The following is a 144,179-nucleotide window of genomic DNA, read 5'->3' on the forward strand; positions in this document are numbered from 1 at the left end:
TTTTCTCCAAATAAGTTTTTTGCCTATTACAACCCCTAAATATTATTCGACCATCACCAAAATAAACTTCTTCCCCTCCGGGACCCCCATCAACACCCAAGATTTGGTGACGATCCGATCAAAATTGCGACCTGCAGGGTGATTATAATGTTTAGATGGACAGACGGACGGACATAAATAACCAAATAGACTCAGCACGTCGAGACATTCATTTTGGTATATATGTATAAGCATCGACCCTTAATTCGATGCGTTACAAACTTTTTGGGCAAAACCAACTTATAATACCCTCCCCACATAGTGGTGTAGGGTATAATAAATGAATACAACATACCCCCGCATAAAGAGAAACGAGAAAGGATCTACAAATCAATTATTTATATTCCAGAAATAACTCAAAGATTTCAAAATTCTGATCTATAAAACAAAGATACCATCCGGGTATGAACGCGCACGAACAATACGCTTATTTACTAACTAAAAGCAAAATTCCATGTCTTGAAAAACATATCGTATTGAATATATGTGGGCACAACTAAGAACAAATTGAAAACTAGACTATCAGCACATAAATCGTACATAAAATTAAGGAACCAAAATAATGTCCAAAAGAGTAGGGTAAGTGCACCAATAGTCGGCACTTTAAGGGTTTGCCTAATTTCAATAAAGTTTTGTTAATATTTGGAATTTTTTTCATTTAAAATTGTTCGTTTTAGATTTGTTTTTAACATAAACTAACCTTTTTTAGGCGATCATTTTTAGAATTAATTTTTTAATTAATTTCTCGTTGGAATTGAGCTTGATGATCAATAATGCAATTGGAAAAGGAAAGCCGACGACTCGAACCCACACACCCACCACTATGTGACATGACATGTTTCGCCTTTGGTAAAGGCTCCTCAGCCATATCGGATTTGGGACGGCTTCCCTAGCATCTAACTATTCCTCTTTCAAATGCAATTTGTTTTTTTACAACGATGAATATTTGTTCAATCATTGCATGGCTTTTATGACAATTTTACAGGAGAAGCAAAAAACGTTATAAAATGAAAAACTGTTTTATGGAATATTAATCTCATGAAGGCGAGTATATGAATGAAAGTAAGTAATGAAACCAAAACCGCAGTTTGAGAACAAAGCCACATCACGACAAACAAAAGTAACATTTTACAAAACACTGATATGTACTACCCGTGATAATGTATTGTTCCGAAGCATGAGTACTTGCGCAAGCAGATACGTTAGTGTGATTGAGAGAAGAATTTTTCGTAGGATCTGTGGGCCAATCTGAGTTGACGGTGAATATCGACGTCGTATGAACAATGAGCTGTATCAACTATACAAAGACATTTGTATAGTTAAACGTACATATGTATCTAGATACAGCGATTGCGTCTAAAAAGGAGTATATGTAAATACGGCCACAAGGCGGCGAAAGGCGAAGGCTTCGATGGAGTAAAAAAGTGGAAGGCGAGATTGAAAAAAACACCGTATTTCAAATCAGAGAAATAAAGCAACAAATAGAGAGGAATGGAAATCTTTTCTTAGTTCAGTCTTTAGGACAAATGTTCTATAGAGGCCAACTAACTAAGTACCCCTTTGATGAAAAGATCGGATCCTTCACGCCATCCTTAGCATGGGTTCAAATGCTAATGAAAAGATCGGATCTTTCACGACTTCCTTTGAACCAATACAAAATATGCCATGAAATCACGTCATCGCAAAGAACCCCTTCCTTCAAATTTTGCTGGGTAAATAATCAGCCAACATTACGATATATGATTTTCCTTTCACCAAATTTAGAGATGGGAAATGGGTAAATACCCATTGAAATGGGTAAATTGGGTACAAAATGGTAAATACACAGGTATTTACCCAATATGTAGAATATGTGGGTATAAACTACAGAAACTAAAATCATGCAATTAGATGCAAAAACGCAGTGTTTTAGAAATTTTAACTTACTATTTCGGCCAATCTACCATACCTATATTGTGACAGCATAATTTTGATATTTGAGAGCGTTTCGAGCGGTTTGTTGTAGTTCTCCATGCAGAAAAACATAAACGCTAGATCGAGATCCAAACTTTATAATATATCAGATGAATTAACTCACGATTTCAGTGGATAATCTTGAGATTTAAGTCCTCCTTGACAAGCCTATAATATTTGCATTCATCGTAAAATTTTTCGCACAAGCGATTTGACATATAAAAAGTTTAGTCCGCGTGGTTAAATCGTTTATCTGGTATTTTTTTTTTGATTTTTCTGTTTAAAAATAAAATTGTATTTACCCAAATAAATACCCACAAAAGAAATCTATCGGGTTTTTATCCATGTTTTGTGTTTTGGGTAAATACCGGGTAGAATCCCATCTATAACCAAACTAAAAAACGGCATTATATCTGCAAAAAAAAAAAAATACTCCTCAGTAAGACATTATCTTTACCTCTTATAACAAATATTAGGCATTTTTCCAACAAGATTTTCTAAAATCGTAAAATATTCCCGTCACACCACAATATCCTGCATCTAAACCTTGACATATGAAGTTCAGCACTCTTATATATGCATTTTATATATCATTTCTTCATCCTCCAAACAATTGTGTGTGAATTATCCTAAAAAAATCTTATCAATATACTATAGTGAAGCTATAGGCTTTTAATGTTCTGGTATGGTGGTTTCTGTAATTTTTGGTGTTGGTATAACTTTTAGGAGTTTCAGTATATCTGTATATATTGACCAAAAAAAAAAAAAAAAAAAACAAACGGAGATTAATTCAGGGAAGCATTTGGGTGGTCTAATGTTAATATTTTTGGAATGTTTGCGCCTCAAACAATATAACGGAATAAAGTTTTGGTGCATATTAAGGGATTGTAGAGGCATTTTCGAAGCCCTCATAAATGGGTACCATAAAAATATGAAGTGTTTTTACGGTTTTGTCTACATTTTTTATTTGATTAGGCTAAAATCTTCTAATTATAAAGCAGCCTTCGACAGCCCGCTACTTTCAAAGCTATTCCAAGCAATGTCTGAATTTGGTATCCCCGCAAAACTCATTCGGCTTTGTAAAATGACTCTAACTGACACAAGATCTTCAGTTAAAATAGGAAAGAACATTTCCGAAGAGTTTTGTACCAAAAGAGGTTTCAGGCAAGGAGACAGCCTTTCGTGTGACCTTTTCAACATCCTGCTAGAAAAGGTTATACGAGAGGCAAACGTCAAAAGAAGTGGCACAATCTACACCAATAGCCACATGTTACTTGCTTATGCTGATGATATAGACATTATGGGACGATCAGTAAAAGAAGTAGCCGATACCTTTATCAAGGTCGAAGGAGAATCTGCTAAAGTGGGTCTGGCGGTAAACGGCGAGAAGACCAAGCTGATGGTGTCGACGAAACAAAGCCACAACTCGTCAAACAAAAATAACGCTTTACAAAACACTGATACTACCCGTGTTGATGTATGGTTCCGAAGCCTGGGTACTTGCGCAAGCAGATAAGGCAGTGCTTAGCGTGTTTGAGTGAAAAATTCTTCGAAAGATCTACGGACCGATCTGCGTTGACGGTTAATATCTACGTCGTATGAACCATGAGCTGTATCTGCTGTACAATGACATCAATATAGTTAAACATATCGAGATGCAGCGATTGCGTAGGCTAGGCCATATAATAAAAATGAGCGATGATGAACCCGCTAAAAAGGCGTATAAATTCGAGCCACATGGCGGTGTACGCAGAATTGGCAGGCCAAAGAATAGATGACGCAAAAAAGTGGATGATGAGATGACAAGGCGCGTTATTCCAAAAAGCGAAGCACGAAACAGAGATAATTGGAGATCTTTTCTTAGTTCGGTCTATGGAACAAATGTTCTGTAATGGACCAGCTAAGTAAGTAAGTAAAATCTTCTAATATTTTCAATTATTGGTTAAGCTAATATTTGGCAATGAATTATAAAGTTAGATCAATCTGTTAATTTAGCTGATGTAGGATTTATAGTTCTGAGTGTTAAAGAAATCAACGTGGGAAAAAAATTTAATATAGGTCAATGTTTTCGTAAAGCCCCCATATAAAGGTACAGTCAAATTTTGGGTTTTTTAACAATTTAGCTATATATTGGAACTAAAGTTGCTTAAATTGTAATTCATGCATTTTGAAGATATTAACATTACTTTTACGAAAAATCGTCTGGCTTTGGAATAACCTCCATACACAGGAGCAGTCAAATTTGACATATTTTGAAGATCTTACCCATTCCTTTGGTTTATTAAAATGGTGAGCTAATAAGAAAACAACAAAATATAGATATATCTTAGTGTATGAAAAGTATATTCAGTGGTTCTATGTATATAAAAAGCACTACTTTCTGAAAAGAAATTATCCCAAATTTCCAAGAACAATATCATCCTGACGATCCATAATAGTTTGTCGTAAGTAGAGTAAAAACAAAGAACACAACGCTAAACAACAACTACAATATACCAATAACAACCATAGCTCCAACAACGAGTACAAAGAATATTATGTTCAAAATTCCCAGATTTTTAATGAATGACTATTTTCACCATTTCTTCAATAAAAAAATAACGGTAAAAACGGCACTAGTTTTGAATTGATTTCGAAAGACAACACTCAGGACTAAAATACAAAATTGTAATTGTCGCGCTACTTTGAATTAATCTCCGTTTTTTGAGATTTCACCCTTTTTAATTTTCTAAAGTAAACCCAAAATTATGCCTCCGATGTTGCATGTCTATGTTCGATGAACGACAGTAGTAGAATGTTTCTAATTTGTATAACTGGTCATTCTCATTCCGAGTGTTCCACAGCAAATAACGAAAGGAATTTGTTTCATGTTCATTTCGTTACAATAGCCAACAAATTTCAAATTCAAAATGGTATCGGTAAGGATGTGTTGGATGTGTGCTGTAGGTGTGTTGTGCACTTGTTTAATATATAAAATTTAATTATAACGGTAAAATGGATCAAATAATTAAATTGCGTTTCATATTTTGAAGATGATAATAATTATAAATAAATTATTTTTACTTAATAAAACAATGTTCATAGAAAATTGTTGTTACCATTTTATATTGAAAAGATTTATGTATGTATCTAATCTCTTAAGAAGTAATAGATAGGTACCTATTTTCTTTATTTATCTACTAATTTCCCATCCCTTAAATGTAAAACAACAAAGAAATGTCATTTTATTTCCAAATGAAAAGAAAAGTGGGTGTATTCTTTGGGATTTTTTTCTACAAATCCTTCTTCAAGTGCCCAACGCCGCCGCCACAACCAATGTTCACATTGACAAATCATATTAATTTGTTTGTGGCTCAAATGTTATTTATTTGTTGGTTTATACATATAAAAGTCCTTCTCTCTGTATTTACATAGCATATGATTGTACTATGTATTCAAACAAACAAATAAATAATACTCACATTACTACGCCTTGGGGTTCTTTTTATTCCATTTATTTAATTTCATTTCACATTTTCCATTTGTAGCAACAACAACAGCGTCTTTGGCAGCAGCAGCAGTAATAATAACGTATTCGTATTCGTCCAATGGCAATTGCAACAACAACAAAATTCCACAAAACTCATGAAAACCATCCCCTTTTTTGATTGTGTAAGTGTGTGTGTGGGTTCATACAAATGTGCCACTGTGAACAGCAATAACAACAAACAATTCCAAATACTCACCGAGTACGAATTGGAATACAAAACACAATGGAAACGAACAACAATACGAACGGTAACGACCCCTCTTTAATAATAATAACAATACTCAGAGAAAGAGCAGCAGCAACTCGCACACACACACATCCATACACAATCAGAGAAATGAATGTACCAAAAACAAATATAACAATCGAAATGGAAAAGAAAAAAATGTAGAAGAAAAAAACGATTACTCACACACATGCACACAATTGTAGTCCTGGCTGCCCCATAGCACAGAGGAACAACAAAAACAATATTATTTAAATTTAAGCACCACCACCATTGGCATTGAGGAGTAGCTAGCACACACCAAAAAAGCAACAACAAAAGCATTGCAAAAACTACAGGAGGTGGAGAGTAACAAAGCAATCATACAAACAAACAAATGAACAATGGAATCAGCATTAATGCCGATTGTATCAACTCTGATGACGACTGAGAACGGAGACGGAGACTCTCATTTTGGTTGGATTTTGTGTCTCTGCTCTCTTGCTCCATTGTTGGTTGTAATTCATTTCATTTGTTGTATTATTTGTCCTGAGCACAAATGTGTGTGCTTTCCGAATGTTGTGTTTAGGTTGGGGGATGGTGAAGAGGCAGAACTGTGGGTGTGAGTATGCGACTCTGTGTGTGTGTGTGAGGATTTGTACAAATGCCCAACCAATTTTAACAGTTGAATTTCTATTTTTTTATTTCTTTTTTGATTTGGTTTGTTTCTGCTGCTGCTGTTGTTGCTGCCAACTCTCTCGCAAGGAATGCCATAAGTGTGTGTGTACAAATGTGCGTTATTCCAGTTGTATGGGTTGTTGTTGTTGGTCGTGTGTTTTTTTTTCATTCAAACAACATTGATATTCGTAGCAATGTTTCGTTTCTCATTACGAATTTGTCATTCGTAAGTGAAGGTACACACAATACAAATATTGCAGAAGGAGACTCGATTGCTCACTCACCGTTTCGTTTGCTCATAATCGTATTTACGGCTGTGTGTAAATGTGTTGGTGTGTGGTGCATTGGCGTCGTGTTGGAGTTTTAATGTTGAGCGACGGTGGTTTTTCCCATTTGAATTTAGTGTACGTCTAGGACTAAACGACGGTACGGTACAACGGATAACAAACCAACCACCTTCAACAATTCGAAAAGAAGAGTGGCAAAACATTTGTGAATTGCAAAAGAAATGAAATGGAAATAATAAAAAAAAAACATAAAAGAAAAATAAATTAAATGAATTTAAGAAAGGTGAAAAGTAAAAAAAAATACGATTCGATATTCGTTACATTTGCGCGCGCGTAATACAATCGCATAAAAAATTACAACAAGCATCAAATAAATACAAATTTAACAACAACAAGCCAACCAACAAAAAATAAAACGAAACAAAAATACTATGTAATTTATATATAATTTCCACTGTGTTTTTGTTATATTTGTAAAGTGTCTTTGCTCAAACTCACTCATTTGCTGCGCTCAGTCATATATTGGGCAAAAGGAACAAACGTTTTGTTTCTGCTGGCGACTACTGCATTGGTGTTTGTTCGTTATATTAGTGTCGCCATCAACGACGACGACGACAGAACGACACACGGATTTTTATTGGAGAGACATCATTTATTTGCCAGTGTAAAATTGTTGTGTGTATATGTGTGTGTGTGTGCGTACCCCTCCCTCCTGCTTCCTGCTGCAATAGAGACGACAAAATTTCTTAAGTGACATTTGTATATGTATTTGTGAGGATTTCGACAATTGTTTGGCCGTCGTAGTCGTTGTCGCCGCCGCCAACCATTCATCCATCCATCCACCACCATCCTCATCATCATCCACAACAACGTTTCTGTTTGGTTGATGTGTCGTTTCGTTTTGTACTGTTGTTGCTGTTGTATTCATATGTACAATTGTGTGTGTGTGTTTGTTATTTTTTTGTTTCTTCATTCATTTTCACATTTTGATGTTGTTTTTGCATCTCGTTTTGTTCGTTTCCATTTCCAATTACGTTTGGTTTTCGGTTACGATTGCTTAACGTTTTCCAGCAATAATCATACGTCGTGTGACACGCCGTCGGTTAACAACACCTAACGGTTGAATACGAGTAAACCAAACAAACAAAATCATCGATTTCAATTGTGTCTGTGTGTGTGCGTCAATTCTTGTATTTATTCTGTGCTTGCTTTTTTGGAATAATTACAAAACAATAAGACAAACCAAAAAAATAAATAAATTAAAACAAAAAGAAGAAGAGCACAAATTCTAACGGACACAGCATCGTTTTACCAAAAACAAATTTCCTCAACACTCATTCGTAACGCATTGTCGCAATTGTAATGGACTTGTCGCGTACGGGCTATTACGGACATTTTTTGCATTCAAGTTTTGAATTCAATCATTTGTTTGTGAAATTGAAAAATTAATTAAAAATGCAATTTAAAAAATATAATTTAAATAAAATAAAAATTGTGTATTTTTAGATTTTAATTAAACAAATTTAAAAAAAAAATAGTAATTCAAAAAGGTGAATATTTTTCAATAAATATTTAAAACAAATACTGTTATGACAAAAAAATAAATAAAATACAGTTGGTTTTTAAAACAATCCATACTAGTTAAGAATATGCATTACTCTAAAATTAAAAAAAAAATCTCAAAGAAATACTAAGCAATTATTTTACAAATTAAAACAAAAATAAACTAATAAGCTGGACTTTTATTTATTATTTAAAAAAATATGTGGAAATTTGTTTTTAACAATCAACATTTAATAAAATTTGTGTATAAACCATAGCTACCGCGGGGGTAGTAGCACGAACCAAACTGCCAGTCTGGATCTTGGAGGCCTAGGGCATTGTGATGTGAAATAAATTAATACTAATCTGTGCAGTAGTAAAACTTGACAAAGTTGGAACATTACAGTAACTTTTAAGTTTTTAAAATGTTCAATACACCACACTCACCGCCATGTCCCCCAATAGAGGCATGCACCAAACTGTCTGACAAGATCTTCGAGGTCTAGCCTCCGGTCGAGCTTCGTAGAATAAAAAACTGCTCCCAAAATTTTTGCTGGCTGTAACAATTTACGTCAAATTATTTAATACGTCTCGTATACCGTAACGTATTTGTAAACCGTAGAGCATCTGCACAATCTACAACTGGGAAAAAAAAATTAAATGTACACATATTTTAAAATAAAATACTGGCAACTCACACGGAGGAAGAGATCGGGCAATAAATAAATACCAATCAGTGCAGTATTAAAACTTGACGAAGTAGGAGCACTACATTAGCTCTTAAAGTTTATTATTTTTTAGTATTTAGTTGTAATCGATCTTTTTTTAAATGTTTATTTACCTGTTAGTATTAGGAATTACTGTGATATGATTAACAAGTCGTACTTTATTTTTTTAATTGTAGAACATTTCCCTGAAGATGAAATTTACTGAAATTCGAAATAGTGGAACTTACATAAATACAAAACAAAGGTCTTCATTTAAAAAACTCTCAACATATTTATTAAAGAATGACGAAGCAAATAAAAAACAAACAGTTTGATTTTTCAAGAGTTTTTGACTTTCCAACAAACAGGCGCTATATTCTATATTGACAACTTTTTCCAAAATCAAATACATTAGCGATCTTTTAATACCCTCATCCAATAGGCTAACGAGGCTATGTACACTGATACGATATAACGGTTTTAGGCCACTAGTATGTTTGGACGAAATTCGTTTCAGACAATTTGGATTCGATTTAGCCATGTCGGTGCGTACGATAACTCTCGAACGGATAAACCGATGCGAATCAAATTTTGCACTTTGTAACTTTTTGCCCAAACTTAGTTTGAGTTCGAAGATGGGTCATATCGGTCCACTCCTTTGGGTACCTCTCCCACAAAAGTTCAAAATTTTCTGTAAAATGGTGTAAACAATAACTCTCTAAGGGAATAATCGATTTGGCCCAAACTTTGCACATCATATTATTCCTTTCAGATATACATAGATCGGGTTCGAGTGTGGAGTATATCACTCCCTCACACAAAATTCGGAAAAAGTGATCGGGCGCAAGTCCATACTTCCTGAGATAATGGCCTAAAAGCTACAATAAACCCGGTCGGCATCAACTAAAAAGGAAAATCTGCAAAATAGCTCTGGAGTTTCTGATTGTTCCAATCTTTGCACGTCGTATTACATCATCTAGTCATGTATCAGATTGGAATCGGTCTGTCATTAGTGTACCTCTCACACAAAATTTGGGAAAAGTGCAGATTGAGGACTCGTCTTGGATCTATTTCAAATTTTCAGAGGTTCTTTCACTGTCCCTTTTACAACGGTAACATTTTTCCGGAGTAAGTCCATACTCTCTGAGATAATGACCTAAAAGCTCCAAAAAAACGCTGCCTGCACATACTTAAATGGATTTTGTGCAAAAGATAACTCTCAACATTTTCAAAAATCTCTTCCAAACTTAGTTTAAAGTAATTTAACATCGAGATCTCTCTGAATTAGAAGTTTGCCTACTAAATATTTTGGGATATGCTTGGTCTGGTCTGGTACTGGAGGGCTGGCGTGCACAATTAATTTGAAATATTTTAATAAACATCCACTCCACTCTTTCTTTCTTTAAGTTCAGTTTAGGTTTTCCGAACAAGAAATAGCACGAATATATACTTCGGGTACCGGTTTTACATTCCATATACTCTTGACATAATTGTCTTCTATAGAAGACCTATTGGTCTTATAATTTTGTCTTCTATGAGAAGTCATGATGAAACCTATTGTACTTATAATTTGGAATCAGCTGAATTTCTATTAAGAGAGATACTGGTCTTATATATCCTTCTCTATATGTGACGGTTGTCTTGCACGATTAATTTGAAATGTTTTAATACATACCTATCCACTCCACACTTTCTGGTACAATTTCACAAAAAAAAAAATCAAAATGAATGCGCTTAAGTTCAGTTTAGGGCTCTCGAACCAATTCGAAACCCCGCTTCTAAGAACACGCTCTTAGATCTGTTCTTTGTTATTACAAATATTAAAATATTACATATCTTTCTAAAATATTTTGTATAGCGACTTCAAAAGTTTTAAACGTTATGATATATGAATGTGTCTAGGGTCATAACTACTATAGCAGCGCTAAAACCATCATATATTCATACTTTGTCTTTCTCACTCCATCGAAATCCTTTTACTTTGCAAGTTCATTTGCCCAAACGTAGGTTAGGTTATGTTTGGGTATGTGCAGCAACTAATTTGTGACTGCGTCACTCGGAGACCTTCCGGTCCATTGTGATCATCCGGAGGAAACTATGAAAGAAGTAGAAAATTTTAGAAGGGAATATAGTTTTACTTGAAATACGGTTCACGTGTTCAGGCTGCGCTGCCCCAGCCACTTCAGATTTCTGATGATGCTGTAGATTACAGCAGGTTCCACAGTTGAATAGAAGGTTAGACACGGTGGAAAGTGAACACCTACTAGTGTATGCCGCCTACGAGACAGGGCTGGACATCGACACAGGATGTGCTCGATCGTCTCCATCTCCTCCTCATCCTCACAGAGTCTGCAAGAGTCAGTAACATCCTCATCCCATTTTACGGTAAAGGCCCTGATGTGGCAGTGTCCAGTGATGACTCCCGTCATTACTCTTACTTCAGCTTTACTCAGGTTCAACAGAGAATTGGTTCTTTTGACTGACAGAGACGGCCAAATGGATCTTGCCACAATGCACCTAGGTTCATTATGCCATAATTCACTGGCTCTTTCGTCAGAGGACGTTTTAATTGTTTGGAAAAAGTGACAAATGGGTGGTTTGATGGAGTCAGCGATTGCTAGATCTGTAGACTGCGATCCTCGTCTAGCTAATTCATCTGCTTTTTCATTACCCATATAGTCGCGGTGTCCTGGTACCAAACGTAAACTGAAAGTCCTCTATAAAGGGTGACTCCACGCGCAGATTTGCAAACCTCTATTTCATGACGTTAAAGTCGCTACAGGTGAATGTTTCGTTGAAAATTTTAGTCTCGTGAACACTATAACTCTCGCATAGATTAAATGATTCGGTCTAAAACATGTACATATGGGAGAACGTTCGAAAATGGATTATGCCGGTTCAGCCTTTTTCGCTTAAATGCATTTTAGGAGCTTTTTAGGAGCTTCTCTGGCATATTTTTGAAATGTTCATATAAAGTAAACCTTGTGGTCAGAAAAATTACTTTCAAAAAAGTTACCGATTTGGTTAAAACACATTTTAAGATTCTCCCAAACGCGGAGATCTCCACTGGACAATCTCCACTAGATCTGGTACATTCACCAAAAGGCTCACAAATTTTCTCTTAAATTTTGTTGAAAGGTTGCGATCAGGTAGTTTTGAAAAACCCCATAGAAGAAAATATTAAGTCCCTGCTGAAACCGGCCCATTTTTATTAAATTTAAATTCAAATAGACCTTGGGTAGAAGTAATCGATTTGGTTAAAAGCTTCAAAAGCCTTATCATATTGCTCCCAAACGCAAATAAATTTCAAAACTGGACTATATTCACTACATCTGGTACCCTCAACAAAAGTTCAACAAATTTCAATTAAATACTGTTGAAAGAATACCTAAACAAGGACCAAACTTGAGTTCAACCCCAAAAACCCAAGACAAGAAAATATTAAGGTCTTGTTGAAACCGGTGTATTTTTATTGAATTTAATTTCATAAATATAATTTAAAGAAAAAAGGTGAATAAATGTAAGTTCTCTGATGGCTCTTCTAAGTGGAAAAAATCGACTGGTGCTGTTGTTACTGGCCTCAGTATAGGTATCTTAGGCCTGGAAAACGTAATAAAATTTTCCGACTTCGTTTAATACACCTCTTAGTATTGATAACCCAATTTCTAATGAAGTAAATACAAACTCTGTAAACTGTAAATTGAAGTTTTAAAAAAACCCAGAGACACGTGGCGAATTAAGGACGTATACCGTAGCCCCACCAGTATCTCCTTGAGTTTTTCAAAGCCCATGAATTTTTCGGCACTTAAACATGGTGTAACCGTCCAAGCTTCTACCTTACTTATAGGCACCGATAAAAGACACAATGTGTAGTATTAATTAGCACCAAACTCTCTTATACCCCTAACCAGAGCAACCGGAGGAAATTTCTGTCTCTGTTTCCGGAAAAATATAATGCACCAACAATTAGTTTACTTTTAATATGTAGAGCCTCTTATGCATGATGCGTTCTGTGGTAAATGGGAACGCCGACGTCACCGATCATTGCAGACAATGTAATGGAGAAATTATTGAACGTTTCGATGAAAAACAAAAAAAAAACTGATGATAAAGCCGAACTAAATACAAAGATGATATTATCAGCATAGTGAAAAAACTGAGATCGGCAACATATTCAATATTTTAAACTCATCCAACCAAAGTATACAATTCACTCATGAGATGAAAAGAAAATGAAAAACGACCATATTTGGACACAATAACAATTAGACAAGTTGGATTGGTATCAGAAACCAAAAGCATCTGGACGATTAATCAACGTCTATTCTAAGCTATATAGCTAATAACTTCATTAACAGGCTATTAAGTATACGTTACCAACAATTTCACCAAGAGAACGAGAAGAAAATACGTACATTATGAAGTCAAAATGACTTCCCACAAAAAAATTGTAAACCTACTCAAGCAGGCCAGTTCGAACCGTAATAATGAACGAAATCAAGAGAAAATATATAAATCGATTGCCAACACTCTTTCCGGACACCAGTCGGATCAAAAAACTGGAAGTCGAATTGAACAAAAGACAGCGCTAGCAGCTAATTGCATATTAACAGGACACGACAAGACTTTAAAATGTTGACATAAACAAGAGAAAAGCTCACCTCTCAGCATCTACGATAAGCTCTTGTACTAACGTTTGGCTTACGACAACGTTAGGATAACGTTCTACCTTACACTCCTTTGTACAAAAGTAATATTGTTCCTCGAACGATAAATCAATAACAAATGCAGTCCACTGCGATTAAAAAATATACTTTTAAATTGTGTTTTATTGCCTTCTAATTTTTTTTCTTTCCATATTTGCTACGCAACAAATTTTACTCATAATAAATATAGCTAATGTCAAACGAATTAATTATAAGACTGGAACAGACCACTGTGTTCATATTTATGGAAACATATTACATAAAAACTGACTTAATAAAGTTCAGTTTGATAGTGGCAAAAAAGGAGGCAAACTTTTTCTGTTGTTGTCAGCGATTCAGATGTTATTGACATATTTCTTACACAAATTTTCTAATTACGGATCAATTGAAACCCCTGTTTCAATGAATGACATTTAACGTGAATATTTTAAGACCAACTGTATTTTATAATATAAATAAAACTGAACACTAAAGTAATATTTCGATCTCTCTCATTCTTTTGCAGATTAAAGAAAATAAAAATTTATAAAAAAAATACACTGAGAGTAAATTCTCAAAAAGTGAACTGTAAATTAAATTTTACAAAAAACTCCGCCTAAAACAATATGAAGTTCTAAGACTAGTATGATTGCGAACTCTGTTGATGTGGTGAACAAATGTGAAAAACAATTTTTAATTGAAAATCCAACAACAAGATCAAGCATTGGCGATCAAGCCTCGCCAAAGGCATTGATTAAAGTGAGAAGTGAATTTCATTTAAATGCCATACAACAAGAAATGAACAGTAATAATAACAACAACAACAATAATAACGACATTACATTAATAAATAACAACAACAATAATAATAACAACAACAACAAAAGTCCTTTACACACAAAATTAAGTCCTACATATTCCTCATCAACCTATCATCATCTCAATCCGCATCATCAAACTAACATCATGAATTCAGCCACAATGCTGATGCATCATCAGCAGCAGCAACAACAACAACAGCAGCAGCAACAACAACAAAATGGTGCACGTGACAGTAGTAGCAGTCGCGGCACCGAACGTGGTGATGATCGTACCAATGGACGTTCTTCACATACCGGTCGTGGTTCAAGTTGTTCCCCAGCCTCATCACCCACACGCCACGGTAATGCCGTTAGTCCCGTGACATCATTGAATCACAGTATGATGCAACAAATGCAACAACAACAGGCACATCAATTATCACCCCCACCACATATGGGTGGTGTACCAACACCAAATGGTTTACCGGCCGGTTTACCGCCACGCATGCCACACGGTCTGCCACCACATTCGCTGGGTCTGCTTAACTCCCTACAAATGATGCATCACGCCTCCCCATTAGAACTTATGGCTGCAGCCCACCATCATGTACCACCACGCACCTATAATAGTCCACCGCCTATCTCCACCTCAGATCCTAGTGCCAATGAATGTAAATTGGTTGAATATCGTGGACAAAAAGTTGCTGCCTTTATAATAAGCGGTGAAACAATGCTATGTTTGCCGCAAGCTTTTGAATTGTTTTTGAAACATTTAGTCGGTGGCCTACATACGGTCTATACAAAACTGAAACGCCTTGATATTGTACCGTTGGTGTGTAATGTGGAACAGGTGCGAATATTACGCGGTTTGGGTGCCATACAACCAGGGGTGAATCGTTGTAAGCTGTTGTGTTGCAAGGACTTTGATATTTTGTATCGTGACTGTACAACAGCAAGGTAAGTTTTATTTGAATAGTTTTCTTTTTTATTATGGGCGGGGAAAGGGGAATATGTACAAGATTATTACACTAAAGAATAGGGAGGGGTTGAAGAAATTAAATATTTTTGTATAGATCGTGCTGCTTAAGAAAATATGCCTAAAAATGAAATTTAATTGCTCTATTAATGTTTGAGAAGATTCTAAAAGAGTCACTCCTCCATTAGATGTATAAAATCAGACTAATTTTAATGCCAAGGTCAGGACAACGATTCCTCTGGTGAGCTCATACAAAAGTCCTTGGAAATCTCCATTATTATTACTAATCATAAAAATTCAAAATAATAGCTCTGATGATGCCCCAAAAATTTATTTAAATTCTGTTTTGAGTTTTGGTAGCCATAACACAAAAAAACTTCACTATAGTCACTATTGATAGTTTTGCCATAGGTATTATTAGACGAAATTGTGGAATGTTGTAAGGCTAACTCCAGCGAATGCATTTGCCAATGGTTTTTTCATTAATCAAGAACGAGTGTTATAAGTTCGAAAGCGATTAGTTACTGCTCTGGTTCTAACCATAAACAATACCAGCTAGCAATTGGGTGTTACTACTATCATGTCTCTCTCAGTCACTTCCCCAAAGCTTTTGTTCTCCGTAAGAAGTATGTATGGAGTTTTTAATTATATTTCGACTATATGATGACTTTTGTGTGTCCTATGCCATGAAAATTCTTGGACTGTCGTGAGACTAACTTAAGCGAATGCATTTGCCAAAGATGTTTTCATTAATCAAGAACGGGTGTTAGAAGTTCGAAAGCGATTAGACACCGCCCTTGTTCTAACCAGAAACAATGTCATCTACCGATTGGGTATAAGAACTATTGTGACACTTCCGGGTTACCAAAGCTTTTGGTTCCGAGGGAAGTATGTTTGCTAAGCTGGAATTTAAAGGAATTGAAGGAAGGACGCGACGATTGACATTTAGTTTATTGTAGACCATTATTGGTGGTATGTAGTCGCCTTTTCTCTCGTATTTTCCGTGCTTCTTAAGACGGATACATATAAGCGACTGATATTATTTTCAGGTAAATGAAATATAGAAGTACTGAGGGAAATTTCAACCTAGTTATCATTTGTCTTCTGTTCTTTTACCAAAAATAACTTAAGGAAGGTCGAATTCAAGGAAAGGCTTCAATTATCTTCCTACCTTATATATAGTTTTGTGGGTCCATGCTCCTATGTATTGCGAGCCGAGAGGTGACATTTATGGACTGTCGTAAGACTGACTTAAGCTAATGCATCTGCCAAAGATGTTTTCATTAATCAAGAGCGACAGCTAGAAGTTCAAAGGTGATTAAATATGACTCTCGGTCGCTTCCTGGGTAACCAAAGATTTTGGGCTACGAGGGAAGTATGGTTGCAACTGAAATTTAAAGGAATTGACGAAATTTGTGATATTCGTGGACCATTGTAAGACTAACTTAAGCGAAAGCATTTGCCAAATATGTTTTCATTAATAAAGAACGAAAGTTAGAGGTTCGAAAGCGATTAGATACCGCCCTAGATCTAACCATAAGCAATTGGGTGCAGCTACTATCTCGGCCACATGCCGGAAAAACAAAGCTGTTGGTCTCCGGAGGAAGTATGCCTATGTTTATTATGAAGATCGAGTATCGAATGCGATTAGATACCGCCCTGGATATAACCATAAACTATACCAGCCAGCAATTGGTTGTAGCTACTATATTGACACTTCCTCTACAGTCGCTTCCCGGCAAACCAAAGCTTTTTGTTCCGGGGAAATTATGTTTGCTAAGCTGGAACTCAAAGGAATTGACGGAAGGGCTCAACCATTGACACTTAGTTCCTTGTAGACCATTATTGGTCCTATGTAATCGCCTATTCTCTCGTATTTTCCATGATTTTTAAGGCAGAGACACAAATGAAATACAGAAGTACTGAGGTAAATTTGAATCACTTAAGCCAGATTGAATTTAGGAAATGCTTCAATTGTCTTCCGAAAATATGTGGTCCATGTCTCTATATATTACGAGGTGAGAGGTGACCGTTTATGGACAGTGTCAAAAATGTTTTCATTAATCAAGGACGAAAGTTAGAGTTTCGATGGCGATTATATACCTACCTAGTTCTAACCAAAGACAATGTCAGCTAGCAATTGGGTGCAGCTACTATCTCTGCGATTTCTGCCACATGCCGGAAAAACAATCCTGTTGGTCTCCGGAGGTTGCAAAACTGAAACCTAAAAATTTACGGATTTTGTTAAATTCGTGGACTATCGTAAGACTAAGTTAAGCGAATGTATTTGCCGTATTGGCTTCCAATAAACAATAACAAAAGTTAGAGGTGATTAAAATTAGAAGGCCCATGCCTCTATATATTACGAGACGAGAGCTGATATTCAAGTACCGTCATAAGACTAACTTGAGTAATGCATTTGCAGAACAGCTTGAGGTTCGAATGCATTAAATACCGTCCTAGTCCCAACCATATACGATGCCAACTAGTAATTGGGTGTAGCTACTATTATGACTCTCAGTCGTTTCCCGGGAAAGAAAAGCTTTTGGATAATGAGGGAAGTATGGTTGCAAAACTGAGACTTAAAGGAATTTACGGAATTTGTGAAATTCGTAGAACATCGTAAGACTAACTTAAACGAATTCATTTGCCGAAGATGTTTTCATTAATCAAGGACAAATGTTAGAGGTTCGAATGTGTTCTAACCATAAACAATGTCTGTAATCACGGGCTACGGTATGGTTTCAAAACTGAAACCTAAAGGAATTGACGGAATTTGTGAAATTCGTGGACTATCGTAAGACTAAGTCAATCGAATGAATTTGTGTAGAGGTTTTCCTTAATCAAGATCAAAACTTAGAAGTTATTAAAATTAGAAGGCTCACGCCTGTATGTATTATGAGACGAGAGGTGATATTCAAGGACCGTCGTATAACTAACTTATGTAAGTAAGGCATGTGCCCAACAGCTAGAGGAATTCACGGAATTTGTGAAATTCGTGGGCTATCGTAAGCGAATGCATTTGGCGAATATGTTTTCATTAACCAAGAACAAAAGATAGAGGTTCGAGGGTGATTATACCGCCCTAGTTGTTCAAATAATGGGTTTGTAGGTTGGTTTGTAAGTAGTTACGGCCAACAATAACAATATTAGTAATAGAATTTTGTATCTAGTAAAAAAATGGAAATGTTGGTTGTGATGATCTTTAAAAAACTTTTCATTAATAATGCCCTTTTACTGGTTAATAATTACATTAAAAATTAGTTGACTATCGCTTTGATTTTTTTCTACCAAAAATACTTTTGGCAAAACAGGAATCTCCACTATGTTTCCTCTATAAAGTAGATTTTTTTTGCTTTACATTTTTTGGCTGAACTGGTTTGAATAATTGCCTTACTGTGTAATACGATAAGCAACAACAACAAAAAACAATAATACCAAAAAATGAAAGAAGGAATTCACATAAAACCCTTTTTCCCTGGTTCTTTGGTTATTGGCCTTTTTTTCGTGTTGTTGCTGTTGTTTAACATCAAGACAAATATACTAAACAAAAAGAAGAGGATTTTCCTCATATGTGAGAGAAAAAAGGGTTACTTATAAGTGGTAGCAGCAGTTCTTGCCGCAATAGTAGTCGTAGTAGTAGTTTTCTCGTGTTTTGGCTAATGTTGTGGATAACCAAGTTTAAGTGGTTTTTGGTATGACTACCAACCAGCCAGCCAGCCAACGAATGAACGAACGAACCACTTTAACAATTTACAGCAAAGACCATTTGCTATATAATAAAGAGAACAGCTTGGGCTTATGCTTCGCTATATATGTATGTACGAGTATGTTGGTGTATAAGTCCTCTAAAGACTTTATTTTAATTTGTCTGTCTGTTGCTAAATATACCATTTTTCTTTTTTGCCGTGTTTTGTAGAGTGAAAGGGCCATAATGTGTTCATAAATATACATCCATACATATTTTACTATTAGCTGATATTTAATGAGCCATATTATTTACATGTTTATTTGTGTAGAATTGTGTGTATGAGTGAGTGAATGTGTTTATTTAATATTTAATATAAATTTAATATGTTTTGAACAATTTAATAATTAAATTTTGTTGGCAAACAGTTTTCATTGGGAAATATTAAATTCGTAATTTTTAGATGGCTTTTCTGATGAAGATGAAATCAAAAATAATTTCGAAATATTTTTGGAATAATTTCTAAATTAATTAAACTTAATCTCAGTTTTGTTCTTTCATATTTTAAAACAATATGTTATTTAAAGTGGAAGGTAGTTAAAAAGAAAAACCATAGTTTCGGATGTTGCTACAAATCTCCATCAGTTCTCTAAGTTTTCCGATTTGAAACAAAATATTTTTGCTGCATTTTTTTACATAGACCAGAGCTAAAGTATAAGAGTAAGGGAATTCTTCCTTAAAGATAATACATTTTCATTAACCAAGGCCATTAGAGTATCAAAAGCGATTAGACACTGCCTCAGTTCTAACCACGAACGATGCCAACTAGCAATCGGGTGTAGCTACTATCATGACTCTATTAGACGCTTCCAGGGAAACTAAAGCTGAAAGTTTTGTGGTCCATGCCACTACGTATTACCAGTTGAAATTCGTGGACCGTTGTAAAACTAACTTAAGCGAAAGCATTTGCCAAAAATGTTTTCATTAACCAGGAACGAAAGTTAAAGGTTCGAAGGTGATTAGATACGATTAATCATAAACAATGTTAGCTAGCAGTGAAGGTCATGTTTTCGGATTTTGCCACAAATCCTCATCACTTCTCTAAATTTTTCGTATGGAATCAAAAAAACTTTTCCGCATTTGTTTATATAGACCAGGGCTCAAGAATAAGAATGAGAGAATTCTCATTTAAATGAATTCGATATGATAACTTTTCATTAATAGATAACGAAAGTTAGAGGTTCGAAAGCGATTAGACACTGTCACAGTTCTAACCACGAACGATGCCAACTAGCAATTGGGTGTAGCTACTATCATGACTCTCTCAGTCGCTTCCAGGGAAGCTAAAGCTGAAACTTTTGTGGGTCTATGCCTCTATGGATTACGAAGTGAAATTCTTGGAGCATTGTAAAACTAACTTAAGCGAAAGCTTTTCCCAAAGATGTTTTCATTAAACAAGAACGAAAGTTAGAGGTTCGAAGGCGATTACACAGAAAAAATACTGTATTTTAGGAATAGTGTTCATAAAGTCTTGCCAAGGTTTAAATTTCTGTATTTCAAGAACGCTTTTCATAAAGCAAACAATACTGGTTTCTTCTGAGAGATAGTAAAAATAATGTTGGCGAGTTGTTGTTTTTAATGACTAACAACCACGACACACCACCAACCAAACCCGGTACAAATTTTGCTGCTTTTTATTTTGTGTTATTGTAATTTACCGTTTCCATCTAATAATTTTCACAGTAGTTGTTATCGTCTTGTGAGTATAGCAGATCAATACGAACCATATGTACATACATGTTGAGTCCATCAGCACTAGATTGAGATATTAGATGTTGCCTTTATATCAGCAATCGGCACACAACAACAACAATTTGAGCAAACACTGTTCTTAGTGCATGGTTTTTCAATTAGTGAGTGGAGATAGAAGCTCTCTTTGCTTCCTCGCGATTAAAGGGGCTGCCGAATGCTGTTTTATATTAAAAAAATTACAAAATTGTAGATGCGAACTATGTGAACGACACCAAACGCACTGTAGCTGTTTGGTTTGTCAATTAACTAACAACAATTCTTGCAAAAGTGGTAGTTGTTGTGTGTGTGTGGTTTGTTGATAAAGTCTCAATGTGATGGTGAGACGATGGTGGGGGTTGTGTTGTGGCCCTGCAGCGACCATCTTTAGTGAAATTGTGGTGTTTTACTAGTGACATTGTCACCAGTACTACTGACAAAGTGTACCCCAACCAATGTAAAAGCCTATTGACATTTAACATAGGCTTGTCATTGAAAAACTACCACTAGACCAAAACTATATAGACTATGTAGTTCTTTTGTCTCTATATGGAGACATTTGTACCAAATAGTCAACACAAGACTTTTTGGAACCAATGTCCACATGAGACTATGTGGAGACATTTGTACCAAAAAATCTCTACAAGACTATTTGGTACAAATGTCTCCATATAGTGACAAAAGAACTACATAGTCTATATAGTTATGGTCTAGTGGTAGTTTTTCAATGACAAGCCTATGTTAAATGTCAATAGGCATTTACATTGGTTGGTGTACACTTTGTCAGTAGTACTGGTGACAATGTCACTAGTTAATCACTACAATTTTACCAAAGATTGTTTCTGATGTGTTTTTAGAGCCACTTTAGAGTAAAAAGTCTTGATTTTTTTCAATTTATTTATTAACAAAACAAAATAAATCACAGTTCAAAGGTCACTTTCTGAAAGACATATATTCATTTACAAAAATATAATCTTTTTAAATGCGGTTATGTATATGACTATTCTTACTGCTAGTTTAAAATTCTAAATTTAAGATTTGGTTTTTATTACAGTTTACATTTTGGATTAAATTATATCTATTGTTTTCAACAGTCTTCGTATTTCATCTTATAAACTTCAAAGGATTTAAAAAGCTCACTTTTTTCAAGGCTGGCTAAACCTTACGTTATTTTAACGTATACATTCATTAAAACAGTCTTTGCATATTATTTTAAAATAAAAAGGAATTATAAAGCTCACTTTCTTCAAGGCTAGCAAAACCTTACGTTATTTTAACGTATACATTCTTTAAAACAGTCTTTGTATTTAACTTTAAAATAAAAAGTTAGTATAAAGCTCACTTTCTTCAAGGCTGGCTAAACCGTATGTTATTTTAAAAGTCTTAAAATCTATGGCTCTTCATTATTTTCATCGTTTTGTTTTATTTTAGGCTGGTTTCGGCTGTTTTGCTTAAAATATTTTTTCTTTTGGCGTTGGAATGCTGATCTCAAAGTTTTGTCTGGCGACTCATTATATGCCGATATTACTTCTGTGTTTTAGAAAAAAAACATATTTTAATTTACTATTTTAAAAAATTATAAAAACGTTTTACCTATAATTGCTGAAAGCACGTTGCCAAAGTCTCGTAGACCTTTTTTGCCAAAATTACCGTCCACATTAAAGGCCATTATAATATGTTGGTCAAATATTTTATGAAGGTTGCGTTCGGCATTACCTCCAAGGAGATTTTTCATCTGTCGAATCTGGAAAAAAAACAACTGTTTTATTATGAATTCTAATTTGTAAAAACGAACATACTTACATATGGATCAGCTTGTGTCGAAAGAAGATTATCGAGTTCCTTTAGTTTTTCTTCCGATTTTATGGGGAAAATTGACATAACATTATCCAGAAATGCGTTTTGAGAAGCAACACGATCCAACAAAACTTTGTGCTCTGCTAAAATCTCAAGAACGGTGTCTAATTTTCTTGAAACTTCTTGGCAGTTAGAACAGTTTGGATTGACTAACAAAAATATGAAGGCAATTATTTTATATTAATAAAAAAAAAATATATATATATATATATATATATATATATATATATATATATATATATATATATATATATAACGCTTGGTCATTACCTTGGGGAGAAAAATATTTCATTTTTCCTTTGGAAGGGTTGGCTTGTTCGCTTGACATTTTCTTGGATAGATATTTTAGTTCTTGTGTAGATATTTTAGTTAAGAGTTTACAGTCTGCACTTGAAACTTTTCTGGAAAGCAGGAGTGTAAAATTGGTATAATTACAAAATCCGAAATAATTGGCAAGCACATAAATTTGAACTGAATATCTCTAATGGAAAACGTCTCTTTTTCGCCTAAAGCCAGATTTGTTTTAAAAATCCCAAGCTCGCAAGAATTTATTGGTTCTTGGTAAAAACTTTCTAAAGCCATCAATCTGCGCCCTTCAACATAAATGTCACCCTCTTTTTTTATATTCTCAATTTTTATAGGAATGCATGATTTAACTGAGCAAATGTTATCGGGTTCTTTCCACGAAATATAGCAATCATTTACGAAAGCTCCAACAATAACACCTCTTTCATACCTTAACTCTTCATTCTTATTGCTGACAATCATAGACTTCTTTTCCTTTTGAACAATTTGTTGAAGGATTTGCGTTGGTTTTCGAACATGTCTTTTTAAAATTTGCAGTTTATTTTCAAATTGGTATGCAGAAAACGAAATGAGGGGACCATACATTTCTGCGCAGGAAGCCAAATGAAGCAGATTATGAACATTAAAAGATATACTGTTGGCACCAAATACAGTTGAGAAGTTCTCGACAAATAATTGAAGTAAATTATTTGCTTGATTAATATTTTGATCTATATGTCGCGGGCTGTTAAGAAGTCGATAAGCACAATGCAAAGTTAAAAATTCATAATAAATATCTTCGTGCACATTTTTATAAAGATCTATTATGCCTGTATACGCCAGGAACTGGTGAAATTCGGTCGCCTTCCAATGACACAAATCATCTAAAGGCCGAGGTTTTCTTGGAAATTCCTTTGGAATAGATTTTTTACATTTCACCAATTCAGAAGATATTTTTGAAATATTTTGCTTTGATGTCTTCTCTTCAGTTTTATTATGAACTATTCTAGTTAGCATTTTTTTCGTGACTCCGAGGTCGATAAGATGCATGCTATCTAGGGGAGTTTGAGATATCATACCAAATCCTATTTCTTCAAGGGGAGTTTTCTCCTGTTTGAACATTGGGCTATGTTGGTAAGGATACTTTCGAGCAGCAAAGTCCTCATCGGAAATTAGGGAGCCACTAACGCTACTATATGTCAGGACATTATCAACCTTTTTTGCAAGTTGGGTGCACTTCATACAGCCATGAGAGGAGGTATGTCCAGGAACGCCGCAAATGAAAGCTTTCGCTGGTGCGTCACACGTTAAGCAACGAAATTTCAATTTAAATTGCCTTCCTTCTAACATGAACTGTTCTTTTAGTAAAGTTACTTCTTCAATGAAGTCTTTTAAATAATCCTTGACACAACTAGGTTTAGTGGTTCCCAAATAAAGGCCAACAACAAACGGTTGTGTTTTCTCCTGAATGTTGACGATTCTGCAAAGAATCGGCCACAATTGAATCCGCGAGCTTTTGAACAGTGGAATCCCATCTACGTTAACATCCAGTTTGACTTCGTCATACTTTTGTAAAACATGGCCAACTCTTCTCAGTTGTGTTTCTATTCCAATGTGAGTATAAGTTCCAGGGGAGACATTTCTAATTAAAGTATTTGTGGTTCTGCCCAACAAAGATTCTCTAGAGAGCGGAACATCTAGGCCTTCTTCATTTAATATTAATAAAAGTTTTTCCAAACATTTCTTTGAAGGAGAAGTTTCCATGCACCACTTTTTTAGTTTATCCCGCAATGTCAATTTCTGAACCACAAAATCTTCCACAATATTTTCCACAAAATTATCAACAAAATCAACCCCGCCAGCCACAAATTCATTTTGACTATTTCCTTGTTCACATTGCAAACTTCTATTTTTATACAATATTTTTTGTTTTTTAATTAGTCTTTTATAATTTCTTTTACTCATTTTTTGTTTATAAATTATTGAAATATTATCAATCACCTTTTTTCACAATAAAATTACCAAACGAATTTCACAATTAACACGTGTTGCTCTGACGCGATCTACAAAACAAATGACATAAAATGTGTATCTATTGCCAAAATAACAACAAAAAACACACAAAAGAAGCACAGCATAACGACAAAAAAACAAACTGTTGACGCGTTCGTTGACACTGTCATTAGAAAATCGTTAGAATGCGTGTCTCTAACCAAACTCTACTCGCAAATAATAAACAAATTGTAGACGTTTTTACTAGTACAATTGTCTATAGAAAAAAAGTAGTAACACAGGGACACTTGGTTCTTTGCTCGCTGCAGGGGGTTTCTTGTTACCGTCAATGGGATGGTGAGACGAGAACAAAGTTGAGAGCATTTACCAAACAAGAGAGGAAATATGAGAATGTAGGGAAAAATAGGAAAGTGATTTTGCTTTCGGATGGATATAAGAAACTACACATGTGTCTTATGTGAGGTACCTGTACAGTATGAAAAAGCTACATTACGAACGAAAATATGTGAAAATTCTTGAAATATTTTTTCTGAGTAGATTTTAACCATAAACGATGCTAGCCTTCAATTTGGTGTACCTACTATAATGAAGACCATAGTTTCGGGTTCGTTCTTTTTGTATATAGACCTGGGACTGGATTCTTGTTCTATGAAAGTTTGAAATGAAAAACATTTCCTTTATAATTTTTTTTCTTTTGACAATTTTTTCCTTTATAAAAGTTTTCATTTCACATTTTCATAGAAACAGAATTGAGTCCCAGAGCTCAAGACTAAGAATAAGGAAATTTCCATTTTAATGAATTCTATATAATGTAATAAAATACATCTTGAGATTAAACAAGTCCTGGTAGTCCAGGCTATTTGTTTGCCATTGCAGAGAATATGCTGGATCTAAAACTCCAACTAGAAGACGTAACATTTCTTTAGCGATGGTTGCAATTATCTGTTAAACGCTTAAAACGTTTCTTGACATTTCTTTTGTGTGTAACCTCTCTATACGCAGGGTAGTACAATATTGGACACGCTTTCAGGACTAGGAGAACGCACCCATTGGTATGCAAAAGCCTCAACTTTACCTGGGAAAAGCTTTTCCTATGGTTTTCTCTTTATTTTGCTTTTGGAAATGTAAAACTGTTACCTCCTGAGCAGTTCTATGTTGCTGTTGAAATATTTCACCAGGTTGCATTTGTTTCCTTTATTCTCACATTAGTAGTTGTTGTTGATTGCAAAACTGTCATAGTTGTCAATACATTTTCACAACAACCAATATAAAATAGTCCATTAAACAAAACAGGAATTGTAGTGCGTTTACAAAACGTTATGTTACGTCTTCCTACGTTCGTATTTTTTCTCATTTCCTGTTTCCGTTTGAGTAACATAAAAGTTTTTCGCTCTATTTTAATGAGTTTTGTAAATCAATAACGCGGGGAATAGTTTTAATGGTTTATTGGAGTGGTAACTAGGTTTATTAAAAAAAAAAACATTTTAAAAGGTAATGTCTCAGCATGACAAAGGGATTCAAATGCTTCTCAAAAACATTTCTAAATAATATATAACAAATATTTCCCATAGAAAACCTAATTCAGCCTAGGCTGAATAAGATTTTCGATAGTAAACCATCATTTCAGCCACGTTGAATAAGGTTTTCCATAGGAAACCAATGTTAAATGGGAGTTCACAATGTCGTTTCTATTTCCAAAGAAATATTAAACCGCGAACCTCCCCATCTATTTTTATGTTCCCTTCCTCAACCTACACATCAAGCCATACACACACTTTTATATTTGCACTACAAGCATTTACTGTTGTGTCTGTGGACATACAAAACATTTTTATTAACATTTAAAACTTGGTTAAAAACACACAGCAACAACAACAAAAGTAAAGCTCTAGGTTTTGGAGTGCTGCTTGAATGCATAGCAAAGTTATATTTAAATGCAAGGGGCTGGCTGGCTAATATACTCGGCATACATATGAATGTACTTACATACTATTCAGTATAAATATATTTCTACAAACATTTATAACTGCATACGTATATAAAATGAATGTCATGTATATTTTTGTTATTGTTTTTTCTCCGTCTACATGCAATCTACATATGAAAAGAAAAAAATTGCTTACAAAAACAATGCGTTCAGAAAAAATATTACCTATATGGTGGGTCTAACTTTTCGCTTTTGCTGTTAAATGCGATGACATCGAACGGAAATACGCAATACAAAGCTATGTGAGAGAGAGACAGGCAAAACAAAACTTACATTTTCAAACAAATAAATCTGCAAAAATGCATAGGTTAGGTAACCAAAAGATTAGAAAGGAAGATTTTTGTTGTTGTGAATTTGAAAGGAATGATGGAAATTAAGTAGACGCTGAATTGAGAGTCTTTTCGAGTAATATATGAAAAACGGTCCCTAAAAGTGTGCATCACACATGCGAATTATAGCGATCATATGGCTTGTGAGGGAATGGGAGTATATTTTAGGTCATATGTTTCACGAACCCAAAGCTATTTCCTTTCCGACTTTATTAATATTTCTAGTCAATACAACTTCTGGAACAAATTTGCAATGGAATTAATTTCTATTATTCGCCATCTAAAAAAGTGTGCCCTGAAGACAACTAGCTGTAAGTAATTTTAAAGCGATCTGAGACATGTCAATACACTACAGTTTTGGGAAATTTTTTTGGACCAATTTCTTCGATATTCGAAGCGATTTAAGATTTAAATATAATGTTGATTTCAGAATTCTCGGTTTTCCAGTCAGACGTACACTATGCGTTCTAATTTGTAAAGAAATAACCCATTACTTTTCAGCTTACTGGAAATGTTTACATTATTTTGTAATGCGTTATTTGGCTAAATTTTTGCTGGGGAGATGCTCCATCAGCAATTGTGGCAACATTTCAAAGTATTTCATTCAATAACAGTTTCTTTATAAGAGGGAGTCATATTATATTGGGTTCGCCATAGTTTTTCCATCATTCCAATCTTGATAGACCCATTACAATCAAATGCAAATACATTTTGTGTTAAAAATATATTTCTTGTGCGTTTCAAGTGCCAACAATGGAAATCAAAACAACGAAAACTTTTCCAATATGAAGTAAAGTTTGAGAGACAGAGAAAAACTTTCGAAATATTAAACAAAAAATCTCCAATTATTTACAATGTGGGGAAAGGAAATATTTTTACGTTTAAAGAAAATACCTGAGGTGAAAATATTTTAAGTGTGGGTTGTGTGGGTTGAATATGTTTCGCATTTCTTAATGTGTTTGATATGCATTCGAAAAATAAAAACAAAGAAATATAAAAAATGAAATATAAAATATAAATTATAAAATTAGAAAAATAAAATAAAAAGTATAAGATATAAACTTTACAATATAAAATAAAATATATAAAATATAAAGTTTAAATTATAAAAAACAAAATATAAAATATAAAAAATGAAGTGTATATAGAAAATATAAATTATTAAATATAAAATACAAAATAAAGAATATAAAACATAAAATAAAAGATATAAAATAGAAAATTTGAAAAATGAAGTATAAAATAAAAAAATATAAAACATAAAATATAAAATAGAAAATATGAAAAATAAAGTATAAAAAAAATATAAAACATAAAATATAAAAAATTAAGTATAAAATAAAAAATATAATATAGAAAATATAAATTACTTAATATAAAATGCAAAATATAAAACATAAAATATAAAAAATGAAGTATAAAATATAAAATAGAAAATATTTAATGTAAAGTATAAAATAAAAAAATATAAAACATAAAATATAAAAAATAAAATATAAACTATAAAATTTAAAATAAAAAATATAAATATAAAACATAAAATGTAAACTATAAAATATACAAAATATATGGTTGCAGCAACAATATATGTAAGCATACATACAATAAAATACAAGTGAGCAAAGGCTATAGTCGGGACGGGGCCGACCATGTGATACCCTACACCACTACCCCCGTGCATAAGCTTTTCACTGGTAAACATTTCTTTTAGGGAATATAAACCGACTACCACCAAAAATAATATGCCTCTTTGTCTCTGGGACCCCCATAAGCAACTAAAATTTCGTGACCATCCGATCAAAATTACGACCTGTAGCTTGATTGCAAAAAAGGGAAGAATTGGATGCATTACCGACTATTGTGGTATCTCCCTTGTTTGACCACCTTCGCCAACCTGCTTTACACTAATGTAAAGGTAATATTTTCTTTTTCCATTGACAGGCTTTGCCATTGGAATACCCCTACAAGAAGCCAATATATCCACAAAGAATAAAACTTTGAATTTGTCTCCAAATGAGTTTTTCCCCATTCCGACCCCTAAATATTATCCGACTATCACCAAAATCAATAGCCTTCTTCCAATGTGGGACCCGCATCAACTCCCAAAAAATTCGTGACGATCCGATCAAAATTGCGACCTGTGGCGTGATTACAATAAAATCGGAAAATAGGATGCAGTACCGACTATTGCGATATCTCTGTTGTTTGAGCAGCTACGACAACCTCCTTTACATCGCTGTAAAGGTGATATTTTCTACTTTCCTTGCCAGATTTTGCTTTTTATTTACCTCTTAAAGAAACAGAGATATTGGCTTTGAAATAAAACGTTGACCTTTCTCGAAATAAGTGTTTGCCCATTCCGACCCCTGAATATTATCCGACCATCATCAAAATTAATAGGCTTCTTTCTTTTTGGGACCCCCCATTAACCCCCAAAATTTCGTAACCATCCGATCAAAATTGCGACCTGTAGCGTGACTACAAAAAAATCGGAAAATGGGATGCATTATCGGCTATTGGCATATCTTTGTTATTTGACCACCTACGACAACCTGCTTTACACCGCTGTGAAGGTGATATTTTCTACTTCCCTTTCCAGGTTTTGCTTTTGATATACCTCTTAAAGAAACAGAGATATTGGCTTTGAAATAAAATGTTGACTTTTCTCCAAATAAGTGTTTGCCCATTCCGACCCCTAAATATTATCCGACCATCACCAAAATCAATATGCTTCTTTATCTGTGAGACCCCCATTAACCCTGAAATTTTCGTGACGATCCGATCAATATTGCGACCTGTAGCGTGATTTCCAAAAAAATAGAAAAATGGGATGTATTACCGAGTATTGCGATATCTCCGTTATTTGATTACCTACGCCGACCTAGTTTGCATCATTGTAAAGACGGGATCTTCTACTTTCACAGTCAGGCTTTGCTTTTGGAAAATTTTCAACCAAAGCTGTGATATTTGTCAATATAATTAAAATCGCAAAAATGAAAATTGGGGTGTTATTTTCATTGTCAGGTTTTGCTTTTGGTATACCCCATACAAAAGCTGAGATATTGGCTTTGGAAAAAAGCGTTGTCTTTTTATCCACCTAAGTTTTTTGCCCTTTCCGACCCCTAAATATTATCCGACCATCACCAAAATCAATAGGCTTCTTCCCCTCCGGGACCCCCATCAAAATCCAAAATTTCGTGACGATCCGATCAAAATTGCGGCCTGTAGCGTGATTACAAGGTTTAGATGGACAGACGGACAGACGGACGGACGGACGGACTGACGGACGGACACACAAAGCCAGATCGACTCAGCTCGTCGAGACATTCATTTTGATATATATAAGTATGGGTCTACGACCATTATTTCGATGCGTTACAAACTTTTTGGCCAAAACCAACTTATAATACCCTCCCCACATAGTGGTGTAGGGTATAAATATAAAATATAAATTAATAAATATAAAATGCAAAATATAAAAAATAAAATAGAAAATAAAATGTATAAAAAATAAAAAAAGTAATAAAATGAAGTATAAAATATAAAATAGAAAATATGAAAAATAAAGTATAAAATAAAAAATATAAAACATAACATATAAAAAATAAAATATAAACTATAAAATGTAAAATAAAAAAATTAAATATAAAATATAAACTATAAACTATAATATATAAAATATAAAAAATATATGGTTGCAGCAACAATATATGTAAGCATACATACAATAAAAAATTGTAGCAAACATGTTTAATATTTTCGCATCTCTACATGTTTTCGATTTGAATTCGAATAAAATTATAGCGAACATTGTTAGTGCTTTAAACGCACATGCCAAAGTGCTCTTGAATCAAATTACACCTGTAAAGTTTTCGCAGATTCTGAAACTACAATGTTCATAGATGAGAAAAATCAAAAAAACAAAAAAAAAAAAGAAAAAATCGCCGTAGCGCTTTTTAAATAAATCGCGATTCATGTAGACATTTTTAAGGCTTTTTTATGTTTTCACGATTTTGCTTGGAAACTACAAGTCCTATCGAAATAGTAGTAAAGAAAATATTTTAGCTATGAAAATTGTCAACAAGATTGACTTTTACGATATTTTCGTAGTTTTTACCGTTATTGAGATATAGAAGTTCAAATTCGGACAATGGATTGACTGTATCGCCTCCTTATAAAACAATAAAACAATATACAGTGCTCCTTTACTAACTTTAAATGAAAACTGACACCATAGAAGCTTTTGCAAATTTTGAAAAGGCTATGTTTATAGATGAGAAAAATCGAAACACAAGAACAAATCGCTGGATGGAATTTTTAATAAATCGCGATCAAAGTTCACATTTTTAGGTTTGTTAGGTCTTCACGATTTTGCTTGGAGATCGCAAGTGCTATGGAAATGGGACTAACGTAAGTGTTTTAACAGCGAAAGTTCTGTACAAGATTGGCTGATTGATATTTGTATAGGTTTTACCATTTTTGAGATATAGAGGTTGAGATCAAACTTTCAGATGTTTTTCACAGGTCTTCGGGATTTAGCTTGAAAACTGCAAATCCTTTCGAAATGGGACTAAGGAACATGTTGTTGCTGTAAAAATTCTCTACAAGATTGGCTTAAAATGTCAACTTGAATTGCGATTTATTTAAAAGCGCTCCAGCGATTTTTTTGTTTTTTTTTTCATCTATGGACATTGTAGTTTCAGAATCCGCAAAAACTTCCCAGCTGTATGCACCTTCCATTTAAATTTGATTCAAGAGCACCGTGAGGCTAGGAAAATTGTCTGAATAAAAACATTTAACAGTAAAATAGGGTTGCTCTTTTTGTTGATTAAACCAATATTATATTATTTGGCCCAAAATATATGGTTGCAGCAACAATATATTTTAAGTTAATTACAATATCGTATTTTGTAATTAATTTTAGTTTTTTCTCATTACATGAAGATTATGATTTTGAAAATTGCAATATATGTATATTTTTGACCCAATATTTTCCCTTCCTATATTAAAGAAATGTTATATATTTAAACCTAATACTAATTATTCCCCTTCTTCTTCTTCTTTTTTAATTACAGATGCCTATCGATCAAACCACCAGAGAGGTAATGCATTTTAAACTAATTTTACCAACACCGATCAAGAACACAAGCAAAAAAATTAAAAATTTTAAACATAACCCAAAATCGATAACAAAATACCGAAAATATACGTAAGACAATGCGGGTAGAACCCGCAGCAGACAGGTTGTGTGTGTTATATTTTCATATCAAGCTACAACCGATTGTTGTTACACGGAAGTGACCCAAATAACAAAAAGTCCTCGCAAGTATTTGCAAAAAAAAAAAAAAAAAAAAAAACAGAACAAAATAACAATATGACTTTGGGCCACAATATCAAAGTGAAAGGTCGCTAATGTGTTGACAAATGTTTCGCAACTAATATGCCAGCCCATGCCAAATGAATGATGAATTGAAGAGTTGTTATTTGTTTATTGCCTTTAAGGAATTGCGGCGATTGCCATATTAAAAGGGAACGAACATCCATCCATTAAGGATAAGATCTTTTAACACACTGGCTGCACACATAATGAAATAATTAGAGCAGAAAATATTGAAAAAATACACTATTTTGGAAGTTGTATATTGAGAGAGGAAATGGGAGTTTGAAAAAACCAATTAAAATGTTGGAATTTGAAATTATTTATAAAGAAATTATTGATATTTGATAACAATATTGACCCACATTTTGCAAATAGCTTTTGAGAAGTCATCCACAGCGACTGTCCAACCCACTTCACCTTTTTCGCAGAAGTTAAATGTAGAAGTGTTTAACCACCGTGAAACAAATTTTAATATTGTGCTAGACGTTCACACAAAGCGCTTGATAATATATTTTTCATAATTTTCCACGTGCCTTGGAGGTCGCTTTTCTCGAGGAGGTAACTATATTTTCACTACTGGACTTTTTATCCTCGGCTTTCTGACATTCGAGAACAACTTCATAGGAAGTCGATTGTTTGACAGGCGACACCGTCTTCTTGGCAAGGACTGAAGGCCTTCGGAAGAGCCAAAACGTTTCAGAGTTTTTTGTTGTTGTAGTGCTATGTCCGCCTTCGCAAGCGGAAAGCTTACCAGTGGCACTGGACTTCAAGTTGAACAGAAATTGTGTCTTGTACTATTGCAGGAATCTGGACTTCAGGGTAGGTTGGTTGTTGGAGCTCTTTTGCCTCGCACTGCCATAGGTACTCGGACATTTACAAGTATTAGATCTGTTACCATCAAATTCTTGTAAGTTCTTTACAATGTGTGCTGCATACTTTTAGGCGAGGTTTTTCCCAGATTATTATTCTACTTTTATTGTGGACAATTGTATAATGGTATTAGGTCTGCAACTGAAAACTGTCGATTTTGAAAACATATGAGAGCTTCTACAAGAAAGGTGACCTATAAAACACCTTATGCGTTAAGCAGACTTCTATTGGTCGATTGAAGTCTTGAGAAGACATTTATGGTCTATTGAAGTCTATAGAGGAGATTTTTATTGGTCACTTGAATTTTTAGAGGTCTTATATGGGTCAGTTAAAGTTTTCAGTCGATTTCTATGGGAAACTTGATGTCTTCAGATGGCGTCAAAAGGTCAGTTGAATTCCTCAGGGGACTTCAATAGGTCAGATGAAGACCTAAATGGATTTCGATGTCAGCTCAAATCCTCAGCGGACTTTAATAGCTCATTTGAAGTCCTCAGAATACTTCAATAGGTCAGTTGAAGCCTTCACGGATCTTCTATAGGTCAGCGGAAGTTTTCACAGGACTTCTATAGGTCAGATGAAGTCTTCAGAGGACTTCAATGGGTCAATTGAAGTATTGAGAGGATTTCTACAGGTCAGTTAAAGTTCTCAATCGACTTATATGGGACTCAGGATATCCTCAGCGGGCTTCAAAAGGTCAGTTGAACTCCTCAGTATACATCAATAGGCCAGTTGACGACCTAAATGGATTTCGAAATGTCAGTTGACTTCCGCACTGGACTTTAATAGCTCAGTTGAAGTCCTCAGAATACTTCTATAGGTCAGTTGAAGCCTTCACTGATCTTCTATAGGTCAGCGGAAGTTTTCACAGGACTTCTATAGGTCAGATGAAGTCTTCAGAGGACTTCAATAGGACATTTGAAGTTTTGAGAGGATCAATTGAGGTTTTGAGAGGTCAGAAGTCTATTGGTTAGTTGAATTCTTTAGAGGTCTTCTCAGTCGATTTCTATATGACACTTAATGTCCTCAGAGGGTTTTGAAAGGTCAGTTGAACTCCTCAGTATACTATAATAGGTCAGTTGAAGACCTAAATGAATTTCGATATGTCAGTTGACTTCCTCAATGGCCCTTACTAGCTCAGTTGAAGACGTCAGAATACTTCTCTAGGTCTGTTGAAGTCTTCACAGATCTTTTATAGGTCAGATGAAGTTTTCACAGGACTTCTATAGGTCAAATGAAGTTGACAGAGGAATTCAAAAGGTCACTTGAAGTTTTGAGAGGATCAATTGAAGTTTTGAGAGGACAGTTAAAGTTCCTAATCAACTTCTATGGGACTCTTGATGTCCTCAGAGGCCTTCAAAAGGTCAGTTGAACTCATCAGTACACTTCAATAGATCAGTTGAAGTCCTTAGAATACTTCAATTAGGCCAGTTGAACTCCTCAGTGGACTTCAATAGGTTAGTTGAAATCCTCAGTGACCTTCAATAGGTCAGTTGATGTCCCCCGAGTACTTCTATAGCGCAGTTGAAGTCTACAGAAGACTTCAATAGAATGGAAGCCTTACGAGGTCTTCTATAGGTCAGTTAAACTCCTCAATGGACTTCAGTAGTCAGGTGAAGACCTACGTTAGGTCAGTTGAAATCCTCTGTGGACTCCAATATGTCATTTTGGGTCCATAGTGCACTTCAATAGATGAGATTAAATCCTCAAATCACTTCTGTAGTCTTCACAGGACCTCAATAGGTCACTTGATTTCTTCAGAGAAATTCTATATGTAAGTTGAAGTCCAGATGAACATTGTACGTCTGGTGAAATCCTCAGAGGAATTTTTTAGGTGAGTAGTGCCCATTGCCGAAGTCATCGGAGGGATCCAAATCGCTTTCATAAATGCCTTTCCATAAGAAGTCATCTGAAAACTTCGATAGGGCATTTGATGTCCTCAGAGATCAGTTATAGATCAGTTAGGGTTCTAAGAGGACGTAAATGGCTCAGTTGAAGTCTTCGGAGAACTTCTACAACTTAAAGTTTGTGCTGACTTACGGATAAAATCACGATTAAGACCTCTGCACATACAGTCCGTTGAGTGTCGCTTTACAAATACCACATGAAAACTTCAAGAATAAACTTGGTATAATTTACACATTTTTCATGTGGCTAAACGTCTCGAACTGAGGTTATATTTTACATTTTAAATTGCAATTTTACATTGCAGCTGTTTTCTTTGGTTATTATTGATACTTGTGGCAAAATTACAAGTAACCCTTGTGAGTGCAATTATCAGCAGCTTCTTTCTCAAATTCCCTCTACTCCAATTTTATGTATTCTTTCCCCCATGGAGTATTTGTATTTTCCTTCGGTTCTGTTTGGTTTCCCTCTCTCAAATTAATCACTTAATTTTCACATCAGAATGACATAAATTGTAAATCGATGCAATTGACCGCAATTTGGCGTGTGCTCTGTGTTTCATTTCGCTTTTTTGAAACAGATCATACTTCGTAGTCTGCATCTGCTTCTTCTGCGTCTTCTTGGTGTGGTGTTCTTAAGACAAACTTCGTTGTTGTTTGTTCTTCTCGTCTCTTTGACAAAAGAACCAGCCAGCATTTCAATTTGATCTCTGATCACAAGTGACACATGGCTTGAGGTTCAGTTTTGTCTGTTGTCTGTTAAGTCAAGTCAGCTAGCCAAGTCAGCGATGACGATCAATGCAATTGGTTTGTGCTTTTTGTTGTTGTTGGTGTTTTGGACCAGACCACCAAGCAGTGCGCCATTGAAATACCGCATTTGCTTGTGTTGAAGCTGGTTGGTAGGTTGTTCGCTTGATTGGTTGCAGCGGGTGGGGGGAGTAGTGCTGCAATTCTCTGTGATGTCGTTACAGTTTGTTAAATCTAAATGCGGCTTAAATGCTATTTTGCGGTCCGTTCGTATGTCTGTCCTTCTACTTATTTCATTTCATACGTAAATAAACGTTGTGTACTTTGTTTAACTGTCATTTAATTTTGTATTGTTGCCTGTCTTTTGTTGTATCTGATTTCTTTTGTACTGCCTACCCCTTTAACGTGGCTACCCCTACCCTACCCCTTTGATTGCAAAAAAGAAACCGCACAAAATGCAAATTTGTTTGCAAACCAAAAGAAGACAGACAGAAGACACACACACACAACAACAAAATGGTTGTTGAATGCAGAGAACAAAGTTTAGCTAAACATTAATTGTGACAAATGATGCTTAAACCAATATAAATCTAAAATGACAAGTGCGATTTGGCTTTTTGCAACAATATGTTTTAGCAATCAACAATGACAACAACAACAACAGCAGCGGCAGTAAGAAGCAGAGTGATCAACTGTGATTGGGTCAAGGTTTTCTTCGTCTTTTATGAGGATACGAAAATGCTTTTTTTATAGAAATATCTATTAGTTTTGATTATATTGGTTTTCTGGGCAAATTGCTGCGAAATGAATTACTTGTGGGTGGCAACTGGGGTTGAGAGAATCACCGATCTGTAAGGAAATTGATTGATATAAGTTTAAATAAATTTGATGTTAATATCCAGCAGTTAGTTAAACATAAATGAGCTAAGATCATGAAGCATGCTTCAATGGACTTAGGCAGAAATTAGAAGATTGTCAATTTTGTAGTTTACTTCAGCTTCTAACAAGGCGTTCCATAAAAACAGCTGTTTCGAAAGAGTCCTGTAAAGAGATTTAAATCACTACGAGCTCTAGCAGACCTAAATTTAATAAAAATTGCCTCAAAGCAGTCATCCCTAGTAACACATTTGAAAACAGTAGTAAAACAGGAAATCATATAAAAAATGGTTCCTGAAAGTATGCACCACACATTGAAAAAGATGTAAAAGCGAAACTATGACAAGTACTGAAGGGATAATTATGAAAACAAAACTTTTTAATGAAAACAAATATCTACATTAGTGCCAGATAATCCATGTTCCAAAAAAATTGATTAAAGATCTACTTTAGATCAGATGAATCCTCATAGTAGAGCACATGCAAGTCTTTTAAGGTATCTCACTTTCTTTTATAACACAATTTCCCTGTTGAAGTTCACAGAAAACTTCTATGGACTAGTCCTCTAGTCCTCTGAGAACTTCAACAGGTCAGTTGAAATCTTAAGAGAGCTTTTTATTTCCGAGCTGAATTCTTCAGAGGTCTTCTACAGGTCTACTGAAGTCCTCAGATGACTTCCTTTGGTCAACATAATTAAACAGAAGAATATTGTAAGTCATGTGAAATCCTCTGGGGAACCCGTTAGATCCCATAGGAGTCATCTAAGGTCTCCCTCTTCCTCTCATAGATTCTTTTCCATGTTGATGTCATTTAGAAAATTTTATAGGGCATTTGAAGTCCTCATAGAACTTCTAAATTAAATTAATTAATGATTATAATATAATTAATATGTATAATATAATTATTTATATAATTAATTATCGTCAGCTGAAGCCTTCAGAAGAGTTATATTGGACATTTGAAGTCTTGAGAAAGTTTTTATTGACCATTTGGATTCTTCAGACCCACATAAGGTCAACCAACTAAAGTTCTCAGACGACTTCTGTAGGTCAGTTGAAGTCCTCAAAGGAACTCCCAATCTCTTTTATAAGTCTTAAAAGGACTTCAATAGGTCACTTGAAATCCGTAGAAAAATTCATTAGGTCAGATAAATTCTACACAAAATGTTAATATATAAGCTGTGGTTTGCAACTGGCCGTGACGTAATAATCGATAAATTAGCTGCGATCATGCAGGATACTTTTCTTCAATGGACGTCAGTATAACTTAGAAGGGCTTGCAATATTTTTAAGTTTACTACGGCATCAATCAAGACGGACCTAGATTTTAACATTTTTCAATATAATTGACCTTAAAGAAGTCATCCCTAGTAACACATTTGAAAAAAGTAGTAAAATAGAAAAAATCATATAAAAATTTCGCCTAAAAGTATGCACCACACATTAAAAACAGCTGTAAAGAGGAATTAAGACAAGTTCTGGGAATAATTATGGAAATAAAACTTTATTAATGGAAACAAAGATCTGCATTAGAGCCAGACAAGTATATCCGCCTTGCACACTGCATGTCCAAGTTCGATTCCCAGGCCAGGCAATACCACAATTTCAACAGCAAAATTTCCTGGGTAATTCAGCCATGTAAAACGTCTCTACAAGTGGTGTCCTAAGACCAGGCTTAAGAGGTCATATGTCATGCACCTAATAAGTATCAGAGCTCACTCATTGATATGAGAGAAGTCTCATTTGTCCCTTGAGGGGACATTTTCAGTAACTTTTTTAACAACTTTACTCATTGTTTATCCCTCTTTTCTTCAACGTACCCGTTGTTAAATCCTATGCCTAATTTAATTTGGCGTGTTAATAACACATTTATGCGCCTCAACTGAATCGAAAGAAAACAAAAGAAAAATAATAAAAAAAATACAGAAAATTATTTCATATCGACAGAAAAGAGTAACATAGCAAACAAATGAATTATGCGAAGAGTAACAACAAAAATATGATAATAATTCATGCACAATTTGTTTAAATAATAACAACAAAACATTTCCAAGTAATTTATTTTTTTTTTTTACATTTCAAAATCGTTTCAATATTCCAAAGTCAAAGCTTAGAGGCAGTCTTAGAGTGATTAGCAAGTTTCCTTCTTCTCGCCTGGGTGTAAGACTCGGGTTGGCTCTTCTAATGATAATAATAATAATGGAAACAACAACAAAAACACCTAGAAATACAAAGTAATTTTGTAATTATTTCTTTGTTGTTGTATTTTACTATTAATTTTTCAACTATTTTACTTGCCTGCCTTTTCTATTTTAAATTAAAACAACAAAAATATGAAATTATTATTATAATTTGGTTTTTGTTTGTGAACCGCCTTCCCGCAGCGCAAAGTTTAAGCTTGGTTTCGCTCAATTAAATCCCAGTTTAATGAAAAAATCACACCTTGGCCAATGGTACCAGTGACTGAAAACCTTAACAAAAGCGGCGGGTTTTAATTTCAAAATAGGCTTCAAGTTTTGCATTACACAGTACAGTATGCTGAATATGTGTTAACAATTAATTACATTGACTACTTAGGTAGTTGTTGAACAAATGAAATTCTCAGCATGATTCCAAGCCTGAACAAGCAAAGCAAATGAGTTGATGAATTTGGTTTGCTCGTGTGGGCGGGATTTAAGCTACTGTTTTTGAGTTTCATTAAAGAAACAATGGTTAATTTGTTAAATTTGCTCATAATTATTTCATTAAATTTAAATTTTGGTTAGTATTCGTAATTGCGACTCCTAAAAGTATGCACCACACATGTGTTCATGTGTTTAACATATGTTCTTCCAGATGATTATCGATTTTCAAATGAATTAAAAATCAAATCAGTGGTTCAGTCATTTTTTTGAATGAGCTCATATCGAAGACATTTTCGTGTCAAAGCCCTAAGAGAATTTTAATAGATCATTAGAAGTATTCAGAGGCCGTTCATTGAACAGTTGCAGTCCCCATATGACTTTATAGTTCAAAGGACTTTCATAGTTCAAGAGACCTCTTCAGGTAATTTACAATCCTCAGAGCACTTTGTGGGTGAGTAGAGCCAACTCTCTGTTATATGCCTCTTGAAGTCTTCAGAGGACTTCTGTGGGTCAACGGAATTAATCAGAATGCTATTTTGGTCCGGTGATATTCTCAGGTTAGAGCCCATGGAAGTCATTTGATATCTCCCACTTTCTTTTACAAATTAATTTCCCTGCTTAAGCCCACAGAAGACTTCTTGTGGGCTGCTAAAGTTATCAGAGGTCTTATACAGGTTAGTATAAGTCCTCAGAGGACATCCTGGTGTCAACATAATTAAACAAAGGACTACTATGCGTCAGGTGAAATCTTCAGAGGAATCCTATAGATGAGTTGAACCCACAGAAGTCATTTGAGGTCTCTCACTCTTTATTGTAAATTCGTATTCCTGTTTAAGTCAGCTGAGATTTTTTAAAACTCATTTGAAGCCCTTAGAGAGCTTCTATATGAAAGTTGAAATCTACAGGGGAGTTCTATAGGTCAGCTGACACCTTAAGCAGTCTTCTATTGGGTATTTGAAGTCTTAAGAGAACTTTTATTGGTCTGTTGAAGTCTTAAGATAGCTTATATTGGTCAATTGAAGTCTTCAGGGGTCTTATATAAGTCAATTAAAGTTCTCCAACGACTTCTGTAGGTCAGTTTATGTGCACAGATGACTTCTAGAACTCCCAATCTCTTTTAAAAGTCAGTAGAAGTCCAAAGAGGACTTAAACAAGTCAGAAGAAGTCCTATGAGGACTTCAGTAAGTCAGTTGAAGTCATCAAAGGTCTGTTGAAGTCTTAAGAAGGTCTTTATTGACCTGTTGAATTCTTCAGAGACCTTATATGGGCAAATTAAAGTTCTCAGACGACTACTATAGAAAAGTCCATGTCTTCTGAGGACTTTCAGAACACGCAATTTTTTTATAAAACAGTGGAAGGCCTTGGAGCACTTCAAAAGGTCAGTTGAGGTCCTTAAAAAGAATTAAATATGTCAGTTTTAGTCCTCAGAGGACATGAACATTTTTGTTGAAGGCGAGGGAGGAATCTTATCAAAAGAGTAGAGCCATTGTTAGTCATCTGAGGTCTCCCACTTTCCTTCACACATTCGTTTCCTCGTTAAAGTCATCTGCGAACTTTCATAGGTCATTAGAAGTCCTCAAAGAGCTTCTATTTGAATGTTGAAGTCTACAGAGTACTCTCTAGTGAAGTCTTAAGATGACTTTTATTGGTCTGATGAAGTCCTAAGAGGAAGTAAGGTCCGTAAGGCCTTTAAATTTCTTAGACGAGATCTGTAGGACAGCTGAAATCCTTCGAACACTTCTAGAACGCCCAATATCTTTTGTAAGTCAGTATATGTTCTCAGAGAACTTACATATGTCAGTTGAGGCTCTGACACGATTCTCCAGATCACTTGACTACCTCAGAGGGCTTCAATATGTCAGCGGGAAACCTAGGTGGATCTCAATAAGTCAACTAAAGTTCTCGGAAGACTTCAATAAGTCAATTTAAGTCCTCAGAGATATTTAATAAGTCAAAGGGAGTCCTTAGAAAGTTTCAGTTAAGTTCCTCAGACAACTTAAGTAGGTGAGTTGAAGTCATCGGATAATTTCGGAGGTAAGTTGAAGTGTTCATAGGACTTCAGTAGGTCAATTTAAGTTCTTCGAGATTTAAATAGTTCAGTTGAAGTCATTGGAAGACTTCTACAGATAAGTTGGTCTTCATAGAACTTCAATAGACCAACTAAAGTTCTCAGAGGACTTCTATAGGTCCCACTCTCTTGTATAAGTCAGTTGAGGTTCTCAGAAGAAATTTATACGTCAATTAATGTGTTCAGAGGACTTCAAGAGGTCAGTTAAAGTCCTTAGTTGAAGTGTTCATAGGACTTCAGTAGGTCAATTTAAGTTCTTCGAGATTTAAATAGTTCAGTTGAAGTCATTGGAAGACTTCTACAGATAAGTTGGTCTTCATAGAACTTCAATAGACCAACTAAAGTTCTCAGAGGACTTCTATAGGTCCCACTCTCTTGTATAAGTCAGTTGAGGTTCTCAGAAGAAGTTTATACGTCAGCTAATGTGTTCAGAGGACTTCAAGAGGTCAGTTAAAGTCCTTAGAGAACTTGAATGGGTCAACCGAAGTCCGAATTCAATGGTACAGTTAAATTCGTCAGATAATTTTAATAGGCCATGTTGTCAGGAGGTAAGTTGAAGTGTGCAATAAATTCAATAGGTCATCTGAAGTCCACAGAAGACTTTAAAAGGTTAGTGGAATTCCTTAGATGACTTCAATAGATCAGCTGAAGCCCTTCGAATACATCAATAGATCAGTTCAAGTCTTCATAAGATTTAAACAGATCAGTTAAATTCAGCAGAGGACTTTTACATTTTTGGAGGAATTCTAAAAGTCATGTGAAATCCTCTCTCTTTTATAATACAGGTTAGGTTAGGCTATAGGTCCCACTATCTTTTATAAGTCAGTTGAGGTCTTCGGATGAAGTTCACGAGGTCAGTTAAAGTCCTTAGAGAATTTAAATAGGTCAACCGAAGTCCTCAGAGATATTCAATAAGTCAGTTGAAGTCCCCAAAGAAATTCAATAGTACAGTTAAATTCGCCAGACAATTTAAATAGGCCATGTTGTCAGGAAGTGAGATGAAGTTTTCAAAGAACTTCAATAGGTCACCTGAAGTCCACTGAAGACTTTAGTAGCTTAGTGGAATTCCGTAGATGCACTTGAATTCAGTAGAGGACTTCTAAATTTTTGGAGGAATTCTAAAAGTCACGTGAAATTCTCTCTCTCTCTTTTATAATTCAGTTTAGGTCCTCAGAGGACTTCTACAGATAAGTTGAATTCATCCGAGGACTTCTATAGATAATTTAAATTCATCTGAGAGCTTGTATAGGTTATATGTAGTCCTTAGGAGACTTTTTTAGGTCAGTTGAAGTCTTGACATGACCTCTTGAATTCTTCAGTGAACTTTCATATCTTCGAAGAAATCCTATAGGACATGTGAACTCTTCAGACGAATTCTATAGGTTAGTAAATCCCATATATAAGTTATCTGGTACTCACACTCTCCTCAGTCAGTTGAAATCTTCAGAGGACTTCTACAGATCAGTTGAAACCCTCATATGAGTTTTACAGATCAGTTAATATTTATAGAATACTGTTACGGATCTGTTGAAGTCCTCAGAGGGCTTCCATAGATTAAGAGAAGACATCAGAGGATTGCTATTGATCGGGTGTAATCCTCAGAGGAATTCAATAGAGTTAAAGTCCTCAGATGACTTCTACAGATCAATTGAAGTACTCAGAGGACTTCCTAAGGTTAACAGAAGTTATCAGATGACTTGACTTGACAGAGAATCTCTGAACATTATTTAAAGTGATCAGGTGGCTTTTGTGGGAAACTTGAAGTCTCCAGATAACATATTTTGGCCAGTTGAAAGTCTCAGACAGTGGGTCCTACGTTTAGTTAGTTTTAAATGCATAATTCTTTAGGTGAGAAGAGTCTATGGAAGATTTATCAGATTTTTTTCTAAGCCAGCTGATGTCCTCAGAAGACTTTTAGAGATGAGTTGAATTTCTCAGTCTGCAAGTATCAATGAATTGAAAAATGTGTAATTCCAAGTGATTGTAAACTAAACTCGTATTAAATTGGGCTCGAAGTCAGCTGAAGTCTTCAGAGTACTATTAGAGATGTGCTGAAATTCTCAGTCTGCAGGTCCTAAAAGTATGCAGCACATAATTATTATTGAGTTAAAATGTGTAATACCAAGTGATTGTAGACTCAAAACTCGTATTAAATTGGGCTAGGGAAGAGTTATAATCTTTATTCTAAGTTAGCTGAAGTCTTCAGAGGATTTTAGAGCTGAGTTGAAGTCTTTAGTCTGCAGGTCCTAGAAGTATGCACCACACAAGTATCCAGGAAGTTAAAAATGTGTAATTCCAAGTGATTGTAAACTCGTATTAAATTGGGCTCGAAGGCAGCTGAAGTCTGCAGAGTACAATTAGAGATGTGCTGAAATTCTCAGTCTGCAGGTCCTAAAAGTATGCAGCACGCAATTATCAATGAGTTTAAAATGTGTAATACCAAGTAATTGTAAACTCTAAACTCGTATTAAATTGGGCTGGGGAAGAAATATCATCTTAATTCTAAGTTAGCTGACGTCTTCAGAGGATTTTAGAGAAGAGTTGAAGTCTTTAGTCTGCAGGTCCTAAAAATATGCACCACACAGTAGCAATTCGTTTAAAATGTGGTATTAAACTCGTATTAAATTGAGATATGGAAATGGAGGTTTGGTAGATCGGTCTTGTGTCCTTTGAATATTAGTGCAATATTCCAATAGAAAAATAAATGAATGCCGATCGAAGCTGTCGTCAAATCAAAAACGTTAACATCTCTTAAGATTCTCTGCCAAAATGGGAAATTCTTGAGGTTTGCACAAACAAAACTTAGAACTCTATGCAAGTCATACCGTTTAATTTCGGATCTTGTCCATATATTGTTCTTACAAAGTTGACCACAATCCATTAGTCATTACCATTCATTTATAGCTTTGTGAATAATTTTTATGGTTCTCATATCAACATTAAACTTAAGATTAATAAAGAAAAAATACACGTACATATATGTATGTACATTATGGCCAACAAATAATGTCTAATGTTTAAATAATAAATATTTATTTATTCTTATCTTGGTAAATATAAATATGTTGCACTGTAAAAGTCAGTAACATGTGTTTTATTTTATCACAACACAACAATAACAACAAGCAGATGTCTTCTGTAACACAAATGGTATTCGAAAGAATATTTCTTATATTTGGTAAATATTTTTATTTTTTTTTCATTTGTTTATATAAAAATGAAAGTAAAATGAGAAAACATTTACCCAATATACATATGTATGCATGTAGGTATACATTCCAAGAGTTCACAATGAATAATTAAATTAATATATAATAAATTATATTATTTTTTACATTTATAAGGAAAAACAACATATAATATGTTAATGAGGTTTTTTAAATATTTACCCCATTCTTCAGCTGCTGATTATTGTTTTTTATTTATTTTAACCTTTTAATTGTCCTTTTTGATTTTGATTAAACTGTCATTTGTAAGATGACTTCTTGTTTACCACATCTTGTTGGTTTTTAAAAAGTGTCAAGCGTAAGAAAGTCATAGATATAAATTATATCGCTTCTTATCGGATGCAATGTCAAAAGTATAACAAATTTTGCATAAAAAATCCCAGTATAAGACTTCACCTTTTTTTCAGGAAAAAAATACAATGTTTGTGGGATATCACACACATCGTTTCGACTTTCCAACGAATTCTTGAATAAATAGAATGATGGACAATTTTTTGTTAAACAATAAAAAGTTTAATTTCATGGAAGTTTGCAACCACTAAAATAAAGAAAAACACAATTTATGAAATTTTCCATGATCCGAGGGATTTAAAATGTCAAATTATTTAAGATATGAACTTTGATTACAAAAAAGAAAAGATAATTAGTTCAGAAAGAAAAGATAATTAGTTCAGAAAAAATTAACCTGAACAATGTGTGGTGCATACTTTTAAGTGCAGTACACAGTGTCACGCTTGAATGTTGATTTTTTGCAGATATCGATAACTGTCCAACAACCACAAAATATTTTGTGGTTGCACGACGAATGACACAAATGAAGGGCCATGCTAGCAAGCAGCCGATTATTTGAGCAAAGCTGTCATTCAAAACTGACAATGTGTACCTAACTTTACGTTTAATTTTTGAAATGTGTCTGGTTGTAAATTAACAAAATTCTATTCTGGATGTAAATTAACAAAATTCTATTCTAAAGTTCAGTTTTATAAATAACTAGCTGAACCCGATGCGCTCCGCTACCCCGCAGCACATTTACTTGTAGGCCAAATTCCGTCACACATTCCAAACTTCATTGAAATCGGGCATATATAGCGTGTTTGGTGCATCAAATACATGAAATCGGACGGAAAATATATATGGGAGCTATATCCAAATCTGAACCGATTTCGATATATTTTGGCTCATTTATTTGTAGTTCAATTTCCGTCACATATTCTGAATTTGGAGTCTCTATCCGTAACCGTTCTACAGATATTTTCATACAAAATCTAAATGTTTTGGAGGTACCTCCGATTCTGATGCTATATATCCGGATCAGGGCGGAATTTCAAAACTTTTCATAGCCTATGTTACTATCAGGCCTTGTAGTGATATACTCTGAAAATTTCAGGAAGATCGGTTAAGCGGTTTTTGAGTCCATAAACTTCAAACAAACAAACAAACAAACATACAAACATTTTTCTACTTTATATATATAGATAATTTCACAAAGTTCAGCTGTTTTGGAAGAATTTTAGGAAAACCTACGTATGTGTGGTGCATAATTTTAGGCTTGATTTATGAAAATCATTCCAATATTACTTAAAATGGTTACAGAACAATATTCTAAATTATTTGATGAAATAATGAAATATTTCCCCATTATTTTACATTGTAACAGCTTATCATAATAAAAATCCATATCTCCAATGAATATAACACACGTATGTTCATACATCACTGTTTAGACAGACATTTGTTTTTTTTTTGCTGTTGTGTGAATTAACCACAATTTAGTCATTAATCAAAACTCGAATAATTTTCATGCAACAAACGCCAAAACACAAAAACTGCCATAAATTTTCCACTATAATAGAAATTTTAGTGTTTTAGTTTGAGTTTTCCATTTCAGTTTTGTTTGTTTCTGTTTTTTTTTCGCAGCAATAAAATGCGGCACCATTCGTCGTCATTGCAATGCCAGCCGAACCACCAGTCATAATTCATTTGAATAGCGAACAGAATAGAAAAAAAATCGATAACAAATTTATGGTAACAACAAACACAAGTAGCTTTGTAGTCATAAAAATGTAATTAAATACCCCAAAGGCAAATGGCAATTATTATAATAAAAATACAATACACACTTGTATAGGTGTCTATGTATATCACAATACAATTGCACATATGAACTATATATGTGAACAGTAGCTAGTTAATTGTAGGAGACACTGAGAAAAAAACCATCAAGGCGATATTTATTGAAATGTATTATAATGTGAGGGCATAGTTTTAGGGGTAAGAGGTGCCGAAAATTATTTATAGAGCTGTAAATCCGATTAAAATAAATATAAAACCGCTTTGTTATTAAAATTTTACAAAGATATGATGAAGATTTTAGATTTGGGACTACGAGTGATTTTTTTTTTGTCAAAGGATATATGTGTAATGTATGCATGTGTGTGCATACTTTTAGGCTATATTATAAAGTAATTATTTAATCCACAAATGCCATTGCTGCTGGTATATAATTTGAATTACACATCTCTTTTGAGGTTGTTTAGAATTAAATGCAATTCATAAACATATTTGATTTGCAATGAACTCACATGGCATATTTCCTTAAGATGATTTGAATTCAAATTCGTTTGTTCCCGTATTTTTAAGAAAATTTTTGTTTAATTGTAAATAAAATTTAATCAAAAATTTGTTAAAAACGGTACTCGAAAGAATTTGCATGGCGTGATTAAAAATACAAATTAATCAAATATTAAAAAAAACAGATTTCGAAAGAATATATATATATTCAATAGGCCATTATGGGTTATTTTATTGTTATTATTTTAAGTTTTTATTATTTATTTTAAAGCTAAGGAAATGGTGACATTTTGCTAATTTTTATAACAGATTCCAAAAATCGTTCAAATGTTTGGAAACCATTGACAGCGTTCTAGGATTGTGGTATTTTCAGACAGTAAGTGTTTCGCAAAGTTGACCTTACTTATTTACAAGACAACTCCAAAATATGGCTTTTGTGGGATTCAATGACAAACAATGGAAGAAATTTTATTGAACCAATATTTTGGGTCTTCAAATTAGGATTAGGAAGACAAATATATTTAAATTAATCATTGTTTTCGCTAAGTTTTGGCAGGATTTGGAAAACAAATATATTTTTGCCGTTTTCCGACGGATTCATATCATGGTTTAGAAGTGCGGCTAACTTAACTCGTTTAAATCACAACGGATTGATGTAATTTAATGGTGTGTGTGTGGTGCATACTTTCGGACTAAAATTTTTGCGTGGAAACCCATATCAACACTGGTAATTTGAGTCTTCTAACAACAAATTACTTCATCATATTAGTTTATATATATAGAATATATTTTTGTACCTGTTGTACTGGCACAACTTCAAGCTGTGAAAGTGCGTCAAACTTTACTCCTTGCCATCACAATTTTTCTATGTATGCAATTCCATGACCCAATATTTTGGGTATTAAATCAAGCTATTGTTTCTGCAAATGGTTGGGTTATCCAGAATACAGATTTTAAATGCTGCAATGAAAACAAAATCAAAGATTGCGAAACATGCCCAATATTGAAACATTTATGTTTTGATTTGGATACTATTTAATTTATTTATTTTCATTTGTATTGTTGTAGTCCAATAAATTTGATCGGTTAACCGGGTTTGCGCTTAACACTTATTTGTAGAAGTGCAGCTAACTTCACTCGTTGTAATTGCAGATAGTCTAGGTACCGTATATTCTTTTGCTTACTTTAGGGAGCTACAATTGTCTGAATGCATGGTTTATCAATTAGTTTAATTTATCTCATATGGTCTAAAGGACAGAGTTCCTCACAGACTATGTTTAAATATAATGGTTTATTGCATACATATATAAATTAATAAACAAATATAATCATTATATATTTAAGAAATAAGTTGTTTTATATTAATTGTATGTGTGAAAAGAAAAACGTTCTCTGAGAGAACGTGTGGGCCCTTTTTGCGAGTTGCTGGTCTAGAGTTCTTGAAGAAATTTGTCATCGCAATGAGAGCTGCTAATTTAGTATTGTTTGTCGATAAAAAAAATTCTCATCCTCACGGAACATTTGGCCACAGACTGTCCTAAAAAAATTAAAGTTCAGTAAAGATTCTTCAAGGCTATCGACAAATCTAAAACGTTTAGGAGCTATATTGACAATGTGAAAGATCTTATATCTATGTATATTAGATATCTTCAGATAGTCTTCTACCCAAAATGGCATTAAGAGGTCTTCTGCCTAAAGATGTTTTTATCAGGTATTTTGTTTGTAGAAGCCCTTTGCTAATCAGTTACTCGGGTTCTCGCTCAATTATAGTTTTAGAAGTGCAGTTAACTTCACTCTTTGTAACCGCAGAGATTCGAGAGCAGGGGTATTCTTAATATTATCTTTTGCATACTTTGGGGAGCTGTTGTTATGTGAGTTCTTCGGTTTTCAATTAGTCTAAATTTTTGTGTGGATAGTAAAACGTTATCTTAGAGCAAAAGTGGACCTTTTTGCAGAAATTATATGAGTATCGCTTGTTAGGCAGATGTTTACCATACCTTTATTATGTTTGTCGATAAATAAACTTCTTTACGCCAACTTCACCCATCATATATGTCTATTATATGGTAATTGGAGTTTTTACTGTCTTAAATAAGACATTTTGTGAACCTTTTTTTTAAAATAATTTACATTTTTTTTAAATTACCTTTAGAATGTCCTCTGTCTATAGAAGAAGTGTAGATTTTTAAGGTGCTAAAAGAGGTGTGAATTTTTTTGTAATATTTGTTTAATGTTCCAAAAGAGGCGTAGATTTTTTGATTTTTTATGGTGCTAAAAGAGGCGTGTTTTTTTTAAATTTTTTTTTTTTGAGAGAGACTTTGATTTTTTTAGAAATATTTTTTAAAGTTCTAAAGGAGGCGTGGATTTCTTAGGAATATTTTTTTTAAGATTCTAAAAGAGACGTGGATTTTTTAGAAATATTTTTTTTAAGATTCTAAAGGAGGCGTGGATTTTTTTTTTATTTTTTTTAAAGTTGAAAAGAAGCGTGGATTTTTATTGATTTTCCTAAAGTTTAAAAGAGGCGTGGATTTTTTTTTTGATTTTTTTAAAGTTTAAAAGAGGCGTGATTTTTTTTAAATTTTTTTTAGGCTCTAAAGAAGGATTAGACTTTTTCAAATATATTTTTAGGTTCTAAAGAAGACTTGGCTTTTTACAAATATTCTTTAAGGTTCTAAAGAATGAGTGGTTTTTTCAAATATTTGATATTTGAGGCGTGGATTTTTATACCCTACACCACTATGTGGGGAGGGTATTATAAGTTGGTTTTGGCCAAAAAGTTTGTAACGCATCGAAATAATGGTCGTAGACCCATACTTATATATACCAAAATGAATGTCTCGACGAGCTGAGTCGATCTGGCTATGTGTGTCCGTCCGTCAGTCCGTCCGTCCGTCCGTCTGTCCGTCTGTCCATCTGTCCATCTAAACCTTGTAATCACGCTACAGGTCGCAATTTTGATCGCATCGTAACGAAATTTTGCATGTTGATGGGGGTCCCGGAGGGGAAGAAGCCTATTGATTTTGGTGATGGTCGGATAATATTTAGGGGTCGGAAAGGGCAAAAAACTTAGGTGGATAAAAATACAACGTTTTATTCCAAAGCGAATATCTCGGCTTCTTTATGGGGTATACCAAAAGCAAAACCTGACAATAAAAGTAGAAAATATTACCTTTCTAATGATGTACAGTAGGTTCTCGTAGGTGATCAAACAACGAAGATATCACAATAGTCGCAAATAAAACCCAAATTTTAATTTTTGCGATTTTAATTATAATGACGAATATCACAGCTTTGGTTGGAGACTTTCCAAAAGCAAAGCCTGGTTATGAAAGTAAAAGATCCCATCTATACAATGATGTAAATTAGGTCGGCGTAGGTGACCAAATAACGGAGATATCGCAATAGTCGGTAATACATCCCATTTTTCCACTTTTTTGGAAATCATGCTACAGGTCGCAATTTTGATCGGATCGTCACGAAATTTTGAGGGTTAATGGGGATCACACAGATGACGAAGCCTATTGATTTTGGTGATGGTCGGATAATATTTAGGGGTCGTAATGGGCAAAAAACTTATTTGGAGATAAAGACAACGTTTTTTTCCAAAGCGAATATCTCAGCTTCAATATGGGGTATGCAAAAAGCAGAACCTGGCCATGAAAGTAGAAAATATCGCCTTTCTAATGGTGTAAAGTAGGTTCTCGTAGGTGATCAAACAACGAATATATCGCAATAGCCGCTAATAGAACCCAACTTTTTATTTTTGCGATTTTAATAATAATGACGAATATCACAGCTTCGGTTGGGGATCTTCCAAAAACAAAGTCCGACTATGAAAGTAGAAAATCCCATCTTTACAGTGATGCAAAGTAGGTTGCCGTAGGTGGCCACATAACGGAGATATCACAATAGTCGGCAATACATCCCATTTTTTCATTTTTTTGTAATCACGCTACAGGTCGCAATTTTGATCGGATCGTCACGAAATTTTGGGGGTTAATGGGGATTCTACAGAGAAAGAAGCCTATTGATTTTGGTGATGGTCGGATAATATTCAGGGGTCGGAATGGGCAAAAAACTTATTTGGAGAAAAAGTCAACGTTTTATTTCAAAGCGAATATCTCCGTTTCTAAAAGGGGTATATCAAAAGCAAAACCTGCTAATGAAAGTAGAAAATATCGCCTTTGCAACGATGTTACGTAGGTTGTCGTAGGTGGTCAAACAATGAAGATATCGCAATAGCCGCTAATACAACACAACTTTTCATTTTTGCGATTTTAATAATAATGACGAATATCAAAAGCAAAGTCTGACAATGAAAATAAAAAATCCCATCATTACAATGATGTAAAGCAGGTTGGCGTAGGTATCCAAATAACGGAGATATCGCAATAGTCGGTAATACATCCCATTTTTCCACTTTTTTGGAAATCACGCTGCAGGTCGCAATTTTAATTGGATCGTCACGACGTTTTGGGTGTTATTGGGAGTCCCACAGAGGAAAAACCTTTTGATTTTTGATAATGGTCGGATATTATTCAGGGGTCGGAATGTGAAAAATAATATTTGGAAAAAAGACCAACGTTTTATTTCAAAGTTAATATTTCCCTTCTGTAGGAGGTGTATCGAAAGCAAAAGCCGGCAAGGAAAGTAGAAAGTATCACCTTTACAACGATGTGAAGTAGGTTGTCATAGGTGGTCAAACAACAGAGATATCGCGATAGTCGGTAATGCATCCCTTTTTCCATTTTTGTGCAATCACACTACGAAATTTTGATCGGATCCTCACGAAATTTTGGGGGTTGATGGGGGTCTGTTATGAAGACATTCAGAGCAAAGGCGAAAAGCTATCCCAATTTTAATATTTTGAATTTTATTAGTCAAAAGCTTATGAACAGGGGTAGTGGTGTAGGGTCGGTCGCATAGTCGGCCCCGACCCGACTATAGCCTTGGCTCACTTGTTTTTATTTTTTTAAAGTTGAAAAGAGGCGTGGATTTTTATTGATTTTCCTAAAGTTTAAAAGAGGCGTGGATTTTTTTTTGATTTTTTTAAAGTTTAAAAGAGGCGTGATTTTTTTTTAAATTTTTTTTAGGCTCTAAAGAAGGATTAGACTTTTTCAAATATATTTTTAGGTTCTAAAGAAGACTTGGCTTTTTACAAATATTCTTTAAGGTTCTAAAGAATGAGTGTTTTTTTCAAATATTTGATTAAGGTTCTAAAGAAGGCTTGGATTTCTTTAAATATTTTTTAATGTTCTGAACATTATTCATAGCGCCCAACCCATATAGATTTTTATACCCTCAACTTATAGGCTAAAGATACGGTTAAGAAACTGCCTCATCGAAATAATGGGTTTGGTCCCCAAGTATGTTTGGACGAAATCCTAAAAGTCTTCGAAACAAAACAATTCTTTATATATACAGAATATCTTTATACATATGTATATACAGAATATCCTCAAAAAAGCAGAAAATCATTTAACAAAATACCCATGGTGGATCTTGAATAACTTTCAACGTATTGTGAAATCATAAAACAAATATTTGGCTTAACTTCCATCGAAAATAAAAAAAAATATCGGAGTGCGGAGTAGTTCATATATTTAACTTACTTGTCGTCTACATGATGTTAAGCCTCTCCAAGAGTTAAACATGTTTTGCCAGTTCCTGGTGGTGCTGCATTCAGGGCAGCAATAATGATCACACAATTTTAATCGATTTTATAGTACCTACTTGCAGTATCTCTGGGAGCAAACAAGCAATTGCTTTTCATTTTTTCCTGTAGTAGAAAAAAACAGCTGCTAACAGGTTGTGCAAAAATATAAAATTGATTAGCAATCGAAGTTGAAGAAGGAAACAAAAAAAACGAAGCAATACAAAAACATGTTGGGAGGCCTTTTAAAATGTTTATATGAAAACTAGTAATTTTTATTTCAATTGCTATAAATATTCTTTTTTCCTGCTGTCTGACAAGTCAAAACAAATAAGAATACAATGATAACCAAGATAACCTACAATATTTACAAATCTAATTTTTCATTCTTAACAAATAAAACCGAAAAATGTATAATGAGGTCAAACTAGAAGCCCCGAAATATTGTTAAATTTTTAACTAATTTTATGTTATCAGCACAAATATCATTGTGGCGCTACCATCCAACGAATTATCTTGCTCACCTCGGCCTTAGGCAGCTTTATGTTGTCGCTACCGTACTTATCCATACACTATCACAAGACTAAACAAATAATAAGAATAATATTTTCATATAGATTCTTATCTTCTTTTTTTCTATTGCGATATCACAAATTATCTAGAGATTTTATTTGCCCCGAACAAATAGAACAGACGTAGTTTATTAACGTGTCTCTCAGCCACCAACAAAACAAATTCAGTAGCATATTTATTTTGAAATTTACTTAGGTAAAGTTAATTATTTATTTTTGTTGTATTTTTTATTCTAATACCAACAGACAAAGTTCAGTCAGTAAAGGAGGCAGGCAGTTTTGTAAACAAAAAAAAAAAGCAACGTAAACGAAAGTGAAAATACTTATTTGTGAAATACATTTTTAAGAAATATATTTATTTAGAGATTAAATGTATTTCTCATTGTGAACACGGGGAAGAAAATGTTTATGCGACTCAAAAGTTCCTAAGGTCACAAAATGTTTGGACTAAGAATTTAATTTTAAAATTCAATCTAAATGTTACTAAGAAGATATTGTGTTACAAATTGTCTATACACAGAAGAAGACTTTCTTTAGGTATTTGATAGACAGAACTTTTAAAGGTCTTCCAGAAACAGAAGACCATATAAAGATTTTAATAGGAAAGCATCTAAAGCTCTTCTCTCCCTCTCCATACCGACAATTCATCTAATAAAAAAGCTCACACAACAACAGCACCCCAAAGTATGCAAAAGGAAATGTGGTGACGATTATTGTTCTTGATTCTCTGCGATTACGAGTGAAGTTAGCTGCACTTCAGATAACCATCTAAAGATATTGAATAGAATAGCTTCAAAAGGTCTTCCATAGGCAGAAGCTCTTTCACAAGTCTTTTAAAGGCAGAAGATCTTTCAATGATCTTCTAAAGTCAAGAAACTTTGTGGACAGTCGGCTTTCTTAATGATCTTCTATAGATATAATACCTATTAAAGGCTTTCTAAAGTCAGAGGATAAAAGTCTTCCATAGAGAAAAGGGCGGACGTTCGGAGGTATTTTATAACCAAAAGGTGTTCTAAATGTGGAATATCTTCCAAAGACCTTCTATACACAAAAGATTCGCCAAGGAAAGATTATTTAAATATCTTATGTAGGATAGAAGATCTTCAAAATCTCAGAAGACTTTATATATGCCATCTTAAAGGTCTTCTGAAAGCAGAACATTTTCTAAAGGTCTTTATCAATCAAAACAGGCGACCGTTTACGGTCTTCTATATACAGAAGACGTTGTAAATCTCTTATGTATACAAAATATGTTATAAAACTCTACTCAAAACAGATACAACACAGCAGTTCTTTTAAAGACTTACGAAGGTCCTTCGGAAAATATTCCTAAAGAATCCACGCCTATTTCAGAGTTTTGGAAAAATTTCTTTCCTTGAACAAATATTTTTACAAAATCGACGCCTATATCAGAGTATTGAAAAATTATTTCTATACAATCAACGCCTATATCAGAGTATTGAAAAATTATTTCTATACAATCAACGCCTATTTAAGCGGCTTGAAAAATATTTTTAAAAAAATCTACGCCTATTTCAGAGCCTTGAAAAATATTTATTAAAATCAACGCCTATTGTAGAGCCTTGAAAAAATATTTGTAAAAAAATCCAAGCCTATTGCAGAGCATTGAAAAAAATATTTATAAAAATTCAACGCCTATTTCAGAGCCTTAAAAAAATATTTCTTAAGAATCCACGCCTATTTCAGAGCTTTGGAAAAATATTCCTACAACCATCCACGCCTACTTCAGAGCTTTGAGAAAAATAGTTCGAAAAAAATCACACTTATATCAGAATAATGTTTCATATCATTGATCCTCAATAGAATTAAGCTGAACAAATCAAGAATTTTGTGATTGTGCCTTCTGAGATTTTCGTGGAAAATATTTTGTTTGTAATGTATCAATGACTTTGAGATAATCCATATACATATGTACATTTTGATTATGGACAGACGACTTATTTTTCGGTATTTTGTAGTGATTCTTCTCATACTCATGTCTGAAATGGTAACGCAAATTTGCATAATAAATAATAATTTAATAATTTTACATTTGCTTTAAAGAATAAAATGAAAAAAAATCTTCTGATGTACTTTAAAGATATTGTAATTATCCTCCAACAATTTGCAGAATTTGCGTTACCAAATTCATAATTCAAAATTTTTTACTCTTCAATTATGTTTAATACCAACAGTAACTCTCTGCAATTTCGCAGTTCCAGGCCGGGTAGACCGCCAAAACGTGGACCAGTTGGTTTATCTCTGCCGCCGACACATTTGTCACAGCATCCGCAAATGAAGAAACATCGTTTGGATAATGGTGAATATCCCTATGAGAATGGACACATAAATGGTAAGTCAAATCTTGTTGTTGTTGTTTTATAATTCTTGCATATCATTTGAAATTCAACGCCTTCCACTTCTTTTTAAGAAGTATTTAATGTATTGTTGTTTTGTTGCAAAGAAAAGAAGCCGCCGACGCCACTTCTTTTTTTCCGGTGATGTTGATGGTCTTTTGTGCCTTATTTAAGAGATCAGGCGGCCACAAGCCGACAAAAATAGCCATCATGACTTGACAAAAAATGATGGCTACTATGCTGCTTATTCTTAGTGAGTTCTTAAGAACTACCTTGAGAATAAAAAACAATTTGTATTTTTACGAATGTAATCTTATAATTTGTTCAATAAATTTCTGAAATATTGATAATACATTATTGGGCAATGAGAGAGAGGGAAAAAAAGGAATTTCAACAAATCATTGAATACATTAGTGTGAGGTGAGAACAATAAACGATTCAAGCGCTTCAATAAAAGGAGGCGTGGTGCAAATGTCAGATAACAAATCAAAAATATATGTAGTAAAAGAAGACTAGGGAAGAAATGCGCTATGGAAAATTTGAAATAATATTACAGATTCCATTGTAAAGTGTTGTGAACAAAAAGAGCAGACATATAAGTGAATAAAGTAAATATTAATAATAATTGCGGGATTCAACACTAAAGTTTATGAGAATTAATTTTACATGGATTGTTAGATTCAAATGGACATAATAAATATACTGTGACTTCTCACAAAGTGAATGAGAATTTTTCCATTGTTATTAGAATTCAATATCCTTATAGGGATATGAAAGAAAGAACGGGACGACGAGTTTGTTCTAAGGCAGTTGTAGATTATTGTATCCTATGAAATCTAAACAATTTCTCACGTGAATTCATTGTTACTTCCTTGATTTTCTGCATCATGCGATACAAATTTAGAAATGCAATAACTGTAAAAATAAGACTCATATGTATGTATTTTGAAATGATTACTATTTTTCTCCAATGGACTAATTTGCACAGTCTTGTTGCCAAGACAAAATAGGTATTTTTCATTCCAAAAAAAAAAACTGAACACAAAATAAACAACACGTATTATGTTACTATTTATAGCTTCAACATTGTTGTAGGTAAATTTTTCCGACAGACGAACAATTTTGCTTCTCCTTCTTTTCAACGTGTGACTAGGGCAATAAACCAAAATGTAGACTAAACATCTTTCAACAATTACCCCTTTTTTGTGCCAACCAAGAGAACAACAAACTTAAAAAATGCCCACCTGTAGTATCTACTAAAAAACAACAAAATTGTACAAAATTATCATCACTTACAACAACATATGTATGTACATCATCATCATCAACAGCAACAGACAGAACTTAGATCCATGTAATGATGTGTTGTATTTTAAATTTTGTTGTTGCATTATTGTTGCTGTTAATGTTAGTCTTGTAATATTGCGTTGTAAGTGCCCCGGTTTATTACAATTATAATGACCAACATATTTTTGTAATATCACTTATACAAATGTAAAACTGTGGTGAAGAGAAAATTATAATAAACAGTGAGACCTCTGATAAATCCAGAGATCAATGACGCCTCTTCTACAAATATTCCTATCAAATCCAAGCCGAATCTAGAGACTTGGGAAAACATTCCTAAAAAAATCACGCATCCTCTAAAGGCTTGGAAAAATATTTCTATAAAATCCACGCCATTTTCAAAGGTTAAAAATATATTCCTACAAAATCCAAGACTATCTTCTGGAAATAAATTACCTAAATGATCCAGGATTGAAAAAATATTCTTAAAAGATCCACCTCTGTTCTGGAAAAAATACTTTAAAGATCCAGGCTTGAAAAAGTATTCTTAAGAGATCCAGGCTTGAAAAAATTTTCTGAAAAGATCCACGCCTTTTCAAGATTCTTGAAAAAATTCTTAAAAAATAATTCTTAAAAAACCACGCCACTTTCAGAGCCTTGAAAAATATTCTGAACAAATCCACGCCTCTTTCAGAGCCTTGAGAAATATTTAAAAAAAAATCCGCGCCTCTTTCAGAGCCTTGAAGACATTTCTAAAAAATCCTTAAAAAATATTTCTAAAAAATCCACACCTCTCCAGGAGGCTTCAAAAAATTCTCGCCTTGAAAAACATATTTCAAAAATATCCACGATTTTGCAAAATTTTTCAAAACTAAATTTAAAGAATTCAAGCCTATTTTAGAGGCTTGAAAAAATATACTTAAAAGATCCAGGCTTGAAAAAATAATTCTTAAAAAAAAACTTAAAAAACCACGCCACTTTCAGAGCCTTGAACAAATATTTTTAAAAAAAACCTCTTTCGGAGCCTTGACGAAGTTTTTAAAAAAATCCTCGCCCTTTCGGAGCCCTCAAAAAATATATCTAAAACAAGTGTAGATTCAGGTGTGGATTTGCAAAAAATTTTCAAAAATATCCGCGTCTTAAAAACAGTATGTCAAAAAAATCTATGTCTTGAAAAAAAGTATTTCAAAAAATCTACGCCTTGATACAATATTTAAAAAATCTATGCCGTGAAAAAATATTTCAAACAAAATCTATGCCTTGAAAAAAATTATTTCAAAAAATTTATACCTTGATAAAATATTTAAAAAATCAAGCCTTGCAAAAATTTTCAAAAAAATCTACGCATCAAAACATATTCCAAAAAATCCACGAATTGAAAAAATATTTCAAAAATTCACGCTATGAAAAATTCTTTAAAAAACCTTTCTTAAAAAAAATAAATTTCAAAAAATCTACGCTTTGATAAAATATTAAAAAAAATTACGAGTTGAAAAAATATTTCATAAAAATGTACGCCTTGAAAAAATATTCCAAAAAATCCATGCCTTAAAAAAATGTTTCAAAAATTCACGCTATGAAAAATTCTTTAAGACCCCTTTTTTGTAAAAAATATATCTATAAATTTTGCCTAGAAAAATAAATTCTTTAAAAATCCTCGCCTGGAGAAAATATATTCCTAAAAATTCCACGCCTAGAAAAAATAAATTCTTTAAAAATCCTTGCTTAGAAAAAATAAATTCCTAAAAATTCCAGAAAAATTCTAAAAAAAAATTTAAAACTTCACGCCTTGAAAGAAGAATTTTAAAAAATTCCCAAAAATACACGACTTCAAAAAAATTTAAAAACTCCACGACTTAAAAAAATCTTATCTTATCAAATTCATAAAAATCCAAATCCAAAATCCTCGTCTAGGAAAAAATTCATAAAAATCCAAATCCAAAATCCTCTTCTAGGAAAAAATTCATAAAAATCCACCGCTTAAAAAATCCAAGCCTTATAAAATTTAAAAAAATCTACGTTAAAAAATCCACGTCTTATGAAATTTTAGAAAAAAATCTACGTTAAAAAATCCACGCCTAACAAAATTTTAGAAAAAATCTACGTTAAAAAAATCCATGCCTTACAACATTTTAGAAACCAGTAAGGAAAGGATCATAGTCGGGCGGGGCCGACTATATGATACCCTACACCACTGTGAATATGTAAAATATATGAGATATGTATCAATTTGAACTGATTTATATACATATATATCAAGCTTTTTGTAGAAAATTAACTTATGTTGAAACTGAGGTATGGGGTATTGTAACTCGCGATCAGTTTCACTATACCATAACTTTTGACCGCATTTCGGCAAAATAAACTGTTTTAGCCCGATTCACCGAGGGGTTTCTTAAAATAATAATTTCAGCGGAAGCTGTGGTCGTACTAATGTAAAAAATCGGAAAAAATCGTTGAAATAAACGAGTTTCATTATGTTATTTTCCAATTAGTGGTTTTACAACACAATGTAGAGCTTAATGCTCAAAGGAGAAGTTAAAGAGCACACTTCAGAGTTGAAGTTTCTAATGTATCATTTTTTAATATATCCACTGTATATACCTCAAACGGATGCTGACATTTTGAAACCTGAAAAATGGGGTTTTTTGAATTTTTGCTCTAATCGGGACGCGCAGCTGGATTTCCCTAAAAGCTTATTATTGGATTGTAGTACTCGCGATTTCGCATTTTTTAATGTATAACATGAGGATGTAGCCCTCACAGGATCACAGTAATCTGCGCCTAAACACGAAATTTTTGTGCGTAAATTTTTCTCAAAAACCTATTTTTTTGGTTTAAAATTTACAAACGTCATTCGATTTCCGTGGAAACCCGCGTAAATTTAGTTTTTTTTACGTTCTGAATCTAACAAGCCACGACGCGTAAAAATCCACCCACTAGATCGGCGGATATGATACCCCTCAAATTTCGAAAATTTGCAAAAAATTATTTTGAAAATATCGCATATTAAAACGTGTTTTGGATGTGTCAGTTCTACTTAAATAAATAGATCGATACGCGTGTTTAAACTGCGCGAAAACAGATATTTAAAAACTCTCGTAAATCCAGAGATATAATAGATTTTTTCTAAAAATTGAGTGCGATGCTACATCCACGGTTCTTGATGGATCGCATTGAAACGGCATAGAAGGATGTATTTTTTAATGGTGATTATTGAAATCGGATGCGCATAAAATGTAAATGAACTTCGCGGAAATTATGACCATTTTACTGTATTTTGCACCCTTAAATGCAGCAGATGCTACATCGTGGCCGCCAAATAGAATTTGACAAACTGTACATCAAATAAAAGGGATTGATTCGCTGTGTTGGAAAATCGGATGCGCATCATGTCATTTTCATAATTACGCGGTTTATATGCGTCTCAAATGTTGTAATATTCAATATAACATTATTTTAACGTTATGCCACAATTGGAATTCCTTGTGATTTAATATAAGGTTCTAATAATATTATCCAATAGGAAAACTATAATCGAAAAATTTGTTACAGCGGAATATCATCATTTTTGCGTGAAATTTTGACGAAAATTCCGAAGAACTCAAACATTTTTTCTCCAACTTTTCCTATAAAACCATAAAAAAATAAAATTAGAATAATATCGTTTTATTTTTTTCGTAATATTTTCTTCGTATTTTTGCAAATAACATGAATACTATAGCTCCAACCTTCACAACTTAGGTTTCATTTTATTCCTCAAAATGTCTGGATGCTGTTATAATTTTTTTATATATTTTTCGTAACTATGAGCGCTATTGTTTCAAAAATATGTTTGTAAATACGTGAAATTATTTAACAAATTTGATTTTTCGCGAATCCATTGAGACTTCGCGACTATTTTTTGCATCATCGCAAAGGTTACGAATTCAGTTAACGATAATAGGATATAACAGCTAACTATATTAAGCCGCGATTTTTTTAGGATTTTTTCTAATTATCATAATTAAAACGGTCATATCTTTTGCGCGCAACGATCAAAGTTATTAACGAAAACAGATTTGGAATGCTGATTTTTTTCTTAATCTATGTACCAAAAATCATTGATGTAGTATCAACAATTTTTTTTGATTTTTTTTGAAATGGAAAAGACAATTTTAGACATTTTTCCTGATATACACATCCCAAATTTCATCAAAATTAGACAGAGCGGGCGAAAATATACATAGGAGCTATATCCAAATCTGAACCGATTTCGATATAAGTTGTTACACTAATTTCTAGACTAAATTCAGTCACACATTCCAAATTTCATCAAAATTGCACGTAAATAGCGTGTTTTCAGCAAATACGTCAAATCGGCCGAAAATATATTTGGGAGCTATATCCAAATATGAACCGATTTCGATGTAGTTTGGGACATTTATTTTGAGACCGAATTCAGTTACACATTCAAAATTTCATCAAAATCGGACGTATATAGCGTGTTTGGTGCAGCAAATACGCCAAATCGGCGGAAAAATATATGGGAGCTATATCCAAATCTGAACCGATTTCGATATAATTTGGTACATTTATTTATAGACCTAATAAATTTAAATGTCAAATTATAGCTACATCGGTCTGAAAATGTAGCTACAAACGTCAAAACACCGCAAATCGGGGGTACCGTTATATGGGGGCTATACCAAAACGTGGACCTATGTCCACAAGTTTGGTTATATAAGTTTATTGACACTTAAGAACCCTAAGTGTCAAAATATAGCTAAATCGGTCTGAAAATGTAGCTAAAACTGTAAAAATACCGTAAATCGGGGGGTACCGTTATATGGGGGCTATACCAAAACGTGGACCTATGTCCACAACTTTTGTTATATAAGTTTATTGACACTTAAGAACCCTAAATGTCAAATTATAGCTATATCGGTCTGAAAATGTAGCTAAAAACATCAAAACACCGTAAATCGGGGGGCACCGTTATATGGGGGCTATACCAAAACGGGGACCTATGTCCACAACTTTTGTTATATAAGTTTATTGAAACTTAAGAACCCTAAATGTTAAATTATAGCTACATCGGTCTGAAAATGTAGCTAAAAACGTCAAAATACCGTAAATTGGGGGGTACCGTTATATGGGGGCTATACCAAAACGTGGACCTATGTCCACAACTTTTGTTATATAAGTTTATTGATACTTAAGAACCCTAAATGTCAAGTTATAGCTAAATCGGTCTGAAAATGTAGCTAAAAACGTCAAAATACCGTAAATTGGGGGGTACCGTTATATGGGGGCTATACCAAAACGTGGACCTATGTCCACAACTTTTGTTATATAAGTTTATTGATACTTAAGAACCCTAAATGTCAAGTTATAGCTAAATCGGTCTGAAAATGTAGCTGAAAACGTCAAAATACCGTAAATCGGGGGGTACCGTTATATGGGGGCTATACCAAAACGTGGACCGATATATCCCATCTTCGAACTTGATCTTCCGACGGCTAAAAAAATGGTATTCCCCAATTTGCAGCAAAATCGGTCAACAAATGCGACCTGTATGTTGCGAACGGACGGACGGACGGACGGACGGACGGACATGCATAAATCGACTCAGAAAGTGATTCTATGTATATCCCTAGAAGGAACTATGGGTCTATCTCGCTTCCTTTTGTATGTTACATACAAATGCACTAACACATAATACCCCTTACCACATAGTGGTGTAGGGTATAAAAATCTACGTTAAAAAAATCCACGCCTTACAAAATTTTAGAAAAAATCTACGTTAAAAAAATACACCCCTTATAAAATTTTAGAAAAAAAATCTACGTTAAAAAAATCCACGCCTTACAAAATTTTAGAAAAAAATCTACGTTAAAAAATCCACGCCTTACAAAATTTTAGAAAAAATCTACGTTAAAAAATCCACGCCTTACAGAATTTTAGAAAAAATCTACGTTAAAAAAATCCACGCCTTACAAAATTTTAGAGACAATCTACGTTAAAAAATCCACGCCTTACAAAATTTTAGAAAAAATCTACGTTAAAAAATCCATGCCTTACAAAATTTTAGAAAAAATCTACGTTAAAAAATCCACGCCTTACAAAATTTTAGAAAAAATCTACGTTAAAAAAATCCACGCCTTACAAAATTTTAGAAAAAATCTACGTTAAAGAATCCACGCCTTACAAAATTTTAGAAAAAATCTACGTTAAAAAATCCATGCCTTACAAAATTTTAGAAAAAATCAACGTTAAAAAAATCCAAGCCTTACAAAATTTTAGAAAAAATCTACGTTAAAAAAATCCACGCCTTACAAAATTTTAGAAAAAATCCACGCCTTACAAAATTTTAGGAAAAATCTACGTTAAAAAAATCCACGCCTTACAAAATTTTAGAAAAAATCCACGCCTTATAAAATTTTAGAAAAAATCTGCGTTAAAAAATCCACGCCTTACAAAATTTTAGAAAAAATCTACGTTAAAAAAATCCACGCCTTACAAAATTTTAGGAAAAATCTACGTTAAAAAAATCCACGCCTTACAAAATTGTAGAAAAAATCCACGCCTTACAAAATTTTAGAAAAAATCCACGCCTTACAAAATTTTAGAAAAAATCTACGTTAAAAAATCCACGCCTTATAAAATTTTAGAAAAAATCTACGTTAAAAAAATCCACGCCTTACAAAATTGTAGAAAAAATCCACGCCTTACAAAATTTTAGAAAAAATCCACGCCTTACAAAATTTTAGAAAAAATCTACGTTAAAAAATCCACGCCTTATAAAATTTTAGAAAAAATCTACGTTAAAAAATCCACGCCTTACAAAATTTTAGAAAAAATCTACTTTAAAAAAATCCACGCCTTACAAAATTTTCGCCTTGAAATAGTTGTTAAAAATCGACGCCATAAAATACATTTTAAATAAATCGACGCCATAAAATAATTGTTGAAAAAATCGACACCTTGAAATAATTGTTAAAAAATCGACGCTATAAATAATTCTTAAAAAAATCGGCGCCATGAAATCCTCGCATAGAAAAAATAAATTCCTAAAAATGCCACGCCTAGAAAAAATATTTTTTTTTTTAAATTCCACGCCTACAAAAAAAATTTAATTCCACGCCTAGTAAATATAATTTTTTTTTTAAATTCCACGCCGAAAGAAAATTCCTTAAAAAATACACGTCTACAAAAAAATTTTTTTTTAAATTCCAAGCCCAAAAAAAAAAAAATCCTTAAAAAATCCACGCCTTGAAAAAAAAATCTTAACAAATCCAATTCTTAAAATCCACGGCTTAAAAAAATCTTAAAAAATCCACGATTTAAAAAATTCTTAAAAAATCCACGCCTTGAAAAAAGAATCTTAACAAATCAAATTCTTAAAAAAATCCACGGCTTAAAAAAATCTTAAAAAATCCACGATTTAAAAAATTCTTAAAAAATCTACGACTTAAGAGAAATCATAAAAAATCCACGACATAAAAAAGCCACGCCTTGCAAAAATTTAAAAAAATCCACGTCTTGAAAAAATTCATAAAAATCCACTACTAAAAAATCCACGCCTTACAAAAATTTAGAAAAAATCCACGTCTTGAAAAAATATATAAAAAATTAAAAAAGAATCCACGCCTTGAATTAATTGTTAAAAAATCGACGCGATAAAATAACTTTTAAAAAATGGACGCCATAAAATAATTCTTAAAAAAATCGACGCCATAAAATAACTGTTAATGTTAATTGTTAAAAAATCGATACCATAAAATAATTGTTAAAAAATCGACGGCTTGAAATAATTGTTAAAAATCGACGCCATAAAATAATTGTTAAAAAAATCGACGCCTTAAAATAATTGTTAAAAATCGACGATATAAAACAATTCTTAAAAAATCGACGCCTTGAAATAATTGTTAAAAAAATCGAAGCCTTAAAATAATTCGTAAAAATCCATATAATTGTTAAAAAATCGACGTCTTGAAATAATTGTTAAAAACTTGAAGCCCTGAAATAGTTGTTAGAAAGAATTCACTCCTTGAAATAATTGTTAAACAATCCACGTCTTGAAATAATTGTTAAACAATCCACGTCTTGAAATAATTGTTAAAAAATTCACGTTAAAAATCGACGCCTTGAAATCATTTTTAAAAACCCGACTCCTTGAAATAATTTTTTAAAAAATCCAGATACATACATACATATGTCCCCACAACATCCCCGAAGGGACAAGGGAGACTTCTCTCATATCAATGAGTGCACGCCGATTCATATTGGCTCAATGATATGGGACCTACTTTTTATCGCCGAGTCCGAACGGCGTGTCTTACACTACTTGTAGAGAAGTTTTTCACCCCTTGAAAAACATATTTCAAAAACTCCACGCCTACAAAATTCTAAAAAAATCAAAAAAGGGTCCATAAATTCTCGCCTCGAAAAAAATATGTAAGTAAATGATGCCTTGAAAAATCCACTCCTTGATAAAAATATTTAAAAAATTCAAGCCTTGAACAAATATTTGAAAAATGATCTCAAAAACTTCACGCCTCGAAAAGATGAGTTAAGCCTTAAAAAATATATTAAAAGAAGTTCCCAAAATGGAAAAGTTTTGCGCTTAAAAAAAAACTCAAAAAATCCACGTCTTGAAAATGAGTTTAAAAAAATCCCCTCACTGAAAAATCCGTTTTTCAGAGGCTTCAAGAATATATACAAAACAACTCGAGGCTTCCTTAAAAGGGCTGAAAAAATATTGTTAAAATTGCCTAGCCAAATACCTCAGTAGAATGATGTAATGTTGTATTTTGGGAGTTCAGTGATTTTTCCTCATGTTGAACCCAAAGATCTCTATATGTTTTTGCATATTCCAATATTGAGGTCTCTGATATCACTTAGCATCGTCTCATACAAGTACCACTGTGTAATACAATTACCGAGTGTCTCATACAACTACCGAGTACCACTGTGTAATTAAGCTTACATGAAACTTTTTGTAATGTCTGCTTTTTTATTTTTATTTTTGTTTTTTTTTTTACATTTTAACAATTTATAATTTTCATTAAAAACAGTTTTCGTTGACATTTGTGTTAATTCAGGGTTACAGCCCCTCAGTATTTGTGTGTTTTCGTTGTGTTATTGTTTTTTGCTAATTTGAGACATGCGTGTTGTGTTGTTTTGCTTCCTTTGAGGCTAATATTATTTGAGTGTTGCGTTTATAATGTAGGGCGGGAGCTTTTTGCTGTTGTTGAAATGTAAAGTTTGCGCAGTACAAATTTTAGGGGTCATTTTTATTTGAAACCGCAATATTATGGTTTGAATACGGTGGTATGGTCGAGTGATCAGTTGTTGGTTCTGGTGGTGGCGACTAATGATAATGGTGGTGGCGTAAAACAACAGCGAATAGGAGTTCTTATTTCTCAATTGTTATTTTGACTTACAACTGGAAGTTCCAAACTTTAAATGATTGAATTCATTCATTTAGAGGACTGTTGTGGTGATTTGAAAATGACTTGATTGGTTATTGAGAAAAATCAATAAATGCAGTGTAAAATTTTTTTGTTCGCAAAAAAATACTCAATTTCATGAATGCACAAGTAATACGCTTAAAGCTTTTTAACAATTTGCCTTTGCCGGTCGATCGATTGGTCTTCCTGTGCAAATCATCCATGATGATTAGTTTTCTTGGTTTCTCAAGAAAACGTTTGCCCAATCCGACAAACAATACAATCCGGCAATACAACTGAAATCGAATCATCATTGAATCTGAAACAATAACCGGGCATTAGCAAAAGTCCTCTTTCTTCTCTTCGGACAAACAGACAATCGAAAATACATTCAGTCAAGTCAGTCAGTTGCAATCATAAACAGCATTTAAACATGGTCGAATGATTTGCCAATAATTTAACGGAGTTGCCTGGGTTTCATATTTCAACGAATGCTGTTTTTTTGACTTGCAATGATAATTCATATTGAAGTCTGTCATAAGATCCACCGCTTACCGAATCGCGCTCTACTACACAAACACATCGAGAATTGCTGCATTGGAAAATATATGACCATTATTATTCATTATAATGGCGGGCCTTTAAGAGAGAGGGGGGAGGAGGAAAAAAAGGCTCTGAACCAAAACTTATTCGCATTAACAAATCGCAGAAGAAACTGCATAAGAAGAGGAAGAAAAACCTTTGAGAAATATTATCTAGGTGGAATCGTGCAGAAAGACAACATAAATTTCAATTTTTATTTTCATTTCTTGGGGAGTAGAATTTTCTTCTTTTCCATTTGTTTTGTCCAATGCATTTCCATGCCTAGCTATAAAGACAATTGCAGGTTATGTTACATTGCTGAATTGCTGGCACAATACTACAAAACTGCAATTAGCATTCTCATACGTAGCAGCGAGGGCATTGGATTGAGGGAACAAATTTGATTTCTTTGGTGGCGAATGTGACTTGTTTTACAAAAGTGAGGCATCGGTGTTCAGTTGAAAACGAGGAACAAATTCAGTGCATAAATATATTTTAAAAAATATATCCAAGGGTTTTTCAGAGTTAAAAAAAAATAAAATAAAATAAAATTCGGAGCTCTAAAAAATATACTAACACGTATGTAAAAAATCCATTCCTGCTTCGGAGTCTTGAAAAGTATTTGAAAAAAAATCCGCGACTGCTTTAGAGCCTCAAATTTTTTTTAAAAAAATCCACGACAACTTTGGGACTTGAAACATATTTGAAAAAACCTACTCCACCTTTGGAGCCTTAAAAAATGTTTGAAAACATCCACATCTCTTGAATGGAGCCTTAAATTTTTTTTGAAAAAATCCACTACTTCTTTGGAGCATTGGAAAATATCCACGCTTTCGTTAGGGACTTAAAAAATATTTTTTAAAAATCCCACGCTTTTTTTAGGGACTAACAAATATTTTAAATAATTCCACGCTTTTTTTTAGGGACTTAAAAACATTTTTTAAAAATTCCACGCTTCCTTTAGGGACTCAAAAAAAATTTTTAAAAAATTCCACGCTACTTTTAATGTTTCAAAAAATATTTTAAAAAAATTCCACACTTCCTTTATTGATTCAAAAAAAAAATATTTTAAAAAAATTCACTCTTCCTTTGTTGATTCAAAACATATTTTTAAAAATTCCACGTTTCCTTTATTGATTCAAAAAAAATATTTTAAAAAAATCCACTCCTCCTTTGTTGATTCAAAACATATTTTTAAAAATTCCACGTTTCCTTTATTGATTCAAAAAAATATTTTAAAAAAAATCCACTCTTCCTTTGTTGATTCAAAAAATATTTTTTAAAAATTCCACGCTTCCTTTATTGATTCAAAAAATATTTTTAAAAAATTCCACGCATCCTTTATTAATTCAAAAAATATTTTTAAAAAATTCCACGCTTCCTTTATTGATTCAAAAAATATTTTTAAAAAATTCCACGCTTCCTTTATTGATTCAAAAAATATTTTTAAAAAATTCCACGCTTCCTTTATTGATTCAAAAAATATTTTTAAAAAATTCCACGCTTCCTTTAGGGACTCAAAAAATATTTTTAAAAAATTCCACGCTTCCTTTAGGGACTCAAAAATTTTTTTTAAAAAATTCCACGCTTCCTTTAGGGACTCAAAAAATATTTTTAAAAAATTCCACGCTTCCTTTAGGGACTCAACAAATATTTTTAAAAAATTACACGCTTCCTTTAGGGACTCAAAAAATATTTTTAAAAAATTCCACGCTTCCTTTAGGGACTCAAAAAATATTTTTTAAAAATTCAGCGCTTCCTTAAGGGACTCAAAAACATTTAAGATATTCCGCGCTTCCACACACTCATTTAGGGACCCAATTTTTTTTAATTCCACGTTTGCTTTAGGCACTCAAAATTTTTTTAGAAAAATCCACGCTACTTTTAGACTTGGAAATATATTTGTAGGAAATTCCACGACAACTATAGAATTGGAAAGACATTTGAAAAAAAATCCACGCCCCTTTTTGTAAAAACCACACCTCATTTTCGTTTTCTTCCTCATTTCAGATATGAAATCACCACTCTTAGCAAATGGTTACAATCCCCCGCCCATTAATCACATGGCATTTATGCAAATGAATCATCATCCCGGTTCGGCTCTGATGTCTCCGGGTATGCCACCCCACGGTTTGCACACAAGGCCCGATAGTCAAATGTTAAAGGCAGCCGCACAGAGTGGTATGTCAGCGGCAAATATGGATGCCTTGGCACGATCGGGTATATGGGAGAATTGTCGGGCGGCATATGAAGATATAGTTAAGCATTTGGAAAGGTAAGGAAAACAAACGCAACGCACGGAACTCTGCCGAAAATAATATTTTAATTCTAATAAAATTTTGCTCATTTCATTATTCCAGACTTCGCGAAGAACGCACCGATGAACGCCAACAAATGGGTGGTGGTTCCGCTGCCAGCGGTATGGGTAATGTTGAACCCAAACCCAGAGATTTGAGTTCGCGTAATTGTAAGTTCTAAGGATTTATTACAGACTTGGAAGATTTCTCTAAAATTAAGAGGTTTTGTTGTTCTTCTTTTGTATTTGTTTCCGTAGGTTCACCCAATCGTCAAAGTCCTGTCTTAAATCTTTCCAAATCTGGTGGCAACACAGATCAGGGTAGTAATTGTGATGAGCGTAGTGAACGCAGTGATATGCATAGCCCGGCCCATTCTGTGCGAGATGATAGCATAGAAAGAGCTAGTGGTCGTAGTGCTGGTGATATGGGTGGGGTCAATGATCGTAATTTGGACGATGAAGATATTGAGAATATGAGTGATGATAATGTATCCGATGTAGAAGAACGTATGGTTAAAGATGAAGAAGGTAAGGAGGGAGAAAAGACAAAGAGAAAAAAATAATTTAATTTTAAATTTGTTGAAAAAGTTCAAAAAGATAGATTTACAAATTTAATAAAAAATAACATTTGTTAATACCTTTATTGAAAAGTTTAAAAAAGAGGAAAATAAACATATTCACAACTTGTATTAATTTTTGCTCTTTTTTGTTATTTTCTTCTACTTTCCCCTCAGATTTAAGTGATGTTGAACGTGATAACATTTCCACCACCTCCTCCCAACAACGCCATCTACAACACAATATGCCCGCCTCAGCCGCCGCAATGTCACAATCAGCCTCAGCAACTGGTGGTGATCGTATGCCCGGTTCCGAACGCGATTCTTCACATCCCGCTTTGCAACACAGTTCGCCATCACATCAAGCGGCCGCCGTTGCTGTCTTACAACATCAACGAGCATTAAATTACTCACAGCTGGCCGCCGCAGCAGCGGCAGCAAATGGTGCCGTAAATGGTCCCACCGGTGTGGTACCAGGTTCCAATAGTGTTGGTGGTGTTGCCGGGGGTGCTTTAACGCCCAACGAAGCTTTACAACATATGGCAACAGCTGATGCAACTTCAGCAGCGGCAGCATTAGCGGCGGGCAGCCTATCATTGGGTCCTTTGGCCATGGATCCTGGTCTACCCTCATCGACAGAGACTTTGTTGAGAAATATTCAGAGTTTACTGAAAGTAGCGGCGGATAATGCACGACAACAGGAGAGACAAATCACCTATGAGAAAGGTAAGTGGAAAATAATATAAGATATTTCAAGAAATTTTTTAAAGTAAAAAAAATTAAAAAAAAAATCATAGAGAATCCACACTTCTTCATAAGTCAGGAAAAAAATATTTAAAAAAAAAAATTGAAAAAATATTGATAAAAAATCAAGGTCCCTTCATAAGACAGGGAAAAATATTTAAAAAAAAAATTGAAAATATATTAATAAAAAAACCACGTCTCTTCATAAGGCAGGAAAAATTAAAAAAAAAAAAACATTAAAACAATTTTGATAAAAAATCCACGCCTCTTCATAGGTCAAGAAAAAATATTTAAAAAAATTTTGAAAAAAATGTTGATAACAAAAGCACGCCTCTTCACAAGATAGGAAAAAATTAAAAATATTAATAAAAAATCCACGCCTCTTAATAAGTAAGGACAAAATTCTTAAAAAAAATATTGATAAAAAATCCACGTCTTTTCATAAGTCAGGAAAAAACTAAAAAAAAACAAATATTAAAAAAAAAATATTGATAAAACAGTTTCTTCATGTCAGGAAAAAATTTAAAAATAAATGGAAGAAATATTGATAAAAACCCACGACATTTCATAAGTCAGGAAAAATATTAAAAAAAAAAAAATAAAAAAATGTTGATAAAAAAATCCACGCCTTTTAACAAATCAGGAAAAAATATTTAAAAAAAATTTTGAAAAAAATATTGATAAAAAAATGCACGCCTCTTCATAATTCAGGAAAAAATATTTTAAAAAAGTATTCAAAAAATATTGATAAAAAAATCCACGTCTCTTCATAAGTCAGGAAAAAATATTTAAAAAAAAAATTGATAAATCCACGCCTCTTCATAAGTCAGGAAAAAATATTTAAAAAAAAATATTGATAAAAAAATCCACGTCTCTCATAAGTCAGGAAAAAATTTAAAAAAATATTTTAAAAAAATATTGATAAAAAAATCCACGTCTCTTCATGTCAGGAAAAAATTAAAAAAAAAAATTAAGAAATATTGATAGAAATAATCCACACTTCTTCATAAGTCAGGAAAAAAATATTTAAAGAAAAAATTTAAAAAATATTGATAAAAAATCAAGGTCCCTTCATAAGACAGGGAAAAATATTTAAAAAAAATTGAAAATATATTAATAAAAAAAACCACGTCTCTTCATAAGGCAGGAAAAATTAAAAAAAAAAAAAAAACATTAAAAAATTTTGATAAAAAATCCACGCCTCTTCATAGGTCAGGAAAAAATATTTAAAAAAATTTTGAAAAAAATGTTGATAACAAATGCACGCCTCTTCACAAGATAGGAAAAAATTAAAAATATTAATAAAAAATCCACGCCTCTTAATAAGTAAGGAAAAAATACTTAAAAAAAATGTTGATAAAAAATCCACGTCTCTTCATAAGTCAGGAAAAAACTAAAAAAAAAACAAATATTAAAAAAAATATTGATAAAACAGTTTCTTCATGTCAGGAAAAAATTTAAAAATAAATGGAAGAAATATTGATAAAAACCCACGACCTTTCATAAGTCAGGAAAAAATATTAAAAAAAAAAAAAAAATAAAAAAATGTTGATAAAAAAATCCACGCCTCTTGAAAAATCAGGAAAAAATATTTTAAAAAAATTTTGAAAAAAATATTGATAAAAAAATGCACGCCTCTTCATAATTCAGGAAAAAATATTTTAAAAAAGTTTTCAAAAAATATTGATAAAAAAATCCACGTCTCTTCATAAGTCAGGAAAAAATATTTAAAAAAAAATATTGATAAATCCACGTCTCTTCATAAGTCAGGAAAAAATATTTAAAAAAAATATTGATAAAAAATCCACGTCTCTCATAAGTCAGGAAAAAATTTAAAAAAATATTTTAAAAAAATATTGATAAAAAAATCCACGTCTCTTCATGTCAGGAAAAAATTTAAAAAAAATTTAAGAAATATTGATAAAAAACCACGACTGTTCTTAAGTCAGGAAAAAAAATATTGAAAAAGAAATCCACGCCCCTTGACAAATCAGGAAAAAATATTTAAAAAAAATTGTTGAAAAAAATATTGATAAAAATACCACGCCTCCTGGCAAATCAGGAAAAAATATTTTAAAACAAATTTTGAAAAAATATTGATAAAAAATCCGCGCCTCTTCATAATTCAGGAAAAAAATATTTTAAAAAACTTTTGAAAAAATATTGATAAAAAAATCCACGCCTCTTCATAATCCAGGAAAAAAATTAAAAAAATGTTTAAAAAATATTGATAAAAAATCCACGCTTCTGCAAAAGCCAGAAAAAATATTCTAAAAAAAATTTGAAAAAATATTAATATGACTCTCGTTAACAGAAAGTAGTGATCAAGTTAAAGCCATTGGGGTAATACTCCAGACTTAAAAACAATCAAATGAGATTGAAACTTCAACCAAACCAAAACAAACATTTTAAATAAATTTTGAAAAAAATTTTGATAAATATTAATAAGAAAATCCACGCTCCTTTACAAGTCAGGAAAAAATATCTTAAAAAAATTGATAAAAAAATCCACGCCCCTTGATAATTCAGGAAATAATATTTTGAAAAATATTGATAAAAAATCCACGTCTGTTCATAAGTCAGAAAAAAATGTTTAAAAAAAATGATAAAAATCCACGCCCCTTCCTTCATAAGTCAGGAAAAAATATTTTTAAATAATATTGATAAAAAATCCGCGCCTCTTCATAAGTCAGGAAAAAATAGTTTAAAACATTTTTAAAAAATTTTAATTAAAAAATCCACGCCCCTTCATAATTCAGGAAATAATATTTTGAAGAATATTGATAAAAAATCCACGTCTGTTCATAAGTCAGAAAAAAATGTTTAAAAAAAATTGATAAAATATTGATAAAAATCCACGCCCCTTCCTTCATAAGTCAGGAAAAAATATTTTTAAATAATATTGATAAAAAATCCGCGCCTCTTCATAAGTCAGGAAAAAATAGTTTAAAACATTTTTAAAAAATTTTAATAAAAAAATCCACGCCCCTTCATAATTCAGGAAATAATATTTTGAAAAATATTGATAAAAAATCCACGTCTTTTCATAAGTCAGAAAAAAATGTTTAAAAAAAAATTGATAAAATATTGATAAAAATCCACGCCCCTTCCTTCATAAGTCAGGAAAAAATATTTTTAAATAATATTGATAAAAAATCCGCGCCTCTTCATAAGTCAGGAAAAAATTGTTTAAAACACTTTTAAGAAATTTTAATTAAAAAAACACGTCTCATCATAAATCAGTAAAAATGTATTAAAAAAATTTTAAAATATTCATGACTTTTTATAAGTCAAGAAAAAAATATTTTAAAAAATCTTGAAAAAATATTCTTAAAAAATTCACGACCTTTTTTAAGTAAAAAAAATATTTTAAAAAATATTAAACAAATATTTTTAAAAAATCCACTCCTCTTTATGAAATATAAAAAATATTAAAAAAAACTTGAAAAATATTATTAAAAAACACACTCCTATTTAAAACATTAAAAAATTAAAAAAATAAGGAGAACATATTTTGAAAAATCTTGAAAAAATATTTTTAAAAATCGTGAAAAAACAATTTAAAAAATTCCACACTTTTTGATGAATCATAAAAAATATTCTTAAACAATCCATGCCTATTTATGAGTCATAAAAATATGTTAAAAAATCTTGAAAAAATATTACTAATAAATCCTCGACATTTTCTGAGTCATAAAAAAATATTAAAAAAAATATGAACAAATATACTTAAAGAAAAAATATACTTAATGAAAAAATATTTTAAAAAATGAATTAAAAACATATTAAAAAAATTTTAAATTTTATGAGTCATGAAAAAAAATGTAAAAAAAATCTTGAAAATCCACACTTCTCTAATAGTTATACAAAATAGTATTTAAAAATGTCCCCCTAGCCCGATCCTTAGAAAATATTTTTAAAACGTATTTTACATTACATTTCCCTTTCAACCATTGATTACTAAAAAATGTATTTGTTTTTTTTTTCTACTTCTCTTTTTCCCCTTACTTATTGCAATGTACAAACAGCTGAATTGAAAATGGATGTTTTACGTGAACGTGAAGTCAAAGATTCATTAGAAAGGCAATTAGTTGATGAACGGAAGTTAAGAGGTAAGTTCAAATACCAAAATACATTCACATAAATTAGCATATATTTGTTTGTTGCTGTGGCATCATGATAAACATAAAATAGTTGTTCCTTTAGGCCGTTAAACACAACAACATTAGGGTCAACAGCAATCGTAATTTGCAAAACCGCACGAATTAAGATTGCATTTTAAATGAAGAGCAACAACATTGTTGGCAAATACCAAAAATTGCAAATCTTCTTTGGGTAGAGGAAATAAGTGTTTCATTGTGGTTGATGGAGAGTTGGATGTGTGTGGCGGGGGGCTTAAGAGGCTAAAAGCTTCCAACACTTATTGGGTTAGTAACTGTTTTGGAAGGGCATAAGTAAATGATGTATTACAGTGACAGTAAGGTCCCCATCTCTTCAATGGATGCTGGCCAAATATTTATAAAATAATTGCCATCGAATAATTATTTTAAAATAAAAATATCTTACGCTGCCAAACAATTTTCTTTGAGTGTAAGCCACACACAAAACCATGCACTTTTCTAAACAGAGAGCAGCAAAAAGAAGAAATATTATTAGTTTTATTATTTCTGTTGTTGTTCGTTGTTTTTAACTCAATACATTTAGTCTGTCACAGTTATTCAACATTGTATTCCTTCTTCACTGAAGTGTTTATAATTCAAATTGACTCAAATAATGGCCCATAATGACACCTGATATCATCATTTGTTGTTTATGGGGATTTTGTTGTCTATGTAAGGGACGAAATGTAGAAATCGAATGCCAATACAACACAGCAACTCCTAACGAACAGAAGAGACCCTGTTGCTGGCTTTAGACAACTAAAGACGACTGTCGTCTGAGCATTGTGCTGCAATGTTGTTTGCTGGATTGTTGTGGTATTGAAAGTTTTAGATCGTAGCGACCGAATACTGTGTTATTTCTGTTTTTTTTTTTTTATTTTTTTAATGTTGTTATTCAATATCTTAAGTAGGGGAAAAGTGTCCTTTTAACCAAGAAGAAGAAGATACACCTCTGGCATACATTCAAATCAATATCTCGCAAAGATACAACAGTATTCATTTAAAAATACACATTTTCAGTTTTATAAAATTGTATGTTACAGTTGGAATGGTATTTAAGATGGTGGTATGAAAAGTTTTGGGTTTAACGATTTTTCTCAGGAAAAATATCGAAGGGACTTTCATCCACGCCTTCTCTAGAACTTTGAAAAAATATTCTTGAAAAATATTTTTTTAAAATCTACGCCCATTCTTGAGGCTTGAAAAATATTCTTAAAATATTCACTTTTCTTCTAGGGATTTAAATATTTTTTTTAAATCGACGCCTTTTCCTGTGCCTTGAAAAATATTTTAAAAAAGTGTACGTCTTGATTTGATGCTTAAAAAATTTCGTCAAAAATCCACTACTCATACAGAGGCTCAAAAAATACTATTAAACAATCCACGCATCTTGAAAAATATGTTTTTTTAATACAGATCAGAATTAAGGGCTCGAAAAATTATTTTTTAAAATCCAGTTCTCAAACAGAGGCTTTAAATTATTCATAAAAAAATCCAGGCCACAACCATAGACATAAAAATATTTATTTAAAATATCCAGGCATCATTTGGAAGCTTGAAAATATTCATTAAAAATTCGCGCCTTAATCAGAGGCTTTAAAAAATATTATTAGAAAATCCAAGCCTCATTCGGAAGCTTGAAAATATTCTTTAAAATAACCTTGCGTCAAAGGCTTAAAAAAATGTTCTCAACAAATTCAGGTCACAATTAACGTCATGAAACAAATAGTGGCTTGAAAAAATATTCTTAAAAAATTCAGCTCTCAAGCTCTTAAAAAAAATCCAGGCTTGAAAACATATTTTGAAAAAATCCACGACTTAATCAGGGGCTTGAACATTTTTTTTTTAAAAATTTAAAACCTGATTCAAAGGCGCTATAGGCTTGAAAAAATATTCTTTAAAGATCCAAGGCTCATTCAGAGGAGCGATAGACTTGAACAAATATTCTTTAAGGATCCAAGGCTCATTCAGAGGCTTGAAAATAATCTTTAAAAAATCCAAGCTTTGAAAAAATACTCTTAAAATATCTAAGGCTCATAAGAGGTTTGAAAATATTCTTTAAAAAAATCCAAGGCTCATTAGAGGTTGGAAAATATTCTTTAAAAAAATCCAAGGTTTATCAGATGTTTGAAAATATTCTTTGAAAACTCCACGCCGTAATCAAAGGCTTGATAGTGTGTTTTAAAAAATCCACGTCGTGAAAATATGCTTTAAAAAAATTCAGGCCTTAATCAGAGGCTTAAGAAAATCTTCATAGAAAATTAAAAACTTAATAAGAGCCTCAAAAAAAAAAAAAATATTCTTAAAAACTAGGCATCAACCGAAGGCTCAAAAATATTTTCAAAAAATCCACGCCTTTTTTTGCGGCTCGAAAAATGTTCCTTAAAGTCCACGCCTCCGACGAAGGCTCAAAAAATTTTCCCTTTCTGAGGCTCGAAAAATATTCTTAAAAAAATTCCACGCCCTTTCTTAGGCTCGAGAAATATTCTCAAAAAGTCCACGCCATGGCCCCAAGGTTCTTTAGTAAAATAGATTGAAAAATTGAAAAATCCACTCCACTTTTTAAAAATTCGGCCTTCTACTTGATAGCCTTGAAGATATTTTTAAAAATCCACGCCTCTTCTTGGGAGCCTTGAAAATATTTTTAAAGACCCACGCCTTATCTTGATAGCCTTGAAAATAAATTTGATAAATTCGCGCTTCTATTTGGGAGCCTTAAAAATATTTTTAAAAATCCACTACTCTTCTTGAGAGCCTTAAAGATATTTTTAAAAATCCACTACTCTTCTTGGGAGCCTTGAAAATATTTTTAAAGATCCACGTCTTATCTTGATAGCTTTGAAAACAATTTGATAAGTTTGCGCTTCTATTTGGGAGCCTTAAAGATATTTTAAAAATTCCACTACTCTTCTTGAGAGCCTTAAAGATATTTTTAAAAATCCACTACTCTTCTTGGGAGCCTTAAAAATATTGTTAAAAATCTATGCCTTTTCCTGTGAGCCTTGAAACGATTTTTAAAAATCTATGCCTTTTCCTGTGAGCCTTGAAACGATTTTTAAAAAACCACGCCTCTTCTTGAGAGCCCTGAAAATATTTTCAAAAATCCACGCCTCTTATTACACGCCACACACACATTCTTGAGGATTGAAAATAATCCTTGCCTCTTATGGAGGCTTGAAAAAATTGTTAAAAAGTCCACTCCACTTCTTGAGGCTTGAAAAAAATTGTTAAAAATTCCACGTCGCTTCTTGAGCCTAGAAAAAAAATGGATAAAATTTGCATGCCGCTTCTTGAGGCTTAAAAAATTCTTACAAATTTCACGCTACATCTTGAGGCTTGACAAATAATTCCATGCCATTTCATGGGGCTTGAAAAAATTCCAAGAACTTCTTGAGGCTTGAACAAAATTTAAAAAATTCCACGTCACTTCATGAGGATTAACAAAATTCCTGGCCTCTAATAGAGGCTTGTAAAAAATTGTTATAAATTTCAAGCCGCTTCTTGAGGCCTGAAAAAAATTGTTAAAAATTTCACGCCTCTTCCTCCTCTTCGCTACTTGAGGCTTGAAAAAAATTGTTAAGAAATCCACGCCGCTTCTGTAGGCTTGAAAAAAATTGTTAAAAATTTCACGCCGCTTCTTAAGGCTTAAAAAAAAATTGTTAAAAATTCCTCGTCGCTTCATGAGGCTTGAAAAAAAATTGTTACAAATTTCACGCCGCTTCTTGAGGCTTGAAAAAAATTGTTAAAAATTTCACGTCGCTTCTTGAAGCTTGGAAAAAAATTGTTAAAAATTTCACGACGCTTCTTGAGGCTTGAAAAAAATTGTTAAAAATTCCACGCCGCTTCTTGAGGCTTAAAAAAATCTTAAAAATTCCACGGCACTTCTTGAGGCGTGAAAAATTCTTAAAAACTCCACGACAGTTCTTGAGGCTTGAAAAATTCTTAAAAATTCCACGACAGTTCTTGAGGCTTGATAAAAATACTTTAACAAAATAATACTTAAGGCTTGACTAAATTCTTAAAAATTCCACGACAGTTCTTAAGGCTTGACCAAAAAACTTAAAAATTCCACGCCACTTCTCGAGGCTTAAAAAAATATTTTTAAAATATTTACGTCTTTTCTAGAGGCTTAATTCATAAATAATCCAGGCTTGATAAAATATATTCTTATAAAATCAACGTCTTTATAGGGGTTTGGAAAATTATTCTTAAAAAAGAGTCGCCTCGTTAGTGACTTAAAAATATTCTAAACAATCCACGTCTCAATCTGAGGCTTGAAGAAAATATGCCTCTATGAGAGTTTCGAAAAATATTCCTAAACTTTCATTCCAACCTCCATGTTTGTTATTTCGTACCATATATTGGAAGACCATGTGTGTCTTCTATCCCACCCGCTTTTCGCGCTGAATTGAATTTCAACAGAAATCAAAGAATAAATTTAATAACATTTGATTAGTTGGTAAAACTCGAATGCGATTGCATTGTTTTTTTTCTTGCAAAGAGGAAGAAACCTAAGGACGGCCAAACAAAACGCACGACATAAATGAAGGCAACCTGACCTGGAATAGATGCAATAAGTAGGAGGATATTTATGACAAAGTCAAGTAATATTACTGCCGCAAATGGAGACAACAATCCACGACAGTCAGCAGCTATACAAATGACATGGTTTGCATTCAATGATGACAATATACAATGGAAGCTTCATACCGTGCCATTCTCAGAATTTCCACAGCAAACCCATCCCATGAAAATAAAAACAACAAATGCAACAAACACAAAAAAAAAAAACAAATTACAGCTAAAATATTTATTTCCATGCAGCTACTCCTCCTTTAAAATAGAACAACAGTCATGTATTTATTTGCAGATAATTATTTGCTAAGCCTTACATTTCTTCATTCGCAAACTCATGGCAAAAAATTGACATCTGTAACGCATTGTGATTCTAATGGTTCAAATAGCAAATCAAAAAACATACACGGGCGCGCGCCTCCTAGCCATTCATTCTATGCCGGGCTCCAGTTGAGTGATTATGCCAATTGAGGTGTGTCATTTGATATTATTATACAGACCTCCATAACCGTATCATTGAAGCAAAACTTTTTTCCATTGATGCGACGACGCATCATTCAAATCGTATGGGATTGTTTGTGTTGTTGTTGTTGTTGGTAACACACTTAGGCAGTTATCAAAGATTAGTTTTGTGTATTTTGATGTTATTTCCTCTCGATTCGATTTAGTTGGAATTCTTCTCAGCTCAACTGAGTTTTCTAAGGAAATCCTTTAATGGTGAGTCGTTATTAACAGATTTATCTATGATTTGTATGACAGTTTACAAGGAAACCATGGGAAAAATAAAATGGCAAAGATTGTTTTGTTTGAGATAGGATTTGTTTAAATGAATCGTTTAATCTTAAAAAAAAAGATTATCGTATTTTGGCAATAATTGAAAATGACGTGTGAACTTTTTTGGGTTAATCAATAGTTTTGAGAAAAATATTCTTACATAACCACTTAAAAATATACATAGTCTAAAAACCCACGCCTCTTGGAGAGGTTTGAAAAATATTTTACAAAAACACTAGCCTCTTGTTAGTTTTAAAAATATATTCTTAAAAATCCGTACCCCAACTCTTCCAGAGGCGTAAAAAATATTCTAAAGAAATCTATACCTGTATTTTAGAGGCTTGAAAAAATATTCTTAAAGAATTCACACCTCTCTTAGAGGCTTGCAAAAATATCCTTAAAAAGAGAGGGTTGCAAAATATTCTAAAAAAAAATCTACACATTTTTTAGAGGCCTGAAAAAAGAAGAAAATCCAGGATTCTTTTAGAGGCTTGAAAAAATATTCTTAACAAATCCACGCCTCTTTTAGAGGCTTGTAAAAATATTCCTAAAAATCCACTCCTATTTTAGATGCTTGAGGTTCTAAAAAATCCAAGAATTTTTTAGAGGCTTGAAAAAATATTCCCAAAAAATGCACGCCTCTTTTAGAGGCTTGAAAAAAAATATTCTTTTAGTGGCTTTAAAAAATATTCTTACAAAATCCACGTCTCTTTTAGTGGCTTGACAAAATATTCTTAAAAATCCAAAAATCTTTTAGAGGCTTGAAAAACATTCTTAAAAAATCCACAAATCTTTTAGAGGCTTAAAAAATATTTTAAAAAATCCATGCCTCTTTTAGTGGCTTAAAAAATATTAAAAAAAAATTCACTCCTATTTTAGCGGCTTGAAAAATATTCTTAAAAAATTCACAAATCCTTTAGAGGCTTGAAAAATATTCTTAAAAAATGCATGCCTCTTTTAGTGGCTTGAAACATATTTTAAAAAATCCACTCCTATTTTAGCGGCTTGAAAAATATTCCTAAAAAATTCATGCCTCTTTTAGTGGCTTGAAAATATTTTAAAAAATCCATTCCTATTTTAGCGGATTGAAAAATATTCTTAAAAAATTCACAAATCTTTTAAAGGCTTGAAAAAAAATTCTTAAAAAATCCACGCCTCTTTTAGAGGTTTAAAAAATATTTTAAAAAATCCACGCCTATTTTAGCGGCTTAAAAAATATTTTAAAAAATCCACGCCTCTTTTAGCGGCTTGAAAAATATTCTTAAAAAATCCACGCCTATTTTAGGGGATTGAGAAATATTCTTAAAAAATGCCTGCCTTTTTTAGAGGCTTGAAAAAAATTCTTAAAAAATACACGGCTCTTTTAGTGGCTTGAAAAATATTCTTAAAAATCCACGCCTCTTTTAGAGGCTTGAAAAATATTCTTAAAAAATCCACGCCTATTTTAGGAGCTTGAAAAATATTCTTAAAAAATGCCTGCCTTTTTTAGAGGCTTGAAAAAAATTCTTAAAAAATCCACGGCTCTTTTAGTGGCTTGAAAAATATTCTTAAAAAATCCATGACTCTATAAGAGGCTTAAAAAATATTTTTAAAAAATCCAAGCCTCTTTCAATGGCTTGAAAAATGTCCATAAAAAATCCTCGCCTCTATAAGAGGCTTGAAAAATATTTTTAAAAAATCCAAGTCTCTTTCAATGGCTTGAAAAGAATATCCTTAAAAAATCCACGCCTTTTTTTGAGTCTTGAAAAATATTCTTAAAAAATCCACGTCTCTTTCAGTGGTTCGAAATAATATTCTTAAAATATCCACGCCTATTTTGGAGGCTTGGAAAAATCTTCTTAAAAAATCCACGCATACTTTAGAGTCTTGAAAAATATTCTTAAAAAATTCGCGCCACTTTTAGAAGCTTGAAAAATAGTCTTAAAAAAATTCGCGCCAATTTTAGAAGCTTGAAAAATATTCCTAAAAAAATCCACGCCTCTTTTTTTGAGGCTTGAAAAATATTCTTAAAATATCCACGCCACTTTTAGAGCGTCAGCGCTTAATTGGGGAACGCTTTTTAAACTCAATTTTCTTGCATATCATCTGTCTTTATGCAGTTTTTTCTCTCACATCATTCTAATCGTAAAAATCTTTAATTAATTGATACAAGTCCCTTAAAAATATTAAATATAACGGTTCATTCATGTCACATTCCATATGTAAAAAAATAAAACAGACGGACTAACTTTGGCCACACACATTAAAAGACATTTACATCAGCTCTGCTATCTAAAGAGACAAAAAATTATGAAGACCAAAAATCTAAACACACATTTTTATCGATTACTTCAGAAATATGATCGATTGTCTTGGGTGATTGACGAACAACAAACATGCATTCTATCTTTCGTTTTCTTTTTGTTTTTAAAGAGAGTTTGCCCCCATCTTTTGAATAAAGTATCGAATTGCATTCAACATAAATTCTGTTCTTCATATCATTTCAGTTTTATATCAAAAACGTTATAGACGTGAACGTAAATTGCGCATTCGTTATCAACAGCAAGTGGAGGGCGGTAAACGTAAATCGCCCAATGCCACAAATGCCAACAACAGTAATAACGCAAATAGCAATGCCAGCGGAGGAGCTAATAATAGCAACAACAGCAATAACAACAACAACATAAGCAACATAAATAACAACAATTCTGCAACAGTGGTGGAACGATCATCGGCATCATTAAATGAGGATGTCCGTTCCATAGATTCAGCCTCAATGCACAGCAAACACAGTGGCAGTATAACCGACTTAACCCGTAAATCGGAACAAGGTAAGTGAAAAAGGTTTTCGTTTTCTTGTTTTGCTATCTTTGCTTTATGTTTGTAGTTGTTGTTATTAGGCCATACGCCTAAAGAGCTTAGCTTTATTTCAAACCTTTGGCTTTGACCAAACTAAGTACGCCACCTAATGCGTGTTTAATGTTTTTTATTTTATTTCTCTCTGTAAAAAAACCTTCTGTTTTAACCAACACAGCGTCCTCTGTTTCTTCTTCTTGTTCTTCTACTTTCCCTTTACCCTCATAGATCAGGATGGCAAACAAAGTGAAAAGTCTGATAAATCATCATCATCCTCTTTAAATTCCCACAACAACAACAACACCAACAATAATTTACATCACACAGCCGATAACAGCAATGATAGCCGTATTCAGCAGCAGAATCAGCAACAACAACAACAGCCATCATCACAACACCTGAGGCCTCTATCGGCTGAAAGTCCCAGTTTTAAACGTGAACCTCATTCAGATCATGAATCACGTAGTGCCGAAGATATGCCACCTCACTCCCAACTACGTCATTTACATCATGTAGCCGCCGCCGCTGCCGTCGCAGCTGCATCTGCCGGCGATAGTGATCGTCATTCTTCATCGGAACGTGTGGATGATTTGGATGAACGCCGTTCAGTAGATCGCGATAGTAATCGTCCACCCTCATCTCATGCTGCAGAAAATAGTTTAGCTGTGGCGGCCGCCGCTGCAGCAGCCGCAGCTGCCAATGGCGGCAAAGGCCAATGGAATTATCCCGGTATTGATTTAATGGCTACCGGTGCATTTTGGCAAAATTATTCGGGTAAGTAGAGGAAGTTTTGTATTGTCTACTTGGTAGTGTCATGAAATCGGATTGAGGTCTAAACAGCTGTTATTAATGTGATTTGGCCTAAAAGTATGCTACAAAATATTGCATTGGGTTCATGGGTGATTAGATTTTAAATTTTAAAATGTGTGCTTTGCAAAATACTGAAATGAGAGATCTGGAGACCTTTTCTCTATCTCAAAAGACGACATAACAATCGACTGAAATGAGATATCCTCTCAGATAAGAAGATATTCAAGTCATTTACAAGAAGACCTCCTTCAGGTCATCTATAAGAAGAATTCCAGTCTTTGGTTGTTCAATTGAATGACCTTTCGGTCTTCTATTGGAAGACCTTTTGCGATTCTTTGAGAATATCTTAGGGTCTTAAATGACACTAACTTCGTGTTTTCTATGACAAGATCTACCGGTCTTCCATGTGAAGACCTTCTGGTCTGGTCTTGCCTCTTTAAGAGGCAAGAAAAATGTTAAAAAAACCACGCCTCTCTGAAAGGCATCAGAAATGTTTTAAGAGGCAAGAAAAATGTTTTTAAAAAATCCACGCCTCTTTAGAGACAAGAAAATGTTTTTTTAAATCTTGAAGAGGCTAGAACATTTTTTTAAACCCACAAGAACAATATTTAAAAAAAAAATCCAAAAATCCAAAAATCAAAAATGTTTTAAGAGGCAAGAAAAATGTTTTTAAAAAATCCACGCCTCTCTGAAAGGCACCAAAAATGTTTTAAGAGGCAAGAAAAATGTTTTTAAAAAATCCACGCCTCTCTGAAAGGCATCAAAAATGTTTTAAGAGACAAGAAAAATGTTTTTAAAAAATCCACGCCTCTCTGAAAGGCATCAAAAATGTTTTAAGAGGCAAGAAAAATGTTTTTAAAAAATCCACGCCTCTCTGAAAGGCATCAAAAATGTTTTAAGAGGCAAGAAAAATGTTTTTAAAAAATCCACGCCTCTTTTAGAGGCATCAAAAATGTTTTAAGAGACAAGAAAAATGTTTTAAAAGAATCCACGCCTCTTTTAGAGGCATCAAAAATGTTTAAAAAGGCAAGAAAAATATTTTTAAAACCCCACGCCCCTTTAAGAGGCAAAAAAAAAATGTTTTTAAAAAACCCACGCCTCTTTAGGAGGCAAGAAAAATGTTTAAAAAAAACATCCTCTTTAGGAGGCAAGAAAATTGATTTTAAAAACCCACGCCTCTTTAAGAGGCAAGAAGAATGTTTTAAAAAAACCACGCTTCTTTTAGAGGCAAGACAAATTGTTTTTAAAAAATCCACGCAACTTTAAGAGGCAAGAAAATGTTTTTTAAAAAACACGAATTTTTTAGCGGCAAGACAAATGTTTTTAAAAAACCCACGCTTCTTTTAGAGGCAAGAAAAATGTTTTTAAAAAATCCACGCAACTTTAAGAGGCAAGAAAATGTTTTTTTTGAAAAAAACACGAATTTTTTAGCGGCAAGACAAATGTTTTTAAAAAACCCACGCTTCTTTTAGAGGCAAGAAAAATGTTTTTAAAAAATCCACGCAACTTTAAGAGGCAAGAAAATGTTTTTTAAAAAAACACGAATTTTTTAGAAGCAAGAAATTGTTTTTTTTTTAATATACGCCTCTTTTAGAGGCATAAAAATGTTTTCTAAAAAACCACGCCTCCTTTTAAAGGCATAAAAATGTTTTTTTTTTTTTTTTTTTTTTTAATCCACGCCTCTTTTAGAGGTATAAAAATGTTTTTTTAAAAAATCCACGCCTCCTTTTAAAGGCATAAAAATGTTTTTTTTTTTAATCCACGCCTCCTTTTAAAGGCATAAAAATGTTTTTTTTTTTTAATCCACGCCTCTTTTAGAGGTATAAAAATGTTTTTTAAAAAATCCACGCCTCCTTTTAAAGGCATAAAATGTTTTTTTTTTTTTTAAATCCACGCCTCCTTTTAAAGGCATAAAAATGTTTTTTTTTTTTTAAAATCCACGCCTCCTTTTAAAGGCATAAAAATGTTTTTTAAAAAATCCACGCCTCCTTTTAAAGGCATAAAAATGTTTTTTTTTTTTTAAAATCCACGCCTCCTTTTAAAGGCATAAAAATGTTTTTTAAAAAATCCACGCCTCCTTTTAAAGGCATAAAAATGTTTTTTAAAAAATCCACGCCTCCTTTTAAAGGCATAAAAATGTTTTTTAAAAAATCCACGCCTCCTTTTAAAGGCATAAAAATGTTTTTTAAAAAATCCACGCCTCCTTTTAAAGGCATAAAAATGTTTTTTAAAAAATCCACGCCTCCTTTTAAAGGCATAAAAATATTTTTTAAAAAATCCACGCCTCCTTTTAAAGGCATAAAAATGTTTTTTTAAAAAATCCACGCCTCCTTTTAAAGGCATAAAAATGTTTTTTAAAAAATCCACGCCTCTTTTAGAGGCATAAAAATGTTTTTTTTTTTTTAAATCCACGCCTCCTTTTAAAGGCATAAAAATGTTTTTTAAAAAATCCACGCCTCTTTTAGAGGCATAAAAATGTTTTTTTTTTTTTAAATCCACGCCTCCTTTTAGAGGCATAAAAATGTTTTTTAAAAAATCCACGCCTCCTTTTAGAGGCATAAAAATGTTTTTTAAAAAATCCACGCCTCCTTTTAGAGGCATAAAAATGTTTTTTTTTTTTTAAATCCACGCCTCCTTTTAGAGGCATAAAAATGTTTTTTTTTTTTTTTAAATCCACGCCTCCTTTTAGAGGCATAAAAATGTTTTTTAAAAAATCCACGCCTCCTTTTAGAGGCATAAAAATGTTTTTTAAAAAATCCACGCCTCCTTTTAGAGGCATAAAAATGTTTTTTAAAAAATCCACGCCTCCTTTTAGAGGCATAAAAATGTTTTTTAAAAAATCCACGCCTCCTTTTAGAGGCATAAAAATGTTTTTTAAAAAATCCACGCCTCTTTTAGAGGCATAAAAATGTTTTTTTTTTTTTTAAATCCACGCCTCCTTTTAGAGGCATAAAAATGTTTTTTAAAAAATCCACGCCTCTTTTAGAGGCATAAAAATGTTTTTTTTTTTTAAATCCACGCCTCCTTTTAGAGGCATAAAAATGTTTTTTTTTTTTAAATCCACGCCTACTTTTAGAGGCATAAAAATGTTTTTTAAAAAATCCACGCCTCCTTTTAGAGGCATAAAAATGTTTTTTTTTTAAATCCACGCCTCCTTTTAGAGGCATAAAAATGTTTTTTAAAAAATCCACGCCTCTTTTAGAGGCATAAAAATGTTTTTTTTTTTTAAATCCACGCCTCCTTTTAGAGGCATAAAAATGTTTTTTTAAAAATCCACGCCTCCTTTTAGAGGCATAAAAATGTTTTTTAAAAAATCCACGCCTCCTTTTAGAGGCATAAAAATGTTTTTTAAAAAATCCACGCCTCTTTTAGAGGCATAAAAATGTTTTTTTAAAAAATCCACGCCTCCTTTTAGAGGCATAAAAATGTTTTTTAAAAAATCCACGCCTCTTTTAGAGGCATAAAAATGTTTTTTAAAAAATCCACGCCTCTGTTAGAGGCATAAAAATGTTTTTTAAAAAATCCACGCCTCTTTTAGAGACATAAAAATGTTTTTTTAAAAAATGCACGCCTCTTTTAGAGGCATAAAAATGTTTTTTAAAAAATCCACGCCTATATTAGAGGCAAGAAAATGTTTTTAAAAAATCCAAGCATCTTTTAGAGGAAAGAGAATGTTTTTTAAAAAATCCACGCCTCTTTTAGATACATAAACATGTTTTTTTTTTAAAAATCCACGCCTCTTTTAGAGACATAAAAATGTTTTTTTAAAAAATCCACGCCTTTTTAGAGGCATGAAGAAAGTTTTTAAAAAACAACAAAAATATTTTTAAAGAATCCACGGCTCTTTTAGGGCTTGAAAAATATTCTTAAAAAATCCACACCTTTTTAGAGGCATGAACAAATTTTTAAAAAGCAACAAAAATATTTTTAAAGAGTCCACGGCTCTTTTAGGGCTTGAAAAATATTCTTAAAAAATCCACGCCTCTTTTAGAGGCAAGAAAACTGTTCCTAAAAACCGAAGCCTCTTTTAGAAGTTTAAAAAAATATTCTTAAAAAATCCACGCCTCTTTTAAAACTGTTCTTAAAAACCGAAGCCTCTTTCAGAAGTTTAAAAAAATATTCTTAAAAACCGAAGCCTCTTTCAGAAGTTTAAAAAAATATTCTTAAAAAATCCACGCCTGTTTTAGAGGCAAGAAAACTGTTCTTAAAAACTGAAGCCTCCTTCAATTTCCATTGTCTCTAATATTTTCTCTTTTTCTTTTTGTTTTTCTTTACAGAATCTCTGGCCCAAGAGATCGAATTGGAACGTAAGACCCGTTCAGCCGGCGCAGATCGTGATGTAAAAAGTCCCTTGGCCGAAAGGCAAGCAGCTGCTGCCTATTATAAAAATTCGGTTCTATTTGGTGGAGCAAATTGAAGAGGTTAAATCCCAGCATGGGAATGAATATTAATGCTCAAATACAAAATTCCGACGGCACTGCAAAAACTGAATAAAAACAACAAAATTTAGGTAAAAAGAAGACATTTTTTCACATTATAATAGACAAGAAGTAAAAAAAACAACAATGATCTCAGAGTGCAATCTGAATGTAGAAGAAAATAGAAAACAATGAAAACAAAGTGGTGAAATGTTTAAAGAGGTGTTGGGAATACTTAAGATGAGGTTCCAGTAGAAGGTCTCGCTTACGTCTCATGACCTACATATGTATATACATTTTGAAAATCCCTATTATAAATTATTGAAGATGACTAGAGAACAGGGTTTTAACTGAGATTGGAATACATTTTTTTAGGAATATTTATAGGCATCTCATCACTGGTGGCAAAAAAAAAAAAAAATAATAGAGATTGTAGAAAAATATCTATACAACGGTAAAGTTGCCGTATATATCTAGGGGTTAGATGATATTTTATAATATAGGGCCCGATATGTTTTGTATATAAATATTTTTTGTTTAATTATTTCTCTTTAATTTTTTATATTAATTTATAATTTTTTATATTAAAAAAATCTAAAATTTTGTAAATAAAAAAAAAAACAAAGCTATAAACGTTAAGGAATCGCTTATTAGCAATTAATTTACGAAGCTTAATACATAGGATATTAGACCAGAAGTAACCCCCAAGAAAATAATAGAACGAGATAAATGCTTTCAGCCACAACAGTTGGTAAGAGAATCCTAGGAAACAAAGCTAAGTTAATGAAGAAAATATGTATAAATGCCAATCTAATGGAAGAAATATTTACAGTGAAATCTGACACTTTTCGATACTAGAAGATGTGAAATATTTTCTTCTTGGGTACACTTCTTCCCATTTTATAATATCTATATATGTGTTAGATTTCACTGTACATATGAGTGTAAATATTTGAAAAAAAAAATCACAAAATAAGACTTTTTATTAATAATTTGAATTATCTCTTAAATAGTAATAAAAGTTATTATGAACTGAAGTGAAAAAAAGAGAAAAGGTTATTTTGTTATTAATTGAAAAAATAATAATAATTTTAAATAATTATGAATTTAATGCTGGAGAAATCCCTAGAAATGCCTCGAAAGTTTTTTTTGGATAAGAATTATAATTATATGTATGCCTAATAAAAAAACATATATATGCTAAGTATAATAATGAAAAATATATACATACAAATATAGCTTAAAATTCCAACACATGTAATCTTAGGTTTATTTCATATACAATAATTTTTAGTAATACATATTGCTAGCATTATCTCCACCCCACAGAAAACAAGTTTTAAATTTAAACATACATATTTAAAGTGAATTTTATTATATATAAGCTTAAGCATATGCATAAATTGTAAGAATGAAACAAAAACAACAACCAACTAATCTCACATGCTTCCTTCCCATTTTTTCGAAAAAAAAAAAACACACACACAAACACATTCCCACATAACACTCAGACCATAATTTAATTAAACAATAGTAACCACAATCAAAACCCCAAAATTATAAACTAAAAAAATTAAAACACTCACACACATTTCCCATACATTTACATACATATATAAAAATCACACATACAGCGGCAGCGACATCATCAGATATTTATAACCAACAATAATAGTAATAATAATAAAAATAACTACAACAATAACATTGAATAATAATTTATAATTACAAAAACAACAAAAAACGGCAATTAAACTTAAACTCTAAATCTAATAATATAATTATTATAAATAATAAAAATGCTTCATATTTAGATAACAAACTGACAAACAAAAACTAAAATACAACATTCATCTACAACATTATATGCTAAACTCCCACTGCTCCCCCCTTGCTCCCCATCACAAAAAAAAAAACACAATAGTAACAATAAATTATTATTACAAAACCATATAAAAACTAAGCAAAAAAATAAAAAACATTAATATTACGATTATTATTATAAACAATAAACTAACATATATTATTAATTATTATTATTATTGATAAAAAAAACATCAAACAACAACAGCAAAAATCAAATAAAAATAAATTATTATTAAAACCATAGACAATGGCATTTTATTTTTTATCGATCTAAAATGGAGATTATTGGGTGGTAGCGGTAAGTACATATATACATACATAACATTGAGAGAAGTCTTTCCTCTGCTGAAAATGTCATGTTGCCTAACCTGGGAATCGCACCCGAACATGTAGTGTGCAGTTGTAAAGAAAACAAGTAAGAACGGCGTTAAGTTCGGCCGGGCCGAACTTGTTATACCCTCCACCACAAGTTGTATTGAAGTAACATAGAATAATTAGTTTCCTTTCGTGTATGAAGAAGACTTAATATTAAATTTCAGCAATTTTGGTAAAACAATGTGAGGCACCATTCTATGGGGGCTATTTCAAAACGTCGATATATACCGACAAATTTCTAACGGAAAAATGTTTAGACTCAAAGAAGACTAAATACCAAATTTCCTATATTTCTGTGGGGATATAGGAAGACGTGTACCTATACTGATAATACTCTTCTGCAATATTTTATAACTCTTGGAAGACGAAATAACGAATTTCTGCCATTTCGGTGGGATATAGACGTCACAATCTTCAGTATTACGAAAATCCGGAGGTACCGTTCTATGGGGGCTATATCGAAAAGTGGACTATAACGACGAATTTTAGTCAGAAATGGGGCAATATGAAAGCGTGGACCTGTACACACATATTTCTGGCGAATAGTTTTATATCACATTGAAGACTACATACCAAATTTCAGCCATTTTGGTGGAATATTGAACACACAACCTTCAAAATACGAAAAATCGAGAGGTACCTTTCCATGAGGGCTATATGAAAGCGTGGACTTATACCGACAAATGTAAAGGGGAAGTTTGAGTACCCCCAACGAAGTCTAAATACCAAATTTCAGCCATTTCGGTGGAATATTCAGGCCACTACGTTCAAAATACCGAAAATCGGGAGGTACTGTTCTATGGGGGCTATATGAAGGCATGAACCGATACCGACAAAGTTCTGGGGGAAAGTTTTATACCACCAACGTAGACTAAGTACCAAATTTCAGCCATTTCGGTGTGATAATGAAGCTAAAACCTTCAAAATACCGAAAATCTGGAGGTACCGTTCTATGGTGGCTATATGAAGGTGTGAACCGACGCCGACAAAATTCTGGGGGAAAGTTTTATACCCCTAGAGAAGACTACGTACCAAATTTCAGCCATTTTAATAGGATAATGAAGCTAATACATTAAAAAATACCGAAAATCGGGAGGTACCGTTCTATGGGGCTATATGAAGGCATGAACCGATACCGACAACGTTCTGGGGCAAAGTTTTATACCACCAACGTAGACTAAGTACCAAATTTCAGCCATTTCGGTGTGATAATGAAGCTAAAACCTTAAAAATTCCGAAAATCTGGAGATACCGTTCTATGGTGGCTATATGAAGGTGTGGACCGACACCGACAAAATTCTGGGGGAAAGTTTTATACCCCCAAAGAAGACTACGTACCAAATTTTAGCCATTTTGGTAGGATAATGAAGCGAAAAGCTTAAAAATACCGAAAATCGGGAGGTACCGTTCTATGGGGGCTATATCAAAACGTGGACCGATATATCCCATTTTCAATACCAACCGTCCTGCAAGTAATAAAAACTTCTGTAACAAATTTTGACTCTCTATCTTTAAAATTGCGATTTCAACAGACAGACGGACATGGTCAAATCGACATAGAATTCTTTGCTGATCAATAATATATATACTTTATAGGGTCTCCGACGAATATTTCGATGTGTTACAAAGGGAATGGCAAATTTAATTATACCCTCCGTATGGTGGAGGGTATAAAAACACTCCGGTGCAAAATTTTCTCTCAATTATTGCGGACGCTAGAGTGATTACAACAGACGGACATGGATGGATCGTCTTAGAATTTTATCCTGATCAAGAATATATATACTTTATAGTGTCGCAAATGATTAGTTCGATGTGTTACAAACGAAATGACAAACTTAATATACCCTCCATACTATGGTGGAGGGTATAAAAAGTAAATAAAAACTTCAAAGTACCTGAAAACGGGCGGTTAATTTATATGGGGGCTATACGTGGACGTGGAATTTTTGATAAAATGTTTTTAAATGCCAAATTGTATCTAATCCAATCTGAAAATATAGCGAAAAACACCAAAATACCTCAAATCGGGAGGAACCGTTATATGAGGGCTATATCAAAACTTGGACCTATATACATACATACTTTTTTGTAGATATGTTGTTTGTCCTCCAGGAACCCTAAATGCCAAATTATAGCTAATTCGGTCTGCAAATGTGGCGAAGAACGTGAAAATACCTCAAATCGGGAGCTACCGTTATATGGGGGCTATACCAAAACTTGGACCTATATACATACTTTTTTGTAGATATGTTGTTTGCTCCCCAGGCACCATAAATGCCAAATTATAGCAAATTCGGTCTGCAAATGTGGCGAAGAACGTGAAAATACCTCAAATCGGGAGCTACCGTTATATGGGGGCTATACCAAAACTTGGACCTATATACATACTTTTTTGTAGATATGTTGTTTGCCCCCCAGGAACCCTAAATGCCAAATTATAGCTAATTCGCTCTGCAAATGTGGCGAAGAACGGGTTTTATAAGATGAAAAATAAAATGTTAAGTAAAGAAAACAATAACCAATTCATAAAAAAACAGTTTTGTGACAAATGACCAACTACGAAACACTGAAAAAACGGTGTTCACTATAGGTCGAGAAGGACAATTATACCATATTATTCAGTTCATTAATATCTTTTCATTAAAGAAGAGTGTTTTTTTAATTTTCAACGTGTTTGGCAAAAAAAACTACCCATTTTTAACAAAGTTTGAATTTTAAAAGTCCATAATTTTTTAATTAATATTTTTCAAATTCCCTCGTCTAAAGACAAGGTTTTTAGATACTTAATAAGCCAATGGAAATATGTGATGACCCGTCCAGTCGTTTTCGAGATAGAGCGGACACCGCAAAACGCTTTTTTAAGAAACAGTGTCTCGCAGATGGCCACTCGCCACGAAACTATGCAATATTTTTCAATAGAAAATTATTGAAGGCAGATCAAAATGTGCCTTTCTTCATGGAAAAATATCTGTTAAAAATCTGAAAAAAACAATCATAAAAAATTATGTATTTTGAGCTTCACGACTAGGTGTGAATCTTTAAACAAAACTAACACAAATATAGTTTTAAGAGATCAATTAATATCCTGTTTATATCATAGGGTATTTTTCGGGTTAATCTTCTTTACGAGGGCAGTTCGGAAACTTCTCAGCCTAGCACAAAAACATAAAAATGTTAAGTGTTTTGGAAACTTCCATCTCTGTTATGAACACGTGTTAAATTTTGTTTCGATCTGGCAACTCCTTCATATAGAAACAGGTGTTCAAAAAAGACGCACCCGCAATTTGTTTACAATGGAAAAATTAGAAATGCGTGCTGTCATTAAATATTAACATAAAAAAGGTTTATCGAGACAAGAAATTCATAATGATATGGTGAATGTGTTAGGTGAAAGTGCTCCTTCATATGCAACAGTAAAAAATTGGGTTGCTGAATTTAAACGTGGTGGTACAAGCATTGATGAACCACGTAGTGGACGTCCAAAAACAGCAACAACAACAGAAATTGTAGCCAAAGTGCATGATATGGTATTAAATGATCGACGAATAAAAGTGCGTGAAATTGCTAATATCATGGGCATCTCATTTAATTTTGCATGAAGAACTACAGATGAAAAAGCTTTCTGCAAGATGGGTGCGCATTTGTTAACAGTCGATCAAAAACGCATAAGAATGAGCATTTCTCAAGCTTGTGTGGATCGTTTTAAGCGAAATAAAATGGATTTTAAGCGTCGTTTCATAACTGTTGATGAGACATGGATCCACCACTATACTCCAGAGACAAAAGAACAATCCAAACAATGGACTGAAGCTGGAGGAAATGCCCCAAAGAAGGCAAAAAAAAATTCAATCGGCTGGTAAGGTTATGGCAACGGCTTTTTGGGACTTCGAAGGTATTTTATTGATTGACTATCTGCAAAAGGGTAAAACAATAAATTCAGAGTACTATTGCAACCTTTTGGATCAAAAAAAAAAATAATTTTTCACCAAGACAACGCACCAGCGCACAAGAGTGTTTTAACAATGGCTAAAATCAACGAATTAAAGTACGAGTTGCTTGACCACCCACCTTATTCTCCTGATTTAGCTCCCAGTGACTTTTACTTGTTCACAAATGTAAAAAAATTCCTTGCTGGCAAGCGTTTTACCTCAAATGAAGATGCAATTACAGTTGTAAAACACTATTTTGAAGACCTTGAGAAAAACTATTTTAATCAAGGGATAGAATTGCTAGAAAAGCGTTGAAGTTTCAGGAGATTATATTGAAAAATAAAAATATTTTTGAAAAACTAACTATTCTCTTTCATTGATAGGCTAAGAAGTTTCCGAACCGCCCTCGAACAAGGATTTTTTTTGACGTATACACAAACCCAGTGTTTTTATTAAATTCGGTTATATATAAACGTACTATAATAAGGTGATAGATATATGTATAAATTTCGTTCAAAGATTAGTGCTACCGATTCCAATATTCACACAAAACGCAAATTTTATGTGAAAAAGTTGCCATAACTAAAAATCAGCGTTTTAGGGGTAAAAATCGTCAAATCGGTATTTCCGCTTTTTTGGTCTAAAAATCGTCAAAATGCCCATAATTCGGCAAATCTGGCATCACTGCTTGTGTAGACTCTAACTCAGGGTCGACCAAGAATTTCCATCAATGTTTTAGTATGTGTTTATGTATGGGTGAAGAAAACAACAACCACATGATATTTATCGTGTGTTTTTATTCACGTACAGTCTGAGAGAGAGAGAGAGAAGCAAATGCAAAAACAACTCAGTGGGCGCCCTCACTATACTTCTTTGCAAAGAAGCTCTTCTCTGCTCTAATTGGTGGTGACCGAGAGTAAATTTACGCTCACGGGAGACCCATTGTCTTACTCCTACATACACACAGTTAAAAAATGTGGTGTTTTTAATTGAAATGTATAGAAATACTAAACATAAAAGCAACAACAGAGACAGTGCTCTTGAGCTAACTTTAAATGGGATTTGCGGATTCTGAAACTAAAATGTTCATACATAGATGAGAAAAATGAAAAAACCACAAAAGTCGCCGGAGCGCATTTTAAATAAATCGCTATTAAAGTTGAGATTTTTAGGGTTTTTTTTTAGCAAACCGCGAATCCTATCGAAATGATACTAAAGGAAATGTTGTAGCTGTGAAAATTCTCTACAAGATGGACCTTCATGATAATTTCGTAGGTCTTACCGTTATTGAGATATAGAAGTTCAAAATGGGACAATGCATTGACTTTATCGCCTTCTTATACAACAATGTCATGCAAGGTGCGCCTTAACTAACTTTAAGTGAAAACCGCTTACAACCGTTAAGTTTTTTGCGGATTCTGAAATAACAATGTTCACAGATGAGCAAATTCCAAAAACAAGAAAAAAAAAACGCTGTAGGGAATTTTAAATAAATAGCGGTCAAAGTTCACATTTTTAGATTTATTTGAGGTTTTCGCGATTTTGCTTGGAAACCGCAAATCCTATGGAACTGGACCTAAAGAAAATGTTGTAGCTGTGAAAATTCTCTAGAGATTTGACCTTTATCATTTGTTCCCAGGTTATACCATTTTTGAGATAAAGAAGTTCATGTTACATTTTTAAGTATTTTTTGTTATAGTTTCGCGATTTTTCTTGAATACGGCAAGTCTTATCGATATGGGACCTGAGAAATTCTCTGCAAGATTAGTTTGTGTATTTGTTCCTTGGTTGTACCATTTTTTAGATATATGAGATTAAGTTGGGAAATTGCAGTCATGGCATTGTTTTATAAGGAGACGATACAGTCAATGCATTGTCCCAATTTGAATTTCTATATCTCAAAAATGGAGAGAGTTTTTACTGCTACAACATTTTCTTTAGTCTCATTTCGATAGGATTCGCGGTTTCCAAGCAGAATCGTGAAAACTCAAAAAACCCCTAAAAATATCAACTTTAAAAAGCGCTCCGGCGTTTTTTGTTGTTGGTTTTTTGATTTCTCTTATTTATGAACATTGTAGTTTCAGAATCCGCAACATTTTTCCAGGTGCACCGTGCAGATGCTAAGATACATCCAAAATTGCAAATAAATTAAATAATGTCACAGTTTTAGAAAGAACAAGTGAGAAAAGCGTTAAGTTCGCTCGGGCCGAACTTGTTATACCCTCCACCGCAAATTTCAGTCATTTCGGTGGATTAATGTGGCCACAACCTTCAAAATACCGAAAATCGGAAGGTACCGTTCTATGGGGACTATATGATGGCGTGGACCTACACCTAAACATTTCTGGGGGAAAGTTTTATACCCCCCACGAAGTCTAAATACCAAATTTCAGCCATCTCGGTGTGATAATGAGGCCAAAACCTTCAAAATACCGAAAATCGGGAGATATCGTCCTATGGGGGCTATATCAAAACGTGGACCTATATAAGCACTTTACGGTGGAAATGTTTCTTAGCCTCTGGAAGCACAAAATACAAAGTTACAACCGATTCTGTTGTCAAATGGGACTAATACATTCAAAATATATTAAAATGACGCGTACTTTATATGGGGCGTTATATGGGGGCTATACCAAAACGTGGACCTATATAAACCAACTTTGGTAGGAATTTTTTTTGGCCTCTGGAGACACAAAGTACCAATTTACAACCAATTCAGTGGTAAAATGGGACAAATATCTTAAAAATTCCTTAAAACGACGACGCGTCACTCGTCATTTTGTGTGGGGGCTACACGAAAGCGTGAACCTACATAGCACGCTTTCAATACTAAAAGTCCTACGTACATATAATAGATTTTCCCAAAATTACATCCACCTACCTCAATCCGTTCGAACGCTAGAGTGTTTTCTACAGACGGACGGACATGGCTATATCGATGTAAAATTGCACGCTGATCAAGAATATATATAGTTTGTGGGGTCTACAATGAATGTTTCGAGTAGTTACAAACGTACTGACAAACTTAATATACCCCCATCCTATGGTGGAGGGTATAAAAACTAAAAAAAATATTAATTATAAAATATAGAAACATCGTTGAACGCTTCTCCTTAGTTGTGAAATAAAACGCATTCTCCTCAAAGTTGAAATCATCAGCGGGAAATCGGCATCTGAAATCAAATGATTAGATAATGTACTAAATACTTACATCCGTATTGCAGTATGCATTTATCTGAAGAATGTATTAATGTTATTACCAATATTAAATGCGATTTCTTCCTTTACCGTCTTTACTCAACGATTGTATTTAGAAAACTGACGAAAAAAGAACAACATAATTCATACCATTTTTTTCTTTTCCTCTTTGCTTCCTACATTAGTTAACAACAAAGCACGAATCACACGTGTTTGGCCGCATACACACCACTAAAGCACAAACTTTTTTATCCTCCCTTCTTCGCCTCTGCGTCTTCTATTACACCATACACACAGCTCTTTATTATAAAAAGCATTCCGCATCCGCGAGAGCCCTGTTGTTCTCTCAACCCATTAATTTCACGCAAAAAATAAAGTAAATATTAAGGAAATACTCAAGAAGAATAATTTTCCGTCCAAATTAGTAAACTTGCTGATAAAAGAAAAGTAAAAAAAAATATCTCTAAATAATGAAAAATTCAAGAACATTGAAAAAATATAAATCCATGATATATGTCATCAACAACAAGTAAAAAAGTGTCAGTCGGCTTTGCCGACAGATATATACCCTCAGCCAATGTGAAGTGAAACTTTCACCCACGGACAGATCGAATGTATTTAAGGTCTTTTCAGAATTTTGTGGCCCTTTTTGGACATTTGAACAAAAATGCCGACAAAAATGTGGATTATGAATTAACTGCGCTAAGACACAAATGTTTAACTGTTAAACTAAATTTTGACAAAACATTAGAGCATCCAAAGTTTTGACCAAATTGGTTGCCCCATTGAAGTGATATTGTCCTAGCTTTTTAGTGACATTTTTTAAATATTGGGGAGAAGTACCGGAAGTTGTGGACCGGTATTGCCCCATGAAACTAAGTTTGGATATAAAATGACGAAGACTAAATGTTGGACCAAATCGGTTGGTCCAACAGTTATTGTGCTCTTCGACCGCCACATATGGTGACATGGGGATTTTTTACAACTGTCGGGCTGTTTTCCTAAGAAATATGGACTTGGCCTTGAAAAAAACTTTTACCGTCGTAATGGAGGTAGCGAATGCAAATCGCTTCAACAAAAATCAAAGTGATTCGAGAGCAGATCTTAAAGTGAGCTTATCCGAAATTTTGCTTGAGAGGTACCAGAAGGAGTAGGCAAATATAGTCTATATTCGAACCTGATCTATATATGGTAGATATATTAGGATGTGCAAAGTATGAATTACATCGGTCAATCCCTTTAAGAGTTATCGCGCGCACAATATATCCGAACTTTTTGGAACTGTTGTGGGGCGGTACCTGAAGGAGTGGACTGATATGGCTTATCTTCGAATTTAAACTATGTTTGGACAAAATATTACGAAGGCCAAATTGTGGACAGAATCGGCAGATCTGTTCGAGAGTTATCTTGCGCTCCAACCACTACATACGGTGTCATAGGAGTTTTTTGCACATTAAGGCTATTTTCTCGGGTGCCACCGTGGTGCATGGTATGCATACCCGCCTTGCACGCTAAAGGTCGTGGGCTCGATTCCCAGGCCAGGCAACATCAAATTTTCAACGGTGACAAAATACCCCTCAGTGATGTTGGCGACATTCCCTGAGTATTTCAGCCTTGTAAAACTTCTCTACAAGTGGTGTCTTAGGACACGCCGTTCGGACTCGGCAATAAACAGTAGGTCCCATATCATTGAGCTAATATGAATCGGGGTGAACTCATTGATATGAGAGAAGTCTCTCTTGTCCCATTTGGGATGTTTGTGGAACAATATTATTATATGTTATAAGGCTATTTTCTCAGGAAGTATGGACTTGTCCCTGATGAAACATGTACCGTAGTATGGGGGACAGTGAATACAAGTTGCTACTAAAAAATTAAAGCGATTCGAGAGCAGGTCCCAAACTGAACTTTTCCGAAATTTTGTGTGGGAGGTACCCGAAGGAGTGGACCGATTGAGTCCATATTGGAGCCCCATCTAAGTCTAGTAGGAATTTGCACGATATGCAATGTATGGACCAAATCCGTTACTCCCTTCTAGAGTTATCGTTCGCACAAATTTTCCTAACATTTTCAAACTACGAAAGCCAAATTTAGGACCGAATCGGTTGATCCATTCGAGAATTATCGTGCGCTCCAGCCAGCCAGACAGAGAGACAGACGGACGGACATGACCAAATTTTCTGAAACACATTTCGTCCAAACATACATGGGGTCAAAAACCATTATTTTGATGAGGCACATTTTGCCCGTGTGAAAGTGTATATACCCTCGTTAGCATAAATGCTGAGGGTATAAAAAACAAATCTTTAACTGAATTTCTCATAATTTTCAAAATTAATATTGAACAAAACAAAAAACATTAATTTGTTGGATATATCTTGACGCTTTTACTTACGTTCTCAGACATGAGAACCCAAAATCCTTTTGGGGTTTTGATTTACTAAACGAATACTATTACCCCCACTTGGATTTTTTCACACCCCAGACACCCAAATCTATAGGATTTGTAAGCTCTTAAATATGATACCTTTAATATTGAATCCCTAAAAGTCTCCTTAAAAACAGCACTTCGCTGGCTTTATTAAACTCCATTTACGTTAATTGGTGGCATTTAATTTGTTGAATATCAAATTCAATTTTTTTATTAGCCACTAATTACAGCATAAGAGCATTTTACTTTGACAGCTGATCGAATTGCTTGTGAGAAGCTCTCAGCATTTAATTTTTAATGAAAAAAAACTCGAACAATTCAAAGATGATTTCTTTGGTGAATAACTTCTCAGAGCATGTGGCGTCATTGCCAACACCTTTCATTATCTTTCAATTTAATTGTTTGATTTATTGATTTGCAATAAACAGACAAAACAGAAAGAACAGTTATACAGCAAAAAAGAAGATAAGAAAAAATATTTCACATTAACACAATTTAACTTCAAAACATAAAAGCAAAAGCTCGAAATAAAAAGAAAGGGTCTCTACGACTTGCATAAGTGGAACATGTGGATGGCAAGGACGGCCACAAATTCACACACACACACACACTCGTATGACATTTCAACGTGGCAAATGGGGGACCTCACTAAATACCCGTTTCTTGAATTGTATCTCTCATAAAACCGTCAATCAGTTAAACGTTCTTCTTTTATAAGTTTTGAAATTATAAACATTAAAATTAAGTTGAATGCGATCGATGTGATCTGTCGTGCTGGTGATGGTGTGTGTTGTGGTACCCTTCCGCCAAATGTACGTACATACGTACGAATTTCTCTGTTGCTTTGGAGATAATAACCCATAATCTAATGCCGTTTGTCCAAAAAGTCCCAAAAAGCATTCATCCATGTCTCAGACAAAAGTCACAAACATACAATCATACAAATATTTCATTGGGATTTTTATTGTTTTCGCCGTGTTTTGCACTGAAATTGTATTAAGTGATGTGTGGTGTTGTTTTGTGTTGAAGGAATTTCGAAAAAAAAACTACAACATGTCGAATGTGCCATGGTCCAGAATTGTCTTCGAGAATATGTTTTCTTTTGTGGTGTGTTTCATTTGTTGCCGCTGCTCCTTCCCAAATAACAGAAAAATATAACAAAACCAATAATAAACTTAAATCGATAATTGAGGTCAGTTTTCAGTATGCTTAAGTGATGAGTTGCTGTGGAGAACCCAGTGAATTTTTTGGAGTATAAATTAAGAGTCTCAAGATGTCTTTAAAATATACCCGTTTAAGGTTTAAGGGGATGTAAGATATCAAACAACGGTCCTGCTGGTGGTGTCACCTGGGGAACTGCCTTTAACACAAGTTAAACGATTAGAACGATTAAAAACTTGGGCTGGACAAAGATAAATCAACCTCTCTAAAGTTGACGACCCCCGCAAGCGTACTTTCAAAGCACATTGCTAAGGACATCCCAAAAACTCCTAAAAAAGCATTGTATTATAGCTTTCAAGATATAAATCACGAGTGTGGTTGCGGACTTGTAGTTATTCAGTGCTAATAACATGGCGCCTCCAGTTTTACCCCGGTGGATGAAAGACTTGCTATAATTCAGATAAAAGCAACATCCTTTAATATCAGTCGTATCTGTGTTCATGCCTCAACGGAGAACAAGGACGAGCAGATCAAAGAGATATGTATTTCAAGAGCGTTAGAAAAAACATATCACGGTGTCCCACAGTGTAGCCGCTTCCATAGAAAAGTGGACAAAAATAGAAGGCGTTGACCTAAGTTGATAAAGTTTTGCTCAAGTACTTATGACCGCACAGGAATGAAAAATATTAACTTTGGTCTATATCGGTTCAGATTTGGATATAGCCCCATATATTTATTTTCCCGATTTTGCTACAACTCGTTAAATTTTCAATCGAATAGCCTTAAAATTTTATATGTGCTATTCTCCACCGTAGTGCAATGGTGTGCACGCCCGCCTTGCACGCAGAAGGTCGGTGGTTCGGTGGCAAAATACCCCTCAGTAATGTTGGCGACATTTCCTGAGTATTTCAGCCTTAAAAAACTTATCCACAAGTAGTGTCTTAATACACGCCGTTCGGACTCGGCAATGAACAGTAGGTCCCATATCATTGAGCTAAATATGAATCGGGGTGCACTCATTGATATGGGATGATGTGGAACATTGTTTTGTTATTTTCTTAGGCCCCTGAATAGCTACACCGATTTTCACAAAAATCGGTTCAGATTTGGATATAGCCCACAAATATATCATTCCCGATTTTGCTATAACTCGGTCAATTTTAATCGGATAGCCTTCAAATGTCGCAAAAATCGGTTCAGATTTGGATATAGCTCCTATATATTTCTTTCCCCGATTTTGCTATAAATCGCTCAATTTTTGATGAATAGCCTTCAAATTTAATATGGAATGTTTCCTCGGGCCACTGTTCAGTTTTACCGATTTTGATTTCGCTAAAATCGGTACAGATTTGGATATAGCCTCCATATAAATCTTTCCCCGTTTTTGCTATAAATCGGTCAATTTTTGAGAAATATCTATCAAATTTAACATTCGATGTTTATAACGAAGGTTTTATCTAAGGCTGAGGTAAGTTCAATCGCAGCCAGGGTCATCTCAAGGACCCACGAAACCTTAAGTGAAAACACGAGTGATGACAATTCAATTCTTTATTATCAACTCTTGGTGCTTAAAGTATGAGAAACATATGGATATTTACGTGATATGTGATATACTTAAATATGTTGATTGTTCGTCTCACATTGGAGTAGTAGTTTAGTGCAGAGCTGTTGTGACCCCTTGGAATCTCAAACGCAAATTACAAGTAGTACGATCAAAAAATTTAGCTAAACTCCTCAAAATACACAAAGTCGAGATACAGGGATTGATAAATGTTTAACTGTTTGGTAGATTTTTCGGACTTCATTCTGACTCCTGTCACTTTTTACACTACTGGTTTTCCATTTTCCTTGTGAAAAATACTTTCCCTCCTCTCTCCTATTCTCTCGATACCGTATTCGTGCGCTACACGATGCTACTGATTGCAGAGTAGTGCTAAATACTTCATTCTTCTTAGTTTCCTTTTTCTTCTTAGTTTTCCGGGGACCCTGCGTCCATATCTCAGGATGTATTGGCTTCTCCAACAAATATATAATGTTGCAATCATGATCACAACGACTTTAGTCTCTTGAAGTTTCAACCGAGGGGTAGCCTTAAATTGAATTAAAACAGACTAGTAAGAGCGGTGTTAAGTTTGTCCGGACCCCCACCACGAGTTGTATTGAAATAAAATTGAAGAATTAGTTTCCTATTCCATGCTCTTCCGCCATGTCAAGAGGTATTTTTGTGAGAAATGAACTGAAGAAAATCATCTTCTTTTAAGCAAGGTATAATATAAATGAGACATCGATGTTTTGCAGACACTTCGGTAGAAAAATCATATCGAAACACGGATTTGTCCGACCATTCTTAGCGGATGCATTTTGTACACCAACGAAGACTAAACACACAATTTTAGCCATTTCGGTTAGATAATGTGGCTAAAACGATCAGAGTACCGACAATCTGGAGATAGATTCTATGGGGGCAACATCAAAACGTTGACCCATACCGACAATTCTCTGCAGCAATGTTGAGTATTCCCAATGAAGACTATATACACAACTTTACCCATTTACCCTGAAAATGTCGAAAATCGGGCGGTACCGTTCTATGACGGATTTATCAAAACGTTGGGCTGCACGGACAAATTTCTAGGGAATAGTTTCTTGTGCCAAAATAGTTACCGTTCTAGGGGTGCTATATCAGAACAAAGGCATGTTTTGTAGCCCCAAGAAAGTTTAAATAAAAATGTTCAGCTGTTTCAGAGCGAGTAGTTAAAACTTTGACCCCCTTTCTAGGGGGCTATATATAATTTCTGGGGAAAAGTTTTGTAGGTTAAATAGCAAATTTCAGCAAATTGGTGTGATAATGAGGCGCAAACCTTCAAAATACCGAAAATCGGGAGGTAAATGCGGACTAATTTCGGGTTGTAAGTCCAAATAGCAAACTTCAGATATTTTGGGCGCAACCTTTAAAATACCGAAAATCGGGAGGGGCTATATGAATACGTGGACCAATACCGAAAAATTTCAGATGGATAGTGTTATACACGTAAGAACAGACTAAATAGCAAATTTCAGATATTTCGGTAGGATATTGAGGCCAAAACCTTCAAAGTACTTAAAATCGGGAGGTACCTTCTTTGGGGGCTATATGAAGGTGTAGAATTATACCGACAAATTTCAGGTGGAACGTGTTGGAACAAGTGTCGTTTAGGTGCACCTCTCGGATCGGTCGGAAATGTTTACCATAGGTAGTCCTTGGCACCGTGATCCCAACGATATATAGTTTTCCGGGGGGAAGTCCATCCCAACATATGGGTCTTGACATTTCGGAAATTTCTTACTTTAACACCATTAGGTTGTTTATGGACATCTCTCGGATCGGGCTGAAATATTTGAAATAGTAGCCCTTGGGACCCTAAACACAAAGATATGTAGCTTTCCTGGGGGAAGTCCATACTTAGAGAGAAATGGGTCTTGACTTTTTTCTTTTATCACTATTATTTCTAAAACCTATGCAATATTGTAAGTGTTTATATGTAGCAGGCCTTCGGCCGGGGATTTTAGACTTTCTCCTATGGACAGGAGCAAAAGTGGCTACGCGATCAAAGCTTTCTTTTAAATTGTAAGTATTCCTAAATATCCTGCTTCAACCAGGAATTTAATACATTATTCTATAAACAGGTGTAAAAATAGGTCGCGTGCATAAGCTTTATAACGATACCCATGTTGCCCACTTGAGAATTATAAAATGTAAAGACCCATATCTCGGGGAGTATGGGCTTCCCCCGGAAAATTATATATCGTTGAATTCAGGGCCAAGGGCTATGTACAGTAAATATTTCAGCCCCATCCGAGAGGTGCCCCTAACCGACATTTAAGCCAAAGTTTTATACCTCCATCGTGACCCAATACAGCCCATTTTCAATACCAAACATTCTAGGGGTAATAAAAACCAAATAAGAAAGTTCTATCGGAAATATTGTGGGCTGTATCTTGATTTCACCAGACGGATGGACGAATAGTCTTTTAATTTTATGCTGATCAAGAATATACTTTATAGGGTCTTCGACGAATATTTCGATGAGTTAGAAAAGGATTGACAAAAATAATTATACCCTCCATATTATGGTGGAGTGTATAAAGAAGCGTTATGATCGGCAAAATCGGTCTGGCCTTACCACTAAGTACCCTAAGTGCCAAATTAAATCGTAATTGGGCCGAAAACGTCGATTAGAACTTCAAAGTGTCTGAAATCGGGCGGTACCGATATAAGAGCTGTTCCAGAACGTCGACCTATGTCCACAATTTTGACCAGTGGCAATCTTAAATGCAAAATTACATAGAAATTGGGTCGAAAACATTAATAAAAACATCAAAATACCTGAAATAAATTATATACCAAAAAGTGGGCCTATATAGAACACCTTCTAACTTGACCTGATTCCAAGCAAAAGATGGACCTGGATGGATGTTAGATGTGAATACCACAGACGGACGCACAAGCATATATCGACTTAGAATTGTACTGTGATCAAGAATACATTTTATCCTACTTTATGGGGTCGCAAATTATTATTTCAAAGGGTATCCATATACACATTTAATCTTCTCTCCACAGTGTTTCCAAAGCGAATTGTACACGCAGAGAAAAAAATATGATTGATCCAACAATATTCGAAGAGCAAAATATGTATTGTAACGATTTTGTTAGATTCCGGATGTAGTATTGTGAGTCCAACAATCGTTTTTGTTAATTACAATAATTGTTTTTGTCATATCCAACAATAATTTTTGTTTGCTGGAAAATATATTTCTCTTTTCTTCGACAATTTTATTCTCTTCTCTTGGTATTCGATGCCGTGGGGAAAAGAAAAAATTTAATGAGTTTTGTTTGTATGAGTTCCTCTTTTGTTTGTTTTTTTTTTTGTGTATGTACACCATGAGATTCTTGTTTTTATTTGTTTCTTCTTTCTCAAACTTCTTTGTGTTTTGATAGTTCAGTTACACCACAATCTGAGAAGTGTTTTTGGTCGTAATTTATGTTTTCTTTCCATATTTCGTGTGGTTCTATGGTATTTTTTATGTTGGGGTAGTTATGTTTCTTCATTCAATTTGTTGTCTTTTTAGTTAGACCTGGCAAAACCTGACCATGTGTAGTGTTTGTCAAGGCTCATAATATTATACGTGACATTTAAACCAAAGTTATGTGGAAAGTGTAGACGAGAATTATATACGATCGAATCAAAAATTTCAGTAACAGTTTTTCTGGGCTGACAATAGTTTCTGTAAAAATTCTAGATTATGATAATTCCTTCCATAGGTATTGTTAATGATTTTTACAATATTGAGGAATTTCGCAAGTTGTTTTTGGTTTGCATGTTTGGAGCAAACGATGGTATTTTTGGATTTGCAATTGCAATGCTTGAACAAAAAAATGAATTGTTGGAACAAAAATAGATATTGTTGTTTCAACAAAAGCGAACATATTTTTTTCTCTGCGTGTAGCGCCAGCGGTATATCATCGATATACACTACCGGTCATCTGAATAGGTTTGAATTTTTTTCTTTTTATATGTTAAGGTATCTTCTGATGTGTTCGTATTGCAGACCCGTACTATTTACTTTTTGAGAGTCCTATACTATGCCAACATTCCCAAGAAAAAACTTGACGGTGTTGCCATATTTTCGGAAAATATCCCAATTATAATAACAAATGTACAAAAAAGTGTCCAATTTTTGCGATCATCAGAATAGGTTTGAATCAAATAAAATTGAAAAATTGTACTACCCATGCAAATATTGCGCAGTTTTTTGGTATAGTTTAGTAAAATGGAACGTTCTGATAAATCTTACAACAAAGTTGACCCGCTTTATTAGGAACGTGGGTTCAATTCTCAACCTGGAAAAGTTACCAAGAACTTTCAGATAAAATCAAGAAATATTCCAACAAAAACGTTTTATAAACGTGCTTTAAATGACTTTTTGATTTCGTTGGATCTCTTCTGAGCTCCGAAAATTGTCTGAAAGCAAATACGAAGTGTAGCCATATTATTATGATCGATAAATTAGAAAGGTCATTGAAAATAGTTGGTATTTTAGTTCAAGTCTCATTTTTTAACTATCCTTGCAGTACAAATTTAAGTATTATCATGCTCAGAAATCCACCATAATTGACCACATGTATCATAAATGTTCGAAAATTGATCTGAAAGAATGTTTCTTCGACGACAATAAAGTAGAAAATTGTAATTCAAATTTAAGTCAAAGGGGCATGATATCGCCGATTTTTATAGTGCTGTAATACCTATATAGTCAGGTCAAAAAACTTTTTTCTGTTAACAAGTCATAAAACAAACACGAATAAGTACAAAAGAATGGACTGCTGAGGTTATACAGCACTATAAAAATCGGCGATATCATGCCCCTTTGAGTTAAATTTGAATTTCAATTTTCTACTTTATTGTCGTCGAAGAAACATTCTTCCAGACCAATTTTCGAACATTTATGATACATGTGGTCAATTATGGTAGATTTGTGAGCATGATAATACTTAAATTTTTACTACAAGGGTAGTTAAAAAATGAAACTTGAACTAAAATACCAACTATTTTCAATGACCTTTATAATTTATCGATCATAATAATATGGCTACACTTTGTATTTGCTTTCAGACAATTTTCGGAGCTCAGAAGAGATCCAACGAAATCAAAAAGTCATTTAAAGCAGGTTTATAAAACGTTTTTGTTGGAATATTTCTTGATTTTATCTGAAAGTTCTTGGTAACTTTTCCAGGTTGAGAATTGAACCCACGTTCCTAATAAAGCGGGTCAACTTTGTTGTAAGATTTATCAGAACGTTCCATTTTACTAAACTATACCAAAAAACTGCGCAATATTTGCATGGGTAGTACAATTTTTCAATTTTATTTGATTCAAACCTATTCTGATGATCGCAAAAATTTGACACTTTTTTGTACATTTTTTATTATAATTGGGATATTTTCCGAAAATATGGCAACACCGTCAAGTTTTTTCTTGGGAATGTTGGAATAGTATAGGACTCTCAGAAAGTAAATAGTATGGATCTGCAATACGAACACATCAGAAGATACCTTAACATATAAAAAGAAAAAATTTCAAACCTATTCAGATGACCGCTAGTGTATGTTAGAAACAGTTCTCCTTTAGGCGGTTCTTATAAAAAATTATACAGAACTGGTTATCCTTGGCGTACTCCTGCCTTGACGGGGTGTTGTTCCAACATATTGTTACCAAATCTCAGTCAAAAAACTCGATCCTTCAAAAAAAAAAAAAAAACTTGCCACCATACGCCAAGTTTGATGATCGAAATCCAACAATTGCATCTTGTATAAAATTTCATTCTGCCATACCGTATCGAACGCTTTGGCAAAATGCAAGCTCATCGCAATGGTGCATTTTTTCACCTTAAAATCTTCAGTTACGTAAGTAGAGAAGAGCATGGTTGTTGAGTGTTTAGCTCGAAACACAAATTTACAGTTTCTCGATGACCCAGTTGATGCGGTGCATCGATGCGATGTTCGCAAAGAGAGATAATAGGGTAATTGGCCGACAACTTCCACGCAAACTGGCATCAGATCCAGGTTTCGGGATCGGTGCTACAAATGTCTCTTTCCAGGCTATGGGGAAATATCAAATGTTGAACAGAATAGTGAGGAAGATGGTTGAACAAAATAGTGAGGAAGATGATGACGTTTTTCCTGCCTTTTTCAGTGCGAACTGGTTTGTAGTTAAACACACTACAAACTGTGCCACACTTACGATCCTTGATGACCTCGCGTAGTAGGCTATTTTTGGGGATTTTTTCCTTTAGGTGTTTTTTAAAGTCTTTTATTCTATTTAGCTTTAAAATATTGGACAATTTATTTAAAGAAAAGTACGCTGGGTCATGCCTTTCTCCTTCAAAAATACAACAATAACAAACCTCAATAATTTTGTCCTTTGAATCACATAAGATGACCATTTGTATTTCATTTCTGCGTTATGTTTTGTGTGCCAATCAATGATGAGCGGGTTATGCGTGAGTGAATCTTAAATTTTTGGGGCTGCACAAATTCCAATTCGATTTGAAAACTGCGTTAAAACGTTTTCTGTACGTGATCGTTTAACTGTAAATTAAATATAATTTACCAATAACCATAATCACAACCCTGGCCGATTGACTGAGAAATGCTGTTAATAAAAAAGATACGACGTCGACGGCGAATTGGTTCGTAAATGAAAAGAGCATTTAGGGTCGAAGATCAAAACTATAATTATTTCAAATTGAGTGAATATTATATTGAGGGAGTTATTTGAAGGATTCTAGACGCATAAATCATTGAAACGTAATGAACAAAAAGAAACGCAAGATGGATTTGCTTCAATCTAAGATTGGGATATATTAAGGCAAATTGTCTTATTTGGTTGTTATGTTATTTGCAATAATTTATTCAATACTAAGATTAGCTATCATCTTGCAGGTAAGAAATGTGTTAATTTCAAGGAATCCTTCTAAAGCCATGAAACTAAAAAAATATATATCCCAAAAGCTGTATATCCTTAGTCCATTTCTTTGAACTTACCATCATTCCTTTGCCATTCACTCTTATGTTCCCTTTGGGTAATTTATCAATTCAATTGATCACCATTGTCACCAGCAAGCACTTCATGATCCCTATGTTTTATCTCGTGTTTCTGCACTGAGACATATTGTCCATATTCTTACATGAAAATCCCAAAAACAAAAAACTGCCTTTACACGAAATCATTTTTATCGAACCATAATTTATACAAATAAAACGCCGTCAATTTTCATTTTCCTTAACATAATTTTTCTATTTATGCTCGTGGTTGTTGTTGCTGTTGTTTTTGTCCAACTCATTTTTTTTTCGTTTTGCAAGTTTTTGTTGTTGCCTTTACACCAACCATAAAATATTTTCAACAATTCAACACATTTGTGAGGTTCAATTTTTTTACCTCCTCCTTCCTTAAATAAACAATTTTTTACAAAACATTGGCGTTACCAAGTTATAAATCAGACAATGACTTCAGTCTCTCAGTTTTTGCGCAGAGCACAGAGAAAATGCTTTGGAGTCAAGGCTTAAACGAGGGCTGTCAGAAGCAGGTTGAGAGGGATGAGGTTTTGATTAGGAAACTAATCATCATTAGAAATCCACGACTAGTTCATTTTTTGAGCCCTTTAAAAATCCCTTCTGGTCCCTTTTGGCCCTCCAAAAATCTTAAAAAGTCCATTCCTCCAATCCATTCCACTCCTCCACTTCCGCGCCTCCGGAAAAATCATAAAAAAACACGACACCAAAAAAATCTTAAAAAAAACCCTCGCCTTCAAAAGAAACTTTAAAAAATCACGCCTCCGAAAGAGACTTAAAAACCCTGCCCTCCGAAAGAAACTTAAAAAAACCCACGCGTGTTTGCTTAAAACGCCTCCAAAAGAAACTTTGGAAAAACACGCCTCCGAAAGAAACTTAAAAAACCCGCGCCTTTAAAAGAAACTTTAAAAAAAGACACCTCCAAAAGAAATTAAAAAAAAAACTTAAAAAAATCAACTTTTCTAAAAACTAAAAAATCCACACCTTAAAAAATTCTAAAAAATCCACACCTTCAAACAAACTTCAATTTCAAAAAATCCACGCTTTCAAAAAAATTTCAAAAAATCCACGCTTTCAAAAAATTTCAAAAAATCCACACTTTCAAAAAAAATTCAAAAAATCCACGCCTTCAAAAAAGTCTTATAAAATCCACGCCTTTAAAAAGTCTTACAAAATCCACGCCTTCAAAAAAGTCTTATAAAATCCACGCCTTTAAAAAGTCATATAAAATCCACGGCTTCAAAAAAGTCTTATAAAATCCACGCCTTCAAAAAGTCTTAAAAAGCCCACGCCTTCAAAAAATCCACGCCTTCAAAAAATCTTAGAAAGTCCACGCCTTCAAAAATGCACGCCTTCAAAAAAGTCTTAAAAATGCACGCCTTCAAAATCGTCTTAAAAATCCACGCCTTCAAAATAGTCTTAAAAAATCCACGCCTTCAAAAAAGTCTTAAAAATGCACGCCTTCAAAATCGTCTTAAAAATTCACGCCTTCAAAATAGTCTTAAAAAATCCACGCCTTCAAAAAAGTCTTAAAAATGCACGCCTTAAAAAGAAATCTTTGAAAAATCCACGCCTTCAAAAAATCTTAAAAAATGCACGCCTTAAGAAAATCTTAAAAAATCCACACCTTCAAAAAATCGTAAAAAAATTTAAAAAAAAATTCACGCCCTAAATATGAACTTGAAATCCGCGCCTTCAACAAAAACCCTAAAAAATCCACGAGTTCAAAAAAATTATAGAAAATTCACGTTTTCAAAAAATACTTAGAAAATCCACGCCTTCAAAAAAATCTTAGAAAATCCATGCCTTCAAAAAAATCTTAGAAAATACACGCTTCAAATAACTTACTTACATAGCTGGCCCATTACAGAACATTTGTTCTATAGGCGAACTAAGAAGAGATCTCCATTCCTCTCTATTTGTTGCTTCGAACTCTGGAATACCGTGCCTTGGCCTGCCACTTCTGCGTGCACCGCCAAGCGGTCCGTGTTTATACGCCTTTTTAGCGGGTTCATCATCGCTCATTCTTATGATATGGCCTAGCCAACGCAATCGCTGCATCTCGATACGTTTAACAATATTGATGTCGTTGTATAGCAGATACAGCTCGTGGTTCATGCGACGTCGATATTCACCGTCAACGCAGATTGGTCCGTAGATCTTTCGAAGAATTTTTCTCTCAAACACACCAAGCACTGCCATGTCTGCTTGCGCAAGTACCCAGGCTTCGGAGCCATACATCAGCACGGGTAGTATCAGTGTTTTGTAGAGCGTTATTTTTGTTTGACGAGATGTGGCTTTGTTTTTAAACTGCTTACTTAAACCAAAGTAGCATCTGTTGGCCAATACAATTATTCTTTTTATTTCACAACTGATGTCGTTTGTTGTGTTTACGGAGATGCCGAGGTAGACGAAATCGTTTACTACCTCAATATTATAGGAAATAACTTCCACAGTCGGTCCGAGCTCAATGGACGCATTGCGCGTCGACACCATCAAATTGGTCTATTCACCGTTTACCGCCAGACCCACTTTAGCAGATTCTCCTTCGACCATTATAAGTGTATCCGTTACTTCTTTTACTGATCTGCCCATGATGTCTATATCATCAGCATAAGCAAGTAACATGTGACTATTGGTGTAGATTGTGTCATTTCTTTTGACGTTTGCCTCTCGTATAACCTTTTCTAGCAGGATGTTGAAGAGGTCACACGAAAGGCGGCTGTCTCCTTGTCTGAAACCTCTTTTGGTACCAAACTCTTCGGAGAGGTTCTTTCCTATTTTAACTGAGGACCACGTGTCAGTTAAAGTCATTTTACAAAGCCGGATGAGCTTTGCGGGGATACAAAATTCAGACATGGCTTGGAATACCTTTGAACGCAGCGGGCTGTCGAAGGCTGCTTTATAATCGACAAAAAGGTGGTAGGTGTCGATCTGCATCTCTTGGGTCTTCTCCAGGATTTGCCGCAGGGTAAATATCTGGTCAATGGTGGACTTGGCAGGTCTAAAGCCGCATTGGTATGGTCCAATTATCTCGTTGACCATAGGCTTTAGTCGTTCGCACAATATCCCTGACACGATCTTGTAGGCAATATGGAGTAGACTTATGCCCCTATAGTTAGAGCATACAGTCTTATATCCCTTCTTGTGGACGTGGCACAGGATACTCAGGTTCCAATCGTCGGGTACTCGTTCTTCCTGCCAGATGGTGCTAACTATCTGATAAATACACCTTATCAGCGTGTCGCCTCTGGTTTTGAACAGCTCGGCTGGTAAGCCATCGGCCCCTGCTGCCCTATTATTATTCAGCCGATTTATTGCTGTCTTTACCTCATCTTGGCTGGGCGGTATACATTCAATACCATCTTCTGGGATTGGGACTGTGGTATCTTCGTCGTCTTCGCTGCTATTGGATACCAATAGCTTTCAAAAATGTTCTTTCCATATCCTGAGTACACTATCTGTATCAGTTACCAAATTACCTTGCTGGTCTCTACAGGAGGATGTGCCTGTACCAAAGCCATCAGCTTGATGCTTGACTCTTTGGTAGAATTTTCGGACTTCATTCTGGCTCCTGTACATCTCGATTTTTTCGCACTCCCGCTTTTCCATCTCTCTCTTTTTCCTGCGGAAAAGACGTTTCTCCTCTCTCCTTTTCTCCCTGTATCTCTCTCGTGAGCTACGCCTTGCTACGGATTGTAAAGTAGCCCTATATGCCGCATTTTTCTCTTCGGTGGCAGCACGACACTCCTGATCATACCATGGATTCCTTGTTGGAGGTCTCTGGTATCCAAGTATGGATTTTGCGGCTGTTTGCATGGAGTGGGCAATGCTTTGCCATTGCGCTGATATGTTATCGGGATGAGGAGTGCTTTGATTAAGCATATGGGCTAGTTGAGTGGAATATGCTGTGGCTATCTGTTGTGATTGCAGCTTACCGATGTCTAACTTTCGTGTTGTGTCTGTTCGTACTTTGTTTGCTACGTTTAAGCGGGTGCGTACCTTTGCTGCAACAAGGTAGTGGTCCGAATCAATGTTTGCGCCTCGGAACGATCGTACATCCAACACGCTCGATGAATGTCTTCCATCTATCACAACATGATCAATTTGGTTTCTTGTTTTCTGATCTGGAGACAGCCAGGTGCCCTAATGAATATCGAGATGATTAAATCTGGTACTGCTAACTACCATGTTTTTGCAGCTGCAAAGTCTATCAGCCTCATACCATTGTCAGATGTTTCACTGTGGAGAATGAATTTCCCGACTGTTGGGCCAAAGATATTCTCCTTTCCAATTTTGGCATTAAAATCGCCTAGAATGTTTTTAATGTCATGGGCAGAGCAGCGGTCATATGTTTCTTCTAAGCGCTCGTAAAATATATCTTTGGTCTGTTCGTCCTTTTCTTCATTGGGAGCATGAGCGTAAATAAAGTTGAAGAATTTAGCTTTTATTCGAATTGCAGCAAGTCTTTCATTCACTGGGATGAAGCTGGATACAAGATGTTTTAGTCTCCGACTAACTACGAATCCGCAACCAAACTCATGCTTTACGTCATTGCAGCTATAATACAGTGCGTCACCTTTAGGTGTTGTTGTGACACCTTTCCCAATCCATCGTATTTCCTGTATGGCAGTAATATCGGCCTTGTAATTTTCAAGTACGTCTGCCAATGCGAAGACTGCACCTTCTCTATAAAGAGTGCGAACATTCCAGGTGCAGATTCGCAGATCATGGTCCTTAAAACGTTTGCGGGGTTCGTCATATTTAGAGGGGTTTGTTTTTCTTTTCTTTCGTTTTTTTCATAGTAGGATGTTTTTTCTAGGGGAGGGTACTAACCCGACGCCCAAACCCAAGTTTTTAACGTTCTTATGGGTGAACGCGCGGCACATGTTAGCTCACTACCTTTAACGGGTGTTAAAGGCAGTTCCCCAGGTGACACCACGGGGAGATCAGTGTCCACTTGAGATGAAAGAGGGACCAAGATAAATCCTGGACTTTGCCATGTTAAAACCAGTCAGGACTGTTGCTTGGTATCTTCCATCCCCTACGTCACCCACGCTTCAAATAAATCTTAAAAAAAATCCACGCCTCAAAAAATTCTTAAAAAATCCACTCCTCAAGAAAGAATTTTTAAAGAAATCCACGCCTCCAAAAACGAATCAAAAGAAATCTACGCCTCCAAAGAATAATTTTAAAGAAATCTACACATTAAAAAAATATTAGAAAAATCAACGCCTCCAATAAATGATCTTAAAGAAATCTACACTTCCAAAAAGAAATCTAGGACTCCGAACTTTTTTTAAAAAATTCACTCCTTAAAAAAGTCTTAAAAATTCGACGTCACAAGAAATCTTAAAAAAAATATACGCCACAAAAAAAATCTTAAAAAAATCCACGCCTCAAAATAATCTAAAAGAATCCACTCTTCAAAAAACAAATCTTAAAAAAATCCGCGCCTCATAGAATCTTAAAAAAACACGCCTCAAAAAATCTTAAAAAAAACATACCTCAAAAAAATCTTAAAAAAATCGACGCCTCAAAAAATCGACGTCACAAGAAATCTTAAAAAATATATGCCTCAAAAAAACAAACATCTTAAAAAAATCCACGCCTCAAAATAATCTAAAAGAACCCACGCCTCTAAAAAAATCCGCGCCTCAGAAAATCTAAAAAAAAATCACACCTCAAAAAATCTTAAAAAATCCACGCCTCAAAAAAATCTTTAAAAATGTACCTCAAAAAATCTTGAAAAATCCACGCCTCAAAAAAATCTTTAAAAATGTACCTCAAAAAATCCTAAAAAATCCACGCCTCAAAAAAATTTTACAAAAATCCAGGTCTCAAAAAAAATAAAAAACATTTTACAAAAAATCCACTCCTCAAAAAAATAATCCACCCCTCAAAAAATCGTATAAAAAATCCAACCCTTAAAAAATTCACTGCTCAAAAAATCTTAAAAAAAATCCTCAAAAAAATTAAAAAAAAAATCCGAGCCTCAAAAAATCTTAAAAAAAATCCACGCCTCAAAATAACCTTAAAAATCCACGCCTCAAAAGAACCTTAAAAATCCACGCCTCAAAAGAACCTTAAAAAATCCACGCCTCAAAGAACCTTAAAAAATCCACGCCTCAAAAAAAATTAAAAAAAATCCTAGCCTCAAAAAATCGTAAAAAACCACGCCTCAAAAAATCTTTAAAAAATCAACGCCTTACAAAAATTTTAAAAAATGCACGCCTCAAAAACATCATACAAAAAATCCAAGCCTCAAAAAAGATCCACTCCTCAAAAAAAATTTTACAAAAATCCACGCCTCAAAAAATCATCTCCTCAAAACAATTTTAAAAAAATCCACGCCTCAAGAAAATCCTTAAAAAATCGAAGCAAGAAAAAATCCGCGCCTAAAAAAAATTTACAAAAATTCACGTCTCAAAAATATCTTTAAAAAATCCACGCAGCAAAAAACTCTTAAAAAAATCCACACCTCACAAAAATCTTAAAAAAATCCACGCCTTAAACAAATCTTAAAAAGTACAAGACTCAAAAAAATCTTACGAAAAATCCACTCCCCAAAAAATCTTACTGAAATCCACTTCAAAAAAATCCTCTCCTGCTGTGTTTTTCGGATCCTTTAAAATTGCTTAAAAGGATCCTTACTACTTCCCCTACCACCCTCGTACAAACCATTGCGCTAAGGTTTAACATTTAATAAACGTAATTGAGTCGCGCTTAAACGCGATCTTCATTCGTCTGCCTGTTCGTCTGTTGGTCTATCTTCTTCTCTACATGATCATAGAACATTAGTTTGGACAAAGTAGAGGGTCCCCCTCCCCTGCCAGAGCTAGTCACAAATGTTAAGTGATGTTGTATGTAGCTAGCTATTACCGTTTGCTGTTAATACAAAAACAAAACAGACCCTCCAATTCTCAATTCCTCTAATTTTTCTGAAATTGATCGCGTGTGGGAATGCTATGTGTAAGCGCGCGTATGCGCATTGAAAGATGAAGAAAAGAAACCTTTTTTTTGTTTGGTGTTCGGGTTTTTGTTTGGTTTCGAGGGGATATCAGTTGGGAAAATGTTTGAGAGCATGTTGCAATTTTTATTGTGTGCCATCTTAAGTGATCCTTACTTACTTAAGTCTAGCAAATGTTCATGCTGCTGATGTTGTTGTTGCTTTTTGTATGTTGGTTTTTGTTTGCTGTTTGGCTGTTTTGTGTAGCAATTGCTGCTGTTGTTGCTGCTTGTCGCTATTTGTGCGGTTATTTTAGAGTGCTTTTCAGCGTTTTTTTGTTTTGTTTAGAGCTCTGTGTGTATTTCCTTAAAGCGTATTAATATGTGGCACTTTGCCTGCTGTCGCCACTTTTTTAAGATTTAGTATTTTTCTTGTTGTTGTTGTTGTTTATTTCTTTGCTGTGTTCGAGCGTGTGGTTGTTGTTGGTATTTTATGCAGATACAATTAAACGATATTACAGAGGTATATTGTCGTTGATATTGTTGTTAATGAAAGTAACATATGCCGCCGCTCAAGTAATACAAACAACAACAACAACAGATTGCATGGATTTGAAAGGAGCTGTGTTGCAAGAATGATGTTGTTGTCTTTTCTGTGTTAGGTTGTTGTTGTATTGTAGTAGTGGTGATTGTAATTATTGTTCCACTCATGTTTTACATGCATTTTAAATGGGAGAGTTTATCCATATGTGGAGCTGTGGTGATTTTTTGTTTGAATTTCGAACATTTAAAGTTGTTTGAAATGGTCCAATAGATTATAATTGAATTGGCTCCTTGTGTGATACCTTATTATATTCGTATTTATTTGGCGTTATAATCATATTCGACTTGTAATCAAATGTTCGGGTAAGCATTGTTAGGACAGTATAAGGTAAAATAATCCAAAATCAACGTTTATTGGCCCGATGATGAATAAAAAAATTCTTTAAAAAATCCACGTTTATTGGTCCGATGATGGATACGAAAATTCTTTAAAAAATCCATGTTTATTGGTCCAATGATGGATAAAAAAATTCTTTAAAAAATTCACGTTTATTGGTCCGATGATGGAAGAAAAACGTCTTCAAAAACTCCACGTTTATTGGTTCGATAATGTAAGAAAAAAATTATTTAAATAATCCACGTTTATTGGTCTGATGATAGATGAAAAATATTGCTTAATAAAATCCACGTTTATTGGTCCGATGATGGATGAAAAATATTGCTTAACAAAATCCACGTTTATTGGTCCGATGGTGAATGAAAAAATATTCTTTAAGAAATCCACGTATATCGGACCGATGATGAATGAAAAAATATTTTTTAAAAAATCCACGCTTATTGGTCCGATGATGAATGAAAAATATTTTTTAAAAAGTCCACGTTTATTGTTACGATGCTGGATGAAAAAATATTGTTAAAAAAATTCACGTTTATTGGTCAGACACCGGATGAAACAATATTCTTTAAAAAATCCACGTTGATTGGTCCGATGATGAATGAAAAAATATTCTTTAAAAATTCCAAGTTTATTGGTCCGATGACGAATGAAAAAAATATTCTCTAAAAAATCCACGTTTATTGGTCCGATGATGGATGAAAAAAATATTCTTGAAAAAATCCACGTTTATTGGTCCGATGATGGATGAAAAATATTGTTTAAAAAATCCACGTTTATTGGTCCGATGATGGATGACAAATATTGTTTAAAAAATCCACGTTTATTGTTCAAATGATATATAAAAATATTGTTTATAAAAACCACGTTTATTGTTCAGATGATATATAAAAAATATTCTTTAAAAAATCCACGTTTATTGGTCCGATGATGGATGAAAATATATTCGTTAAAAGAATCCACGTTTATTGGTCCGATGCTGGATGAAAAACTATTCTTTAAAAAATCAACGTTTATTGGTCCGATGCTGGATGAAAAAATATTGTTTAAAAAATCCATGTTTATTGGTTCGATGCTGGATGAAAAAATATTGTTTAAAAAATCCACGTTTATTGGTCCGATGCTGGATGAAAAAATATTGTTTAAAAATCCAAGTTTATTGGTCCGATGCTGGATGAAAAAATATTGTTTAAAAAATCCAAGTTTATTGGTCCGATGCTGGATGAAAAAATATTGTTTAAAAAATCCACGTTTATTGGTCCGATGCTGGATGAAAAAATATTGTTTAAAAAATCCACGTTTATTGGTCCGATGCTGGATGAAAAAATATTGATTAAAAAATCCACGTTTATTGGTCCGATGCTGGATGAAAAAATATTGTTTAAAAAATCCACGTTTATTGGTCCGATGCTGGATGAAAAAATATTGTTTAAAAAGTTCGCGATTATTGGTCCGATGCTGGATGAAAAATTATTGTTTAAAAAATCCACGTTTATTGGTCCGATGCTGGATGAAAAAATATTGTTTAAAAAATCCACGTTTATTGGTCCGATGCTGGATGAAAAAATATTATTTAAAAAAATCCACGTTTATTGCTCCGATGATGGATGAAACAAAAATTCTTTAAAAAGTTCACGTTTGTTGGTCCGATGATAAATGAAAAAATATTCTTTAAAAAATCCACGTTTATTGGTCCGTTGATGGATGAAAATTTTCACAATCAAACACCACATGTTCACAATTTTTATCATTATGGATAATTGTGATATAATAACAATAACGATGATGACGACAATCATCATTATTATCAATGTAATGCAACTACATAGTAAAGCCGGAACGAACAAGAAACAATTAATAATTACTATTTTTGTTGCACAGAGCATAGCAACAAAGAACAACCAGCCAATGCTCATTGTCCAGAACAAATAGCGTACAAATGTCTATTTGGGGATTAGTACAGGTAAAGTTACTACTTACAAAGACTTACACATGTCAGTTGGTCGTTGAGGCTATACATTTGTTTTCATATGTTGAAGCCAACCAGCAAGCAAGCAGCCACAATCATAAGTGGTATGCCGCACGTATTTAGTATTTGTTTAGATAGTTTGTGGTTCCGAACATTTGCGATTGAAATTGTTTCCCATTCTTGTAATTCTTTTCGTTGTCTGTTCTTTTGGCAAGGTAACATTTTTTTGGGGTTTCCACATAAGAAAAACATTTGAGGATTTGGTCTGTTGTTAAGATTTGCGGATTTCTCTGCCTTTAGAATTTTTCATTGTTGCGATGTGAATGTGGCTGTAAACAATAAGCACCTGTCGTAGTTGAAAATCATATTTTTTGTTGGCCTTTCCTTTATTGTGGTAGATAATTCTTGTAGATTTAAAAATCAATGCCTGAAACCCACTTTTTTGTGACTACTGATTTTTTTGCACGCTATGAGGTAGGATAGTTCTGTTACTGACATCAAATTGTTTGTAATGAATAAGGAATTTATTGTAACCAGCGATTCTATGAAATTGTTATAAACCCTGGAATGGGAATTACATCAATCAATAAATCTATTGAGATTGGAGGGTGGATTTTTTAAAGAATATTTAAAAAATGTATTTTTACAAAAATCAACAAATAAAAATTATTATATTATACAAATTATTATAAAAAATAGTGTATATTTTACAGAAATCGTGGATTCTTTAAAGAATATTTTTACAACATCGTAGATTTTTAAAGAATATTTTTAAAAAATCGTGGATTTTTTAAAGAATATTTTTACAAAATCGTGGATTTTTTAAGAATATTTTTACAAAATCGTGGATTTTTTAAAGAATATTTAAAAAAAAATAGAGAATTTTTTTGAAGAATATTTTTACAAAATCGTGGATTTTTTAAAGAATATTTTTAAAAAATAGAGAATTTTTTTGAAGAATATTTTAAAAAAATTGAGGATTTTTTAAAGAATATTTTTACAAAATCGTAGATTTTTTTAATAATATTTTTACAAAATCGTGGATTTTTTAAAGAATATTTTTACAAAATCGTGGATTTTTTAAAGAATATTTTTATAAAAATCGTGGATTTTGTAATGAATATTTTTACCAAAATCGTGGATTTTTTAAAGAATATTTTTAAAAAAATCGCGGATTTTTTAAAGAATATTTTTACAAAAATCGTGGATTTTTTAAAGAATATTTTTACAAAAATCGTGGATTTTTTAAAGAATATTTTTACAAAAATCGTGGATTTTTTAAAGAATATTTTTACAAAAATCGTGGATTTTTTAAAGAATATTTTTACAAAAATCGTGGATTTTTTAAAGAATATTTTTACAAAAATCGTGGATTTTTTAAAGAATATTTTTACAAAAATCGTGGATTTTTTAAAGAATATTTTTACAAAAATCGTGGATTTTTTAAAGAATATTTTTACAAAAATCGTGGATTTTTTAAAGAATATTTTTACAAAAATCGTGGATTTTTTAAAGAATATTTTTACAAATATCGTGGATTTTTTAAAGAATATTTATACAAAAATCGTGGATTTTTTAAAGAATATTTTTACAAAAATCGTGGATTTTTTAAAGAATATTTTTACAAAAATCGTGGATTTTTTAAAGAATATTTTTACAAAAATCGTGGATTTTTTAAAGAATATTTTTACAAAAATCGTGGATTTTTTAAAGAATATTTTTACAAAAATCGTGGATTTTTTAAAGAATATTTTTACAAAAATCGTGGATTTTTTAAAGAATATTTTTACAAAAATCGTGGATTTTTTAAAGAATATTTTTACAAAAATCGTGGATTTTTTAAAGAATATTTTTACAAAAATCGTGGATTTTTTAAAGAATATTTTTACAAAAATCGTGGATTTTTTAAAGAATATTTTTACAAAAATCGTGGATTTTTTAAAGAATATTTTTACAAAAATCGTGGATTTTTTAAAGAATATTTTTACAAAAATCGTGGATTTTTTAAAGATTATTTTTACAAAAATCGTGGATTTTTTAAAGAATATTTTTACAAAAATCGTGGATTTTTTAAAGAATATTTTTACAAAAATCGTGGATTTTTTAAAGAATATTTTTACAAAAATCGTGGATTTTTTAAAGAATATTTTTACAAAAATCGTGGATTTTTTAAAGAATATTTTTACAAAAATCGTGGATTTTTTAAAGAATATTTTTACAAAAATCGTGGATTTTTTAAAGAATATTTTTACAAAAATCGTGGATTTTTTAAAGAATATTTTTACAAAAATCGTGGATTTTTTAAAGAATATTTTTACAAAAATCGTGGATTTTTTAAAGAATATTTTTACAAAAATCGTGGATTTTTTAAAGAATATTTTTACAAAAATCGTGGATTTTTTAAAGAATATTTTTACAAAAATCGTGGATTTTTTAAAGAATATTTTTACAAAAATCGTGGATTTTTTAAAGAATATTTTTACAAAAATCGTGGATTTTTTAAAGAATATTTTTACAAAAATCCTGGATTTTTTAAAGAATATTTTTACAAAAATCGTGGATTTTTTAAAGAATATTTTTACAAAAATCGTGGATTTTTTAAAGAATATTTTTACAAAAATCGTGGATTTTTTAAAGAATATTTTTACAAAAATCGTGGATTTTTTAAAGAATATTTTTACAAAAATCGTGGATTTTTTAAAGAATATTTTTACAAAAATCGTGGATTTTTTAAGAATATTTTTACAAAAATCGTAGATTCTTAAAGAATATTTTTACAAAAATCCTGGATTTTTTAAAGAATATTTTTACAAAAATCGTGGATTTTTTAAAGAATATTTTTACAAAAATCGTGGATTTTTTAAAGAATATTTTTACAAAAATCGTGGATTTTTTAAAAAATATTTTTACAAAAATCGTGGATTTTTTAAAGAATATTTTTACAAAAATCGTGGATTTTTTAAAGAATATTTTTACAAAAATCGTGGATTTTTTAAAAAATATTTTTACAAAAATCGTGGATTTTTTAAAGAATATTTTTACAAAAATCGTGGATTTTTTAAAGAATATTTTTACAAAAATCGTGGATTTTTTAAAAAATATTTTTACAAAAATCGTGGATTTTTTAAAGAATATTTTTACAAAAATCGTGGATTTTTTAAAGAATATTTTTACAAAAATCGTGGATTTTTTAAAGAATATTTTTACAAAAATCGTGGATTTTTTAAAGAATATTTTTACAAAAATCGTGGATTTTTTGAAGAATATTTTTACAAAAATCGTGGATTTTTTAAAGAATATTTTTACAAAAATCGTGGATTTTTTAAAGAATATTTTTACAAAAATCGTGGATTTTTTAAAGAATATTTTTACAAAAATCGTGGATTTTTTAAAGAATATTTTTACAAAAATCGTGGATTTTTTAAAGAATATTTTTACAAAAATCGTGGATTTTTTAAAGAATATTTTTACAAAAATCGTGGATTTTTTAAAGAATATTTTTACAAAAATCGTGGATTTTTTAAAGAATATTTTTACAAAAATCGTGGATTTTTTAAAGAATATTTTTACAAAAATCGTGGATTTTTTAAAGAATATTTTTACAAAAATCGTGGATTTTTTAAAGAATATTTTTACAAAAATCGTGGATTTTTTAGAGAAGATGTTTACAAAAATGGATTATTTTAAGAATATTTTTACAAAAATCGTGGATGGTTTTAAGAATATTTTAAGAAAAATCGTGGATTTTTTAAGAATATTTTTATAAAAATCGTGGATTTTGTAATGAATATTTTTACCAAAATCGTGGATTTTTTAAAGAATATTTTTAAAAAAATCGTGGATTTTTTAAAGAATATTTTTACAAAAATCGTGGATTTTTTAAAGAATATTTTTACAAAAATCGTGGATTTTTTAAAGAATATTTTTACAAAAATCGTGGATTTTTTAAAGAATATTTTTACAAAAATCGTGGATTTTTTAAAGAATATTTTTACAAAAATCGTGGATTTTTTAAAGAATATTTTTACAAAAATCGTGGATTTTTTAAAGAATATTTTTACAAAAATCGTGGATTTTTTAAAGAATATTTTTACAAAAATCGTGGATTTTTTAAAGAATATTTTTACAAAAATCGTGGATTTTTTAAAGAATATTTTTACAAAAATCGTGGATTTTTTAAAGAATATTTTTACAAAAACCGTGGATTTTTTAAAGAATATTTTTACAAAAATCGTGGATTTTTTAAAGAATATTTTTACAAAAATCGTGGATTTTTTAAAGAATATTTTTACAAAAATCGTGGATTTTTTAAAGAATATTTTTACAAAAATCGTGGATTTTTTAAAGAATATTTTTACAAAAATCGTGGATTTTTTAAAGAATATTTTTACAAAAATCGTGGATTTTTTAAAGAATATTTTTACAAAAATCGTGGATTTTTTAAAGAATATTTTTACAAAAATCGTGGATTTTTTAAAGAATATTTTTACAAAAATCGTGGATTTTTTAAAGAATATTTATACAAAAATCGTGGATTTTTTAAAGAATATTTTTACAAAAATCGAGGATTTTTTAAAGAATACTTTTACAAAAATCGTGGATTTTTTAAAGAATATTTTTACAAAAATCGTGGATTTTTTAAAGAATATTTTTACAAAAATCGTGGATTTTTTAAAGAATATTTTTACAAAAATCGTGGATTTTTTAAAGAATACTTTTACAAAAATCGTGGATTTTTTAAAGAATATTTTTACAAAAATCGTGGATTTTTTAAAGAATATTTTTACAAAAATCGTGGATTTTTTAAAGAATATTTTTACAAAAATCGTGGATTTTTTAAAGAATATTTTTACAAAAATCGTGGATTTTTTAAAGAATATTTTTACAAAAATCGTGGATTTTTTAAAGAATATTTTTACAAAAATCGTGGATTTTTTAAAGAATATTTTTACAAAAATCGTGGATTTTTTAAAGAATATTTTTACAAAAATCGTGGATTTTTTAAAGAATATTTTTACAAAAATCGTGGATTTTTTAAAGAATATTTTTACAAAAATCGTGGATTTTTTAAAGAAAATTTTTACAAAAATCGTGGATTTTTTAAAAAATATTTTTACAAAAATCGTGGATTTTTTAAAGAATATTTTTACAAAAATCGTGGATTTTTTAAAGAATATTTTTACAAAAATCGTGGATTTTTTAAAGAATATTTTTACAAAAATCGTGGATTTTTTAAAGAATATTTTTACAAAAATCGTGGATTTTTTAAAGAATATTTTTACAAAAATCGTGGATTTTTTAAAGAATATTTTTACAAAAATCGTGGATTTTTTAAAGAATATTTTTACAAAAATCGTGGATTTTTTAAAGAATATTTTTACAAAAATCGTGGATTTTTTAAAGAATATTTTTACAAAAATCGTGTATTTTTTAAAGAATATTTTTACAAAAATCGTGGATTTTTTAAAGAATATTTTTACAAAAATCGTGGATTTTTTAAAGAATATTTTTACAAAAATCGTGGATTTTTTAAAGAATATTTTTACAAAAATCGTGGATTTTTTAAAGAATATTTTTACAAAAATCGTGGATTTTTTAGAGAAGATGTTTACAAAAATGGATTATTTTAAGAATATTTTTACAAAAATCGTGGATGGTTTTAAGAATATTTTAAGAAAAATCGTGGATTTTTTAAGAATATTTTAAGAAAAATCGTGGATTTTTTAGAGAAGATGTTTACAAAAATGGATTATTTTAAGAATATTTTTACAAAAATCGTGGATGGTTTTAAGAATATTTTAAGAAAAATCGTGGATTTTTTAAGAATATTTTAAGAAAAATCGTGGATTTTTTAAGAATATTTTTACAAAAATCGTGGATTTTTTAAAGAATATTTTTACAAAAATCGTGGATTTTTTAAAGAATATTTTTACAAAAATCGTGGATTTTTTAAAGAATATTTTTACAAAAATCATGGATTTTTTAAAGAATATTTTTACAAAAATCGTGGATTTTTTAAAGAATATTTTTACAAAAATCGTGGATTTTTTAAAGAATATTTTTACAAAAATCGTGGATTTTTTAAAGAATATTTTTAAAAAAATCGTGGATTTTTTAAAGAATATTTTTACAAAAATCGTGGATTTTTTAAAGAATATTTTTACAAAAATCCTGGATTTTTTAAAGAATATTTTTACAAAAATCCTGGATTTTTTAAAGAATATTTTTACAAAAATCGTGGATTTTTTAAAGAATATTTTTACAAAAATCGTGGATTTTTTAAAGAATATTTTTACAAAAATCGTGGATTTTTTAAAGAATATTTTTACAAAAATCGTGGATTTTTTAAAGAATATTTTTACAAAAATCGTGGATTTTTTAAAGAATATTTTTACAAAAATCGTGGATTTTTTAAAGAATATTTTTACAAAAATCGTGGATTTTTTAAAGAATATTTTTACAAAAATCGTGGATTTTTTAAAGAATATTTTTACAAAAATCGTGGATTTTTTAAAGAATATTTTTACAAAAATCGTGGATTTTTTAAAGAATATTTTTACAAAAATCGTGGATTTTTTAAAAGAATATTTTTACAAAAATCGTGGATTTTTTAAAGAATATTTTTACAAAAATCGTGGATTTTTTAAAGAATATTTTTACAAAAATCGTGGATTTTTTAAAGAATATTTTTACAAAAATCGTGGATTTTTTAAAGAATATTTTTACAAAAATCGTGGATTTTTTAAAGAATATTTTTACAAAAATCGTGGATTTTTTAAAGAATATTTTTACAAAAATCGTGGATTTTTTAAAGAATATTTTTACAAAAATCGTGGATTTTTTAAAGAATATTTTTACAAAAATCGTGGATTTTTTAAAGAATATTTTTACAAAAATCGTGGATTTTTTAAAGAATATTTTTACAAAAATCGTGGATTTTTTAAAGAATATTTTTACAAAAATCGTGGATTTTTTAAAGAATATTTTTACAAAAATCGTGGATTTTTTAAAGAATATTTTTACAAAAATCGTGGATTTTTTAAAGAATATTTTTACAAAAATCGTGGATTTTTTAGAGAAGATGTTTACAAAAATGGATTATTTTAAGAATATTTTTACAAAAATCGTGGATGGTTTTAAGAATATTTTAAGAAAAATCGTGGATTTTTTAAGAATATTTTAAGAAAAATCGTGGATTTTTTAAGAATACTTTTACAAAAATCGTGGATTTTTTAAAGAATATTTTAAGAAAAATCGTGGATTTTTTAAGAATATTTTTACAAAAATCGTGGATTTTTTAAAGAATATTTTTACAAAAATCGTGGATTTGTTAAAGAATATTTTTACAAAAATCGTGGATTTTTTAAAGAATATTTTTACAAAAATCGTGGATTTTTTAAAGAATATTTTTACAAAAATCGTGGATTTTTTAAAGAATATTTTTACAAAAATCGTGGATTTTTTAAAGAATATTTTTACAAAAATCGTGGATTTTTTAAAGAATATTTTTACAAAAATCGTGGATTTTTAAAGAATATTTTTACAAAAATTGTGGATTTTTTAAAGAATATTTTTACAAAAATTGTGGATTTTTTAAAGAATATTTTTACAAAAATCGTGGATTTTTTAAAGAATATTTTTTTACAAAAATCGTGGATTTTTTAAAGAATATTTTTAAAAAAATTGTGGATTTTTTAAAGAATATTTTTACAAAAATCGTGGATTTTTTAAAGAACATTTTAACAAAAATCGTGGATTTTTTAAAGAACATTTTTACAAAAATCGTGGATTTTTTAAAGAATATTTTTACAAAAATCGTGGATTTTTTAAAGAACATTTTTACAAAAATCGTGGATTTTTTAAAGAACATTTTTACAAAAATCCTGGATTTTTTAAAGAACATTTTTACAAAAATCCTGGATTTTTTAAAGAACATTTTTACAAAAATCCTGGATTTTTTAAAGAATATTTTTACAAAAATCGTAGATTTTGTAAGGAATATTTTTACAAAACTCGTGGATTTTTTAAAGAATATTTTTACAAAAATCGTGGATTTTTTAAAGAATATTTTTACAAAAATCGTGGATTTTTTAAAGAATATTTTTACAAAAATAGTGGATTTTTTAAAGAATATTTTTACAAAAATCTTGGAATTTTTAAGGAATATTTTGCGTTTCGTCTGATGATGATTACAATCCAGGTGATTATCGTTGCATCTGTCTTGTTAGTAGATCCACCTTAAAACTATTCTGTTCTCAAATCTGAAAAAGAAAGCGCAAACTATGATATGCATACTTCGACTCTAACCGATAGTAGTGCAACATCAGGTAACTTGCGCCCAATTGAATTGATTTCCAAAGGTCCTTTTATTTATCAAGGAATGTTCACATGTTTGTTTGTAAAACACACCCAGTGCAAACTATGAAAAATAATCGACAATAAATTGCAGATTTATTTGATTCGTCTCTAACATACGAACAAATAACAAACAAACCAAGCAATCAGCAAATCAAAAGAATAGAAAAGGAGATACATGTTGGGGCTAAACTCAATTAAAACCATTTTCTTCCGGTTTTACTTTTCTTGTTTTGTTCTTTGCTTACTATGATTTGTGTTAATTTGTCCATACTGCTGTTGTTTTTATCGTTGTTTTTGATGCTGTTAACAATTACAATTAAAACGTACAAAGAAATCTTTCAAATCGATTTGTTTTCATTGATTTCGTTGATTGTACAATCGTAATGTTGCAAATCGTATCGGTTCAACGGAACGCAATGCAATCGCAAAATGTTGGCTGACTGCTATTGTCTGTCTGGTTAGCCGAATTGCTAGCTCTGTAATTGTCTCGGGACTTCCTTAACTATTAACCACCAGACAACCCACTACTTTGTCTTGTGCTGTGGTCACCTGTAGTTCTCATCTTAGCCACAACCGAACATAAAGCAAATCATATTGACCACAACATAACCGAAACCACTAATGTTTGTTTGGCATTAAACCAAAGCAAAAGATTCAAGTTACTCGGCCAGAGATATGGACAAATATTTGAACAATTGTACAGTGAAAACAATAACAAGTCAAACAGCTGGTAAATTTTATTATTGTGCTACAAAGCTGTTGTGGGGAGAGGGGGGGGGGGGGGATTCAATTAATAGGTAACTACTATTAACCAGTTTAAATAATAAATGAACTTGCATGGAGTTGGCCGGCATTAAGAACTTTACATTCGTTTTGATATCAGATGGATCCTGAGAGCTTAAGTCGCTTACATACATATTTGTTTGATTTCCAATATTATATACGTCTACTTAAGGACTAGTATTGTACGGTGCTCTCCTATTCCTAATAGCCACCTACGGTGGTCTTCTATTCTATAGAAGCCACCTACGGTGGTCTTCTATTCTATAGAAGCCACCTACGGTGGTCTTCTATTCTATAGAAGACACCTATGGTGGTCTTCTATTCTATAGAAGCCACTTACGGTGGTCTTCTATTCTATAGAAGCCACCTACGGTGGTCTTCTATTCTATAGAACCCACCTACGGTGGTCTTCTATTCTATTGAAGCCACCTACGTTAATCTTCTATTGTAAAGGAGCCACTTACGGTGGTTTTCTATTCTATAGAAGCCACCTACGGTGGTTTCTATTCTATAGAAGCCACTTACGTTAATCTTCTATTGTAAAAAAGCCACCTACGATAGTCTTCTATTCTATAGAAGCCACCTACGGTGGTCTTCTATTCTATAGAAGCCACCTACGTTAATCTTCTATTGTAAAGGAGCCACCTACGGTGGTTTTCTATTCTATAGAAGCCACCTACGGTGGTCTTTTATTCTATAGAACCCACCTACGGTGGTCTTCTATTCTATAGAAGCCACCTACGTTAATCTTCTATTGTAAAGAAGCCACCTACGATAGTCTTCTAATCTATAGAAGCCACCCACGGTGGTCTTCTATTCTATAGAAGCCACCTACGGTGGTCTTCTATTCTATAGAAGCCACCTACGTTAATCTTCTATTGTAAAGGAGCCACCTACGGTGGTTTTCTATTCTATAGAAGCCACCTACGTTGGTCTTTTATTCTATAGAAGCCACCTACGGTGGTCTTTTATTCTATAGAACCCACCTACGGTGGTCTTCTATTCTATAGAAGCCACCTACGTTAATCTTCTATTGTAAAGAAGCCACCTACGATAGTCTTCTATTCTATAGAAGCCACCTACGGTGGTCTTCTATTCTATAGAAGCCACCTATGGTGGTTTTCTATTCTATAGAACCCACCTACGGTGGTCTTCTATTCTATAGAAGCCACCTACGTTAATCTTCTATTGTAAAGAAGCCACCTACGATAGTCTTCTATAGAAGCCACCTACGGTGGTCTTCTATTCTATAGAAGCCACCTACGGTGGTTTTCTATTCTATAGAAGCCACCTACGGTGGTCTTCTATTCTATAGAAGCCACCTACGGTGGTTTTCTATTCTATAGAAGCCACCTACGGTGGTCTTCTATTCTATAGAACCCACCTACGGTGGTCTTCTACTCTATAGAAGCCACCTACGTTAATCTTCTATTGTAAAGAAGCCACCTACGATAGTCTTCTATTCTATAGAAGCCACCTAGGGCGGTCTTCTATAGAAGCCACATACGGATGTCTTTTATGCTATAGAAACCACCTACGTTAATCTTCTATTATAAAGAAGCCACCTACGGTGATCGTCTTTTATATGGAAGCCACCTATGGTAGTCTTCTATTCTATAGAAGCCAACTACGGTTGTCTTCTATTCTATAGAAGCAACCTACGGTGGTCTTCTCTTCTATAGAAGCAACCTACGGTGGTCTTCTATTCTATAGAAGCCACCTACGGTGGTCTTCTATTCTATAGGAGCCACATACGGTGGTCTTTTATTCTATAGAAGCTAACTACGGTGGTCTATTCTATAGAAGCCAACTACGGTGGTATTCTAATCTATACGGTGGTTTTCTATTCTATAGAAGTCACCGAAGGTGGTTTTCTATTCCATAGAAACCACCAACGGAGGTCTTCTATTCCATAGAAGCCACCTACGGTAGTCTTCTATCCCATAAAAGCCACCTACGGCGGTCTACGATTCTATAGAAGGCACCTACGGTTGTCTACGCTTCTATAGAAACCACTTACGGTGGTTTTCTATTCTAGAAAAGCCACCTACGGTGGTCTACGATTCTAGAAAAGCCACCTACGGTGGTCTACGATTCTAGAAAAGCCACCTACGGTGGTCTACGATTCTATAGAAGCCACGTATGGTGCTATAGAAGCCACCAACGGTGCTCTTCTGTTCTATAGAAGCCAACTACGGTCATCTCCTATTCTATAGCAGCCACCTACGGTGGTCCTCAATTTTTTGGAAGCTACCTACGGTGGTCTTCTATTATATAGAAACCACCTATGGTGCTATAGAAACCACTTATGGTGCTATTGAAGCCACCTACGGTGCTCTTCTGTTCTATAGAAGCCACCTATGGTGGTCTACGCTTCTATAGAAATCACTTACTGTGGTCTTCTATTCTATAGAAGCCACCTACGGTGGTCTTCTATTCTATAGAAGCCACCTACGGTGGTCTTCTATTCTATAGAAGCCACCTACGGTGGTCTTCTATTCTATAGAAGCCACCTACTGTGGTCTTCTATTCTATAGAAGCCACCAACGGTGGTCTTCCATTATATAGAAGCCACGTATGGTGCTATAGAAGCCACCAGCGGTGCTCTTCTGTTCTATAGAAGCCAACTACGGTCATATCCTATTCTATAGCAGCCACCTACGGTGGTCCTCAATTTTTTGGAAGCCACCTACGGTGGTCTTCTATTATATAGAAGCCACCTATGGTGCTATAGAAGCCACTTATGGTGCTATTGAATCCACCTACGGTGCTCTTCTGTTCTATAGAAGCCAACTACGGTCATCTCCTAGTCTATAGCAGCCACCTACGGTGCTATTTTGTTCTATAGAAGCCAAATACGGTAATCTCCTATTCTATAGCCGCCACCTATGGTAGTCTTCTATCCTATAAAAGTCAACTACGGTGGTCTTCTTTTCTATCCTATGGTAGCCACCTACGTTAATCTTCTATTGTAAAGAAGCCACCTACTATAGTCTTCTATTCTATAGAAGCCACCTACGGATATCTTCTATGCTATAGAAGCCACCTACGTTAATCTTCTATTATAAAGAAGCCACCTACGGTGATCGTCTTTTATATGGAAGCCACCTATGGTAGTCTTCTATTCTATAGATGCCAACTACGGTTCTCTTCTATTCTATAGAAGCAACCTACGGTGGTCTTCTATTCTATAGAAGCCACATACGGTGGTCTTCTATTATAAAGAAGCCACCTACGGTGATCGTCTTTTATATGGAAGCCACCTATGGTAGTCTTCTATTCTATAGAAGCCAACTACGGTTGTCTTCTATTCTATAGAAGCAACCTACGGTGGTCTTCTATTCTATAGAAGCCACATACGGTGGTCTTCTATTCTATAGAAGCCACATACGGTGGTCTTCTATTCTATAGAAACCACCAACGGTGGTCTTCTATTCTATAGAAATCACCAACAGTGGTCTTCTATTCTATAGAAACCACCAACGGTGGTCTTCTATTCTATAGAAACCACCAACAGTGGTCACGGTGGTCTTCGATTCTATAGAAACCACCTACGGTGGTCTTCGATTCTATAGAAACCACCTACGGTGGTCTTCGATTCTATAGAAACCACCTACGGTGGTCTTCGATTCTATAGAAACCACCTACGGTGGTCTTCTATTCTATAGAAACCACCTACGGTGGTCTTCTATTCTATAGAAACCACCTACGGTGGCCTTCTATTCTATAGAAACCACCTACGGTGGTCTCCTATTCTATAGAAACCACCTACGGTGGTCTCCTATTATATAGAAACCACCTACGGTGGTCTCCTATTCTATAGAAACCACCTACGGTGGTCTCCTATTCTATAGAAACCACCTACGGTGGTCTTCGTTTCTATAGAAACCACCTACGGTGGTCTTCGATTCTATAGAAGCCACCTACGGTGGTCTTCGATTCTATAGAAACCACCTACGGTGGTCTTCGATTCTATAGAAACCACCTACGGTGGTCTTCTATTATATAGAAGCCACCTACGGTGATCATCTTTTATACGGAAGCTACCTACGAAGGTCTTCTATGCTATAGAAGCCGCCTACTGTGGTCTTCTATTCTATAGAAACCACCTATATTAATCTTCTATTATATTGAAGCCACTTACAGCGGTCTTCTATTATATAGAAGCCTCCTATGGTGGTCTTCTATTCTACAGTAGCCATCTACGGTGGTTTTCATCTATTCTATAGAAGCCACCTACTGTGCTTCCTTATGTTCTCTATTGTAAGGTGCATATAAATTCACTTCTATTCTAACTCACTATAGCACCTCACCTCCATATGTAGAATAATAAACACTTGCCATCAGACCTTGTCTAAGCTTGGCCTATGAAAAGTAGCAGTTGTAGTAGTTTTCAACCGCCACAGATAACATCTCTCATGTTACCCCAAAACTGAGGCAGCGATTAACAGAGATGACGCCCGTTTCTACATTTGGCCTTAGTGGGAGGCGTGTCACAAAAATCATCGTTACCAAAATTAATTTCTTTCAAACAAAAGCAAATCATTGATACCGGCACCATGATCGGTGCTGTTTGTGCGATTTTTATTCATTTGCAGGAATCTCTTGTATATTTCCTCTTTCTAAGAACAATTCTTGTTCTTGGCATCATTTTCGTGTATGCGATTCCACCACTAACTAACTGTTCGTTCCATTGCCATTGCGTGCAAATGTTTAATTGTACGACTATCTATAATAATTTGCAGGCAGTCTAGTCAGTTGTATTTCCTAGGTGGTGGCGGTCGGTCACTTGTATATTTGTAGCACTTTGTATAGATTGTAAATACAATTTGTTAAAAATTCGTTTCGATTGTCCAGCAACAAACTGGTTTGCTAATACACATATTATTAAGTGGATTCTGTTTATTTGTAATTGAATTTTCTTTAAAAGTTCGATTAGAGAGGTTAATTTCTATCATCCATTTATGCTTAGCTTGGTTATAGCAGGCAATGGATTTGTAATGTAATTTCCGAAATTGCGATGCTTTTATAAGCATGTCCGCCTTGCCAGCTGAAGGTAGATGTGGCCTTACCGACATCGACACAGTCAAATGTATCAATCCGGGACGTACATATAGGGGTTAGGTAAATCCACACTTTCTTATGACTTTTATATATAGAAATTCGTTCTGTGTATCATCCATAGCTAGAGGACTTGTAAGGAGGTCATCTAAGGTCTACTGTATAAAAAAAGACTTCATGTAGTGACTCTTATAGAAAGTCCATGTCCTCATTATAGAACAAGATCTACAAAGTGGTGTTTCAAAGAATGAAGATCTTATAAGGATATTCGATAGATACCCAGCAAAATGTTCGATGCCAAAGATGCTATTCAAGAATGGGTGCAAGTGAAATGGAATGTAATTTTTTCAGCATCTTCACTCATTCTTTTTACAAGAGCGTGACCCCCAAAAATGCAATTCATTTTCAGATCCTAAGCATGTCATCTTTACTAACTCGATGGAATGGCATCTTCAACAATTCTTTGGCATGGCATCTATACCAATCCTTTGGCATGCCATCTTAACCAATTCCCAAGAATAGCATTTTCACTAATCTTTGGCATGTCATTTTGACCAACCCTTTGGCATGTAATTTTCACGTCTTGTTCGGAAAATGGAAAATGCTGTATTGAAAAATGATTTTCATTTTTTTTATTTTATTAATTCAAAGGAATTAATGAAATAACTATATTTTTTTATCATCATAAAGTTTACATCTGTAATTGCAGTTTGTTCTCGCTCACAGTAGTTAATATTTTTGTATTCTCATTTTTCTGCTTAATCTGACTCTGGGTCTATCAGTCGTAAGAATGTGGCTATTTCGCTATTTATATGGTTTGTAATCACAAAGCTGCAAACATAAGTTTCTTACCAGGATTGGTAGGGCAATTGAAAAGGAGCAGTATGTCGTGGGGGCCTGTGCTGTATGCTGGGCAGATGTTTTCCACGATGTCATCAGTACTTGCCCTATAGGAATTTTGACGGCTGCACCATCCCGAGCGTATTGACCCAAAACTACTCTGGTTTGTCCTGACAGCTGGCGCTTCTCAGCTGCGATAGATGGTGGATGTTCTCCAAGGACCGCATTCACACGATAACTTTTTACTGCATCTATTGCATTCGTGTGAATGCTACTTAAACCTGGTTAAAAGGCTTAACATTTGTTATCCAACGTTTCAAACTTGGACGGTGCGTAGTCTGCTCGATGACATCAAACAACGAGGATGCTTGACAATATCAAAGGGCTTTGCTAAATCAAGTGTCACTATCACTGTTCTATCGCACGGCTTGCTCTCAGTGAGACCTCGGCTAATATGGAGATGGAGATGGCCTTCAGCGCAGTTGTTGTGCTGCTTACGGATCCTATGCTATTGATCGGCAACTGGAAAGTTATTTCTGATGTTGGAAGAACTAAAGCCACAAGGGTCCTTGCTACGGGCGACAAAAGCGAAATCGGTTTGTAAGATTCACCTTTGCTGGCATCCTTTTCGGGCTTCAGTTGCTGGCCTATTTTCCAGACTTCGGGAACGATGTGTTTGGCAAGCGACAGGTTGAAATTTAAGTGAGAAACTTGACTTCCAGCCGTCTGAGCTTTTGCAGTCTAAACACCGCCGCTGCACGCAACAGAGTTTACTTCCTCCGCAACAAGTTTTGATTCATCTTACAAACGAATTTTACTTCCCATCAGTGCAGTGCAGATTTCGACATTGACTCCAACTGCAGATTACTATTTCGTGAATTTTATTTTACAACGTTTTGGAAATGTTTGTTGTTTTGTAGGGATCTACAAATCGACTTGTTGAGCAGGGTTCTCGAGAGCAGGCAAGGAAACTATTATAACTGGTCTGTTCCTTTACTTTTAAAAATTGTAATTGTTGCAAAAATGGTAAATGTGGTGAACTGCTGTCATATAAATTGTATGCTTTTAAAAGTAAGGAAACACTTTACGGGTAAAAAATGGTAACCTCAGGCACGTAAAGGAACACGACTAATACCAAAGAGTGCGTCATGATTGGGACTTCCTAGCATAATAAATCTTACATTGCTTTAAACGTACATATTTAGATAAATAAAAGAATATATACATGTGTAAAAATAAAAACACAAAATTCATCTCTATTGGATCGATCGAATGAGTTCAAATGCTAAGGAAAATATCGGATCTATCACGACTTCCTTTGAATTGGTTCAAACGCAGATGAAAAGATCGGATCTTTCACGACCTTATTTGAACCAATGCAAAAGATCCAGTGATCTCATGGCATCTCATGGAACCACTTCCATAAAATTTTGCTGGGTAGATAAGTTCTATCTATTATGGCCCATATCTGCCTAAATATTTGCTGCCGGTAAAATACTTCCTAAGTAGGGTTTCTAGAGATATACAGATTTTATACCTCTTGAAAGCCTATTGAAAGAAGTATTCTATAGTCCGCCTAATGTAGTATTTTATAGGAAGTAGATTTTTTAAAGTGACCTCCTATAAAGAATAGGCATCCACAAGTGGTGTTCTATGGAAAGAACGTTCTAAAGATGGAAGACCTCCTATAATGGTACTGTTTATAAAGATGATCCGTAAGACGATTTTAAGGTTTTCTCCTTTGGTTGTCTTCTATAAATTGAAGACTTCTTTAAGTATTCTATATTCGCAGACTCCGGTCCCCGTTTCTGGCCCGTCGTAATGAGTCCATTGTCAAAACGAGGACTATTTTTTATATTTATCAACTGATTTTGTCTGTAGCATTTCTTTTCTCTTACGGACTTTGTCGGATTTTTTCGCCCATTAGTGCTGTTTAGAATTTATTATCGTCCATGACAGGGGCTTTATTCTAAAGCGATCTAATTATAAAAGTTAAAAAATGTTTAGGTCGAATTCTCCCGCTTATTGAGATTTATATGTTTTAGTTTTTCATGGCTGATGGACAGTTGAACCTTACCATTTAAGGACATTTGTTTATCTTGTTCGGATGCGCAACCACCGTTGTCTCGAAAATTAATTTGCAAGCCGATGCACTCGCAAGTTTAGCAAATATAACGAAAAGAGTGGGCGTGGTCATAAGTTTTCAAGATATAACATATTTAAGAAAGTAGGCGTGGTCCGGTGTTTTGGCGCCAAATATGTACTTAGGGTACACACAACCCCATTTCCTCCCAAAATTTATGCTGAAACCGATATAATCATAAGTTTGGCTTGGGGGAGGTATCCCATCTCTTCCGAAAGTCATAATACATCCATAACAACGGTAAACCTTGAGCTATTGCTGCAAATTTCATGGAAATATATTCAGCAGTATTGGAGATATAACATATTTTACTAAACAGGCGTGGTCGGATCTTTAGGCCCCAAAGAAGTACCTAGATTGTAGATAAATCCGTAAATTTTTAAACCGATACATGCGTAATTTTTGCAAACATAGCATTTGGAATTCAATAAAATATGTAGCCTGTTTTCGGGGGCCATCCCTGTACATTCCCTGACAATTTCAGGAAAATCGGCTCAGTAGTTTTTGCAGAAAAAAATTAAATTGAAAATTGAAAAAGTGGGCATGGTGAAATTTTTATTCCATAAAAACCTAAGTTCGGTTATGACGGCATTTGATTTGTATTGATAAAGATATAGAGTTTTTTAAATATGATAATGGGAAGTAACCCGCCCCTTCGAAATTCAATCCCTATACATTCCCTAAAAATTTCAGGGCTTTTTTATCACACTAGCTTACTAAAAACATAATATCGCTGTAAACAGGGCTACTAGGAAAACCTTCGGTAAAAATGTCCAAAGGATCCTCGAACAGACCTTTAACCAGGGTTTCGGAGTCGGAGTCTACGAGTCGGAGTCGAGCAATTTTGTCGGAGTCGGAGTCTGAGTCGAAAATAATAACTCGACTCCGACTCCGGGCAAATTTTTGTAACTACAACGAAGACTAAATACCAAATTGAGACATTTCGGTTGAACAATGTGTTTATACTTTCAAAATACCGAAAAGTTGTATACCCGCAGCTATTTCGGCTGGATGATTAGGTTAAAACCTTCAAAATACCGAAAATTTGGAGGTATGGTTCTATATCGAAACGTGGACCGATATAGCCCATTTTCAATACCAACCATCCTAGGAGTTATAGAAACTTCTGTAACGAATTATAGACCTCTATCTTAAAAGTTGCGAGCTTTGTCTTGATATCAACATACGGAAGTTGTTAAATCGGCTTAGAATTTTATGCTGATCAAGAATATATATACTTTGTAGGGTGTTACTATATTTCGATGTGTTACAAACGGAATGACAAAGTTAATTATACCCTCCATATTATCGTGGAAGGCATACAAACAGGGTTTCATAGACATAAAACATCTTAATATTTTTCAACAAAAAAAAAAAATCAGAAAGCAGATTAAGTTATGCTCATTGTGATGAAGAAAACATCTGTCACAAAAGTTTTCTTGAACAAAAATCATGAAAATGGGTTTTATTGGGCCTTCAACTGGATGTCACACTTTAAGGCTCTCGAAGCACTCTTAAATTAAAATGTCCATTTTAAAACCTGGTCATGAATCGCTTATAAGTTTTATCGCATGTAGTGCTTATGCTTTGTATTGCCCCTTCATTTTCAGATATTTTAAAAGCTTAAACATTTCTTCACGAGGATGAGTTCCTTCCAAATACTTTATATCTTGTGTTTCGTTCCCGTTTTTAAAGTAAGATTCAGAAGAAATAATATAGGTATTAATTTTACTTCATATTTATATTCTGTAGTTAATTATTATATCCGAACGAAGTTAGGAAAACCCAACAGATTAGCCTATATGGGCCCATATATAGGAACAAGTTAAAATTATTACATTATTAAATTACACTCGGAGTCGGAGCCGGAGTCGTGAAAAAAAGTTGGTCTGGAGTCGGAGTCGACCCAAAAATACCTCGACTCCGAAACCCTGCTTTAACCATACAAAAATGTTCAACATTTGTGTGGGTGGTACCACAATGGTTGGACAGATAGGACCCAAATTTGAACATTAACTAAGTTTCGACAATATTTGGAGATCCAAAGTTTGGACCAAATCGGTTGCAACATCTATGAGAAATCGCGTCTACAATTTTAGCGAATATTTTCGAACTTTTCTGAGGGAGTTACCGGAAGGAGTGGACCTATAAGCACCACCTTCGAATTTGATCTAATATTCGAAGAAATATTATAATATCCAAAGTTTGGACTAACGCAGTATTCGGTTCCAGCTCTCCAGCCACTCCATATGGGGTTTTTACAACGTTCGGACTTTTTTCTCAAGAAGCATGGACTTGCCCTTGAAAAAACTTTTACTGTCGTAATTGAGGCAGCGAATCCAAGTTGCTGTAACAAAAATCAAAGTGATCCGAGAGCAGGTCTTAAAAAAGTGATGTTATCCAAAAATGTGTGTGGGAGGTACCCGACGGAGTGGACAAATATAGTCCATATTCGAACCTGACCTATACCTGATAGATATATTAGGACGTGTAAAGTATGGACCAAATCTGTCACTCCCATCAAGAGTTATCGTACGCACAATTTTTCCGAACATTTTTGAACTTTTGTGGGGGAGGTACCTGAAGGAGTGGACCGATATGGCTTATCTTAAGATAAGTTCGAATTCGAACTTAAACTAAGTTTGCACAAAATATTACGAAGGCCACATTTTGGAACGAAACGGCAGATCCGTTCAAGAGTTATCTTACGCTCCAACCACTACACAGGGTGTCATAGGGGTTTTTTTCGACTTTCAGGCTATTTTCTCAGGAAGTATGGACTTGCCCCTGATGAAACTTGTACCGTCGTATGGGGGGCAGTGAATATAAGTTGCTACAACGAAAATCAAAGCGATTCGAGAGCAGGCCCTAAACTGAACTTTTCCGAAATTTTGTGTGAGAGGTACCCGAAGGAGTGGACCGATTGAGTCCTTATTGAAACTTTTTCTAGGTCTGGTACACATTTCACGATGTGCAAAGTATGGACCAAATCGGTTACTCCCTTCAAGAGTTATCGTGCGCACAAATTTTCCGAACATTTTCGAACTTTTGTGGGGGAGGTACCTGAAGGAGTAGACCGAACTTCGAACTTAAACTAAGTTTGGACAAAATATTACGATAGCCAAATTTTGGACCAAATCGGCTCTTCCGTTTGAGAGTTATCGTGCTCACCAGCCAGACAGACAGACGGACGGACATTGCTAAATCGACTCCAAATTGTCTGAAACACATTTCGTTTGGACGAAATACTTGGTTCTAAAACCATTATTTCGATGAGACACATTTTGCCCGTATGAAAGTGTATATGGTAATATTCAAAAAAGTTTTACAATCGTTGAAGTTGAGGTTCGCCATTTAATAAGTCGCGAACTGTTAATATATTTTATAAAATATGAATATATTTATATTAATTGAAGTGTTTTAGCCACGATCTCATAATATGGACCATAACAAATAATTTTCGTGGAAGCTGCGTTGGTAATAATATAAAAAAATGGGGAAAATGTGTTTAAGTAAACAAGTTTTTTTGTGTTCTTTCTTGATTTCTGGCCAAACCACGCAAAACTCAAACCTGTTCTCAAAGAGAGAACTAAAGAATACCCCTTGGGAAACATGGCTCTAGTGTATGACTTTTCGATATATACACTGCATCCCCCTAAAATCGATGCTGACATTTTGAAGTTTTGATTTCAGTGTTTTTCGAATTTTTCTTATAATTAGAGGGTGCAACTAGATAATAATCGAAACTAGTTTATAGGATTGTAGAACTTGCGATTCCACGTCGTTCGACGTATATCTCATGAGTGTGCTCCGTACAGCTTTCTAGTAATAGGAGTCCAAAGGCGAAAAATTTGGTGCGTAAATTTTCTGAAAAAAAACCTATTTTTTGGCCTTAAAATTTACAACTGTCGTACAGGTACCCCTGAACCCCGCGTGATTTTCGAATCCATCCACTTAAAAGCCGGATATAGATACCTTGAAAGTAGGAAACTCTGCAAAAATATATTTTGACAATTTCGCGAATTGAACCGCGATTGTCTTTGATAATTTTTACATAAATGTAATCCTTTATATGCGATTATTGTATTTGCCAAAAAGGTGTGTCACAAATTACCAAGATTCGGGAGTAATATCCATATTTATCCCAAAATAGAATGTGATGGCACATCCGAAGTTCTTGACGAATCTGTCTAAAATAATTTATATTGACGTATTTTTAATAAGCGGTCATTGAAATCGGATGCACTTTATAATCATATGCACATTGCGTAATTTTTATCCACTTGAAGGCTTTTTGAATATTAAGATGCAACTGATGGCACACTTTGGCCGCTGAATGAAACATGGGAAAATTCATGCATATTGATAGACATGGACTCCCTGTATCCGAAAAGCACATGCACCTCAACTGATTTAAACGGATTCGCGAATTACACGCTTTTTTACTTTGTGTTTTTTCTTTGATTGTAATTTCATTATTACGCTCTACTGCTTATTTCTATTGCTTATCGCAAAAAGCAAATATACTTTCACGATGACAAATTATTTTCCTTGTAATAGTTTTAGCAAAATACTTCAGGTCTTGTATGGAAAATTAGCGAAGTAGTAGAATAACTCCCAAAAATATTTCTCCAATTTTCGCATTAAACCAAAATATATATTTTTGAAATAAATTTCAACAATAAGTTTTCGTCTTTTGTTGTTGCTGTAATATGCATGCAATGACCCAAATCTTTATAATTTTGGTCTCACATTTGTCTATGCGTTGTCTAGATTCTGTACGTATTTTTAATTTATTTTTTAGAGATTTTTATGGACTCTGAATTAGAATAAATAAAATGTACCCCAAGATTTCTTCATTATTTTTTTTTTATTTTCCGCGAAAATAAAAATAAATTTTGCGAATATTTTAGCATCTACGGATAGATATCAAATTCTGTTAACGATTTATGTATACATTTTTTTATTACAACCCAAGGGGAATTTTTAAATATTTTTTCTTTATAAGGAACCAAAACTCCCTATAACTTTTGGGTGCAGCATCCAATTTTGTGAACGCGAACATATTTGAAACCACAATTTTTTTCTTAACGTAAGTACCAAAAATCGCGGATGTGCTCGCAAAAAAAAAATTAATTTATTTTTCAATGGGATTGAAAAGGAAATTTGAAATTTACTATATTCCCTTTCTAGCCTAAAGGCTGAGGGTTTAAAAAGTGTTAATATATTCTATAGTAAAAACCAAACATATATAATTTTTTTTTTTTTTTTTTTTTTTGAAACAAATAAGTGTCTCGTCTATTTAATTGTACTTCTACCCACATATTCCTCTCAGTGACAACTGGTCTTTCTTTTTGGGATCTAGAATATTTCAGCTTCTTTCGAATACAAATATTGTGTTCGCTCCTTTCAGCTACTGTATATTTGACCTTCCTAATTTAATTATGGAATACAATCTTATTTGTGAAACAGTTATAAACGGTACCACCAGCATACAAATCATCAGCAAAAAAATCACAAAAAAAGATATTGATTTCCAATACCTAACAAAGCAGCAACAATAAAGACAGTTGTAGAATCCTTGCAATTTATTATGGCTGTTTAAAAAAGAAGAAGAATACAGAAAAAACAGCTAAATATGTTACATGATATTACCCGGGCATGCCAACATGGGAGAAGACAGCACAACAAGAAAGAAATACCAAACATTTGATACTTTTTCATTTCAGTTCTCCTCTGTAGTTCGTGGGTTCTTCAACACAGTAAATTTGTATTAATAGGAATTTTGCATGAAATAAAAATCAGATTTTTTCTTCAGTTCACTAAAATTGTATATCGAAAAAATATGGTAATCGAATGGAATGGGGGGAAACATGTTGTTAACAACAACAATAATAATTATGTTACTCATCATCGTTGCAATATGATATTTCATTGTTAATAAATATTAGCAGGATTCCACTCTAAAAACACCATACACCGTCGCACACTGCGAATTCTGAATATCGAAGAGGGAAACTAACAATAATATCTGGCGTATGAAGTACCCACATTTCTAAATGTTATCCTTGAATTTTATGATTTAGAATATGCTCTGTATAGCTTTTGTACAAAATCTTGTTACTATTGTAGAATTCCTTCTGAAATGAAAAACATTTCACGGGAATACCATTCGTGCCATGTAGTTTATTTTGTAAATTCGTAGTAAATGAATGTTTATTGTAAAGATGTATTTTATAACTGCGGGCTAAACGTGTCTCCAGCTCGTTCAACAAATTATTTCGAATAATTTCTTATTTTATTTACTGTCCTGTATTGTTTTGATTTACATGGAATAAAATAGAGGTTGTATTGATATTATTATACAGTATCGAGATGAAATATTATCATCGTTTAGTGAGTTTGTGCTGTCAGATCACATTTTCTATTAATGCAGATTCGTCTATAGATTTTTGAAAAATTATCTCTCGTGGCTGCAAGAATTAGGTGACGTAGGGGATGGAAGATACCAAGCAACGGTCCTGACCGGTTTTAACATGGCAAAGCCCAGGATTTATCTTGGTCCCTCTTTCATCTCAAGTGGACACTGACCTCCCCGTGGTGTCACCTGGGGAACTGCCTTTAACACCCGTTAAAGGTAGTGAGCTAACATGTGCCGCGCGTTCACCCATAAGAACGTTAAAAACTTGGGTTTGGGCGTCGGGTTAGTAATCCTCCCCTAGAAAAAAAAACAGCCTACTATGAAAAAACGAATGAAAAGAAAAACAAACCCCTCTAAAGTTGACGAACCCCGCAAACGTTTTAAGGACCATGATCTGCGAATCTGCACCTGGAATGTTCGCACTCTTTATAGAGAAGGTGCAGTCTTCGCATTGGCAGACGTACTTGGAAAGTACAA

The 144,179-nt window shown here is 33.2% G+C and overlaps 1 protein-coding gene and 1 long non-coding RNA gene across 20 annotated transcripts; one reads left to right on the forward strand and one right to left on the reverse strand.

The window, feature by feature from the left end:
• The first annotated feature begins 6,612 nt into the window (after window positions 1-6,612).
• On the forward strand, window positions 6,613-88,752 carry dac (dachshund family transcription factor). Of its 19 annotated transcripts, none has more exons than XR_012410525.1 (13): window positions 6,613-6,640; window positions 8,198-8,241; window positions 14,152-15,382; window positions 32,424-32,450; window positions 56,053-56,189; window positions 69,507-69,771; window positions 69,857-69,963; window positions 70,051-70,320; window positions 70,527-71,075; window positions 75,122-75,205; window positions 83,089-83,412; window positions 83,616-84,211; window positions 88,525-88,752. XR_012410525.1 is itself a non-coding variant. In XM_073970177.1 (13 exons), the coding sequence occupies exons 3-13, from the start codon at window positions 14,271-14,273 to the stop codon at window positions 88,662-88,664; spliced, it is 3,582 nt and encodes a 1,193-aa protein (XP_073826278.1). In that variant the 5' UTR covers window positions 6,613-7,124; window positions 8,198-8,241; window positions 14,152-14,270; the 3' UTR covers window positions 88,665-88,752. The 19 variants fall into 19 exon arrangements, 15 of the variants coding, with proteins under 15 accessions (XP_073826278.1, XP_073826285.1, XP_073826288.1 ...); XM_073970177.1 differs by having other exon boundaries at window positions 6,613-7,124; window positions 56,032-56,189; window positions 83,666-84,211; XM_073970184.1 differs by having other exon boundaries at window positions 6,613-7,124; window positions 83,666-84,211.
• On the reverse strand, window positions 22,279-22,702 carry LOC141393233 (uncharacterized). Its single transcript, XR_012410034.1, has 3 exons — window positions 22,681-22,702; window positions 22,471-22,621; window positions 22,279-22,407 (listed from the first exon to the last, which is right to left on the reverse strand). It is a non-coding gene; the product is annotated as an uncharacterized lncRNA (long non-coding RNA).
• Window positions 88,753-144,179: the final 55,427 nt, after the last annotated feature.

This window comes from Musca autumnalis, unplaced genomic scaffold, assembly GCF_047663935.1.
Source record: "Musca autumnalis isolate F117 unplaced genomic scaffold, ASM4766393v1 scaffold_2, whole genome shotgun sequence".
Classification (NCBI taxonomy): domain Eukaryota; kingdom Metazoa; phylum Arthropoda; class Insecta; order Diptera; family Muscidae; genus Musca; species Musca autumnalis.

What these genes read in the sequence shown, in the direction of transcription:
- dac (XM_073970177.1), top strand. Translation starts at nt 14,271, where the DNA reads ATGATTGCGAACTCTGTTGATGTGGTGAACAAATGTGAAAAACAATTT. An exon ending in TGAGAATGGACACATAAATG is followed by an intron (nt 56,190 to 69,506) that starts GTAAGTCAAATC and finishes TCCTCATTTCAG; the next exon opens with ATATGAAATCACCACTCTTA. An exon ending in AGATTTGAGTTCGCGTAATT is followed by an intron (nt 69,964 to 70,050) that starts GTAAGTTCTAAG and finishes TTGTTTCCGTAG; the next exon opens with GTTCACCCAATCGTCAAAGT.